This window comes from Pollachius pollachius, assembly GCF_949987615.1.
Source record: "Pollachius pollachius genome assembly, chromosome: 1".
Lineage (NCBI taxonomy): Eukaryota > Metazoa > Chordata > Actinopteri > Gadiformes > Gadidae > Pollachius > Pollachius pollachius.
In genome coordinates, this window is record NC_136934.1 from 34,299,788 (window position 1) to 34,443,966 (window position 144,179).

The 144,179-nt window shown below is 43.2% G+C and overlaps 8 protein-coding genes across 8 annotated transcripts in view; 3 read left to right on the top strand and 5 right to left on the bottom strand.

Moving 5' to 3' along the window:
* The window catches only part of LOC307082426 (neural-cadherin), a gene marked incomplete at its 5' end in the record, with an annotated part of 109,547 nt that extends 100,808 nt beyond the window's left edge, over positions 1 to 8,739 (top strand). Inside the window, 8 exons of the mRNA XM_079745984.1 lie at positions 1 to 66; positions 699 to 879; positions 1,367 to 1,533; positions 2,028 to 2,292; positions 3,615 to 3,795; positions 4,302 to 4,555; positions 5,360 to 5,517; positions 5,907 to 8,739. The exon at positions 1 to 66 is cut by the window's left edge and continues 46 nt beyond it. Of these exons, the coding sequence (XP_079602110.1) occupies positions 1 to 66; positions 699 to 879; positions 1,367 to 1,533; positions 2,028 to 2,292; positions 3,615 to 3,795; positions 4,302 to 4,555; positions 5,360 to 5,517; positions 5,907 to 6,596 (1,962 nt within the window). The 3' untranslated portion in view covers positions 6,597 to 8,739. The remainder of the gene's footprint in view (positions 67 to 698; positions 880 to 1,366; positions 1,534 to 2,027; positions 2,293 to 3,614; positions 3,796 to 4,301; positions 4,556 to 5,359; positions 5,518 to 5,906) is intronic.
* Positions 8,740 to 11,229: 2,490 nt separating this feature from the next.
* ccne2 (cyclin E2) lies at positions 11,230 to 17,928 on the bottom strand. Its single transcript, XM_079739987.1, has 12 exons — positions 17,892 to 17,928; positions 16,891 to 16,929; positions 16,688 to 16,769; positions 16,498 to 16,554; positions 15,781 to 15,926; positions 15,407 to 15,542; positions 14,825 to 14,971; positions 14,241 to 14,336; positions 13,990 to 14,124; positions 13,117 to 13,228; positions 12,660 to 12,817; positions 11,230 to 12,486 (listed from the first exon to the last, which is right to left on the bottom strand). The coding sequence occupies exons 2-12, from the start codon at positions 16,902 to 16,904 to the stop codon at positions 12,379 to 12,381; spliced, it is 1,191 nt and encodes a 396-aa protein (XP_079596113.1). The 5' UTR covers positions 16,905 to 16,929; positions 17,892 to 17,928; the 3' UTR covers positions 11,230 to 12,378.
* Positions 17,929 to 22,185: 4,257 nt separating this feature from the next.
* tp53inp1 (tumor protein p53 inducible nuclear protein 1) lies at positions 22,186 to 31,892 on the bottom strand. Its single transcript, XM_079733808.1, has 4 exons — positions 31,713 to 31,892; positions 29,698 to 30,053; positions 26,181 to 26,733; positions 22,186 to 25,933 (listed from the first exon to the last, which is right to left on the bottom strand). Exons 2-4 carry the CDS (start codon positions 29,822 to 29,824, stop codon positions 25,684 to 25,686), a joined length of 930 nt encoding a protein of 309 aa, XP_079589934.1. The 5' UTR covers positions 29,825 to 30,053; positions 31,713 to 31,892; the 3' UTR covers positions 22,186 to 25,683.
* An 8,483-nt stretch (positions 31,893 to 40,375) lies between these two features.
* On the bottom strand, positions 40,376 to 54,548 carry nagpa (N-acetylglucosamine-1-phosphodiester alpha-N-acetylglucosaminidase). Its single transcript, XM_079757671.1, has 12 exons — positions 54,415 to 54,548; positions 53,271 to 53,476; positions 52,677 to 52,944; positions 50,869 to 51,008; positions 50,335 to 50,443; positions 48,918 to 49,046; positions 48,394 to 48,599; positions 47,826 to 47,873; positions 46,603 to 46,731; positions 46,011 to 46,142; positions 45,028 to 45,106; positions 40,376 to 43,406 (listed from the first exon to the last, which is right to left on the bottom strand). The coding sequence occupies exons 1-12, from the start codon at positions 54,498 to 54,500 to the stop codon at positions 43,148 to 43,150; spliced, it is 1,791 nt and encodes a 596-aa protein (XP_079613797.1). The 5' UTR covers positions 54,501 to 54,548; the 3' UTR covers positions 40,376 to 43,147.
* Positions 54,549 to 54,831: 283 nt separating this feature from the next.
* Positions 54,832 to 69,676, top strand: ndufaf6 (NADH:ubiquinone oxidoreductase complex assembly factor 6). Its single transcript, XM_079751828.1, has 9 exons — positions 54,832 to 55,036; positions 55,383 to 55,482; positions 55,840 to 55,962; positions 56,098 to 56,154; positions 56,953 to 57,055; positions 57,447 to 57,580; positions 60,786 to 60,887; positions 65,743 to 65,799; positions 68,518 to 69,676. Exons 1-9 carry the CDS (start codon positions 54,840 to 54,842, stop codon positions 68,644 to 68,646), a joined length of 1,002 nt encoding a protein of 333 aa, XP_079607954.1. The 5' UTR covers positions 54,832 to 54,839; the 3' UTR covers positions 68,647 to 69,676.
* A 10,829-nt stretch (positions 69,677 to 80,505) lies between these two features.
* On the bottom strand, positions 80,506 to 81,513 carry LOC307082805 (olfactory receptor 4D9; the record flags this gene model as incomplete). Its single annotated transcript, XM_079746518.1, has 1 exon — positions 80,506 to 81,513. The coding sequence occupies one exon, from the start codon at positions 81,511 to 81,513 to the stop codon at positions 80,506 to 80,508; it is 1,008 nt and encodes a 335-aa protein (XP_079602644.1).
* Positions 81,514 to 89,105: 7,592 nt separating this feature from the next.
* On the top strand, positions 89,106 to 119,515 carry plekhf2 (pleckstrin homology domain containing, family F (with FYVE domain) member 2). Its single transcript, XM_079739231.1, has 2 exons — positions 89,106 to 89,240; positions 114,611 to 119,515. Exon 2 carries the CDS (start codon positions 114,622 to 114,624, stop codon positions 115,351 to 115,353), a length of 732 nt encoding a protein of 243 aa, XP_079595357.1. The 5' UTR covers positions 89,106 to 89,240; positions 114,611 to 114,621; the 3' UTR covers positions 115,354 to 119,515.
* An 11,153-nt stretch (positions 119,516 to 130,668) lies between these two features.
* wdr73 (WD repeat domain 73) lies at positions 130,669 to 135,722 on the bottom strand. The gene is made up of 9 exons (XM_079741288.1): positions 135,628 to 135,722; positions 135,206 to 135,273; positions 134,948 to 135,033; positions 134,664 to 134,752; positions 134,441 to 134,508; positions 133,286 to 133,465; positions 132,660 to 133,034; positions 131,661 to 131,905; positions 130,669 to 130,893 (listed from the first exon to the last, which is right to left on the bottom strand). The coding sequence occupies exons 1-8, from the start codon at positions 135,687 to 135,689 to the stop codon at positions 131,670 to 131,672; spliced, it is 1,164 nt and encodes a 387-aa protein (XP_079597414.1). The 5' UTR covers positions 135,690 to 135,722; the 3' UTR covers positions 130,669 to 130,893; positions 131,661 to 131,669.
* Between the last annotated feature and the right edge of the window lie 8,457 nt (positions 135,723 to 144,179).

Below are 144,179 nucleotides of genomic sequence, written 5' to 3' on the forward strand. Positions count from 1 at the left end.
ATCTCCCCCCACAGACGATACAGGAGCTACGCGGGCTGCATCCGCAACCTGCAGGTGGACAGCCAGGTACTGACACAGTGTGTGTGTGTGTGTGTGTGTCTGTGTGTGTGTGTGTGTGTGTGTGTGTGTGTGTGTGTGGGTGTGTGTGTGTGTGTGTGTGTGTGTGTGTGTGTGTGTGTGTGTGTGTGGGTGTGTGTGGGACAGTCGGGTGTACCAAGGGAGCACGGTCAGACAGATGGTGTGTGTGTATCTCATCAGCCAAGGCCAAAAGCCCAATTTTCAAAACCAAAACACACATATACGCACGCACGCACACACACACACACACACACACACACACACACACACACACACACACACAGGGGGAAGATAACCAGTAGTCCTTGCCTTGCACAGGCAATAAAACTCAATAGTTCCCTCCTTTACCTCCTCCTTCCTCTCTCATCGCCCTCCTTCTCCTCCTCCTCCATCTCCTCCTCCTCCTTCTCCACCTTCACCTCCTTCTCCACCTCCACCTCCTCCTCCATCTCCTCCTCCTCCTCCTCCTCCTCCTTCTCCACCTTCACCTCCTTCTCTACCTTCACCTCCTCCTCCATCTCCTCCTCCTCCTCCTCCTCCATCTCCTCCTTCTCCTCCTTCTCCTCCTCCTCTTCTTCCTCCTCCTCCTCCTCCTCCTCCTCCTCCACCTCCTCCTCTAGGTGTATGACCTGGGCTCCCCAGGGGAGAGCGTGGACTCGTCCCCGGGCTGTGGGCTGACTGACGGGGTGTGTGTGACGAGCGCGGGGCCCTCCTGCGGGGTCCACGGGCGCTGCCTGGGGGAGTGGGGCTCCTTCAGCTGCGACTGCCACCCCGGGTACACCGGACACAAGTGTGACCAGGGTGAGTGTGAGGGGGGGCGGGGGGAGACCTCAGGGCTTTACCCCTTACAGAAGAAGTAGTATGTGTAGAGGGTGGGGTTATTCACTTTTATTCAGCAATGTCGACTTGGTTGAGGGTTTTAAGGATAAAAGGCTTTAAATGAACACCGAACACACTCGTTGGACCTCCTCCACCATCGACGTACAAAACAAGGCTTCCGATGTTTCCTTGAGGCCACCTGGAACCCAAGCAGCCAGCGACAACTAACTCATGGTTACCTAGAAACCCAAACAATCAACTCATGCATGCATTAAACGTGGATATATGTAGAGATTTGGGCAAGGACTGATCGATATCACAACGGATTTTGTCCAAAGTCGTTTTAGGGTCTGATTTTCTTTAAGGAGCTGGTTGTAGTTGCCCACTATTACACCACCTGGCCCCATTATCATAAAAGGCAGCGGGTTGTGGAATATGAAAACAAATGTGTTGTGTGCGTGTCTCCCAGTGGTCCCGGAGTGGTCTCTGGACCAGGACAGCGTCCTGCGCTACCAGCTGAGAGGAGGGGGAAGCCCCCGCCGCACGCATGCCCAGTTCCTGCTGCGCACCCGCGCCTCCACGGGCACACTGCTGTCCATGACGTCCCGGGACGGCAGCGAGTACATCATCCTGGAGGTCAGCCCCAAACCGGAGACACACAAACACACACATGCACGCACACATACCGCGCGAGCACACACCTCAAACACACACACACACACACACACACATGCACGCACACATACCGCGCGAGCACAAACCTCAAACACACACAGACAAACGTTTAAATATGCACATACACACACTGTACAACACACGTTCACACACACACATATGCTTGTGCACACAAACCCACACACATATTAATATGCACAATAACGGCTGGCACAACTGTTACTGTCAAGTGTCTGTTTGTATGACTTTTGGATTAATTATATTAAAAGTTTTGTTCAGACATCAAAACTGCCCGCCGTCATAAAGGTATGACGTTTAATGGGCATTTATGATCCGCAGAATTTATCACTGCATTAATCACCGTGGCACTTTCTGTTTGACATATTAATAACATCTCCTTCTGGCTCACTCTCTCTCTCTCTCTCTCTCTCTCTCTCTCTCTCTCTCTCCTCCAGATCGCTGAGGGCCACCTCTCGGTGAGGGCCAACCTTGGAGACGGCCCCCACTCCCTGCGTCTGCCCGACCACTACATCAACGGGGGCCAGTGGGTACTGGTCGGCTTCTATCGCCACGACAACGTGTTCCGGCTGAAGCTAGAGCAGGGCGGGGGCTCGCGGGAGGTGCAGGCCCAGCTGGGGGGCCGGAGGGAGATCGTGGTCCATCCCGCCAGCATCCAACTGGGGAACGGGCCCGGGGCCCAGGAGGGGGCCGACTTCCAGGGTGAGGCGGGGGGCTCCAGGGCATTGGTTCATTTCTCTATATTCTTCTGTTCCACATATTCAAAACATTGAAAAATCCACTTCTACAATGATGTACAGCTTGACATCATCGTCAGAAAAACCAAACCTTGGGACACACCCAAATACACAAGAATACACAACGAAATACTAATTCAAAGAATTATTATTATTAAGAATTATTATTAATACATTGAACAGAACCATACAAAACTAATCCAATGATGAGACCTAAATAGGGCACATGATGTTGGGACTTGCTTCTAGTGCGGTCTAGTCTGGTTCATACAAGATATGTCTTCATTCTCCGTATTTAATGTGTTTAAACCCTCTGTCACAACCACAGAAATAATGGAGAGTTCTGAATTGAAAACACAGAAAAAGCAGTATATAATAAAAAATGTGCAACGGTTGACTCTAAACTACTCCTACTGCCAAGTCAACTTAAATATTATGCTGACAATCTGACATCCAACAAGTTTAATACCTCACAGGTCACCTCTTCAGACAGTTTGAGTGCAGCAGCACAAAGAGGCGTGATTAACAGCCTGTTGTTAAGCCTGCTACGCTGTGATTGGCTGCGGCCCCTTGGCTCACGCTTTGGCAGAGCATCAGTATGTTTGGTCTGATGATCCGTGCTGTAATACACCGTATGGGGACTGGTGATTAATGATCTGGATAAAGGTTTCAATGAGAGACAAGAAATCAGTTTTTTACTAATTACTGGTCTTCTCTGGTATGGACTATTTGACTATTGACTTTTGCTCTCCCGTTTTTCCCTTGTTCTCTTTCTTGTTCAACTTTGTTTTATTGCCTATTATACATCCTGTTTCTTTGTCTTCTGCTACTGTTCTATTTTATCATCTGTAGCCCTCATTTTATCTCTTCTCTCTTTCCTCACTTTATTCTAGTATTTTTATTCTACTTCTTACCTCCCGTTGTTCTACATTTCGATACTATTTATAAGCATAGACAGTTCAAACATATTACTTTCCCATATAATTTTGAGATGTTCTATATTGATGAACTCTCGCTGGCGCTGTCTTGTTTCTCTCTTCCTCTACACGCCTGCCCTCTAGTGGTTGGTTTTGGTTACCTCACTCAGAGTCCAAATAAACCCCAACCAACCCCAATTATTATTAACGATTTTTTTCAACAACAAAACACCAAATACATCCAAATATACTACATGCAAACTACCTACACCGAACACAATAGGATATATTTTGAGAATGTGATTATTTTGACAACTCAACTGAAATAACCGAATGAACTCATCCATATTCTGGGTCTGGTCCCGTCCAGGGTGTCTCCGCGACGTGCGTCTGAACGGCCACAGCCTCCCGCTGGACGGCCGCAGCTCAGAGTTCGTGGTGGTGCTGGAGCGACGCGGGGTGGGCCCCGGCTGCTCCTCAGAGGCCTGCAGCTCCAGGCCCTGCAGGGGGACCCTCTACTGCGTCGACTTGTGGAGGAAACATGAGTGCAGGTAGAGACCACCGCCGCCACACACACACACACACACACACACACACACACACACACACACACACACACACACACACACACACACACACACACATAAACTGTGCACATAGGTAGGGGATCCGTTGGCAGTTTGCAATCATATTTTTCTTTTCTTGTAAGAATGCAGCATTGACACAGGCAATAAGTGTGCAATTGTTTGCAATGGATTGTACATTATTATATTAACATTATATGAATTTAACATTCACACAAGCAATGAGTGAATGCGTGTGTGTGTATGTGTGTGTGCGTGTGTGTGTGTGTGAGAGTATCTAAATGTGTGTGTGTGTGTGTGTGTGTGCGTGTTTGTGTGTGTGTGTGCGTGAGAGAGAGTATCTAAATATGTATGCATGTGTGCGTGTCTTTAATGTTTGTGGTTTGTGAGTGTGTGTGTGAGTGTGTGTGTTAGTGTGTATGTGAGCGTGTGTGTGTGTGTTCCCCTCTCTAACTCCGCCCCCTGTCCCCCAGGTGTCCAGGCAGTCAGGTGACGGTGTCGGACGCGGCCTCAGGGCAGGAGCGCTGCGTCCCGTCGCCATGTCTACCGTCGTCATGCCGCAACGGGGGCGTGTGCACGCCCCTGTCCCCGGAGAGCTACCGCTGCCGCTGCCAGGCCGGGTTCAGAGGTCAGCGCTGTGAGGTCGGCCAGGTCAAAGGTCACCTGCTGGCCACCCTCAGCCCCAGCTCCATCCTGGCCATCAGCATGTGTCTGCTGGTGTTCTTTGGTGAGGAGAATATTTGATTAAACTGAAGGAGAATAAGACATCATTTTATTTGTTGCGTGTTTAACATTTTCACCTGACGTTAGATTCACCAAATCTTTGTCAGTGTCCTAAGACTCGAGCCATTTCATTGAAAGAGCTAGTACAGGTATGGCGTGTTTCCACCGGAGGGTGCGGTTCGGTTCGGTTCGCAAAGGTGTGGCACGGACCGCGTTTCCATCACTAAAAGTGGGCGTGACCCGGACTGAGCCGTACTGAGCCGTACTCGCCTCGCACTCATCTCGCAGTACTCCTCCGTTGGGGTACTGAGACGCCTCAAAGGGTGCCGGCAAGTTCGAGCTACACACCCTCTGCTGATTGGTCGACAGAATCGTCACTTCCGGGCGACATGGGGATAAAAACTAACAAACAGTACCCGCAAGGTATTATTCTGGACAATGGACATGTCGCGCAAAACTTTAGCTTGGGTGAACAAGGAGGTGGAGACGTTCCAAAACTTGCCGGACGACTTCCATGGTAGCTCTTGGTTTAATGTGTCGCGTTCCTCTGACCTCGGAACTGAGCTGGGCTATACCGCCTCCTCACTACCGGACTGAGGCGAACCGAACCGAACTGCACCCTCCGGTGGAAATGCGCCATAATATACTGTATAGTTACAGCCTAGATGACAGAAGATGATCCCCATCTAAAAATCGTACATTCATAGTCTCCTTCATATTCTTGTTTGTTCAAATGTAAATGTCTCTTGTCCGTATTTCAATGTGTATTTGAATGTTTGTGTGTGTGCGTGTGTTTGTGTGTATGCAGCCGTGCTGGTGGCAGTGACGGTGTGGAACCAGAAGGGGAGCCGTAGTAAATTCCGAAAGAGAGGAGTTTACCACATCCCCGCCGAGCACGCCAGCTGGGAGGACATCAGAGAGAACATCCTCAACTACAACGAGGAGGGAGGAGGGGAGCAGGACCAGGTACACACACGCACACATGCTCACACACACACACACACATACGCGCACATGCACAGTCACACACACAGTGCAATAGTCTTTGAATTTGATACCACTGGAGGGTGCTGTTTTTAAATGTAATGAACAGGTATTTCCCTATAAGAGGACAGTGCCAAGTATCCATAAGATTGCTGATACTGAGAAATAGAGTTCCAGGTTCCAGGCCTCTGAAACTAAGTATGGGACCCAATTGAGAAGCAACTTAATGCTATCTGGCTTCAAAAGAAAATCGAATTCTTACTTCCAATTCTTACTTCTTACTTATCTTAAACATACAACTGCTTCAAATTGTTGTAACAAACAAATACAAATGATTTATTGGTTCCCTCATCCCTGTCTGTTCCTTTCAGAATGCATACGACATCACCGAGCTGAAGCGTCCGCTATGTTCCAGCCTGTCCCAGTCCTCCTCATGCACCACAGCCCCCCTCATCAAGTCCTACCATGGCTCCCAAGAGGAGGTGCACCCCTCTGGCTCCTCATGCAGCTCCGGGGCCCCTTACCTTAGCATTCCCAATCATCATCACCACCACCAGCACCATCATCACCACCACTCTGGCAACGCTAACTATGCCGCAGAGGCTAATGATGCTAGCTACGCTAACGGTCAACCATGCGCTAACCCTGGTACTCCAATTAATGTGGACGGCGAGACGAGCGACACCGTGGGATTCACCGACGCCCTCCTGGCTCAGTCGCACTCCCAGGTGGACTTCAAGAACTACGTAGCCCGCATCATCTGGGAGGCAGACAATGACGGGGAAGCTTGCCCGCTGGACGCATACCACGTGTGGTGTGTGGAAGGCGCAGGCTCATCGGTCGGAAGCCTGAGCTCACTGGGGTCAGCCGCCTCTGTAAATCGCCAAGGAGACCAAGGGGACGAGGCTGGGTTCGGGCACGACAGGCTTTCTCGCTGGGGCCCCAAATTCCAGGCTCTGAGCACCATGTACGACCGTCCCCAGCTAGAGCTCTCGTACAGAGACGCAGTGAGCTACATGCATCGAAGCCACAGCCAGGACCTCCTTCCTCATCCACGTTAGGATTGCCGGAACATAGCGCCACACTCACAAACAGACACACACAGACTCACACAAACACACACACACACACACACACAAGCACACACACATACACACACACACACACACACACACACACACACACACACACACACACACACAGCCTATACACAGCTCTGGCCCTTGACTGCTATCACTCATTGGCACATCAGTGACGCTGTGGAGATCCTATGTAGCACAATTACACTACTTAGCTATGACAAGTCGTTCTATTCTATCTGTCTTACTGGTGCCATCCAAGAAAGGAAACAGATAAACCGGATACAGGAAAATGAGTCCAGCAGGTGTGAAGGCTAGCCAACCGTTTAAATGTAGTTTCCTGTTGCTTGGGACAGTATATACCTGTTTGGACATGCACTGGACACCTGTTAATGCGCATAAAGGTTTCGACTTGTTTTCTATGACGAGGATAACTGACAATACAGGAAACTCTGACGTATAGCGAGGAGATTCAATGCTTGGTGTTATGAGGCCCTTTAATTGAGATCTGTCTGCAGAAAGCACACTGAGACTGGCTTCAAGTCTGCGTGAGATCATGTACCAGCTTTACATTGTTGGAGGGGTAACCGATATATGAAAATGAAACTGTTATTTATTGGGGTTCATTGTTATCTTTAAAGAGATGTACCATATTTATATTTTTGTTGTCAGGTGGTTCAAACATACACATCACACACACTGCCTCTCCACAATGACACATCATACAAGGTACAGATGCTTTATGCCATTTTGTATTATGAGATTAAGGTTAGAAGAATTATGTGTATGTGTGTGTTTATGGTATAATGCAGACCGAACATAACTTTAGATTCTCTATTGACAAGCTTCAAAGTCCAATTTTTATTTTTTTTTGCAAATTCACCCCTGAAAAGTTCTGTGTCCTCCGCACAGCCACAAACACCCACCTGCTGTTCATATCCCCTCCACTGGTATAATCTGTAAAGGCTCTGACCTGGGTCCATTATGCACATTTGATGCATATTCAGTTGATTGTCCGATTGCAATGGGAAGTTGCAGTTGATGGATCATTTCAAGGTGTTATTGATATGTTGTATGTATTACTAAGTCATGCAAACAGCTGTGATTCACAGGATGTAGGTTGTTAGTCAATACATCGTGTCCTCTGTTATCCCGATAGCACATCCAAGCTAATTGATTGACACAACCACCACTGGTTGAACAGTGTGCGGAATGTCATCATCGCCGTCTGATTACGAGCAGTGATGAATAATAGACCAGCTGAGATTGGATTTATTTTGCTGAGTGAGTTGGACCAGTCAACTGTACCCGCACTCACAAAAAAGAACCCCTCCATCAAAAAGGTTTCACTTTAGCAGCGGCTAATATATTTCATTTCTCACCAACCAGTTTCAACAAAATGTACCAGCCAAACCAGAGTTTACTACCGGATAGCACATGCCAAATTCAGTGCTAGAGCGCAAAGTCCATTACCAAAACCTTATTTACCAGCTTTTTATCTGATGATGTGATAAAAAGAAACCCAACTTATATAATTGCTCTCTGTGTTCGATGTCCCTGTTGTGTTGTCATGACAACGTTTAATGAATGTATTGTTTATAAGTCGATGGGGGAAAGAGTGATTCGCAAAAAGGAGTTGAATGGCGAAAAGTACAATGTTAATGAAAAAAAGAATCATGTTCAAATGAAGGTAATCATTCCAAAATATAGTTCATGGATTTATATCATAACAAGCACTGGTACCCCAGAACAACTCATTGAACTGTCATTTAATGGCAGTTTATTGTTTGAAGGCTATTTTACAAAAATAAATTTTAATATTTAGACAGTAAGTGCTTCATAGACATCAAAATATCATATGTTTACCCCTGAACCTTAAATCTTAGAGCGTCCCTTAAAAGGACTTGTGCAGAAAGCTATGCATCCAAATTAACCTACACGGGTGTTTTATAAACCTCTTTTCAACTTCAAGAAATGTTTGTGTTTTAAACCTCTGATGGCTCTTGGTCACGGTAATGTCATTGTTTTATTAAGATGTGAAGCTGTGTTTGTGTTGATGTGTGTAGAAATCTCTCACACACACACATATAAACAATATAAATAAAAAATAAAAACCTCTTTTTTTGCACCCCAGCAAGCCAGTGTTAAATTGGACTGAATAGTCGCGATGTGGTTATGTATGATATTATGTATATATGTACCTTTTATAGCTACCTAACATGGAATATTCCTTTTCTATATAAATTTTAATAAAATAATGTTCCCCAATTTAATACATTGTGTGAGTTTAAGTTATTGGGGCTACAAGTGTGTTGGTGTGGGTTTCACGCGTGTGTGTGTGTGTGTGTGTGTGTGTGTGTGTGTGTGTGTCTGTGTGTGTGTGTGTGTGTGTGTGTGTGTGTGTGTGTTTGCGCGCGCCCGGATGTGTGTGTGGTTCCTGCATGTCTGTTTGCGTAAGTGCATGCTATGTGCACGTCACCCCAAGCTTGCTGCTTCTATGCATACACCACATTGCTTTGTCTTTGACCTATATTTTCTCTTTGTGAAATGAGGGGTCTGCACAATGCATGGAAGCTTAAAGTTCATCCAAACCAGTGTCTTAATAAAGGCTATTGACGAAAACAGTGTTTTCAATCTACGACCAAAATAATAAAAAAAAAACCTTTATTATTCATAAAAAGTTATGGTAGATCAGCATCTTCTAGACCATAGGTCAACTGTTCCCAACCTATAAACTAAATAACATCAAATAAAAAATGTATAAATAAATACAATTGTAAGGCATTTGTTTACCTTATTAACCTTATATATTTTATTTGAATGATGTACTGCATATGATCCTTAAATAGGTAAGGGTAAAAGTAAAACAGAAGAAACATATGGGGCCATTACGCAACAAGTTTATGCTGGTGGTTTAGAGCTGGGGGTGGATTAGGGTATAGGGGTCAGAGAGAGGAGAAAGAGAACAAGAGAGAGTGAGCGTGTGAGTGTGTGTGTGTGCGTGTGTGCGTGCGTGCGTGCGTGCGTGCGTGCGTGCGTGCGTGCGTGTGTGTGTGTGTGTGTGTGTGTGTGTGTGTGTGTGTGTGTGTGTGTGCGTGTGTGTGTGTGCATTTGTGCATATGCATTGGTGTTTAAAAAACGCGGGCATTTCAGGGTGGGGGCAACGCTCTCTCAGAGAGCAACACAATAACTTGTGTCTGTAGGAAGGGGGGGAAATGGGGGTTTGGGGGTGGTCTCAGGGGGTCTCAGGATGATGAAGGGTCTGGCTATACTCCCCCCCCCCCAACACACACACACACACACACACTCACTGCCAGCGCTTCTGTCTCGAACCGCCCTCTATACACACAAACACACATATGCACACACACCAAATAAACACAAGCAGTTCAACAAAAAAAACAAGCACACCCACACACACACATTATACAAAGATACACAAATAAACACACACTCTCACACTCCTTCTATCACTTGCAAGTACACAAGCCCATAGGCGAGGACACACACGCACTATAAAAGAACCACATGCATCTGACACTATTTTACCTTTGTTTGTGTTTGTGTGTATGCGCGTGTGTGTGTGTGTGTGTTAGGGCACCTCCTAACCTACTGCTTTCCCGCCAGTTATAAAGGGAGATGATCAAAGAAACTGAGATGGTGGAAGGTTTGTCACACAGGAGTGATAAAGATGTTTCTCTGAGCTCTGTCCACAGGAGAGCCAAATCTCACTTGTCTTGAAGCCAACAGTAACAATGAGAGTCGACCTAATGCTCGGTTGTACTGCAGTACAACTCTATACTACTGGTGCTTTTCTCCAATGCTTTTTATTCAGCATTAAAACCTGGATGGATGTCGCGGAAACCCACTTTTCATGTGTTGTCTGTGGTATGAGCCCTTGGGATTTCTGTTTGCTGAATAACACTGTTAAGGCTCTCAATGTGTTGAACTAATAGGACACAGGGAACAGATAGAAGTTGTCATTGTTGACGTTAAAAGTGTTTTTGGGTTTTGTGTATCTTTCAATGCATGTGTATCTTTCAAGGCATTTTAACAATTTAAGACTTTATCTGGTATGTTGATACCAGTTGATACCATCTGGTCTCACCTTCACCTACTGACTTCCTGGAGGCCCTGTGGTTAACAGCAGAAGGACAGCAGCAGGCCAGAGATGTTGCAGATAACACATATCCGGTTAGACAGATCTATAGAGCTCACGTATATCCGCAGCCCTGTGGGAGAGGGGAGCCCTTTCTTTCCTTTTGGGTCCTCAAATGTTCCGTATCTCTTAGCAAACAGGTGTGAATAAAGTATTAAAAGGGGATCTGCATACAAACACGAGTAGGACCACACCTGTGGGCTTCATTAAAATTGAAGACCCCCATCCCCCCCATGACTGGCATACACTGCATGACAAAGGAATACCCTTTTTGACACCATCTAAAGACCGAAATCTGATTCTGTGGGCAGTAGGTTTAAACAGCACAGGAACACATCCTTTTAAATTATGCGAGCCACTTTCCTTTGTGCAAACCCAACCTTAAAAAACCTTCGAGCCAGATGGTTTGTTCAATTTATTTAAACCATTAAAATATGACAAATGTTGAGCAAAAATAATACACATTTCTGAATTACTGTATTTACAAATACACATTTGTAATCTACATACAGTTGACATTGTTCTTGGTTCACTGCAGTCTATACAGGGTTCGCAGACTCCAGTCAAGGGGGGTGTGGCCAGCTGGCCGAGCTTCAACCAAGTGGGATACAGAATGTTTAAGGCACCTTGCACTGGCTCGCCAAGGCGGGCATTTTAACACCTAAACTATTCAAACGCTTGTCTGATCTTCACACATATCATGTGGCGCCAACTACAAGGGAATCATAAATAGTGTTTGCCTTTGGCAATGATTAGGAAAGAAACAACAATTAATTCATTTGTTGCCATATTATTTCTCTTTACATATGGACATGACATTGTACAATACAAAGGCTTATAAAAAATAAATACAAGAATGAATAAAAACCCTAGACAAAACAGAATATTCTGCACTGTTGTAAGGCTATGCAGGTCAAGTTTCACAGGAATGCAACCCACGTTGCAACATCAAAAATGAAATTCTCAGCACCAGACTTTTGTATTTGGATGAGCAGGTAAGACTCACAACACACCTATTCTAGAAAGTTATTTCTGTCCCAAAATAAGTTAAACCTCACCCTCGCTTCAGGTCAGCAGCAGTAATCACTAATTAACATTCACTGCATTTGGTGACAAGCCATTTGAAAGCCCAGGTATTCTAGGATTTAGCTTGTCATTTCAGAGTGCCGTCTCTGAAACATTTAGTTCATTCCATTAAGTCCTCAACAAACTCGTTTCACCAAAGCAAAACGGCACCGGTTGAGTCCTTGAAGTGTGCAGCGGTGAAAGAACCACTTCAATTTCAAACTTTCAACCTGAAAATGTCTGAACTGAAATGACACCATGGCCTGCTGCATTGGCACTGAAAAGGATTTGAGCAGTAACCTTCTCCATTCACACTAATGGGCTCCAGTGGCAATACAGTTGTTTTCTTTCATGCCATTCAAAGCAGGGCAATAAGTATTTGTCCTTGGACACGAATGGCCGCTTTCCACGCTTGTATTTTGCAGTTTGTGTATAAAAATCGTCTCAGCTGCCAACATGAGGCAGGCTGTCTTGAGAGAAGGGGCTGTCTCTCTTAATTGAATCGTGCAATCTAGCCTCTAGTCGTACTGTAGAACGAATTCAGGGATTGGTTGGTTTCTCTGTGCTGCTGGGTGGGGTCAAGAGATCTATGGAGACGGGCGACTGGTGGCAGTCTGTGGTGTCGATCTGTCTATCCTGGGCGTCTTTCTGCAAGAAGAGATGATCATGGTCAGACATACCAAGCAAATGTAACAGCCACACCCTTTCCACAACCAAAAGCATTCTGACGATTCTAAATTGTCCAATTAAAACGGTTGGCCACCTTTGGACCTGCATACGGGAGTGGTTACAAGTTGAAAGAGTTTTAGCGGAGGTCTTACCAGGAGATCGAGGTAATCAACGTGAGTCTGGATGTTGTGCCGGTCGTCGGACTTGACTTTGGTGAAGGTTTTGAGCTCGGCTTTGGGCAGCTCTTGCAGCGTGTCCATGAAGGGACGCATCCAGCTCACACACGGGGCTACGCTCTCCCACGACAGACCTGCAGGGACCGGATGGGTTTATGTTAAACGAGTCTGCGTAATGGTTTAAAGTCCTCCAACTGTGCAAACAGCTCTCGGGTAGTCGATCATTTAAAACGACATTTTATGAAGACGGCATGAATCAAAAAGATATAGCCATCAGATCAAGCATTAATAAATTGTTCAATTACAACACTTAGAACTACAATAAAATGGGTTGTAGTCCTTTTGAAATGGAATGGTTGACAGAAAAAATAAAAACTCTTCTAGACACACCAGACCAACGGTATGAATAAACCCAAGTGAGATAAACCATTACCTGATACTTTGTGGACCACATCGAAGTCGGAAAAGTGGCAGAAGGCAGCAGCTGCCAGGATACTGTAGGAGAAGTCCAGAGAGCTGATGTCCATGAGGCACAGGTCCAACAGCTGCACAAGACAACAGACTAGGTTTAGATCAGCACGGATACAAGAACACATTAAGGTGCTAAATCTATACAGTTTATTCAAAGTATGTTTTATTTATATAGAAAAGTCACCATTTGTCCTGTCTAAATATTGTGCCACAAGTAGGGTTAAAACTTTTCCAGATCTGGACGCAGACAATCCTCGCCAAAATAGTTATGTGAAATATCTAATGGGAAATTAAAAACTAGCCAGGGAAACATGCCCAAGATAAATCAAAAGCAAAGGAGTGTTTGATAACCTTAAGTTTGATTGCCCTGCAACAAACACTAACACGGTGTTAAACCCTCCGTGGACGACAAAACCGGCATAACATCATCGACATCGTCAAGGTTATAAATTAGCACGTTGGATACGTTTTGGTTTGAGATACGTTGTTGGTTCGGTTGCATTGGATAAAATAAGAACTGCAGCCAACCCTAGCCACAGGGGAGTGCATATTCATGCAATATAATCTGTGTCATCAAAGGTTTGGGGCAGTCTTTCAGACAACATGGGCATAATTCAGTTATTATATATGAGCGATCAAATGAAACAACAGAAATCAGTTGCTTTATAGATACTGACTGGTTTAGCTAATGTTCACCACGCCGCGTTTGTGTCATATTCCAGTTCATGAGAAAAGCAGGCACAGACCCAATTTATTGTGTCTGCGATAATAATAGTCTGCGATAATAAACACATTAGAAAACCGTTAAGCCATCATGTCAGTGCGTGGCCGTTACCTGTGTCATCTGGATGTAGGTGTCCTGAGAGAACTGGGGCACAAGGAAGTTCTCATCACTCTTCTGGGCCTCCACCTGGGAGTAGAGCTTCAGCCAGGTGATGGGCGTCTCTGGACACAGGTTCCAGTCCAACGCCTGCAGAGGAGAAGAACTTTTAGAATGAGAGGTCGAAGTGGGTGCCAATGCGTCTAAAATATGAGTTCATACTACATGTAACACAAAATACATACAATAATACATGTGTCCCCTACCTTTAGTACAATGAGCTCCGTTCGCTGAATGTCCCACATGTCACAAGCTCCGTCCGTTACGTAGGCAAACTCATGCACCTTGGGAGGGTAGATCTCCTGCAAGAGAAAAATAGCATATATTAGATATATAAGATAAGATATATAGCAATACAACTCTAAGACTAATATAATATTATCATTCGTTTTTAAGAAGGGAGGATGTGCTGGATAGAATTTGGTCAATCAATTTTGCTGGAGACACGTTATTACATGCATAAAGGTGCAGCTATATGTGAGACCCATTTAACTGGCTGGTAAAAGCACACTTATTAATGAAAATAAGTTATCGTGGCAAAACGTAAAAACTAAAAACAGGTCATATAAAAGGGGATTTTATTTTATAATGTATATATAATGTTTGTTCTGAAACCATTCTCAAAGTGATACAATTTGCTTTCGGTTCCGTATTTTGTGCTCCTTGTTGCCATTAGATATCCTTTCCCATTCAACAAAATTGAAACGTGCAACAATTAACCCTGTACAATGTGTTATATTATTATAAAGTTTATACCGTAATTGCGCTGCACTAGAGAACCGTGAATTACCTCAATCTTGGAGGCGATGAAGAGTGCAGTGATGCCTATTAGCTGAAGGTATTCTTTGTTGACGTCGGCTTGTGTGAGCATGAAGCGGTCAAAGTAGTCCTGGGCCAAGTAGGCCGTCTGCCGGTGTAGACAGTACACCTCGCTCACCTACGCAACCAAAAAACATAAAGATCCGCTTAAAGAGCAGCATCAGCCATTTTGTAACCATTCACACCATTTTGACAAACCCAGAAATACCCTTTTCAGGGTTTTACATTTGTATGCTACAAATACAGATGTAAGCATGGAGATATAAGCCTTGAAATTTCAGTGTGTATGAATAAACACAGAATTCAAACCACTATACCTGCAAGACCATAGTTTGACAAATTTGCAACCAATCTATCATAATAGACATAAAAACCTAAATTATACTATAAATTAATGTAAAACGTCCCAAAGTAAAAAAGTAAACATTCCCAGGCTAGACATTTCCAATGTTTTCATGTCCAACATGCAACCTTAATTTAACTTAATTTAATTCTCTTTCTACCATCTATAGTTTTGTTTTTTTCTGTTTCTGTTCAGAAGTCAGCCACCCACCTCAAAGAGCCAGTCTAGCAAAATGGCCCTCATCTTTGGCTGCATCTTGGGGTGCTGCTCGAGGTAGCTCTTGTCGTGGACGTACTTCAGCTCTTTGTTGAGCATCTTGATCCACACGTCGTCCGAGCTGGCCCAACTGAAGAGAGAGAGTTATATATCCATTATACATTTGTATTCAATTTGGTCCACAGCGTGCCAGTTTCTTAGTATACTGTACAATTTTTTTCCAAGTTAAAATCACCGCTTAATGTCAGAAGCAGTTTAAAAACACCAAGGGTTAGGATATGGATAAAAAGATGTTTACCACTGTAAGAAATACATTGAAACACATAGCTGTATACAATGTCCCGCAGTCACTAATACACAACCCCCACCTCAGACAGGGTATAGGCGAAGGCTTGATGAAAAGGTTCTGGAAGCGGTACTGTTTGAAAGCCGACCGGTCGGCCGGTTCCTCCATCTCCTTGTGTGGCGTCTCGATGAGGATGCAGGGACTGCTGCCCTCTTCCGACCAACAATTCTTGAAAATGTAAATTAAAAAAATAACGCTTAATACATGGGCTACATAACAAAACTGCAAAACAAAGTGTTCATTCTAGGAGTTACACGTGTATAACATTGACTTTACATTAGTACTACAAAATCAAAATATCCATATATTCGCCATATTCAAGATGTATGTACAAACAAATAAAGCTAGCTTTGAAATGCACACAATGTAGCCTACACAAACCCAGCTACGCATAATATAGCAACCTAGACCGTAAACTTGGCTGTGCTAGCATACGTTTACGTACACGTCACATATCACAATAGTTGAACATATCGATTTCTCAAATTCCAACTCTTGTACTATTAGAATCAGTTTAGCGTGCACTGCACACAGATGAAGCCATTAGCCGAGAGCCACCATACCGCGGGCTGGGTCAAGCGCGCGCGCCGTTTAACTCCGTGAAACAGATGATAACTCTGAACAAAAGCACACACCCAACTACTACTTATCACATTCTCTGCACACGTTACAATAGCTCGTCTAGTCTAAAAATGACGATAACGACGCTAATATAGAGGAAAGAAAGGATGACACCAACCTGTATTTCATAACTTTGTTTCTTAGCAGCAGGTTGAAGCTTCTTCTTGTTTGAAGGCTAGAGAGGGATATAAACATAGCCAATGAGCCAACTTGAATTAAGTGTATAAACGACTCCTGTTGCCCAGGAAATTAATGAAAACGCAATGCCACGTTAAACGTGGAAATGTAAATATCCCGATTGTACAAACCTCAGATTTTCTTTTCCTTAATGTAACAGCGGTGCTCTGTTCCTGTGCGTTTTCGTCCCTGGCTTGCAATGTGAGGCGACCACTACAGTGAAACAAATGATAATTAATATCAAATAAGTACGTATAAAGCTATATTATTCCGTGGTAGTATATGTGTAATATGGTTATAACAATGGCATTAACAAAAACAAACGGTACTGTACCTGCGTCTAGACATTTTGACTGTTGTAGTTGTTGGTCCACTGAAAAGAGGAGGAAGAGAACAATTAATAAAAGCTATTGCTAGAAAAAACAGCCTCAATATATACAATTTTGGGAGGCAAATTTAGATTACGATAGGTTAATAGGCTAAGATCGCCTGTTATAATCCAGCAGTAAATCCTTATTTTGCATGTAAGATCTAAACTAAGTAGGGTACTTAATACTTTGACCAAATAGTGGTCGCCAGACAAGATGGGGGTTGGTAGTTGTTTCCCATTTTGCGCCTAAAAATACGAGCAATTGTTCTAAATTGATCGCCCTTTCTATTAGATATTATAACAGATGAAGATCTTACCAACTCAGCAATGACTTAAGTTGGTAAATACGTTAATATTAAAACTACTTTAGGTTTTCGAAACTTAAACACGCGCCAATTCGCAAGCAAAGCGGGAGGATTTCAGCCCTGCCTTGTTCTTCTTGCCTGCGATCAGCTCACCTATGTCTATCTAAGTGATCCATACAGGAAATAACACAATATAGATCACAATGCAAATAGTCTGCAGGTCCCATAAAATACCTTTTGAACAGTGATACGTTTGAGACACTTTGACTTACTACTACCAAGAGTACATAAAGAAAGCTAGCTTAGCCTGCAATCCCCTAGTTATGAGCTGGGGGCAGCTAACATAGCAAACTAGGCTACGTTTAAAGAAAACCCATTCCAACAAATACTCAAAGCCTGCATGCACACAAACCACTGCCGAAACCCAACTTAACCAGTATATCATCTGACCAATCCACAAAATAAAACATCCGATGCAGTGATAACAGCTGGAAGTAAGTTATTGTGAACAGTAGTATTTGGATTCTTGTGATAAATCCACAGGTTTCGTTTGATTGGATAGATCGACACGGTGTTTAATCCATATGTAATGAATGTATAGTTGTTCTCTGAAAAAGGCATTTTAGAGCATAAAATCGAGTTTCGGTCGAAGCGTCTTACCTCGGGTGAAGAATGAATGAATAGATCAGCTGGCGCGCCGGCGCCAATCCTTATATCGTCGCTGCTCCCCGCGAGTGCGCATGTGTGTTCCCGGTTCATTTAAACGCGCTAAAATGTTCAAATTCATATTCCGCGAACGCTAAATGCAAGCTATATAACGATTGAAACCTTCCTTGTTAATGTACACCCAATTCAATCTTTGCCAATATGATTTAGAGCGTTAGTTGTGCACGGATTAAGTGGACATTGTGCGTTTGTACATAGTATTTTGAGTGTTGAGCATATATCAGAACGAGTTTAGGGGGCGAAATGTTATTTCCCTACTTTCCGGTTAAATTTAAATGACTCCGAAGACTTCCAGGAACAACGTGTCCCGAAAATATAATTGAAATACTAACCGTATCTCGCTAATTTACTTGTTTTTTGATGAAACGTAAAATGTCATTTTCTGCAGCACCGCCTGTGGGAGGAGTTTCGAATTCGTTTAGCCAATTGAAGGGAAACCTGGAGGACAACGTGCTCCACACAAAACATAAACAAACCGAACACGTGGAGCAGCTGTCAAATAAAAGGAGCACCATTTAATGGTTCTATGCAAGTCTTTATATCTGGTTCCCTATTTTCTCAATCCGTTTTAAATAATCAAACTAACACCTCCGGGTTGGCAGTGGTTAAGAGAAATCCCTTAACCATATATATAATCTTAGTAAACTGGCAAAACAAGTTCCTCCAGACAGACCGGTCAGCAATAATAATACAAGTTTTAAACTAACTTGCAGTAGTATGCAGGATATCACTTATATACAATTGAAAGAATGATTCTAATGATTTATATTATATTTTCATAAAATGTTGAATAGCTTTATTGTATTGTATGCCTACAATGAGGCACTTTTGAGAAGACTCTAAATAAATAGGCCTATAAAAACGTATTTTATTAAAAATTAAATAAAACATAAATTCGCTACCAAACTCTCCTCAAAAAGGACCCGTTGCACGTTTTGCTCATTCTGTCCATTCGATCAATCCGGAAAACTTGGCCTCCAACGGGGGAGCTTGCATCGCAGTGAGTAAACCAATGTATGAGCTGGTAGAAGTGGTTTGGATTTTTTCTTCAGGTGAAACGTTTTTTAGGGGATTTGTGACCTGCAAACATTCCATAGGTCTATCTCCTCGCATACAGACAAGTTGTCGTTATCACTGTTCTATACAGTCTATAGAACCGTCTTGACATGCATTATACTGCTTAACAACACAGCTTGGCTAAGTCTTCTTTAGGTTTTGCATGGTGTGAACGAGCGGATTGACTTTACTGCTAAACGCTGGTCCAACTGCACTTTGCTCTGCCAGGAACATCACATTCCTGTACCACACCATGATGTTCTGCTCCAACTTTGTTAGTAGCATGATGCTCTTCTGGTACCGCCCACTTTAATGTCTAGTTCCCTGATGCTCTTCTGGTCCAACACGTTCATGTCCAGTACCATGATATCTTCTGGGATAGCTCTACTGTGATGTACTGTTCTGTGATATTATCTATACAAAAAATGTCTTTCTTGTTTAGAAAGACATAGGTTTTAATATGTATCCTATACACCAAGCTTTTTAAATGGGTACTGCAGTACAAGTTCATAAATTGGAGGACTTTTTTCTGCCCGCCTCAGAGGGTGTGGTTGAGAATATGGCAGACCTACAATGTAGGTTGCTCAGCAACAATTACCTCAGTTTTTGAATTGGTTAATTGGAGAAAGTTGTTGGACATCCAGTATTTTTCAGCAATACACTTCGAGGGATACTTTATTAGTCTGGTCCCTGGTCTAATTGGAATGTAGAGCTGTGTCATTGGCATACAGTGAAACTGGATGTTTAGGGTGATGGCACCAAGAGGGAGCATGCAGATCAGAACCATAATTTAACTATGTGGGACACCATAGTGTCCCACACTATATACTACAGCTATAGCCACAGCATGTAGTATATAGTGTGTATAGTGCATATAGTGGATAAGTAGGATCTGAACTTGTTTAAGGCCACATCAGTGATGCCAGTCTGTCAACAAGCAAGTTTTGATTAAATGTGTCTACTGCAGCGTTGAGGTCCTAAATAACTAGGATGTAGCACCCCCAGCTACCTTCTGCGAGCTGTGAGGTAAATGCTCAAGGTCTTCAGGAACAGGTCAGGATGGAATAATAAGTGGCTCCACCTCTTCCTGCAGCATTTTCTTTCTACATGATCCACAATTAATAAATGTGGATCATGCAGGCCTTTCATTTCCCTTTTGGATGTTTACCGAGTGGATGTGGTCGTTAAACCACAGGGGGACTTTTGAACTGTATTCGGTTCTGATTGCTCAGTGGCCCCAGTGGTTGTTAAAGGAGTAAGGTCAGTGACAGGGTAGAGTACCAGCGCTGAGGAGGGATGCCAAAATGCATAAGTAAATTGAGTTAATGATGCAAGAGCGAATAGAGGCCAATGTGGCCTTATGGGGTGGAGAAGAACACGAATGAAACTCAGTACTAAGATGGTCCGATGATACAACCATATCCATAAGTTCTGAACAGTTTTTGCTTCAGGCTGTATGAAAGAATAAGATTGAGAATATGGCCCTTACTATAGGTTGAGACTGGGGAAGAAAACCAATTAAAAGAATCGGGCGGGAAACTAATAGGAATGAAAAAGGTTGCCTATGACAAAAAATAAATAGATGCTTGAAGGCTGTATCAAAGGATATAGGCTTATAAACCAAATCGTGTCAGACAGACCCCTCGGCCAGACAGCCAAGGATTCTGCACATGAGAAAAGGCTGGTGAATTGGCCTGCCTCATGACGCTGTATCCGCAACTTTTAGCCATGTCTCAGTGAAACATTAATCTCAGTGTCATTAGATGTGATGAATTCATTGCATACAAGTGATTTGTTGACCTTGCAACTAAAGTGCTGAAGCTAAAGGGCTGATTCATACAGGGTAGGCAGCAGGTGGAAGCGGGGGGCATGTGGACAGGATGGAGGGTGTTGCTGCTGTTTAGATGCCAGGAGCGAGTAGGAACATTAGGCTAATTAAAACGTAAACTACTGTTTTAGATTAGATTAGATTAGATTTATTTATTGTCCTCGTTCAACAGAGTTAACAACGAAATTATGTTTAGAGCATCATCACCAGCACTGGCATACAAGTACCTGATAGCATACATTACCCACTATAAAGATAGATCTCCCATTTGCTATGGTATATAAATATATTAATAATAAATAATAATAACAATAACCCAAAAGTGCAATAGTGCTAGTGCAGTTGAAATGTCAACAGTCCAGTAATAGCTACTATGTGTGAGAGGAAAGAGATGTGCAATGTTTACTTCAGTCCACTGGGTAGGCTGTTAGACTGATCTATCCAACACAGATCTAGGTGGACACGCCCACTAGTGATGGTATATGGGGCAGATTTTTGAAACGGCTTATAAGGCTAATCACACTCACACCTGGTGGTATAATATGTCCCCTTTAACCCTAGCACATTTCATTAAGACAAAACATCTCCTTTCAGTTGGTGGGTCAATGCTGGGGGGTCTCTCCTGGGCCGGAGGAAGAGGTCTCCGTGCAGCTGCTCCACCTATGCTCCCATTTACCACATATAACCACACAAAGCTCCACCACTCGGCCCACAGGCCATACAGGGGAGGTTTGTTTAGACATTTCAAATGAAAAGATTATTTCAATCTTTCTATTTCCCTATTCCATATCTGAGCCAAGCTGTTGTACTTCTGCCAATGGGGTTTTAATGCTGCAGTGACATTGTGGTCACATCTAGCACCTGGTTTAATGCTGTATTTTTGTTAGTATTTCATGGAAATGTGTTCATAATTAAAATTTGCAGGGTCAAAGTTCAAGTTGGATGTAGACATTTTGTTGGGTCATTTCATGGTCTTATGGAGCCATGGGCTAAAGATTTGTGAAGACTGAAAGTTGATTTATTTAAAAGAAGACCTAATTTAACATGAGTTATAGTAATACAGTAAAGGCTGCCATTCCACTGATGTAGAAGTGTGTGAACCGCAGCTGTTGGGTTGGAAGCCGCAGTTAATGTGTTGGGCAAGTATGAAGCAATTCAATGTGAACCTCTGAGTTACAGCTAGGCTTGTCTTACTAGTCAAACTCCATGGCTGCCGCTTGATTTTAAACATACAGTGTGCAATTATTAAGGGAACGGGGGAAGGGACAACTATAGTACAGTATCGGGGGCCCATTTACACCCAACTGAATTTTTTCAATACTGTCAATAGAAACAAACACAGAATTATGTGTATGAAAACATTTATTGTAAGTCATTCAGAGATCACATGTATTAACTATAATAGTTTGAACATAGATGACCCTACGTTTCCGTTTCTTACCATAACAGAACAAACTGTTCAGTCACATGTCTAAAACACAAAAGACCAGATATGTTGATAAATAAAACAATATTCCTACAACTTTTTTTTTTCTTTTGGCAAAGTGCTGTATTATTCCAGTAAACTACATAAAAGCAAAAAAAAAATTAACACTTGATGAGAAACAAAAATGCCACAAAGTATTCTTCACACGTATTTGAAAACAAGAGGAAACGGGCTTGCTACATCGTTTTGTTTGTCTATAAAAGCTGTACAGGGATTCATGGGGGGGGGGGGGGGGGTCACAGAGAGGGAGGAAGCTACCTCCAGTGGTGCATAGTTTTAGCTTTGACGTCTGTAGATCTGTTGAGTATTTGTTTGTCCGTTTGTGTGTGTGTCCAATTCAGGACACAACGTTGAGTTCAAAGTTCTTCAGTGACACATTGTTGACGACAATGATTTGTCCCCGGGAAGGCACGTGATCCGTGACGGCAGAATTTCAAAGGCATTTAACAAAAACAATACAAATCCCTGTTGGTTTCATGATCCACATCTGACCATGGAGCGGTGGACAGAAGAGTACAAAATAGGCCTCCTCCTCCTCCCAGAATTCCCTTGGAGAAAAACAAAAAAGCAGGAGACAATCGCCAAGCAACGCCTCCATTTTTTCTCCTGTCCCTCACAACTTGTAATTATTATTATTTTTTTAAACATTCCAACGCAATGTGAAAAGATCAAGACGGCTCTATAACGACCACAAAAGGTTGATCACATGTACGCTTCAAAACGAAAAGATTCAATACAACAGTGAGAGTCACTCCACGAGCAATACATGTATGTACACTCAACCATTCTAACACATAACACAATTTGTTTGTGCCTATGTGCCATGCTTTAATACACATGGGCTAGGCTTTCTTTTTTTTGTTTTTTTAAGGTATGTGCTATGATCACAGAGGTGAACAATGTAAGAAAAACAAGCCAACAGATTTGAATAGAAAACATATGAATATGGATAATAACTGACTGGACTTGGACTGACTTGGAGTTTTAGAACTTCCACTTCAAATGGTGTTAAATCTTGTAATGAGCCCAGTAATCTAAACAAATAAAAAAGTGTAACAAAATGTTTTTTTTAGATTCTGTTCATTCACTTGTCATGGTCACATAGCTGAGAAATTGCTTTAAAAAAAGAAGGGAATTTGCTATTTCAATGTAATGTAGTGCTACTTGTAAGAAAAGGTACATTTAAGACTGAATACCTGATTCAGTGGTCTGTTAAGATGATTATAGACATATTTTTTTGCAGTGTTGCTGGGATCCTGAAAGACTATTGTTTGTTTTTACACAGCAACCACCCTTTAGCCCAGACATAGTAAGCAAAATATAATAAAGTAACTACAGTACAAACAAGTACTTTAAAGTTAAAGATAGTTGCAACTTTTTTGGTTTTCAAATATTTTACCGTTCAACAGAAAATGTGAACTAGGTTAGTAACTTAAAAGAAATAAAAGGCATACAATTACAACTCTTAATCATATGAGGTACACCAAACAAAACAGATACACGTTGATAAAAGACCAACCATTTCCCCCCATCTTACAGTTGATTGAGAGCTTAAGAAATGTACTTTCACAGTCCTGGGACCAATCAAATCTTTTGAGACGCGCAGGGAGACGATCCCTGATTACTAACATTTTATTAGGGATCTCAAACTGGGACCAGAGTCTGGAAGGCCCCCATGTGAGACAATTATCAGCCATCAAGTATTGGTGACTGTCCGTGACCCTGAGAATTGGACTGCAGATATACTTTTATAGAACACAACAATATAGTAATGAGAATAATAAGGAAAAAAAATATTTTTTCATTTTCTTTTACCCACCGCTAACAATTCTAAAACCATGCAACAAGCTGCATACTAACGTGACCAGACATAACCAAACATGACCAAACATACCTACTCAAGATAACAGACGCATATATACCATCTTCATACTGATATGTAATATTTTTTTCTTTTCAAAAATATTTTGGAAGTTTTTTTTCATTTTTAAATACGTTTTTACATTTCTTTTTTTTCTCAAAGCTACCATTTAAAACAATGTGTTAAGTGATATTTAACCCAGTAATATTTACCTCTTATTTTTTAAAAATATTGTCAAAGATTACTGAATTAAGAAGTCCAAGGCGTTCTTCACCTAAAAGCCCAAGGAGAGACCGAGAGAGCGGTCGTAATGTCGATGTCAAGTATGTCCATAAATAAACGTTGAAGGACGCAAAGGTGATGCAACCGACAATGGATGCCTAGAGCAACTATAGAGCGAGGTGAAAGCTTCCAAAACTCAATCTTTCAAGAGGAGAGATTGAACCTTAGACCTGCACCATGGTGCCGGTCTCAGATCAGATCTCAGTCCAGCCCTGGTCTTAAGCCAAGCATGGTCAGCCCGTTTCACTCCTTCCAACTGTCTGCTGCATCTTTCCCACAACAGAATTCTCTGTAGTTCCCTAATCTCTGACAGTGGCTACTAGTGCACACTTGACCTTGTGATTCTATGTATCGTATTGCACTGAACAATTTGATTGTATACTGGGTTTTTCCCCCTACCTCAGCTGTAGGGGAGAAGGCGAGATCTAGTCAATTTGGGATTAACACACAATAAGAAACAAAAGGCAGTTTAGCCTAACTAAAGAAAAAGCCTCCTGCTGTCCAATCAAGTTTCCCCAGAGCGTTGCCAAGCGTATTGCGGCCCCCTCATCCCCCTGATTCTATACAACCTCTGAATGACATCACAAGCCCTCCCCCAAACTCCTATCACATCCTCTGTGGCTGTCCTGGTATGGAGACGGTGAATGTGCCAATAATTAAAGTGACCTACAGCATTGATACTAAAAAATTATGGAGTCCATGAAGAAGAACAGGTCAGGGCTCAGGACAGTTGAGACTGACAAAATGGCCGGTGTATAAAAACGATGGGCGATGGATTGGGGCGATTAGAATGACAGACATTTTTCTTGCATCCATTCTTTTAGGAATTAATCTGATGTATGATGGATGGATGGACATTTGCACAGTAAATTCACTTTTAGCCACTAGCCTGTGAGTTCTGTTTATTTTCCCTTGTTTCGAGCCCAAACGAGCCCACCAACATATCTGATCTAACTCCTCTAAATTGTCCCAAGCCAGAACTTCAAGTATGGTAGACCAACCAGATGGAAAGACTTGCATTGGTGTGTTTTGTTTTGGTCGTGAACGACATGGCTCTTTCTCTGGCAGAAGGCTGGTTATGGTGTCTTTCCTATACTGACATGATCTTCATACTGGATTGTATTCTTGGTTGAACGCTGGGAACTGATGATGATGGTGATGACGATGGTGATTGCGATGAGGACAACACGGTGGGCTGCGGCCCCAGGACCCCTCAGTAGTTGAGGTGTCTCTGGTTGGGCTGGTGGAGGTACATGGTGTTGGCCCGGCCCTGCTTGCTGGTGGCCGGTAGGCAGAGCAGGTTGCCGCGCCGCATGGCGTTGCGGGAGAGGGGCTGGCTGCGCTGGGCCCGCCGGCCCCGGGACTGTCCCTGCTGCTGAAGCAGGCTAGCCCGGGCGGAGAGCGCCGCAGCGAAGCAGGTCGTGTGGAGGCTGGGGCGACGCTGGCTGTCTGCCACCTCCGGCCTGCAGGGGGAAACGCAGAGCAGAACACAGGGCGCTCAGGACATTGACTCATGAATACCAAAAAAGAAACGATGATATTTTTTACTTGAACTATTCACGTGCTTCTATAACTATTATTTCACTTTAATAATTGACTTCATATAGAAGAAAACAGAGTCAGTGCTTATATTATATCATTGAAGACAAGAAAAAAGCTCTGGATCTGTCGATGGAGGCTTTGGATAAATGCTGCTTAAAAGAGTCCTACCGGTGGCGGGGGTTGTCTAGGGAGCGTCGGCCCTTCTCCTTCCCAGGCGAGGAGCAGGGCGGCCCGGCCAGGCCCAGGCTGCGGTCCATCTCCAGGTTGAGGGAGCGGGGCAGGGGCTTCAGGCTGAGCCGCGGGGGGCTGTGGTGCGCGTAGACGGACATGCTGGGGTGCTCGATCAGGAGGTTCTCCAGCGGACTGGTCTCCAGCTGGATGTTCTTGCCGCCACGGCCCGTGAAGCACGGGGGAGGGGTCACAAACCAGCTCTCCTCCAGGGCGCAGGCCCCCAGACGCAGGAAACCCCCCTCCTCCTCTTCCTCCTCCTCGTCTTCCTCTTCGTCCTCACCCTCGTCGTCTGCCTCGTCCTCGGGCCCCCCTTCTGCGTCGGTGTCGGCCATGGAGTTGAGGGAGGTGCAGGAGGCGTATCGGACGTTGGGCGTGGCCATCGGCGAGGGGATCATCACCAGGTCTTCCTCATCGTCTTCCTCGTCCTGGCCTGCAGGCCCAGCGGGAGCACCGGCCAGGCCTGCACCGCCCGAGGTTGCCCTCGCGTCTCCTGCACAGAGACAAAGATGAACCCGGATGAAAAAGACAGCCAACATGGAAACAGGACACATCTGAAAATCAAGTCAAAGTAAAGGGAGCTGGTGTGCCATGGTACCCACAAAAAATGTGATCGGTTAGAATCCCACAAAAATCCGAAATCCACATTTGCCAGAACTTGGCCCTGTGCCAATATTGTGCAGCGGTTACAGTCGTACTCAGACTCTCTACCTGCTATAAACGCACAGTCAAAGGGTTCACCCAGAAACACAATGCCAGAACCGCAACCTTTAGGGGCTTTGATCTCAGTATATCCTATAGCCCACCTTACCAGCAGGGGGCATTGCAGATTGAACATTTTTTTATCTCTGCGCTTTATACTACAAGACATGAAGGCAGACCCCCTTAGTACTGCCTCCTTGCCTTTGTTTTTTCGGTTTTTTAACTCTAACATGCCCGGGATGCAGGCCATCAGTAACCACTTAAAAGTAGTAGTAGTAGAAGAACAGGAGGTCGTCAAACGTACAGAGATGTGTGTGGACAGTGGCTGACAGCCAGGCTTGAGTTCTGCTCCTAGTGCTGGAGGTCTGCAGGACTCTAATAATAACCCACTAGGCCCATAAACAGAACTGAAATCAAACAGGGATGTCTGGTCTTTGTCCAGCACAGATCCTGTTGTCTGCTACCACCTTATGTTCCAAGTTCCTCCATTTTAACTTACACTTGCAAACAAAGACCCCCATGACCCTTGTTCTGATTCTGTGAAGATTTGTTATGCTACTGTGCTAAATGTTTATGTGACCATATGCATTGTGGGGCAGGATAGTCTCGTCAGTGGTTAGGGGGACTCCCAGCTGAAATTTTATGGGGTCAAACCTGAAGTTGAGCAGGGTACCTTGTCCTACATGCTCCTTAATTAACTATCTAAAATTTGATTTGTGTGTGTGTGAGCCATTAGTCAGCTAGTGTGCATCCCATTGTCTGTTTAGAGCACACATTGGTGTCATGTGACACCGTCTGCCTGGTCTTAAGGCCGTCATGCAGGTGGCGCCTGCACAGGGCACTTTGTTTACCGGCAAGCTGCTGTGTTTCCGAAGAGCAAGGAGCCTTGTTGATGATGCTGTTCTGTCCCCAAGCACCACAGTAGGGCACTCCCAACAGATAACTGCTTCCCTAAACCCTGTCCCAAGCAATTAGCATGTAATCCTGTCAAGTGTGTGTGTCAGCGACAGCTGTTAAACATGCATGCACAGAGAAGGCAGCCTATACTTCCAGAACAAAGCAGTGTAGGGTAAGAGGGCTGGTGGATGGGTGTGATCCTGTGTCGTGCATTGAATGCGGACAGGGCTGATGAACAGGTGCTATTGGGGAACAGAACATGTGCAAGGAGGTATTCTGCATTAAAGGACTTCCAAAGTATTTTTTGTAAAAAGAAATGACAATTTTTTGATGTCCATGATATCCGATGATATATCCGTTACAGGGTTAAATGGAAGGAAGACATGCAGGGCACCAGACATGCAGGGCACCCGACACGCATGAAGTGCAACACGGATCCCTTCCCTAGATAAGTGCTAGGGGAGGGCAGGTTGGATCAATCACTAATTAACAAGCAATTCTCGGGTGGTGCTGGAGTCAGTGGTGTCGAGTTAAAGACCTTAGCAGAGGGAGAGGGAGCGCTGCGTGTCAGTATGGGAGCTGGGAAAGCACTCCACAAAAGGTAAACAGACGCTCCGCTTCAACTCTCCACAATCCACAATGGCCACAGGGCTATTTGCTCAGCAAACTAACCCAGTGGCTGTTTTTAAAAGGTATTATTAAAATCCTTCAGGTGTGACGGCAGCACCAAGTATGAGCACCCACACCTACAGGTGTCATGGGCTGTTTTGAGATCCTGCGCAGCACTTATAATAGATCGCCTTCCCATAAATGTAGGCGCTAGGCCAGCTACCTCTGGCCACACGGGAGACTATATTTAACCCCCCTGGGTCCTCTGGGGCTTTGTCTGACCTGGTCCCTCCAAAAAGCGAAGTTTCAGGGACAGGCACAGAAGACCCTCCCCTCCGCAATTTGAGACCCCTCCCACTACCTCCTCCCCAGAGGTCAACAGGGGTTGGGCTGGTGGGCATCTGAGGATATTCACAGTCCGTTGAAACTAGAGATGGGGTCAGTCGGGTATAAAGGAGGGGTGGGAGGGGGTGGTGGGGCAAGTCTGGACCAGACTGAATACCTTGCCAAGATGTTACCCTGGCCAACCCCTAGGTACTGTAGGTCTGCTTCCATTTAAAGACCCTGTGAATGCCTTATTAATGGCTTTACTTAGTTATACAACGTTCTCTGTAAAGTGTGTGTGTGTGTGTATGTGTGTGTGTGTGTGTGTGTGTGTGTGTGTGTGTGTGTGTGTGTGTGTGTGTGTGTGTGTGTGTGTGTGTGTGTGTGTGTGTGTGTGTGTGTATTTATGAGTAGATGTAACCTGTGGTGTAGATTTGTGTAGAACATATGGTGGGCTGGGGTCATGAACCCATAGCATCTGAAAATGGGAAACATGAACAGGGAGGAGGCATAAAGGGGTTGGTCTATCTCAGTCTATATAAAACAAGGGGCACAATACGTTTGTGCTTGGGCTACTGACAATCTGTGATGTTTAGCGTGTGTCTACTGGGATATTTGTTGCCGGCGCCGCCCTCTCTGGCATTGTGTGTAATTACAGGACTTTGTTCCCAACTGCCCAACGTAACGGCCTTTTGTCTCCTGTCCTACTCGCCACTAGGTATTTACGCACGCAGAAATACGCAGAAAGATAATAATGCAATGAATGTAGATAAAAAAAAGCATGTTTGATGCTTGGAGTTTCAGTTAAACTAGTTGTACAAGAGAGTGTGTGTGTGTGTGTGTGTGTGTGTGTGTGTGTGTGTGTGTGTGTGTGTGTGTGTGTGTGTGTGTGTGTGTGTGTGTGTGTGTGTGACAAGGCACTCACCCAGATAGTCCACCAGAATCCAATCTTCATCCTCCTCCTCGTCTTCCTCACTCTGTCCTGGCCGACCGAGGTGACTCACATCGTCCTCATCGTCCCCGAACAGAGCGCTGGCGAACCTCTGGAACATCCCGGGGCCTTGGGGGGCACACGGGGGCCTGGGTTGGGGCGGGGGCCGGATTTCTGGCTCATCAGCTGCCGGTTCCTTGGCTGGGAGGAGGCTCCGTGGAAGGTGCTAAAGTGCATCAATGTGTTTTGGTCTGGGATCATACGAGGCTCAGAAGAGGGCAGGGTCTGAACATGTTCTCTTCAGGCCCAGGCGGCTCCTTAATCAGTGCAAGATACAGTACAACAAGGCCCTGCGTGGAGATAGAGCGTTTTGGTTACAGACCAATCAGACGTAGGAAAGGGTCACGTGGACGATCTAAATACACAACACCATCTGATACAATAACATGTTTATAACGTGTTTAAAACGGATTGTGCCTTGTCAGGAAACCACTATGGTAGCTATTATGACAACACAGTGGTGCCTTATCAACAAAAAAATCACATCCATATCATGGCGCCCAGACCTGCACACTTATAGCCAATGGGCACAGCTGATACGGAGTAAAGCATTTTTTTTCCTATATCCGTTTCTTGAGCTAATTTGCATGCAGCAGCCTACATTTACATGGAGGTGTGCCAAGTACATTTTAAGATGATTGATAACAAAAGATATCCAAAACCTTCCGGGCAAAACACATAATCGAGCCTTTATTTTCGATGTCTTTGTTGTCCTTCAGGTCTGGGTAGGAAGAGGCAGACACCAATAATGGGTCATCTTCTACTTTTCAACTACCCGAGGAGCATACGTATTAGCGTACAAAGAAGGCTGCGTAGTTATTAGTCTATTAAAGATAATAATGAATCCCGTGTGTCATCTGCCGTCCGTCGAAGGGTTGACTGTCAGGTTCTGTACGCCTGTTCAGAAAGTGCAGTTGGCAGAGCTGGCACGAGCCTGAGCCTACTCGGTTTATAAAGGGGCCGATCCGATGCAGCTGGGCTAGGGGGTCGGCGGACAAGGATGGCAGTTAGTAGGCCTGCGTCCTGACAAACAGCAGAGTTTGCACCTGTCTTCTGCACCTGTTCCAATGTAAAGCGATTCATTCACGCTGTTTTTTGCCTCGATTCAAGGGGCCACTGACTGGATGCGCTGCACTTAATGCGATTACAGGCGAGCGCCGGTTTAGTATCATCGTCTGCATAATGATGTGCTGCACAACCGAGAACAGCCGAGGCCGTATTTATCCCGGACATGTCGGCTCTGCGTTAAAGATGGTTTAGCATGACCCGAGTGGCTAAACAACAGCAGGCCTTGTGTTTACATGCCAAGGTCGGTACAACGACATACATGACGTAATGGTCTACATTTTGTCGTGAGTGTATGCGAGGAGAAGATGCAAGGCAAGCACGCTCACGCACGGTGGGCATTTAACGACTAAAGTATTTGGGCATATCTGGATCGAGAAATACCTTATTTTAACAGGATTAATGACTGTGATGACCGGACAAATTTTAAAATAGCAGAGCATATCGGGTGGTGTCTGCGCCGGGCCAGGGACCGCCTCCCCTGGGTTCGGCGGCGGGCTGAGGAGGAGGAGGCTGCTCTGTAACCCTACACTCGTTGGGCGTAATGTAGCTTGTTTAGCGTTAAGTTTTCTTTAGATATATGTCGTGCTATTTTAACCAACTCTTGTTATATTTAGGCGGTAGACCTTCCCGTGGGGTTGCTCTACCTAACCCTGTGCACGATGTGGGCTGATCGGCCGAACAGCGCATCGATATCCGAACATTTCTGAGCAGGCCTCTCGGATCTATTGTTCAACATAAAAGCACCCGTTCACTTCCGAAGGTGGTCGGTTTGGACCCACGGTCTACCCTCACACTCGGATCGATGCGAAACAATAGTTATCATTTATTAAATGGTCAAAAATAAAAGGTGATGGTTAAGGAGACAAAGAACAAGCACTCACCTGCGGCAAGGAAAAATGTAAACTGTTAAAAAACGAATGATTTTCAATATAAATCCTTGTTAAAGAGGTAGATTACTTGTTTGGATAATATAAAGACCGTGGTTTCTTCGCAGAAGAAATACAAATATTTTATTGGGGACTATACATTCGGAGTCAATTTTCGTTACTTTTCTCGCCGTTTCCGAAGTCCCAAATGCTAGCTTTGTTATTGTTGTGGAGTACAGCTGATCGGTGCGCCCGCCTATGGGAGGGACGAGTCGTAAATCACAGAGCCAATCAGAGGTCGCTATTCGCTCTGAGTGACTGTCACCAACGCACGTGACAGAATCCAGAAAAGGGCATGCCTTGGCAAAGCACCGTGAGGCTCTGGGAGTGCCTCACGGCAAAAAAAACCCCACATATTAGGAAATATCTTTTTATATTTATATATCCAAAGCCAAATATATATTGGGAAAAACACTCATTCAACACAACTTGGTTTAATTTATTGCGTAAGACCACTCCAAATAGTAGCCTATATAAAGTAATTCTACCCGTGGCTTTTAAGTTTGCAGTTACTCAGTGATAAAACACCTGAAGTATATGGAAAACAATTGCGTTGTTTCAGACACCGGGGCCTGATAAGTTTGACCTTTATTCTGTTCTCAATCTATTTAAAAAATGTATAAAGGATATGCAGAGGGATGCCTCTGCAAAAGCAATAACCCACTCATCTGTTATTGATTGGCCAGAAAAAAACAACTTGTGCCTAAACACATTTAGCCTCGGCCTACTCTATAAACATACAGCCCTACTCGCTTAAAATTTGAGATTTGAGAGCTGGATGTTGAGGGAACCCCCACAACCCCTACTTTGTGTAGGGTTTTGTCTGGGATATATTAATCCTGCGAGACTATGAAACTAACGTGTAGTATATATCAGTTGGAATTTTTCAATCTACCATAACACATATTGATTGAGTATTTCATAGATGGATGGTAGCTTTATGACTCTTGATACACATCCATATTACACACTAACACAGCATACAACATACAACTTTTTAGGGATGTTGAATTGAGAGAAGGACCTCTGGACCAGGAGGATGGTGAGAGGACATGGCAGACAGACGATCTGGGTCAGGGGTGGGTTTTAGATAGGTCACCCCCTGGCTTGGAGAATTGGGGGGGTAGGGCTTATCTCTACAGTCTGGAGGACAGGACACAAGCTTAGGACAAAGACCTCCTAAAAAAGCTGATGAACCACTGCTGCTGTCATGGGAGCTTTGGTTTTCTGACCTGGCCTGTCGTCACAGGCCCACACTTCTCTCTCTCTGCTCCACCCTTGACCTCGTCACCCATTGTTCTTCCAGGTTTTAACATTTTTGGCTGCTTAGTAAAAGAACCATCTGGGCTTGTGCTTGTATGGTGTATCTTTTTGTGTGGAGTCACCATACATACGATAGAAGTACATTGTTGATAATACTCTACATCTACAGCCATACTAAGTGAGTTTAGGAAAAAGTTTAGTTTTACAATAGATTAATAGATGATGTATGAATGTATGTTATACATGTATAGGGTAATATGATGCAACAATGCATAATGTCTTAAAATGTCCTGACGATTCTGAATCATACAAAACGTAACATTAAATACAAAAACTTGACTATAAATCGTTGTTATACATACTAATATACACCAGTATATGATAACATCAATACTAATCCTAATGATAAAAATACTAATCTAATAATAGTCATGAGGATACTTATAATTGTAATGATGTTGATAATAATATCTTGGATGTATAAAGTAGAACCTTTCAGAAAACCTAAGGTGCTTTATTCAAACGCAAACTTGGTCCTATTGAGATAAAGAAACAGGTTTTATTGTACAATCTTTCCCTTCCGCGGATGTGCCCAGACAAAGCTCTATGACAAGCCTCACCCTGTGTGTGTAGGAGCCAGGCAGTTAGGGGAGAAGGAGAGAGAGAGAGAGAGAGAGAGAAAGAGAGAGAGAGAGAGTAACTGAAGGACTCAAAAGAGAGAGAGAGAGCGAGAGAGTGAGTAACGAAAAGGAGAGAGAGAGAGTGAGAGTAACAAAAAGGAGAGAGAGACAGAGTGAGAGTAACAAAATGGAGAGAGAGACAGTGAGAGTAACAAAAAGGAAAGCGATAGGGAGAACACCATGATGACGTCAGAGCCAAACATGTCATCTTAACACAACCTGAGATCTTCATAGAGCCACTAATGAGCCGTCTCTGTCTGCCCAAGCTAAGAGGAGAAGCGTGTTGAATAATGATCATATAATAATGATATTCTCCGGACACACACACACACAGGGATTATTACGTTATAATCATTAAGACAAGATTTAAAGTTGGTTTGCAGTTAGGAGAACGACTTGGTGCATTGTTCATTCAGTTGACATTCATTCATTTTAGTTTCTCAAATGATTCCTGTTCAACCTATGGTGCTACACAGGGAACACAATCTCCCAGTTAACTACACAATAATGTTAACTACATAAAGAATGAAGCAGGGCAGGTTGCCCCGTATTTTTAAAAAAAAGTATTGAATTACATTATTTTCCAATAATTGGACACAGTCACCAACTGTGTTTAGATATGCAGTACTTTCATCTTTAAGCCTATAGTTTTTTATCGACTGAATCAACTGAAATTAAATATTCTTCCGCAGTGCTTTTAGTATATTGTTTTGACATTTGAAACATCTGGTAGATAGTAGCATTTGAGTGTTGTTGTTAATGTTGGATTTGTACTGCTGAACTGTTAGAAGGCAGAGGTGTCCTGTTCTTTAAAAATAACGCAAACCCTTTGAACATTATTGACCAATCAGAGTTGAGGATTCAACAATGGAATAAATACATTTAATTGCCTTAATATACAGCAAATACATTAAATGTAAAGCAGGCAATTTGCCACAGAGACCGGCTCTGCCTATCGGGTCACCCAGAAACACACTTATCTATGACAGTCCTTGTGACACAAACCTTGCTGTGTAAGCTTGTGTACTGAAGAGTGACCCCTACCCCCCTCATCCTCCCACACACTCGCCCATGTTGTTCAGTGGTAGAATCACCAAGTGTGAATCTCACAATCTGTTGTATCACACACATCGGAGAAGCACACAGTGAATACGGAGAAAACAAACAACAAATTTCCATTCAACAACATACCACACCTGTAATGTCCTGACCTCCGGGCAGTGATAAGATGTTATTGCTCTCCCATGGTGGTTGTTGCGTCACATCCACCTCACCTCAATGTTGTTTTCATGTCCTATAAAACACCTTCTACGTCCCGCTGGACTAAAGAAAGAAAAAAAGAAAAGAAACAGAGGTGAAGATTAAAAGAGACCCTAATAATAACAGCAGCTAAATGAAAGGTGTAGTAGTGTTTAGAATTGTGTTGCGTCTAGTGGAACAAGCTTGTTTGAAATATAATATAACATATATAAGAATGTCTTAATCAGTGTATAATCCCATATAAGAAATACCATATGAAAAAATAATAAGAATTCCTGCCTTAGAATGGGGCCTTTATATCTACATAGATAGCGGGTCCTCTTGCATGGTGCACGCCATGTTGCACCGCCATGTTGCTACAATAGCCCTGTTCTGTCTGCTCTATTCCAATGGTTTTGTTCTGTTAAAACGCTACCACAATGTTGAGCAATCAACTATCATAATTGCGATTTTACATGTAAGCTATGACCTTAGTTTTACAGACTATAACTAAATATAATTTAGAAATCTATCAGGGACCCTCATCCCTTGACAGTTGGCTTGACAGTTGACCTTACAGTCCAGTACACACCACCGTAGCTTCTCCTCCATCGCTTGAAGGGGAGGGAGGGAGGGAGGGGGGGTAGTTGGTTGCAATCTGCAGCCTCACCTTAGCTGCCACCCAATCCTACACACTGCAACAATAAACTTAACAATAAACCAACATATTGTTTGACATTGTGCGTCTGTAGGGACAAGATGTCTTATCTGCTTTTGTAATTGCCATTTGTCATATATGAGTCTCAAAACATTAACGTTCCCTTTCCGTGTACAACATTGCTGCCTTACACAATCTGGCAAATATTTGCTGAGGTTTGGGTTTGCACAACACCGTCCGCATCCAGATAAGCCCATGGGAACAAACTCCTTTGGGTTTTCAGTCGCTTAGGCCAGTGTGTAAACAATATTCTAACTGTATCTAAACCAAAGATTCATTTTACGTAAATTACAATCAAAACTATTCGTAATATTTTGAACAGGGACAGAATGTTTTTGTCCTCAGAAGTAAATGTACAACCATCATGTCTGCCTTTTTGTCTACATAGTTGTTTTTCAAACCACACACATTGACCTACTGACACATACGCATGAGCGCAGATACGCTTTCACTTCTAAAAGGTGGTCTTTTGAAACATATATAATTCCCTTTAAATGCAAGTATAACTTTGATAGATAAAACGCATTTGGTTCCTTACCAAGTGAAACTAGATACACATTGTTTTTCTGTTGTTCAATCCTTTATGAAATATATATAGTCTCTGCTGCTATATCCTTGTCTCTTAAGCATTATCTTATCGTAATTCAACAAATATGTTCCAAAAATGTATTTAAAAATGTTTAAACGGTGCAGTGAGTAGGCGGAGCCAGTGGACTGTGCAAAAACAGAGAAAACACAACAAAGGAAGCTGGTGTCAAAGTTCCTGAGAATGTGTTTAGCGTGCTGGGAAAACATGGGCAGTTTTGTGTACTTAGACGGAGCCACAGGGACGTTATACCCACCACAGCATGCAGGGCTACTAATACAACCAATCTGATGCATTCCTTCCATCAGGACACTTATCTCACAACAGACATCTCAGCTTAAATCCCATTAAAAACATCTGTAGTGCAAGAGAAATCCAATCCCATTGAAATGCCCCAAGCCCTTGATGGCTGAACTTGGCCTCCCCGCCGACCAAGAGAGAACATTTAGTAGTTCCTCTCTGACCTCCGTGTTGATTAACATTCCTCTCTGTTGTCAAAGGCCACAGAAACAGGCATGTACAGTTCCAAGTGGTCAATTCATGTGAATTGCGACATTGTGAACAACATTGTGAAAACTACTTCTGTGTATAGTGGTTTCAAATAGTTTAAAGCCTAACATAGACCATGATGGAAGGAATTTTTAGTTCCTGCAGATAACACTGTATGTGTACTATTATGCAACAAGCAATCTTATTTAACTTAAAACACTTTTTTGCAGCAGACTAGTATAATTTTTTTTTTTTTTTAAGTTAAAAACGGAAAGATGTTGGTGGGCTTTGTTTGGGCTGAGCACAACAACATGCTCGTCGACTGGTCTGCAGGGAAAGCTACCCTTTCCTCAGAGGTCAGAGGACATAACGGCCAGTGACATTTTAAAATATGTTTCAGGAAACCCGTTGACACTGGGACTTGGAACTCTGCTGTAAAAGAGCAGAATTATGGCGTGATTATATCGGACTTGGATTCGAATGGCCTTATCCATTCAAACCAATCGCAGCTAAGCCTGCTTGACGAATCACAAGTGGGAAAATTGTAAGTCAATACAACGTCGAAGAGATTGGTCAAATTACACCTAGGGTTATTTTGAGTCACAGTTTAATCACTAAAACCAATAGGTTGAAAAATAACATGGTCTTAAATATCTTAAATGTGTCACAACCCCCCTTTCTATTTTTTAACGCTGAAAAACTCTGCCTGTGCCTTGTTCAATTTCCTACTTCAACTGTGTGGTTTCAGAGTGAGAACAAACAGATCCCGCTAAGGAGACATGTCCTCCATCTTAATAGCCATGTAGCCATTTTGTTGTTGTTATCATAACCTTCCTGGCCCTGTGTCTTGCCCTGATAATCTGTGGTGTGTGCTTGTGTGTGTGTGTGTGTGTGTGTGTGTGTGTGTGTGTGTGTGTGTGTGTGTGTGTGTGTGTGTGTGTGTGTTGGTGTATGTGTGTGTGTGTGTGTGTGTGTGTGTGTGTGTGTGTGTGTGTGTGTGTGTGTGTGTGTGCGTGTGTGTGTGTGTGAGTCAGTCGGCAGGCTTTTTAACTTGGTGTAGAATGTGGGTCATGTTGGGAGTTACTTATGCCTCTGGTGTGAGAATTCACAGCCAAACAGACTTACAGAGAGAATGGCATGTGCATGCTGCATGCTCCATAAAATCTACTCAACACACGCACACACACACACACACACACACACACACACACACACACACACACACACACACACACACACACACACACGCAAGGAGTGAAGTCCTTACAGTTGCAAGTGGAATGCAATCATTTCCATACAGAGAGTTGTTGACACACAAAAAAGCATAAAAACTGCCAATAATGGTGCTTAAGAAATAGCTTTGTGCTTCTTTTATGTGCAACATCTTTGTCAAAAACGTCCTTGATTCCCTTTTTGTTGAACATGTTATTCTAGAGGAAATCGCTCAAGTGAGGGAGAGTGACATACTCTTCCTAGGTTGCATCAGCTGGGCAGAGGACAGCAGGGGGGAGGGCCAGACTCTAGGAAGCCGCTGGTCCTTGGTTGTGACGCAGTGATACTCTTGAGTCTTCCATGGTTGACCTCCTTGTATTTATATAGTCACACTCAACTCAAACTGCTAGTTAATGCCTAACAAACTTAAGATTTGTGAAATTACCCCAAAAATGAGTTATTCACTTCATGGGATAGGTATATAATAACCACATTGAATCAAGTGAGTATTGTACGTAGTATTTTTAAAAGTAAGTCAACATCTTGATGGATTCATAATAAAAACATTTATAATTGTGGATGACCAACTGAAACATCAGAGACACACCCTGTGTTTGGGGTTGGGAGGGAATCCAGCCCTCCTGGTTTGACAGGACAGCCCCAGGATCATTTAACACAGGAACCTTCCTTAAGATTCTGATGCATCACTGCAAAAAACTTTCTTTAATTATGTACAGAAAAACATTTCTGGGGGAGGGAGACATTTACTTAAAGAGGAAGTGCTCTAGGGAGCAACCAGCGAACACACATTCCTGATGGTTTCCGATACCCGTAAGGGCTTCATTCAAGGATACAACTCAGTAAAGGTGACTTCCTGGCATGGGTGTCTGCTTTCTGGCTCAGAAAATACTACCAGTCATAATTCTGGTGTTGTTTGTTTCTAATCTGCATATGACAAAAGATGACAGATAATTTATCCTGTTTATTTAATATACATTTTGTTTGGATATTATCAATGCAAACATATATTTTTTTAGCAATTTTTGTGTTGAAATAAGAGAGAGAGATAGAGAGATAGAGAGAGAGAGAGAGAGAGAGAGAGAGAGAGAGAGAGGGGGGGGGGGGAGAGAGAGAGAGAAAAAAAAAAACTATTGGCATAATCAAGTCAACCGTGTACAATCATATTGAGTGCTTGCCTTAGAATACCTTATTATTATCAGCAGATGGAAACAGGATTAGTGAGCGTTCTGAGCGGTTCCCTAAGATGGCACCAATTTGAGGGTGCACAGAAATACATTACTAAATCAACCTAAATGAAGAAGACCCAGCATTAAGAAAAAACGTTTCTTTGTATGAAGAAAAATGTTGCCTGACTAACAGCATCATTTTCAGCTGATGTATAAAAAAATATTTTCATTAAAGGGTGTTCACATTGTAGCCAGATGAAGGCAATCCATGCTTATTCAATTTGACACGCCTATTTTAAAGGACAGTGATGTTAAAATAACAAGGGCAGGATCATTTAGTGGCTAGGCGTTTGACTTCCAGTTGAAATGTACTTGGTTTGCTACCCCAGTGTCCAAAGACTCCCTGTAGACATCCTTGAGCAAGTTGCCCCTGAGCCCGACCTGCTCCTTCATGACATGTATTTAGAAATCACCCCGGATGAAAGGGTTTCCTGAAGGACCAAACTGAAATCTGGACCGTACCAATAAGACATGGGCACTGCTTTTCCACACCAACCAGTCTAAAAGTGGGAATGCACCGGAGGAGTGAGGCAGGCACGCTCACTTCGCACCAAAGGTGATACATCGGAGACATCATGGACAAACGCAGAGGAGGAGCGTCTGGAGGCTGGTGTGTTGGTGGAGGTGTGAGCGGTGGAACTGGGTCACCAGTGGCTCCTACAAGCTAATGTTGAGCATTCACTTCACTGTGGTACACAGCAGCACTGACACACACCCGCATATCCAACACATCCAACATGGTCGGACACATTCCATACAGGGTGTCTTTTAGGAATTCTTTCTGATACTGAGTCTTCAAAGAACATACAAACACACAAAGCTTATTCAGACCTTCTCTTGCAAAACTCTCATCAACTGTGTGCTGTCAGTAGTAGAATGTATCTTAGTGTTGTTATAAGGTAAGTAAGCAAGTATTTTATTGTCTCTCTCACGAGAGAAATTTGCTTTGGGCACACAGAGGGGGTATTTAATTCCTATACCTTATCTGCATTGTCTAGTTGCACTAGCTCTAGCTATAGCACTTGCTTATGCTTCTGAAAGTTCTCAACCTGTCTGTTAAGGGACCTTAAAGCATCTTGACAATCTCCCCACTCTAGACAGAATAATAAGTGGAACAAAAACAGGAACAAAAAAATGCAACGTCATCGAATAGACTATCACTCATAACAAGACAAGACTGAAAACTCAGTAAAAATGTTTAATGGTAAAATAAACAATCTTTCTAGTACTAAACAGAATAGCAGTTCACATATTCTGTTCACAGAGTGGCAAGTGCAGTGTAGGCAGAGTATTATTCCATTTTATGGCTGCAGAGGTCAGGGGTCAACGGCTCAGAAATATGCTGGTGGGTAGGAATGTACCACAGAGATAAACCTAGAGGGATGAACACTCCCCTCCCCCCAGATGAGGAAGAGACCAAGATAACTTTGACAGTACAAGACAATTGGCATGTGGTTGAATTTATAGCAAAGGAGGCCAACACAATTATTTTATTAGGTCAATGGGTTTTTCAACTGGGTCTTTGAACAACCACAGCCAAAAGTAGTTATTAAACTATAACCGGGCCGTGATGTCATGCATATTTCCCATTCATCAAGTGACTGTTAGGGGTGCCACTAACAGCAGCACTAAAAGCTTCAGCCGGGTTCCAAGTTTACTTTAATCAACCAGCTATTCACTTTTCCACAAGGTCGATCCCTTTAACTGGGAACTTTTGTGCTTAAAGCCTCCCAACATGCTGCAGTAAGGATGGCCCTCCTGGACCTAAGAGGAAACGAGACAAGGCGGTCACAGATGATTGCAGAAGCACAGCCGAGCGCTGCATGTTGTAAACAATGGCCGTTCCGTGCGAGCGTTAAACAACTGCTTCTGACCCAGCTTATATTTACATGTGTATATTTAAATACTGCTGAGAATGCTGAGAACAGAAACCGGTTTAACGGTTAGGAACCATAAGAAAAGTTTCACAGTCATTCTGTCTTGCATTGCAGACCTCAAAGACCTAGAAAGTACCATACATCACCCAGGATATCCCAAGACAAAAAAATGCTTTGTCTTGTGGTTACAAGTTCAGGAAGGTGAACGCCTAACACACGTAACACCAGAACTCTGCTATTCTACCAGGTCTAGCGTAAACAAAGAAAGCCACACATAATGACCCATGTAACCTGGTCCTTGGCTTTCAATAACACGGTGGTTGGTCCCAGCCGGTAAAATGGTTCGTCCCAGCAGTTGGTGAACACCTAGATTCAGAAAGCTGATATCAGGCCGGTGAGAGGGACGTAATAAAAACTAGGCTGTTGATGAATCATCATTTGATCAATGTTGAAAAGGGAAAAGCAGTCCACAGAGATGGGGTTTAATAATGTAGCCAGCGGAGACACAGGTATTGGTATGGTTTTCAGGAGTCTAGTCTTCACAGACTAGACAGACAATATGGAGGCCCGCTGGGCAACATGAGAGTAGTTGCTGGCCCAGTTACGTGTCTCCAGGGGGAGTAGACAGCCTTTCTCTGCTATTCGGAAGATGTAAAATTAATACATTGTTCTGTAAAAGTACATAAAAATGTGTTTCGGTTTTTCTAATTGTAGAAAGCATCAACCATTGGTATGAAAGATTACCTCATAACAAATGTAATTTGGATTAGCGCAAACCCTATAACTGGCAATTACCCTGGTAGAGAGTACACAAATGTAACTGCTGGTTCATCACGCATACATGGACATGTCTATTCATCTGATCCGTTTAATCACGTAGAGAGGCATTTAAATGTCTGCAATACTAAAAGCTTCAACCTTAATAAACATTACATTCAGAGTCCTTCATAATTTGGATAATCATTTTCTCTCCTTAATCATCCTGATTGTAATATTTGCATCTTTCTCTGTGGTTTAACACAAACATTTATGAGGTAAGATCCAGATAAGATGATTGAGCCTGTATTAAGATGGTAATTGTACTGTCTATACTTCAGAACCATACATTGTCCTAACGCTGTGAGAATAACCTTCTTACAAGGCACAGACACCATGACCCTTGAACCTTCATACAAAAAGCTGGCAACTCTGTGTATAGTGATGCGTCTCAATACAGACACAATTATTTCATATCAAAATAAAAAACTCGATCCACAAGAGAGAACGATCCCAACACATTGTTCTTTCTTCTTCTTCGGCAGTAAGGGTGTAAAGTACACTAGTCGTCCACCGACATAGCAGCAAGCAGACAACAATCTCCACCCTGCCAGTGTGGTCACAAGTTGTAGACAAGCAAGTGGGGACTTGTGGTCTTTGTTGGGGCAAGCTTCATCTCACAGAAGGAAACAACGACCTGAGCACAGATCAGCTGTCAAACGCTCTGGATAAGAACATCAAAGAGGATCCATCAGGCACCACCGTGGCGCGAGACCGCTGTCACCACGGTGTTCAGAGGGAGCAGAAAGGTGCTTTTCAGTGGCCCCATCCTCCTGCTCCGTGTTCAGCGGACAATCAGTTCTACACGCATCCTGCATCATTCAGAGAACCGGTGATGTTTGATGCCCTTATAACCACATCATAGGGAGTTCAATGTGGAAGGAACATAGAAGGGGAATTTGAAACGGTAAGACGTTACGAAGATACTTGGTGTGTATCTTCGTCTGTGAGAGATTGAAATACAATTTTGTCAGGACACTCTGTGCTCGTGTTTGAGTACAGTATTTTTGGACGCTGTGTGTTCTGATGTGTTGATAGAGGATACTTTTGACATGCCAATCAAAAAAATGAGGCTGTCTGAATGATATTTTTAGAAAAATATATATTATTCTGTTTCAAACATTGTTTACATCCCACTTTCTATCCTGGATGATTAAAAACAGTATAGTACAGCGACTTTAGAGTTAAAGTCTGCTGCTTTAACAGTGAAGCAGCCATGTTTGTTTGTCTGTGATTCCCGATGAGTGGCTGTTCACCCCAAACTCAGGATCCACCACTACGAGGAGACCATATCTCATCCTGGGAGTCCGAATCGTTCTGTTCCACTCCTGCATTTCTGGGTTGTGACACTTTGCTGGCCGCCACGCTGCTGTTTATGTCAGTCAGGGGGACATAGGAGTAGTCATGGCGATCTGAGAGGCGTCCATGTCTTGCGGAGGCCGGAAACGCACGCCTCAGGTGACCCACCAGGCTAGCCAATAGCAGAGAAGACAGGCCTATGGCGATGATCAGCCACGTTTTCCTGGGGAGAGAGAGAGCAGGCTCTTTAGTTTGATTTGATGCAAAGGACAACAATCAATGAATACTGGGACATGGTACAGAACAATAATCAATGAATACTAGGACATGGTAAAGAACAATAATCAATGAATACTGGGACATGGTACAGAGCTACAATTAATGAACACTGGTTAATGGTACAGAACTACATCCAATGAATACTGGTACATGGTACAGAACTACAACCAATGAAGACTGGAACATGGTACAGAACTATAACCAATGTATACTGGGACATTGTACAGAACAACAATCATGGAACACTGAGACACGGCGATGAACAAAAATCATGGAATACTGGGACGTGGCAATGAACTACAATCATGGAGTACTAGCGCATAAGAACTCCAAACATGGAAATGCTGTAATGTAATGTAATGTAAACAATCCAACCACATTCATGGATTTACTAAATCTAAGTAGATGATCCTGCCAGTCAACCCTCTGTTTGGTCCTTTTTGTTATTCAAAGATCCACTGCTGAGTTTAGAAAGCTAAACACTATTTTCGTTATTTGTTTAGCCTTGTTTTTTTATTGTGTTTAAGTGTTATCGTCTGCCAAAGGTCGAATATCGTGTTCAAACAACGGGCTGAATAAACAGGGGCCACAGCCTCGGGTGAATGTGAGAGCAAGGCACTGATTGCGGCCGTATTTCATAGCTGGCAACATTTTCATAGCTGAATGTTGCCATCGTTTAGAGCACCCTGTGATTAATGCAAGTAAACCACTCGCCGGCAGCCGCCACCCCATCCGTCATATCTTACTGTCCTAATCAACCACCTCATTCACAAAGAGAACATGGAGAGAGGGAAAAGAAGTGGAACGAAAGAGAGAGAGAAAGAAAGGGAACAGAGTGGGGTGGAGCGGGGGTCTACTCTCCATCTGTGAGCCAAGGGCCCTACACGCAGGCAACCATGGCGACGGCGAACAATCTCTAACTTGCATATGAATGAGTTATGGATGCTAATGAAGACGTGGGCCCTGCCGGGGCGGCGGCCTCGCACTCTCTGCGTCAGCGCCACGCGGCTCAGAGTGAGCACTAAACGCACCACTTCAACGCAACGGCTGGGTGGGCGGAGTGAGATGTGATTATTAGTGTTGGGGATTTAGTCTTCACCAGTGGGGAAGAACGCAAGCAGCCTACTTAGCTCCCAAAGAGCAGTTTATAAAGAGCAGGGAGGCCAGAGGTTATGTCAACACTTCTAATCAGATTTCTAATTGGTGGACTTTCAATAAAAAAATACAGGATTACAATACATAGAAAGTTTAAAACCCCCAAATGCTTAATCCATTTGATGACAAATTTGATTTGAAATCCATTGACCTGCGACTGATCACTCCATTGCTGCCTCACTGGTGCAGAACCAACCACAGGTCTGTGCTGGATCGGTCTCATCATTGTACTGTGACTAACTTTGCTAACTGACCCACCCTGTTCCCCCCGTGGGAAGGAATGCAGTGTATCGTACCATAACACCCTTTCTTACGGTCCGGTTCGGTTATATTAGCTGTGTGTAACAACATCATGTCTCCTAAAGGAGGCCTTTCTGACTGTGACTACTGGGATCGGTAGGGACACTCACTCTGTCAGGTACGGCTGAATCTCCGAGGCCTCCTCCTGTCTCCAGGTGGTAAACATCTTTCTGGCTAAACAGTGTCCAGCTGTGGAGAGGAGGACAACGCACAAGTAAACAACCACCCCCTTGAGAATGTCAATATTATCTTAAACATTCAACTTGTTTTCAGCCAGATCAGTCTAGCCCAGTCAGTCCCCTGCTTTATTGTGCTCCTTTCGACTAATTTTTACAAGATTTTATTAATATTATTTTATTGCTGCATACTGTATACTGCCTTATTATCTTAGAATTGTGTACTGTTGTTATGTGTCTTATTTGATCTGTATTTTAAGTTCAGTAAAGCACTTTGGAACCTTCTATCGAACAGTGCTATAAAAATGAAGTTCCTATTAATAACCAGTTTTAGTTCATAGGTCACCTCCTATAAGGGTGATATACATAATCCATTAAAAACAATGATGACAATACAAAAAAATACAATACCATTCCAATAACAATATATTCACAGACTGTAACCAGGAAGTAATTCTGCCGGTTAAGTTTCCATAGAAACTTCAGTTTGGAGAGCCTGGAGAGGCCTACTTCATTGCTACCCACTGCACTGAGGAGGGCAAGGTTCCCTGCCAGGTCACCATGGTAACCATAATCAGAGCACCAACTGCCCTCTTGCTGCTTTTGTCTTTACGAAAAGGCAAAAAAGGGCCAGGAAGAGAACTTACCGAGGTCAAGAAAGCTTTACAGAAATTTTCACGACCTCAAGCAGGCAGTTCATAGTAATATATTAACTGATAATATAAATATATCTACAGTATCTGTGTGGGGGTACTCTTTGGCTGTGCATGTGTGCGTTTTTGTTTTTACTAGAAGCTGATATTTCGGATGTTAGTTTCTGCCTATTGCACATTTGATCAGACAAGCATGCATGCATTATCTTAGTTGGAAAGTATGATTGTGAACAATCATACTTTGCGCGTGTGTCAGACACATACCTCTCTGTAAGGTCAGGTTCACTGCTTCCCGCAGTGGGTTGGTACAACTTCCTGTCTGCGGGTCACAGGGGCACTGGTCCTCACAGTGACACTCCTCAGAACAGGAAGCACCGTGGAAACCCAGGGGACACTCTGAGAGACATGGAGAAGGAGAGAGGATGAGGAGACACACAGAGACAACGAGAGAGAGAGAGAGAGAGAGTACAACACAGCGAGAGAGAAAGAAAGAAAAGCAGATGGAGCGAGAGAAAGCCTATCGGCGTAATCAAGTCATGTGAGAAACCACATGACGTTTTGTTAAAGCAGATGAGGAACTACTTTTGGCAAACAAGACAGCCAAACTAGAGTGAAATCATGAAAGAGATGATCAGGGGTAATAAATAAAGAAGATAGGGATAAAGAGAGGAGAAAAAGAGAAGGATGGATTCATGCCAATAAAATAAAAGTAGAGTAAATAAAGATGTAAAATAAAGTAAATAATAAAAATAATAAAGTTAAACTGAAAAAAATGCACACGAAAAGAAAGAGGAAACTGAAATACAGAGCAAAGGAAAGACAAAGGGTGAGTGAAGAGTGTTGTGAAGAGGCGCACCTTGTTGACACAGGTCACTATGGAAACCTGGGCGGCATGTGCAGCGTCCGTGGACGGGGTCACATGAACCTCCATTGGCACAGGCACACGTTTGATTGCAGCTGTCGCCATAGAAACCTTGCATACATTCTGAGAGACAGAGAGAGAGAGAGAGAGAGAGAAAGAAATAGATGGAGAGAAAGAGAGAGAGAGAGGCGCGAGAGAGAGACTAGGTAAACAAATAGAGATAGCTTACTCTCAGGAAGTTCAGACGATGGGACAGTTTAGGTATAGACAAGACCAATCACTGAAACACATACATATTTGGCTAGGATAACTTATTTGTACTCCCTGATGCTTGAAAGGTAATTCATACAATCACCGCTCTACATTGCCATCCAGCATGCATAATCTATCTGTCTCTCTCAACTCGCTCTGTATTTCTCGTCTATTTCAGCAAGAACCCACTTGCGTTTTCTGATGTGCTCAACGGCTAGGAATTTTCCACTGCTTAACCCAACACTACAACCATCCATCCTGTGTCTATCTCCTTGGATCAGCCTGTGTGTGTCTGTGTGTGTGTGTGTGTGTGTGTGTGTTTGTGTGTGTATGTGTGTGCGTGTGCGTGTGTGTGTGTGGGTGGGTGATCCAGATACCTTCCTGTTGTTTACTATCAGGGCTGTGAATGACCATAAAGTTACAACTGTTGTATAACTGCTACTGCAACTCTAACTTTTGCTAGCCTTCAGTAAGCGCATGGCTTTGAGTGGATGTTGGACAGCTATCCAAAGCTTCGAGGGGGTTGATGAGGACAGATATGCACTGTATGTCTGCATTCAATTTAATCTCTGATCAAACGGTGAGCATGTGCCCTCTGAACTTCAAACTTTGTAGGTTTTAAATAAGTAGATCATGGAGTTCTCCGTTAGGGCTGGGTAATGTCACACAAATGCTCATAGCAAGTCATGATTCCCCGGAATAATGTAAGTATGTGTTATTAAGTATCTGGTTATTTAAGGAGAACTAGAGCTTGTTCTTCATCTCTAGTACTTCAAAACCCTTATTTTGATATATGTTATTGGAAACATCTTATTATAAGACAACCAGGGTACCATGAGAACTCTTGTATTAACGTTTCCTTAAAATATGACACCATCAATATATGCAAACTCTATATATTCTCACACAATATTGCTCAACACTATATATGGGACTGAATGTGTGATTTTCTTGATGTATTTTACCTTCACTGCAGTTGTGTCCACTCCAACCAGCGTCACACACACATCCTCCTGAAAAGCATGATCCGAGACATTAAAACATATGCATTTTTAACATCCCATACATCAAAAAACCTTGCCCGGTGTCGTTTTGGCTCATCAATGTAAAATACTCAAACACTAACGCCCAGTGCTGTGTTCGGGCCCCAATGTCAGCAGCCTAACCCTTATGCATCCATGAGCAAAATCTAACCCCTGATCCTTCCCAAAAGAAATTACCTATATCCGTGTACAGGTCTGTCTCACTCCAAGTTGCTTTACATAAAAGCCCCTGCTAAACAACTAAATAGTCAAGTTCAAGGTGAGAACAAGAACTTGTCTGACCAACGAAACCAGGTGTTTAGTGGATGTCTGCAACTCCCTCGGGGGGTCACGCCCCAGAGTCCAAGAAAACCACTCTCCTTAACCCCCTTCCTTTACCAAATGGTACAGCCCAACCAAAGGAGTGGTGGACGAACAATACACACCAACACAAATAGCCTTTTCTCTGTTCGACCTAGTTCCACCGCCCCCTCCCCCGAGCATCGCTCACCGCTGGTGCAGACGCCGTGAGCCCCGCAGGCTGGGGGCTGGCACACCAGGCCCTCACAGCCGGCCCCCCGCCATCCCTCCAGGCACCGGCAGACCCCCTGCAAGCACTCCCCGTGCCCGCTGCAGTCCCGGGGATGGCAGCGGCGGGGGTGGACGCACAGGATGGTGGATACGGCCCGGGCACAGCGCCACCTGGCGTCCGGCTTACTACAGCGTGTGTGTGTGTGTGTGTGTGTGTGTGTGTGTGTGTGTGTGTGTGTGTGTGTGTGTGGGGGGGGGGAAATGGAAAGGACAGAAAAGGAGAAGAAAGAAGAGGAGGAAGGATCAGTGAGGATAAAGAGTGATATAACATTTAAACCCGCATTCTAATTCAAATGTACAGAATACTTAGTAGTAAATCTGCGTTCATATCCCATTTAATCCCTTATTATGTCAGGTCTTCCATTGTACAGAAAAAAGGAGACGGCCGATCCTTTGTAAACATAATAATGGAATAAAAGCCCATGCTTGGCTTATCTTACTTACCAGTGGTCTGAAGGGTAGCTAGCCAATGAGCTGTTGACCACAAAGGTAGCGGACCCGCCTCCATCCAGATTGATTGCATTGACAACTCCATTTTTCTTGAGGAAATTTGCCACCTCCCACAAACTCATGCTAATAAATAGAGGTAAAGAACAGCTTTATAGATACATAATACATACACAGAAGAAAACCCAATGATAATGGTTAAATATTTAACTCCAGTTGGTATATTTAAACCAAATTGGAAAAAGCATTTGGTTCAATGCTGAGTTCCTTTTCTGTAAACCTTTTCTGTTCATTTGATGTCCAGAGCAACGTTGTGTCTCTAAACATCCTTAGGTTACAAATGTCAATTTCTCTGTATTACGTTTTTATTAACTTGTGCATCCTTATCGTCCTCATCTCTTCAGTCAAAACAACAGCTCACACATACGTACGCAGCTGCCTTTTGCCGATGCATTAACCCAATCCAGCAACAATCCCTCCCTAACAAGAGGATACCCATGAAGGTCCCAGGCCCTTCCACCTGCCCCCTGAAGGGCAGAGAGCAGGCTCCCTGAGGGAAGCATCTATTGACCCTCCTTGGACATGGTATTGATCCCAGATCAGCTGGGTGTGTGGGGAGAGGCCCCCTGACAAGTCAGGACACGCAGCCACGTAGTGCTAACCAAAGACAGATCTTTAACACAAACACATGCATCCCTCCCAGAGCGCCTGATGCTCCACCACAACGGGAAGTGTGGAAGTCGGGATCAATGGGAATCGATCGCTGGGCGGGTCATTGGTGGGGGTCTTAGGGGGGACAGGGCAGACAGGTCCTATTGAGTCAGGGAGATAAATCTAGAAGCTTATTGAATCTGGTGCCACTTCTCATTTAGCTGGACGCCATCCATCAATTAGACTGCTGATGTTCTCTGCTTCTTTATGTCTGTCCAAGACCACTACAACTGCTACCACAAATACTACCACCATTACTGCTCCCACTAATCCACTAAGTTGGCAACCGCAACATATGCAGTAGTATCATCTCACTTTGTTTGGCACCAGAGGTAGAGGATTACATTTTTCTTCAAATTCTTAGGGAATAAGGAACAACTAAAACTGACCCTATTTCAACATCAGGTACCACGCCAGGAATGGCCATTAATGGCTGATCACATTCACAACCTCTGCTGGTTTATTTATGAGTATTGAAGATCCTGCAAATGACCCTAAGAAACAGAGACAACCCTTTGTCATGTGTATCGATAGTGCTGCTACGAAACCATCAGCCACAACAATAGACTTTCACTCACAACTAGTCATCAATGGTAAGGGTCACTGCAATGACCCCTGACCTGTCTGATTTAGGTCAGACATCCCCCCCCGCCCCCCCCCCCCCCAGCTGATGGAGAACCCAGGCTGGCCCTTGTCAGCTCACCCTCTAACGCCTGTCTGTCCGTCCACGTGGAACAGGACCACCTTGCCGTCTGCATCGTGTCCAATGGCCGTCCGTCCCGACACAACATCCACAAAGTTGCGCAAGGAGCCTGTCGGAGAAGAACAGCTTAGGGTTTAGAGGAACATGTATCGCTTGTACGACCTGTCTTATGGGAATACCCCTCTTGTATCTCTCTGTCCAGACTTCTTTCTAAATCTCTAACTTATCTCAGTAGGATTTGCTGACCTGAGAAAACGCAGGAGGAAACCCATCTTACCATAGCCTCTCATCTAAGGTCTGTATTTCGTGTTCACTCATAAACTACCAAATCCTTTCTTCAGCTTTTCCTAATCCCTTACTATGCGTGTGTGTGTGTGTGTGTGTGGATAGCATCCTCTGCTAGGACAACATACAAACTACAGTATATCAGTGTGGTAGGGGACTAGGTCTGTGTATTGCATAGTTGGTACCAGCCCTGTCTAGCAGTCTGTAAGGTATGCTGTAGCGCTGGTATGAAGTCTGTGTTCCTGGTACCTGTCTCCTGGGTTTTGTCGCACTCTGCCTGCAGACTCTGGTTGATGTACAGCTGGCCTTTCCTCAGCAGCCACACCACCCCGCTGACCAGCTGGACTAACGGGTTCCCCTCGTCTGTGACATCATCTTCTGATAGGTACCTGGGGAGACAGGTCAACAGAGAGATACAGTGTTATTATCCGCAACGGGGAAATGGCTGTCGGTGAGATACCTCAAACAGGATGAAGAGGAATCTGAGGTGTCTTGGAACTCATACTATTTCTACAGTGAAGTACGTTTTAAACATTAGGTCCGTCTGTTCATCGACCGATGACCTAATTTTTTGAGTTATAGTCGATTGTAAATTAAACAAACAGCAACATAATTGAAAGGGAATACTGAAGAACACTTTCTTAGACTGTGAATACCATGTGTTGATATATAACCTCTTTATGATCTTAAACGTTAACCTTTGAGACGGGTACTTCTCCATACAGTCTATGGTGGGTAATTGTGACCTAGCTGACTAACTTTGTCTCATAGCGAGTCATAAAACAACACAGAAAATTATGAAAAACAATAACAATGTGGAAACATTCATGGGTCTGGCTGGCGTGATTGAAAGAGGAAGGAACAAACTGCAATGCTGCACCTCTGACCATTCCTCAAAGACAGAAACTAATAGAAGTGAATGAGCGGCCAGACAGGTAATAAACCTGATGGTTTACCAATCTTCAAATGTTATTGTGGCTTAAGTTATGACGGATCCACACAAAAGATCCATGAAAATAGACTAAATTGTAAAACCCTTTCAAAGTTTAATATAATGGTATGAACAGAGCAACTAGAACACTATATCTTAAACTTACACCTGCTTCTTATCTAGACTGCTGCGCACAACATCCATTATCCAGCATAGGCATCAAGCCAGCCCGGCTGTTACCTCACCCCAGACAGTTTCAACACTTTGCATTGCTTGGCTCGGATGAAACAGGAACTAACCTGACCATTTTCAACTTTGCATTGCTTGACTCAGATAAGGCAGGAACCAACCTGACTATTTCCACCTTTCCACCTGAATTAACTCTAGCATGACAGGGCATATGGGGACAGTGTATGTCTACCTTACCCTTTACAGTGAATGGCTTCTTTTTCCCAAAGGAGCCGGTGGATTGCGATGGCTATCACCTAACAGAGCGTATGTTGCTAGTCTTGGGTTTCTCCTGCTGTCGACAGTTGTGTTTCAAAATGAAAATGGTAAAAGGAGAGGATAATAACAACCTAGCCTTTCTCCCTCCCTGCATCTCAGATGGCTGAGAGCAAAGGTAGGACTGAGGGCATCCTGCTCAAGGACGACCACAGGTAAACTGTGCACATGGGAGTGGGAACAATAACCCTGACTGCTATACTATCCTGGCTGCCTAAAAGGCAAGACTTCTAGGGCCCCAGCTTACTATTTACCGTTCATTTAAATGACTTAGTGGTCATGGGAATTTCAAACACAGGACCTTTTGGAAGTCAAACACCCTTACCCCTGTAATTTCCTGGGCCCTAAAAACCTACAACTAAGAGAAACCCATGACATTACAGTGTCCTGTTTAACAAATATTATTTTGTTGTTATAACAAATAATAACTTTGTAATAATCACTATGTGTAAACTACAGTGTCATTCCGTATGAGTTATAGGGAAACATTGTTAAACGCGTGGTAAGAAAATTATTCTTACACAGTGATCTCTTGTAGCATGAACTGTTATAAGGACCCTAATGTCATGCGCAACCAACTCAGACCGTGCGTTGGGTCCCTGCCCCCCCCCCCCCCCCTTACCCCAACACCAGTGTCCCGTCCTTGCGGATGCCGAACTGTGCGTTCTGGACACCGCTGCTGTCCCGCACCAGCCTGCCGTCGCTCACGACGTTGCCCAGACACTGGCCCGTGCTTGTGTTGAAGAAGCCCGCGTTCTGGGAGAACAGGCAACCCGCCGCCTCTGCCGTCTCCGACACCTTGGCCCGGTGGTTGAACCCGCAACCCCCCGGCCCCCCCGGCTCCAGGACCGACAAAGTCCTCAGGGGGTCGTGGACCGTGGTCATGTGACCTGAGAAGGTAATGAGTGTAAACGTAGACGTGAGGATGACCACGAGTTTGACTGTTTAGAACGACACTTTGAATTCAGAAGCAAATTGTCTATTTCTACACAATTTGGGATGGACACAGTATAATATATATATATATATATATATATATATATACACGCATATATATATACACATACATATTTGTTTGAGTACTCACGCGATCCTGACTTATATATCTTCTTGTTATTGCCCCACTTTAATCCTACTTGTACACCTTTCACTCAATTAATCGATCAATCAAACTTTATTTATGGATTAATCGCTTTTCCTGCAAAACCTAACTGACCGTATGCCCATTGTGTCGCGCCGCGAACGTCTGATACGAACACGGAGGACTCCGCCAGCGGCACGCCCCCGTGCTGGCTGGAGGGCCAGGTCTCGTAGGTCACGTTGCCGTGGACGACGGATTGGCAGTCTCTGATATGCCGGTGAGAGTGGGCGGAGCCATGGCGCTTGGCGTACGGCAGGAGGAGGTCATCGTTCATGGAGACCCTGGAAGAGAATAAAAATCAAGGATTGCCACATTCACAACACCTCAATGAGACATGGTGCACCCATTGTTGATACCACATTTGCACCAGTGTAAAAATAACCATTCATTAAGATTTGCGAATGAATGTTCAAGAAAGGAAAAACAATTGTTACACCGCTTACACTGTCATATTGCACATGCGCGCACAGCACACACATATGCACAGGTATAACATAATAATGTTTATCCTAAGGATTTACAGGCACACGCCATATAAAAAACATGAAATGAAAATGGAGAATATCAAGGCCTATAGCTGCTACTGATTTGATAGATTTGAAAGATTATAATAAACATAGAGCCACTGCTATAGGTCATTTCCAATTCACTCAAATGGTGAAGGAAGGATTTGAGAGGTTGTAAATTGAAGGCAACATCAACCCCTGGTGGCCATTTCTTCATGTTACAGCGAGTTCTTTAGAGGACATGTTGCATTGGATCAGATAAGCAAAACTTAGGGCCATCCAGGAAACAATCGTGTTTGGCCGAAAGGGTCCAGGGTTCAACAGGGTCAATATCTTGCAATGTTTTCCCAATTTATCAAGATATCGTTCATGTGTGTGTATGTGTGTATGTGTATGTGTATGTGTATATGTATGTGTGTGTGTGTGTGTGTGTGTGTGTGTGTGTGTGTGTGTGTGTGTGTGTGTGTGTGTGTGTGTGTGGTGTGGGGGGGGGGGGGTCTTCAGCATGAAAAGCACAATACTGAACTTAAAATAAGTGCAAATCAATCTAATAAAGAAACGCTGCGCTTTTCAGTATGTAGTCTACTATAGTAAGGCTAAATGGCGCAGGGTAACAGTAATGCGGAAGATGACGTTACACACAGGCACCAGTAATCCTCATGTCAAAAAATAAAGTTCCGTCCTAAAATCAGCCGACACCAGCTTCATCTCACCTGTTGTGTTGGGTCTCCGAACGCAAAACCCCGAGCCATAGCAGCTGCAGCCATATAAACAGAGATCTCGCTGAAACTGTTGCCATATGTTGATCTACAGTAGAGAATACAACAGTGCGGGCCTGCCCACCACACACAGCTCCTCACTGAAGACGCTCTCGCTACATCCCGACAGCGTCACGTGAGCACCTGGTCACGTGACTCAACAGGCCAAATTGTGTGTACGCTTAGATGTCATTCCCCAAACACATGTCTCTGAAAATAATATGTACCTCGTTTAACCCCCTTTCTATTGCAACCACTGCTGTATTTCTTTTGGTCGGTCTATCACCGTTGTGACCAGTATCCAAGCGGAACCATGGGGCTGGGTGGGGGGACGGTTAGTGATGTAGCACACTGTAAGGGCGAGAGTTGAAGGGTATGTTATGACTATGGCTTTTAGTGTTGGTGCCAGGCATGGCATTTTAGCGAGTAAAGGTTGGCTTTTCCACGCTCTCCCGGGTTCATTGTCGCCACATATAATCGCTATTCAGAGATCGGCTGAAATACAGGCCCTGCGAGGTTCATCCCACTCAAACACAGACTCAAAACACAACGAGGCATACTGCCTCGATCTTGTGAGGTAAGTTTAACTGGAGACGTTAGAATTATGATTCATATATTACAATTTATTAATATGTCTTTGCATTGAATTAAAATACATTTAAGACATCAGCACAGTAACTAGTTATAGTAAGAATAGTAACAGTAGCCGTTTCAAATATAAGTGTGTAGGGGTGGGTGGGTGTGTGAGAGAGTGTTTGTGTGCGTGGTGAATGTGTAATCGCCATGTGTTAAAGAGCCACCGGTATGAGACTAATTTAATTTGGGACTCCAATGAGAAATAATATATAGGCTGCTACACCTTTATTTGTACCGTGACAACTTCCAGGCAACTGTTACATCATTCTACTCGTTTTGTTCTTCAGGAAGCGAGACTATGACGGGTTTGTGTGCGCTCTGCTGTCCCCGGAGGTCTCCCGGCGCTCATCCCTGGCCCTGAGAGCCTTCAACGTGGAGCTGGCCCAGGCAGGTGTTATAGCTGTCAGCCTCTACCGGGAGACAGTGTTTGCCTTGATATTTGCCTTGTAGTGGTTGATATAATATAACCACTACAAGTACCACCAGCACCATTCCTGCTGTTAAAAGTAGTGACGATTAGTATAAGTTCAATAATCTCTCATAAATATGCTGTTATAATGCATATGTAATTATAAGGCAGGTTTGAAAACTAGTAATAATAATGTAAGTACAATATAATCATTTATTTAAGAAGTCTGTCTGGTCTAGAATATACATTTTCATAAAGCGATGTATAAAGCCATTCATAAACAATGCATATGTTATTGTGGCCAACCTCTTTGCTGATGCTTCTGCCCTACACAGGTCAAAGACTCTGTTTCCCAGAAGACGATTGGTCTGATGCGCATGCAGTTCTGGAAGGCGGCGATAGAGGAGATCTACAGGGATGACGCCCCTTTACAGCCGGTCTCCACGGAGCTGTGGAAGGTTACACTACATTGTGTCTCTTCTGTTGGCTTTTTTATGTATAAAGAAGGCCCTTTGAATAAAGTAAATGTTTTTTTCATATTTTTGTTGCATCAACCGCACTCATCAGACTGTATACTGTGTGTGGTTCTGCAGGCGGTGAAGCAACACGGTCTGACCAAGAGATGGTTGCTGAGGATCATTACAGAGAGGGTAAGAAACAATTAACTCACATAGTTTTGTCACCCTAACCAGATTTTAGTCGCTGTGTTTTTATGATAGTATACTACAGGTGTTACACTGTGTAAAGTCAGTGGGCTGGCTCTAAAGCTGGAGTCTGTTCTGTCGTGTTTTTCTGTTTTGGTTGATAGTCTTTGTGTTTCTTTGCTAGGAGTTTATAGATTAGACATTTAATTCAGTTTCATTGGTAGCTCTAACACCGCGTTCACGCTGTGCACGTCCGTCGATCGATCTCATTGACTTTTCATCAGGCACTCTCGAAATGCATTGTGGGTCAATCCGTTCCGTCGTCTCCGTTGCCTGCATCAAAAAGTTGAGGAATGTTCAACTTTTCTGGCAGTGACGGATACAATCAGATCGCGCCCCCCATACGTCAGACACGCCCTCCGTCATCCATCAACAGATGTGCACAGTGTGAACGCAGTGTAATGCCATTCTTTAAAAAATGCTGGGAATGATTTGTTTGTCTTCCAGTGGTTAATGTTTGAAATGATGCACTTACTATGGGGCGTTTTGCTTTGGGAAGCTTTCAGGAAGGTTGTGTTGATTCAGAAATATTCAGGACGGTTGTGTTGATCTGGGAAGCATTCAGGGAGGTTTTGATGCTTTGAGAAGTATTCATGGAGGTTGTTTTGCGTTGGGAACAATTCAGGAAGGTTGTATGGCTTTGAGAAGTATTCAGGACAGTTGTGTTGATTTAGGAAGTATTCAGGGAGGTTGTGTTGCTTTGGAAAGTATTCAGGAAGGTTGTGTGTCTTTCTGTGTCCCCAGGAGAAAGACTTGGAGGACCGTGCCTACAGGAACCTCCAGGAGCTGGAGGCGTACTCGGAGAACACCCAGTCCTCGCTGCTCTATCTCCTATTGGAGAGTCTCGGTATGAACAGCTGCTGTATGCAACGGAGGGGCTTCACGTTAGTGGAAAGGACATTGTCTTGGCCTGTCACGCAAGAGACCGGGGTCCAATTCTCAGAGGATTTACTGGTGACACAACCAGTGAATCTGCCCATCATCTTATGTTGTGACTGTTCTCAGCCTCGCATCCAAGTCGCTAAGCTATGAAAGTAGTACCAATAATGTATTGATGGTTGATTGATGTATTGTAGGTCACATATCCACCATTGCACCATACGGTTATAGGGGAACTGTTGTTTATAATAGTTCTCTGTTGAGTTTGTGATGCATGTGCGGCTTACTTGTATCGGCAACTGTATAGGCTTGTGTTGCACGCCCTCACGTGTGTGTGTGTGGTTGGTCTGTGTTCCCAGGTGTGAAGAACGTTCATGCTGACCACGCAGCGAGCCACATCGGCAAGGCCCAGGGCATCGTGACCTGCCTGCGCGCCGTACCCTACCACAGCAGCAGGCGAAAGGTCTATCTGCCTATGGACGTCTGCATGCTGGTAAGTCCTATCCTCTCGTCAAGGGGCAAATACACGGGCTCCAAGGGCATGCACGATGAATGTGAGGCCAGCACAGAGTGAAAAGATAGGTCAGAGAATGAAGGAGTGACCCATGAGTGGCCTTTTCCATTCTACTTTACTGGCCTGGCTTGACTTGGTTGGACCCGGCATGGCAGCCCAGCGCAGCTCGGATTTGCATCTCCTTTAAACTCTTAAACACGAGCGCCCCCGGGGGCGGGGGCAGCTGCGCCAACGTGTGCTGTAAACAGCTGTAAACAGCACCACCATGCTCCAACATGTCCATGGTGCATACCCACGTAACGGGAAGAAGTTTGGCTAAAAGCCCATGATAACCATTTTTACCTAAACAAAACACAATTCTAACACCAAGCAACTAAATGAGCACGTAGCAAAACACGCAAAACGTGCATGCGCGCATACTGGCCACCGCTGATTTCGCTACTTCATGCCACCCACACAAACTCCACAGATTCCAATGATATCACTCTCATCACTCTACGACGAAAACTCACTTAACTAGCAGCCAAAGAAGAGCAAAATAAATAAACAAATAAAAAACGTTATATAGTGTGATACTTTTAATTGGCGAATGGTGTTTTTTTACATGGATTTGGGTCCCTCGATTTGACTGTCCCTCGACTCTATTGGCTCTGACGGTTCGGTAGAGGGGTCAATCATCCAAATTGACCAATGCATACCCAATATATCGTCCCGCGTTTGACTGGAAGGTCAGCATAATTCGCGCCAGAAGCGCTGAGAACATTCTCAGAGCAGACACTCCGGCTAGATAGAGACATACGCTCCTACAACACGCTTCTTACAACGTTGGCATTCCTAGTTAGCTAGTAGTTAGCTAGTTATTTTGTATTTTCTTGCCTTTTTTTCCATTTGTTATTCTTTTCAAATAAATAATGGCAGGCAGGAGAAAGACCTATACGTTTGTGGAGGCATTTGCTATCAATACTAGCGACAGTGGGGCTACTGTAGTCCCTCTCGAGTCCTCGTCTGACGACAGTGACTTGCTGTTGCCAGAACTGGACACGGATTAATTGTACTGCAGGAAGTGCCAGGTCCCTTTGTGCTTCACTTCCAAAAAGAACTGCTTCCAGCAGTGGCATGACAGCCCTTAGTGTATATAGTTAGTTTTAGTTAGTTTGTTATATTTGTTCAAAGTTGCTGCCAGCGTGTTTATATATATATATATCTTTATCCCTAGTGCTTGTAGTCTTTAGCTGTGTTTTTACCTTTGTTTTTACAGTTTGGTTTTATTATATGTTGTTCTCAAATATATCTGCTCCAGTTGGAGTCAAAATTCATTTCGATTGTATGGTTTTCTTTGACTGGGAAAATGTATAGAGGTCTGGGTGAATTTTCAAAACAAGTCCAAACTGTTGAATTTGGATGGAATGAATACCTATAGTGATATGTCAGTGAAATAAAATTAGTTTTACAGTCTGGTACCTTAGAAAGGTCAAATGGCACTGATGGTGCCCAAAAGTGCCCAAATGGCACCATTTAGTCCGCCTGGACCTACCTGTACTAAAACCTCTCTAAAATCACTTTATTCACTTTATTAGCAATTATCCTGGAACAGGGTACTCATCAGATGTTGTTATATGTTTCACTAAAGGTTCTGGGCTACTATCCCATAGTTTCAAGGTGGTATTCACTCTAAATAATGTGTTTCCTCTAGGCGAAAATTGAAAATTGACATTTCTTACTATGTTCTAGCTGAATTTACTCTGACACAGTAACATCTATATTGATTCTGACACTTCTGCAGCCACCTCACAGGTGTTACCTTCTTCTTGAAACCAACTTTATTCATATCGCCCTTGTAGTTGTGGAGGCATACTCTATTAATTTTGGGCATGTCATTTCGGGCAGGAGGCCTGTGAAATAGGCCTAGGGCTTAACAGGTTAAAACAGGGCTAGCCATTGGAAGGTGTGTCTTTAACTGAGGATGTGCTTGGTTTGAGTCGATGAAACAACAACACACACACACACTTATTGCTGTCTACTTCGTATTACATTAAACCGAAAATAAAAACAGCTAGGAAGTTTTGTTTCAGACAGAAGGAACTCAAACAATGATATCAACTATGATTAATTCAGTCTCAAAAGCTCATTTAGTAAACTATTTATTTTATTTTGGCTCTCAATGTTTACACATTGGATAATTTTTCACACATATTGGGTCCTTGTTCAACAAGCCCTTTTGTGTTGAAAGGGAATATCGTCAAACCAAAATCACTGCGGTGTGCTGCTAACTAAACCTTGATTACCTTTCTTAGGCTTACTCTTCTTAGGCTAATATATTATAAACAATGTAATCCTTTCCCTGTTCTCAAGGTGGAATCTCAAGTACTCAAGGGCTCATTACACTGTGACATTCTGAGAAGTATTCCAGTGTTGAGGCATCTTCTAGTTGGAAGTAGGGTGGTTTGAGATTAATGATATTAACTATTGAACTCCCTACTGTCCTCCCTAAGATCCAGGAAGTTATTGTTGTTTGGTTGATTATTAGATAAGAGGGTTTTTTTTTAATTATTTTATGGTTGTTATGCTTTGAGTTATTGAGTTAAAGTTGCAAGCACATCAATTCATACATGAAAGTTCACTAGTCCTAAAGGCATCAGGTAAGATATTGATACTATCTAGCTCTGAACAGTTCATGCCCCTCCTCAACCCGCGTTGCTCCTTTTGGCCTCTAGATGGCCCTGTTGTTAAATGTCAAAGAACGATGTCATAACATTTATTTTTCCCCCGTTTTTGTTTACATACACTTTCATTCAGTACAGTAGGTTTCTCTTACATAAAATTGAAGAGCATGATCTATTTCTTTGGTCCAGAGACTTTAAGAGATGTTTGCCCCCCCTTAAACTTTGTCTGTGTGGCGGCCAGTCAGACAAAAAAAACATCCCTGATTGGACACAGTGAATCATGCCCCCCCTGTCCCGTACTTCATCTGGCATTACACATGAGGCCACCATTAAGTTACGTCTGCTCTATGACCCATCCATAAATTTGTCCACTGAGAACTCTGTGTCCCTGTCCAGAACTCAAACATGCTCATTAAATATCACACATCCACATCAAGTGTCTGATTAAAGGTATGGAAAGGAGTGAAAAAAACAAGTCATCTATTGGACCAATATGTGTGTGTGTTTGCGTTCGTCACCAGCATGGCGCCTCACAGGAAGACTTCATCCGTGGAAGCCGGGAACAGAACGTACGCGACGTCATCTACGACATCGCCAGCCAAGCTCATGTTCACCTGGAACACGTAAGCATCAAAGCTCCTTCTCCTCTTAATGAACACAGGAAGTGAGAGCAGCTCCTCCCCCACCTCCATTAACTCAATCCAAAAATTTAGAGCAGGTTCCTCCATTTAATAAAGACAGGAAGTTAGAGCAGGCTCCTCCCCCTCCACTTACTGAAGACAGGAAGTTGGAGTAGGTTTCTCCCCCTCCCCCTACTGAAAACAGGAAGTTGGAGTACGTTCCTCCACTAACTGAATACAGGAAGTTAAAGCAGGTTCCTCCCCGCCGATATCTTAACACAGGAAGTTGGAGAAGACTCCAGGAAGTTGATAATAAGTACTGGCTTCATAAGCTTAGAGTAGAGCCACTCTGGCTCAGTGGAATGTGTAATAACTGTCTTTAAATGCATATATCCAGTGTTCAGTGCAGCTTATCTAGGAAGTGGTTTTTAACAGAGTGTTCATAAAGAATTAAATGCACAAAATAAGACTTACGAATGTATTTCATGAATTTGGGTTTGCAAATGTATTTTCGAAAGCATTCATATTTTGCAAAACATCCATTGTTAAGTGCAAAATGTATCCATCCCGAATGGAATTTAAAACTCAAAACTTGTCGAGAGACAGAGAGATTCATACTGTTCCTCTAAATATGCCTCGCAGCAATAACCATGATAAAACTTAAAAAAATTGTGAAATTTGAAAATATATTTTACAGCTGGGTCGAAGCCTGGACTCTTTGGGATTATACTCTTGCAGTTCATCCCTTGGCAACAGCAGTGTAGATACATGATCACAGCCATGGACCCAGCTTGTTCATAGTCACGCCTCTTACCCCTTTATCAGACCACTGCAAAATCACTTTCTTCCTCCAAATCAGAAACCACCCACACACTCACCCCAATAGGCTTTTCAGAATACCCAGACCATACAGATGGATCAAGTTAAGCACTTGGCAATAACAAGAAGCAGTGAATATCTTAGAGATCCAATATTCATAGCCCCACCATTGAAATCAAGATGTGCCAAACATGAATTACATTAAGAGACAAAAGCAGTAAAATCGGGACTGAAAACATGCACAGATAAACGCAGCCTCGACTCCAAAAAAATTGTCCAAATCTGAAAAATAATTTGAGAAAACAATCTTATCTGAAAACAGATGGATCCAAACGGTAAGCACGTTCGTCTTCAGTACTTAGTGTCTGTAAAGTCTGTAAATGCTACATTCATAAACAAAAGGATGAACCTCACCTAAAAACAACTATCTCAAATTGAAAATAGAATAGAATTGAAAATATTCCCTGTACGACAGAGCGTAAATAACTAGTTAATCAAGACTGATGGACACTTTTAACCACTGTTCAGCCATTGGTGCACCTTTTTTGGTGTGAATGGAAACGGATCGAAATCCTGGAAAATCAGTACCACCAATTTTGCACCTCAAGACCAAGTGACGTGTCTGGACCACTGTTCCAGGAGCGTTGCTGGGAGAGGCAGGGAAAGGGTCAGGGCTGTCTGACGTGAGACGCTATCACGCGGAGCGAGCAAACCAATCACAACACTCTGAATCCGCAACCGATTATCGCAACGTGCCAATGCGGTTCAGGTGATCTGATCATGTTTCAATACAGAGAACAATTTATGTGTGCATAATTCCATTAGCTGGACTGTCCCTTTGCTGTGCCATGTGTGAGGTTACAATACGGAAATTATCTGCATGTGTGAATAGTATACAAAACGAGCATTGGCTCAAAGGTTATCCCAGTATTTTCTCTGGAGCTAGGTTTGAAAGGTTTTGAGTAATGGGTTGAAATCACCTGTTTTCAAAAGGAAACAAATTCATCTCCCAAAGCTCCAGGAGAATGGGTCTAATTAGCGCCATAGGAAAGGTGCTACCCAATGGTAGAATTTGTCCTTGGACGTCATGTCCTAAAAGAATGTATTCATGCCGAAGGATCGCGCATTGGCCCATATTTTTACCCTTACCACTCTGAGAAAAACCCATGTACATGAAACAGAAATATAAAGTATTCATGCTTTGTGGATTTAAAAAAAGCCTTTGATTCCATCTGGTACAAAGGAGCCTTTTACAGGTAGATGGGGAGGGGTATGGGCTGGAAATCATATGATTGAGGTAACACAATGACTAATAATTATAAATGTTAAATGTTAAAATCAGAAACAAAGCAACCAGCTATTTTAAAAAGTGAAGTAGTAATATAAGTAATAGTAATACAATAAAGTGGACGTTCTTGTGTGCCAGAGGCGTTGACATGCATGAAGAGTATGGGTAGAGTTCTCAACAACCTGAATCTCATCATTTGCTCGTTCCTATAACTAAATAAGCTTAACGGGTGATATATTGTGTGAATATTTAGGAACGAGCAAGAAAACTCTTCTCACACATTGTTCAATGTGTAAACAAGTAATCTAAAATAAATCCGCTGATTTCATCATAGCAGATATTTAGGCCGACACGGCTTAAATATATGAAACAAATCCATCTGAGTTAGGCTGGCTACTGTGCAGGGTCGAACCTAGTAAGGAACACCACTAGAATTCTTTACTGGGCTCCTCCAAAACCTGGGCTGCATCCGAAAACTCATACATAGCATTTTGTAGTACGTCACAAATTCAGCGCGTCCGAATGCTCAGTACGCATTGTGTAGTAGGCAAAAAGTTTCCGAATGCGTACTACTGCCAGAGTATACAACGGTAGGTCACTACGCTATCCCACAATTCAGCCAGAGTCTGGTAACCGAAGAAGAAGAACGCTGAAGTGACATTTTTTTTTAAAAAACCTGGTAAATTATCCCAGATGTCTTTAATTTTGCCGGCACCTGATGTGCAGCGCACAGAGGGGAAATACGTTATCTCCAAACATCCGGTGGTGTTCGGAAGCGTTCTGAGGCATTCTACGCAGTACTAGTATTCGGATGCACCCCAGGACACAGGGTGGTGACGAGCGAACCCGGTTTATTGTAGAAGTTGAAGGATAAATGATCGTCATAGCAGGTGTAACAGGCTGCCATGTAGGAGATCTCTTGAGTGTGTGTGTGTGTGTGGTAATGGCTGGTTTAACCTATGGGCATTGATTGTTTAATGCACCACAGGTGTGCAGCCGTACCCAGCCCGAGTCCAATCAGTCTGACTCGGGCCAGGTGAGGCTGCTTGAACCTCATCTACCCCACACACTGCGCAGCTACGAAGACCCACAGTCCTCCCAGGTTTTACTTTGACAAAATGCTTAATCTTTCTTTGCTGATGACCTTGTACTGCTCATTGCCATTGACGGTGAACAGGAAAACGACCAGCATTTTGCCCTTTCAAAATTGACAGAAACATTAATTCCCAACTGACAATACAGAAATTTAATTTGAGTTTGACTTTCATGTCCACGGGACATTTTGGCATGGCTGGACATTAATTAACAGAGAAGTTTTTTACACAATCAGAAAGATCCAAATGTGTTCATGAGTAGGAAAGTGTGGATTCTATCAGCTTACCACGACTTCTAAGAGTGAGAAAAGCACCCTAAAGAAACCCCGCATTCAGAGCTGTGGAAGAATATAATGTAAGTGCACAGGGCTTTTATCCGATGGAGATCAATATTCATAAACAAGCCATCAAGTTTATTTTTTAACATCCCCAATCCAGCGAGCCCAAGTTCAATCAGTGTAAAGCCCTTAGAGCCACGGGCTGACCCAGGGTAAGAGGCCCCGCTGCCAGCTGATTCTCTCCAGCCTCAGGGCTCCAGTCCCCCATTCAGCCCAACCGCCTTATCTCTGGAAAGAAATGACAAAATATGAAAGTGAATTGGATTTGTGCCCAGTATCCAGAGAGTGAACAACATATCTGTCTGCTGTGGGGGATAGATAACTGCTGAAATCCCTGACGGTGGACGGGCTCAGTAAACACAGCCTGGCCATAGAGAGAGGCAGTCACAGGCGGAACTCACTACCCACAGAAACCTGGCTAACTATTTGTTTTGTGGTGTGTGTGTGTGTGTGTGTGTGTGTATGTGTGTGTGTGTGATCAGTAGGGTTCTCCTGGTGCCTACTACTGTTTAAAGTAGTAGTTTATACTAATCAACAAACATAGGATGTGCACAATTTATTTATTACAATTACCCCGACAAGCTCTGGTGAGGTGCTATAAGTAGGTATATGTTTATACTTGGAGTCTTATGAAGGACTTTACTCCTAGAAACCCCAGACTTAGTAAGTCAGGGTAACAGTGCGCCGAAGCAAGGCACAAATGTCATTGTTCTTCATTCTTATAGAAAACGGCACTGGGTATTCTGCGATGTCTTTCTGGGCAGCACAACAACAGTATCTTTTACTGGTCGGTCACTGGTGAATGCACACTGGAATCGAGTGGTTGTGGTGGACGAGTCCTGGGTGTGTGAATGTGATTTCATTCTGTAAATGTATAATGCTTTGCTTACGAAAAATACTTATTTATAGTACTTACTTATTTATGGAATATGAACCAGGTAAAAAATGGATGCTTTGGATGTAGATATATTTTTGGTTGTATTCGGCCGGACAAACTAATGCGATCATCAAATTGTGCTTTGGATAGTGGGCTACATCTAGCAAAACAACATTAAACCAGAGAGGAAGGAATAACATTTTATGCACTGTGGATCTCAACTTTGTCCTCTCAAAGATAATGGGTGTTTATTGACACAGTCTCACTATGTGAGATAATATGCTTAACCGATAGGATATTGTCTCTGAGGAGCAGGGATATCATTTACTTCCATGAGGCCGCTGCTAAACGCCTCAATAAGCTGTATTGATTAAAGCTATATATATAAGTGTACACCTCAGTAACGGACAGTAATCGCTGATTGCCTGATTCCTCTTCACAGGCTCGGAGCTTCAGCAAAAACGTACCTGCCTCTGCTGCCCCTGCATTCCTCCAAACGGTACGCACACGCACAAGCACACACGCACGCACGCACACACACACAGTAAATTCAGCCACGGTAAGACTTTCTTCACATTACACTATTGGTTCCTCTTCATCCTCCTTACCCCTCTGGTTTCACCACCACTTCCCACTGGTTGCTCCATTGACGTGAAACATAAAGGTATTTAAACAACACAAACAAACAAAGTGGCGATGAAAGGGTTTTTGCCCTCGTAGGGTTAAATATATGGTTATTTAATGTTTTATTCAATTTATTTATGTTTCATAATGTGTGTGGGCAAATCACACGGTCCCTAAAACAGTCACAATTGAAGTTGGAAAAAATAAATCTATAATTGACTTCAAATTGATGTTTAACTTTCAACGATAATATTCTTCATATGAAGTAGCAGATTTCCATAAATAGAAATAGGCCCCTCCTCTGTACTCAAGAGCATACGCGGCATGACTCATACGACTTAGTGGTCAGAGAGAGAGAGAGAGAGAGAGAGACCTTAATGGAAGCTGATAATGCCCCTTGTGCACAGCCACGTGACCAAAGAGCACAAGAAGGCTGTTGTGCGTAACCTCGGAAACCAAAAAGAGCATCTGCGCCCACGCGGTGTCGGGCCGTCTTGCTGACACGATGAGCGCCTCACAGCCCTACTCCTCCGCCTCCTACGGCCTCTTTGTCCACTACATCAACCTGCTTCCCCTCCTGAGTGCATCCTCCACGCAGCACTTTGGCGCCCCACTTGTCCTCTCTCCTCCCCTGGCTGTTTATTGTTGACGCACTCTGCCGGCTCTTAATGCGGCCGCCGTCACAGCTTTTTTTTTTTTTGCAAATATCAATTATTTACATTTGCTGAGAATTTGCTTACCTCATCTCAACTTCAGCTCAGTGATATTTCCAAAAAATCAGCTAGTATTCCTAATTTAAGTGTGTGTGTGTGTTCTGTGCTGTGTTTGCTCTGCTCTTCCGAGTGTGTCTTTCGTGTTCACATATATAATGCATATGCCGTGCTCTTTGGTGCACGTGTGTGTGCGTGTCGCCCGCTCTCCGCGCCAACGCCCCCTCCTGAAAGTTGAATGTGCGCATTGAGATTCATTTCATGTTGCTAGCGTGTGATGTGGTGCGGCGTGGCCTGACACAGCACTGATGTGCTGCCGGCTCCCGGTTGTCCTCGCTTCTCTCTGTGTGCCCGTGCAGCCCCCACACACAGAGTGAGTCCTTTATCTCCTAATGAGAAAGGAACGCCTTTAATCCAACCCCAGACAAGCCTGTGTACGCCAAACTCAGGGCTGCTCTCATCCAGAGGGGCGGCCCTTTGAGTCTTTTGTTGACTTGAGTTAATTAATTTAGGTGATGGTATTTTGAAACCGCGTAAATAGTTTTTGTTTTATTACACTTCCGGGAGGTACATCACTCTCTCCGTCTCGAGAGAGAGAGAGGGAGTAAGAGAGAGAGGGTGATGGAGAGAGGTAGAGGCAGAGTTGTTTATTCTGCTTGCGGTTGTTTACTCAGTGGGGAGAACAAACCCTCACCACTGTGAGACAGCAACAGCTGGCTACAAGTAACCTGCAGCTTGAGCTAAATAAATATTGTATATTAAAGGAGACATATTATGGTAAGTAAGTATAAGTAAACATAGAATATGAGTTCCAGAAACATCTTTTTGAAGCTGCTTGCTGGAAATAGCTTTTAGGAAAAATAAAATCTTGCCGACCGCTATTCCCCTCTGTTTCAGTCCCTTCAAAATGCTCTGTTTCTGGTGTCTGTAGCTTTAATGCAAATGAGCTGCTGCCCATTGACCAATGAGCTGTCAGAATGAACCACAGCATGGAGGAGAAGTGATAGTTGCCGTTTGCTGACTCCTGGAGCTCTACATCTATAATATAATATAATATAATATAATATATAGGTATTTATATAATATTATACCTAATCTCACGGCCAAAAGCTATGTGTGACTCGGATGATATTATGAATCATAAAGAATGCGTCTGACGTCTCTGGTACTTCCACAACAAGTAAAGACCATGGGGATATCTCGGCCATGGTTGAGAAGAATTGGGGGAAAGGAACTTTGGCCTTGACTCACTGAATTCCACATTGATCGGCGGCAGTCCGGCAGCTCCGGCGGAGAGAGGGATTGTACTCCCAGGAGCTGAGATGCCGGGCTGCCGCCGAGCTCCCCCCACCGGAGCTGCTTGTCCGCTGGTTCACAAATCTTAGCTATGCTCTGATTGGAGGGGAGTGGGGAAGTGAGAGGTAATATTCAAATGTGCCCCCTTCCTATGTAGGAGGGGGCGCCGAAACTGACTCGCTCGTTTGGTAACTGTAGGTGTAGTACTTTCAGAAATGCATATCTCTCTCAAAAAATCATGTACCGAATTTTTTTAAAGTTTGCATGCGTGTGAGAGCACCAGAGACCCAAAACAACACCTCAAATCCCAGGAAAAGTGTTGTTTTCATAATATGTCCCCTTTAACAATATAACATTATAGAATAATCATCATGATAATCAAAGTTCAACCCATGTATATCTACAGATTTTTCTATTACAATTAAATTATAACTGTATCAAATAAGTTATAAAAGTTAGTTAATATCCCAATCGTTTTTTTAATCTATCGTACAAAATTGTAGCTCCATGTTTAAGCAACCTTCCCCCAGTAGCATGCTGACTGCACACAGACCCCCTTGGCAGAGCTCTTCTTCTGTGGTGTGCAGGTGGTGCTGGAGGACTACCTGCAGAAGGTGCGGCGGGCCGACTTTGACGTGTTCCACCCCAGCCTGAGGAACAGGAACCCCCTCCTCGCCTTCCAGCTTTACCTGCGCTCCTGGAAGAAGACCTACTGACCGCCGGACCACCGCTCAACCCTCTCCGCTCTCTCCCTCTCTGGTCCTGAGTCACAGAACGCCCTCCCGATGAGTCAGGGGGACAGGCTGCTCCCTGAGGAGGGGGTGGAGTCTGAATGTGTGTGTGGGTCTGAACAGAACAGAACACTGACCATCACCAATCCTCCAAAGCTGCTTATTGTGGGCGGCTTCTGTCCCTGAACACACAGGAGCACGGACATCCACTGTTTCAAGCCAACCCTTCACCTACTGTTGCACAGTGTTGCTATTGTTCTGCATTGGTCCTGGTATTACTATGGTAAAGTATTGGTCACCTTGTGTACCCATTCCAGGTCTACTAAGACTGGCAACGATTCCATTAATGGGCTATGCTACCCATGAACCATACCGTGTGTGTGTGTGTGTGTGTGTGTGTGTGTGTGTGTGATCAGTAGGGTTGTCCTGGTGCCTACTACTGTTTAAAGTAGTAGTTTATACTAATCAACAAACATAGGCTGTACACAATTTATTTATTACAATTATCCCGACAAGCTCTGGTGAGGTGCTATAAGTAGGTATATGTTTATACTTGGAGTCTTATGAAGGACTTTACTCCTTGAAATCCCAGACTTAGTAAGTCAGGGTAACAGTGCGCCGAAGCAAGGCACAAATGTCATTGTTCTTCATTCTTATAGAAAACGGCACTGGGTATTCTGCGATGTCTTTCTGGGCAGCACAACAACAGTATCTTTTACTGGTTGGTCACTGGTGAATGCACACTGGAAGCGAGTGGTTGTGGTGGACGAGTCCTGGGTGTGTGAATGTGATTTCATTCTGTAAATGTATAATGCTTTGCTTCTGAAAAATAAATTTATAGAATATGAACCAGGTAAAAAGTGGATGGATATATTTTTGGTTGTATTCGGCCGGATAAACTAATGCGATCATCAAATTGTGGTTTGGATAATGGGCTACATCTAGCAAAACAACATTAAACCAGCACTTCAGACTCAGAGGCCATTTTCTGATCTGTGAGTGTGTGTGTGTGTGTGTGCGCACGTTTTGTAATACTTCGGTAAATGTCAACATCTCTGTAGAGATGTAGAGAGAGATGTATCTTATTTAGTTTTTGGGGCAAAATGTTTTCAACAAGTAGAATGGTATCCAAAAGATGCAACATATATGTGTAGTTGTATGAAAATATATATATTTGTAATATATATACATAAATATATTCATACAATCGTGTGTGTGTATATATATATATGTGTGTATTTGTATACACACACATGGCGGCCGGTGAATAACCTGAAAAGAAAGTCCTCTGAGTGGGTGTGACCTTAAGGCGTCTGATTCGCGCAAAAACCTAATCGCGCTGCGCTATGAACCAATAAGCAGGATCCCTGGCTGGTGAGCAGTGTTGGGCAGATTTCCCACCCAATTGGGCTACTTTTAACCACGTTAGGCTGGAAAAATTATCATTGGGCGGGAAATCTGCCCAATCTGGCAACGCTGTCGATAACAAACCCGCTCTGCCTGCCCTGCTTTGCCGCTCAGTCTAAGAGACGCAAGGCAGGTGAAATCGTCTGAAGGATAACGACTGTTGGTATTAACGCCGTTTAAAAGAACGGCGTTAGGTAACGCCGTTATTTTTTCAGTAACGGGGTAATCTAACTAATTACTATTTCCGTCGTTACAACGCCGTTACCGTTACTTTACGATAAATGCAGTGCGTTACTATGAATTGATTGAATAAACTGAGTAATCCCAACGCACTCCTGGCTCCAAACTCGAACTGCTAGTGGGGAGACCGAGTGGGTTAACAACGAGATAAGCGATTATGATTGGCTAAGGCAGAGTCATGTTTCATGGTAGCCAATCGGAGCCAGTGTTTTTACACACAAGCCAGGAAACGCGCGCTACACACACGCAAACGCACACACCAAACAGATTCGATGAAGCAGCAGAAATGGGGAGTCCGGAGCAATTCGATGAAAAGTTGGCATTTTCTGTAGTATTCGGCAGATGTTCCACAGCCTTTGCAACCAAGCAAATTGAAATTCAGGCCCCATCCACACTAACCCGGGTAAATGTAAAAACGCACATCCGCAATGAAAATGTTCTCCGTCCACACTATCGTTTTCATATCGTTTTCGGAATGTTTTGTATCCACGTTCCACAATAAAATTATTTTGATTAACAGTTGTTGTCATGGTTACGTAACTCCGCCACGCCTCTCTGTTTAGATTACAGGCGCGCGATCCGCTGATATTTACAGTTGATCAGATCTCTTGTCCAGAAACGCCGCTCCAAGTACGGTTTGAACTGTCGTCTTTCGGGTTTTTTACCTCCGGCGTTTGAGCAACGAATATGTTTGAGCATATCAGGGCCTTGAATGGGCAGTTCAACCATTTAACACATTAAGGCCAAGTGAAAACTGCTCAGTAAAATCCAAATTCTGTGACATATAGCAGCTTTCTTTTTTTCACAGTAACGCAAATAGTTACTTTCCCTGGTAACTAGTTACTTTTATTATAGAGTAATTCAGTCACATTCAGTACTTTTTGGAACGAGTAGTGAGTAATTACTTTTTTAAAGTAACGTTCCCAATACTGATAACGACATTCTAACATTTGCGAATAAGTGTACAATGGGAACATTGGAAACAGAGGACATTGTTCATGTTTAATTACACAAAGCATTCCATTCATTGAGTTACAGTGCTAAGTTAGCGACCAAAGAAAAACGTAGACCACTTTGCAAAATCGAGATCACCAAAAGTAATGGCAACGTCAGTGTTGTGGGTGCTACATGGTTTGCTAGGTACTCATGGCTTACTGGTAGCATTACTAGCAATCGACTGTATTGCTGGCCCTGTTTGCTAATGAATAATGGTAAATCTCCAACGTGGGCTGTTCATGGTTTCACTGATGTGATAGATCTTGATAGGGCAACCAAACGCCACGACAAGTGTCAAGTTCACGTTGGTGCTGCTATGCGACTTTCCTTGCTAGACACCATGCCTATAGATCAGGTTGTTTGAAATAATGTTCTCGTTCTTTTACTAGTTTGTGACTCGGACCGTTCTGTTTGATATTGTGGAAAGGGTGTGGAAAGGGTGAATGATTCAGAGCATGATATGCATGATGTTTAAATGGCATCACTTTTGGTCTTGAGTCTTTTCTTAAAACAATTGCAACTGAAAATAAACATAGCTAAATTACAACCAATAACTTCAGTCATTCAGGGCAAAAATAGGCCCAGATGTTTTTTATTTACTTTTACAAGTCAAGAGTAGGCCTGATTTGACTAATGGGCTTTGCATCCTTTCCTTCTGCCCTTGTAGTCCATTTCAAAGACATGCTGCCCACCAGCTTTCAAATTACTAATTAGTGATGCCACTGGTGGCTTTGTATCAATTGTATTCACATAACTATCCCTCCCTACTATTTTGTAGTTCACCAAAACACCCTGAAACAACTTGAGTCTCACACTCTTATGCCACCATACGCCAACAGTGCAAGCAGGCCAATAGCAACCAAGCGGGCAGTCCTTCCTCCCTCACTTTAAAAACCACCAGCCGCCACTGGTGTATACATACTAAAATGCTCTAAAACACTCCCTTTGAACATTGTTACAGAGAGGTGGTAAGTGGTCTGATAATGAACGCCCTGGCGGCTCTGGGTGAGTGCAGCAGTGAACTCCTAATGGAGGGACTGTGAATGAGGTCTGCATCTTCAACACCCAGCTGTCCTAATTACCTTCTAGTCCAGGGAGGCCTGCTTGTTTATGTATGTAACCTGCGTGCACTCCGTCGGACTCACAGACGGTTGGACTGGAGTCCGCGTCAGCCAGAGAGATTGTTTACCTCGCTGAAATAATTGTATGTGAAGCACAGCAGCCCTTAATTACAACTTGCGAGTTGGCTAGATCCCTCCTTTGCTAATGGTTTGTTTAGAAAGTCTAGGTGTGTGTATTCAAACAGAAGTTCAAGTCTTCCTCTTATTACCATAGATATATCAAGCATCCTGTAGCTACAAGTATTGAGTGAGTAAAATATATTTCCCATGAATGAAATAAGACAAAAATAATGATGCAGTAGTGGAAAAAGTGATGATACTGGTTAAAGGCATGTGTTTTGGTTAGGTGTGTGGGTGGTTGAGATCTGTCTGTAGCGGTGAGATCGGAGGGGGCTCTTGGGACCAGATTAGAATAGAAGTGGGTCGTCAATTCATTGATCATATAATCGCTTAACCCACGACAGTAGTTGGACAGGGTAGGAGATGAAGGTAGGAAGAGCGTGAGAGAGAAGGAGAGAGGAAGTTTGACAAATTGCATTCACTCCATGCCATTGCCAAGCCTGTCGTTTCCACTCCTCCACTATGTATTTTAGAGACCTCTGGTAGACCTTCCACTGTGTGTGCATGTCTGCATATCTGTGTGTGTGTGTGTGTGTGTGTGTGTGTGTGTGTGTGTGTGTGTGTGTGTGTGTGTGTGCGTGTGTGTGTGTGTGTGTGTGTGTGTTTGAAGGTGTGCATGTGTGAGCAAGAGAAAGAAAACAATTATGGGAACATTTCCTGTCATTATTTTTGTAGAATCTGTGTGGCAAATTGAGAAAATAAATCACTCTCATCATAGATGAGTCATCTCAGGACAGATGTTATCTTTTGATTTCTATTAAATTTTCCCATCTAGAAAGGTGTCACCAGCTACTGTTGAAGGTTGACCTTTTGGTGACCAAAGTTGAGGCTGTTGCACTGACAAAACAAACGTGATATTACCCAGCCTTCTTTATTCAGAAAATGTTGGATTTTATTTTATTTATTTTTTTCAGAGAGATTTCACCTCAATAGACTCAAATGTCTCGTATGAGGGTTCCCCTGGATCTTTGGAGGACTTTGTTGAGAGATGGTGGACCACTTTCTCCCTCACAAGTGGCATAAACAGACGTGGTGGATGGGAACAGTTCTCCAACACAAGGGAGACCAAAATAAAGTCGAAAGGAAGGTCCAAATATTTACTTGCCAATAATAGTCTAGTCTATAGAGTTTTTGTGTTGAATAAAACATTAACATTTTCAAACAAATAATGGCCTCTCATTCGTATACTGTATGATAATTTGAAGACTTTCCACTGACCCTTGAGACGCCACATGGCTAAGGCCTAGCCCTGAGTGGCTATGCTGGGAGAGAACAGTTCTATTTCACTGGTCAACTTTATTCCTCTTCTTTGTTGTCACCCCAGAGATATTGGCAAGTCTAATCCCTGGAGCATTTCAGAGTTCCCCTGTAATGAAAATGTCAAGGTGGATTTTGCAGGGTTTGGTTGGGGCCAACATTGCTAGGGCACTTGAAAAACATGGCAGTGCAACAAAGCAAGCTCTGTGGTAGAGGACATGTATATAAAGTGCTCATTCTAAGGTAATGAAAACACATTGATTCTCATGTTCATGGGACGATGATGGTACTGGCATACAAGGCAGTCGATGGAACTGCCCCTGCCTACCTCCAAGCATTAGTAAAGCCACACACCCCAGCTCGATCCCTCCGCTCAACTACCTCAGCTGGACGTCTGGTACCGCCATCAAGCAAGCAAAGGTCGATCAGCGAAGTCACAACTTTTCTCTGTTTTGGGACCTCAGTGGTGGGACGAGCTCCCTACCGATGTCAGGATCGCAGAGTCGCTCACCAGCTTCCGCAAAAGACTCAAAACTCACCTGTTCAGAGTTCACCTCGACTCTGCATAGAAACCAATGCACAGCCACCATTGAATGTTGTACGTCCTGGCACTTGCACATTGCACTTATTCAAGGTACTTAATTGTGTAGCATCTACAGTAGCTGCTATCATTGCTTTACACGGGGAATGGGTTAGCCTAGCGATTGTAATACTTGCACTTGGTTCTATGAACATCTTTACTGTACTGACAGCGATATATTGTTTCACTTCTTATGACAAATGTACTTATTGTAACAAATGCACTTATTGTAAGTCGCTTTGGATAAAAACGTCTGCTAAATGCCCTAAATGTAAATGTAAATGTTATGACTATACTGTGGTTCCCAGACGTGTGTGAACTCACCCTTTGGGGATTGTTATATGGTGTGAATTGTCCACCTCCACTAGCCAACGTTAGACTCATTATACGCCACCTGTTGGCACTAAATATGTGGTTTATGTTAATATTTACCCTTGTTTAATCTGTATTTTTATTGATACTTTTATTGATATCAATTATATTGAGGTTTGCTAACTGAAACCACGTTAGAGGCCTAACTATTTCTAAATATTGTTTCATGAATTTGCCTTTTGTTCTTGAGCTTCGGTCACATATGCAGTCTATTTAAAAAAAACATCCATTGTCCATTATGATACTACAACATACAGGTCTTTATTTTTGTCCAATCGACATATAATGTATACAATGAAATATAGTTTGTATTAACTGGTGCAAACATCAAAGAGATTCTTGGGGATAGAGTGACCGGTAACGTCTTAGGGTGCACTCACACTAGGCCATCTGTACCATACACATTGAGTGTGCCCTCTTGAATTGTGCTGGTTGACATCACCGGATGAAAAGCTAAACCAATCAGATAAGAGCATGGGGAACTTTTAATCTATGATGAGCTTCAGTTCCGATATGACATAGCCGTGGCACCGGGGGTAAGATAATGGACTTAGAGCAATCAGAAGTCACTGCACTGATAAACAGTGGAGCCTCACGTTCCCTCCTTCCAACATACACTTTCAATGTTACTACCCCTCTTCCAAACCTCCACTTGCAATGTTACTATCCCTTTTCCAAACCTTCTCTTCCGATGTCTCTCCCTCTTCCAAACCTCCACTTCCAATGTCTCTCCCTGTTCCAAACCTCCACTTCCGATGTCTTTCCCTTTTCCAAACCTCCTCTTCGAATGTTACTCTCCCTGTTTCAAACCTCCTCTTCAAATGTGCCTTTGGCAGCAAAATCGCTTCATTGTAGGAATGCAAACGAGGCTGCAGCTCAATCGAAGCGTATACTCGTTACGCTCTGTTTGAGCAATCAACTGATGGCTGAAGGAAACTCTTTGAAAAGGAAGATTGTCTGGTACTAGAATGGTAATGCCATTGTGGGAGAGCAGGGAGTGTGTGAGTGTGGACACTGTTAATTGATCACACTTTGAAGCACGCGTAACATATTATTCAAATTGAAAATAGAAAAAGTTCCTGCTTCAACGTTCCAGATTTTCAGTGACCGATTAGAGATTTAAAGAGCCGAAAGAAAGCTTTTCTGACCACATAAGCAAATATAAATATAAAAACAAACAACACTTTCTCTCTCACAGACTTTCACAGACATGTTTAACACAGCATCTCCAAAATCTCAGTAAGAAAGACAAATGAAAGACGTATGTACACTTGAATTCAGCTGCTATAGATTTGACCACCCTGACATAGTCATGGTTAACGGTATATTTTGTTGGTTTAGGATGTTAGGAGCTTCGCAAAGAAAGAATCCAGTGATGCATTCTGCTGAACAAGCCCTGCTCATTTGAGACCTTTGTGCAGGTCGGCATTGGGCATCTTGCAGACATTCGGAATCCAACCCAGAACATTTCGGGTAGAACCTTCCAGCCGCCATTCCACGTTTTAGTATGGTCTGAGTTAATTGGAAGTGTTTGAGCATCTCTTGTTAGCGTTTCTGTAATTGGACGAACTTGTCCTTTGTGTGGCCGTGTGTATTCTTTTTGGAAAGGAAATTAGTCTGTCAATTGCTATTTCAATGCAGGGCTACCGTGGCAACCTCAAAGTGTGAATGATCAGACATGCTCCACGTGTGCACTGTCAACAAAATAAAGAATATTAATGCCAGCCGTTATAAATGCAGGATGCTTTGGCGACAAAACACTCCAAATTAAACTTTACACCATTGTTTTGCATTTATATGCATGCATGCATGCACACACACACACAAACACACACACACACACACACACACACACACACACACACACACACACACACACTCACATGCCACTGTGTTTTGCGCATCTGCAGTATAAATAATGCTGCACCTGTTTTTGTATACAAGTGTGTATACAATTAATTACTGTCTAAAGAACAGAGTTCTGAATTAAACAGTTGCCATGGAGACATGCCCATGTACGTTGTTTCAGGTGACCATTGAGCAGTTCTCTGACCAAGGTTCTGTGACAGACTGCATGAAGGACTTAGTGGAAAGTGTTGCTGTGCTCTGGAACACTGATGTCTGTGCTGGTCCAAACAGACCAGTTATATAATGAGCTTGGTTGTGTTTCAAAACCCTAACTTTTTTGGTAGTTTCAGCATTTCAGCAGTGACAGCCATACCGGAGCAGCATTGTAATACTGAATAAGCCCCCTTGAGCAGGATTCTGAACCCTAACTTTTTCCTTAAAGGTCCCATGGCATGACAATTTACCTTTATGAGGTTTTCTAACATTAATAACAGTTCCCCTAGCCTATGCCTATGGTTCCCCGGTAGCTAGAAATGGCGTCAGGTGTAGAACGAGCATTAGGCAGTCCCTCCAGAAAAATGCGGCGTTTTTTTGTGATTGTTGCGGCCAAAAATCATTGATTATATATGTTACATATGTTGTCATAAGGGGCCAAGTTACCTCCCACCTCTGCCATGCCCGCCCAGAGAATTTGGCCCGCCAATGAGACGATGAGCTACGATCGTGTGAGCGCCACATGTTTGTCTGTGTGTGTGTGTGTGTGTGTGTGTGTGTGCGCCGCAAAAGCTCAGTGTGCCTCGCCATTGCGATACATCCACTGTAAACACGACCGCATGGTACCGTGGCTGTAAACTGCTCAGGGCCACACCCCCACCCTCCACCCTTGACCCGCGTCTAAAAAACGGCAGATTTGTGGAAAGCTCATTGTGGGACTGGCTCGTAGTGGCTGTAATTCTGCACCAAGGCTGAATTTCTCAAAACATGTACGCAAGTGGCATTGGATAAAAGCGCGGCTAAACGACTTAAATAGTTAATAGTATTCACTCACACAGTATTCACTCTTGGAGGACTCTCTGGCAAAAGCTCTCAAATACAACCTCCTCCAAGTCAGGGCTGTGTGTCTTCTATCATGACACCTTTTTATAATTAAACACTACTCAGCATGAATCCTGACTTCATACGTGAAAGAAAGTAATTTACTTGAATATTTCCCCACTATAGTTCATTCCCATGATTGATCAACTGTTTTGTACAAGTAGTCACAGCTCCGCCAGAGGGTAATGGGAAAGCATTTAAAAGCAGATATTTAATTAATCTGCGTGCAGGTCGCACCCCCAGCTGGCATTGTTGTCATAACAGGGACTCGAAAGGCTTTCAAGATATCAATCAAGGAAACCAACGTCCCAACACTGATGCGTTAACACAGACGTGTCAAATGCTTGGTTTGTTGACGTAATTTAACCCTGTCTTTGTGTAGTAAGTAGTACTGGCTTCACTACAATGATCCCATGTAGTAAACTGTACCTGATGAGGAGTAAACTCGATGCCTCCGGTATCGTGGTTTTGGGGCTGCATATGACTCAAAGAGTGGTGAAGGTTCAACAGGATTGTTTATTCAGAAATACGAGGTAAACAGACGTGCACTCTGGAGCTGGTCGAAGCAGCATCCGCCCGATCATGGACGATCTCCAGTCAACATAGATATGGGGGGAAGGGTAAAGAAGCCTCGCATATAGGGTCTGATTCAGCGCAGACCCATAAAACCTTTATTGTCTTGACTACTATGTGTAGAAGCAGAAACTAGTCAGAACTGGGGATAGCACTACCAATGTATGGTCCATTAACGCAATAATGGTAGTTTTGAAATTGTGTGGACTAATGAGGTAAAAGAAGACATTTATTCACGTCACTTCAAAGCCGGCATACTTGATTGAAAGAAGGGAACATGAAGGCTACTGGGTGTATCCACACCTGGTTTGAACACGTGGTTGCATGCCCTTCACAACCCAACACTGGATGTCAACCTGGAAGGACTGTGGTTTGATGGAGAGAACTGAAATCTGACGAAGAGGTCTCACTGCCCTTTATCGGTGTTCTTATAACAATGTGAGCAAGAGCGAAGAGGGAATGTGTCCTGTGTGTGTGTGTGTGTATCCTTGTGTCAATCTGTCCCTCTGTCTATAGAGCTCACTTTGTCCCCATTCTGCACACACACACTCACCACCTTCTATTGCGTCAGTTGAGATTACACACACGCTCTCAAACAGCTCCCTGTCACATCCACGACACATGGGACCTCTCGGGTCGCACTCCCTGCCTCCGCACTCTGAGATGCGCGCTGACGAGATCGGAGAGCATCTCAGTGGATAGGCCCCGCGGTATTCGCCCCCGCGGTATTCGCCCCCGCTCCAGTACCACGATAGGGCTGGCACCTCTTCTCTTCGATGCAGATTTTACCAAGGAGGACAAGAGAAACTCTGGCCATACCCCAACCCCGATCCACCCCCCTCCCCCCCAGCCTGCTCCAAAAGATAAAAAACATCTGCACCAAATCATGATCCCCTCTTCTTCCTCCTGTTCCCCCTCCCCCCACCTCCTCCCCATCCTCCTACGCAGCTCCTCCAGCCCGTCCCCCCTCCTCCCCTGGCTCCCGACCCAACTCTCACTCTTCCCCACCCCCCTCTCACTCCTCCACATCCCTCATCCTCATCCTCCTCCTCCTCTCCCTTCTGCTTCTCCTGCTTTGAGCGTGCTACGAGCCAAACGTAACAAATAGCCTTCTAGTTTGTAGAGCTGCCCTGTGCCGCAGGAGCCTGACGTTGGCCAAAGGGAGACCACACACACAAAGGCATGCCTGCTAATATGTTTGATAGTGTATGTTTAAAGTTAATATTTAACCGTGGAAGGGAAGTCCCTGTACAGCATACGACAAAACACCATCGGTGGTGCTCTATATAGTGTCAGGCAGTGGGGCCGTATTAGAGCTCTTGTGAACAACATCGTTTTGCTCATGCCTCTTCTATCGCTCCCTCCGATTCTTCGGTTGCCCACAAGCTCAAGGGCTTAACCTCCCCCCCCCCCCCCCCCCCCCCCCCCCCCCCCCCCTCTCTCCCCAACGTCTACATTGCTATTCGTCTCAGCGTTGTATCACACACGGGCTAAAAGAGTGGTTCACGTGACTCTCGTTGTATCTTCCCCCCTCCAGCGTAGTTGGAGACTGTGGACGGACGACCGTTGATGTGATGTTGCGTGTGAGTCGGAACCCGAGGGGATTGGGAGAGAGAGTGACGGGCTGAGAGCTTGTGTCGTTTGGGGTGCATGGCTGCCAGGGGCCCAATCCCTAGGGGTCTGTTCTGACTCCATTAGGAGAGATTTGCCGAATGCTATTGGAGATATTCAATGGCGCGACTTAACGCAAGCTCTTTCATGAACACATAATTAATTTATCAAAAAAAAGAAAATTTCTACAATATAAATGCACAACCAGAATCACCGGTTGTAAGATGTGAGAACACACACAAAACTCATTTTTTCCCCCCACAACTCCTTTTTCTTTCTTTTTTGCGCAGACAGAAAGAAGAATGCTATTAAACAAAAAATATATTTTTATTTTTGAATCCCCAATGGTTAGTCGGCCTACATCAAATCACAAAGGCCGAGCGAGGACCATGCCAACACATCATGGAGACAAACGCAGCGCAGCGGGCTGCTATAACCCATCAAACATGCGACACACTGTCATAAAAAAATAAACAAGTTCATTTGACATGCAGCCGAGTCTCAAAGACGACATCATGGTGCACAGAAAGAGCCACGAACAACGTATATACATGCGTCCAACATCCATAAAGTAGCGATAATAATCTGGTTGTTTTTCTAAAGTCCGGTGTGTTGTGCAAAGTGTCAGGTGTTTGCGGCATTGCTCCTGCAGGAACAGGTGCACAGCAGTTTTTGCGCACGCATTCTGAACTTCTGGTCGCGCACGCTGTAAATTATGACATTCCAGCCACTGTTTGTGGCCAATATCCAGAAGGAGAAGAACGAGAAGTTGCACCACTCATTCCCAAGGACGTTCCCCACCACAAAAACAGCGATCGGAGTGAAGGAGGCGGTGAAGACGAGCGTCAACGTCCCGATGATCTTGGCAGCCTTGATGTCCGAGAAGGTGGGTTTGGCTGCGCTTTGGCACTCGCTCTCAGCCAGGTGTTTCCTGCGCTTTGAGTATTGTCTGATGGTGGACAGCGAAATTATGTTTATGACCACCGTGCCGCCGAGGAGTGTAAAATCAAAAGTTGGGAAAAGGAGAAGTATGTTCCAGGCGCGGGTCGGAAACTCCCCGATCGTACCCAGTGCGTAATTACACATCCGGCTGCAGGGGTTGTACTCCAGAGCTATCTCGCTGCTGAAAAGGATGGGAGACACGGCGAGGAAGAAACTCCCGAGCCACGAGAATACGATGAGTATGGTGGTCCTCTTGCGCGTAATCACCGACTCCTTGTGCAGTGGTCTCAGCACGGCGATGCTCCGCTCGATGGTCAACAGGAAGATGGTGGAGATTGACACCAGGGTGCAGCCCGCGAACACGGGGCCGATGATCATGCACGGGTGGAAACTTATCGCCGGGGTCTTGGAGTTGTGCGAGATCCAGTCCGGCGCTGGGTCCCGTAGCATGAGGGACACCTCTGCGTAAACGGTGAGCGGCACCACCAACAGGCCCACGGCGAGGTCCGCCACCGCCAGCGACGCCTTCAGGTACCCTTGCGGCGTGTGGAAGTGTTTGGTGCCCATCACCACGGCCAGTGTGATGAAGTTCCCCAGCAGGATGGCGAGGATGAGCAGGACCAAAAACACCACCAGGAGGATCTTGTTGGTCAGCGTGCAGCAGTGCGCCGCGGCCGCGTCCTCCGACATGCTCAGCGGGTGGCTGCACCGTGAGCCGCGAGGGTGAATGACATTGGTTCACTGTTTGGGAGCTGACGACGAACGCGTCTCCAGAGACATGCCACTGTCTACAGCAAGAGGAGCAGCAGCTGGAGTAAACACATCTGGCTGCGGGACATGACGCGCGGTCTCTGCACACACTCACGCACTGATGCTGCTGCTGACACTCCGTCCGGCCGCCTCTGCACGGGATGGAACAGATGACACCATGGTTAGACTCGACAGCAGCTGTAGTAGTAGTAGATACATCTGGCACAACATTATACCACTATGAGGCCATCAGAACAAACTCTCCAAGTTGCGCTTTTAATCATCCATGAAAACAACGTTATTTATGTTGTTTCTGGGTACCATCGGGGAGTTACTCACTTAAATATGACTAGTTACTTAGTGTTATTATTATTCGTTATTCTTTTCTACCTTTAATTGTTATCCAGATGTTATTGTCCTCCAACACGTCCAGGCTATCCAAACAGTGCGCTCATTACGCTCCGTGACGCTCAAAACCGAGGCGAAATACACCAAAGATGTCTTCTCAATATCACACTCAAAAGACTGCATAGCACATGAAAAACTGGAAGATGCAGGCAATCCGCCCCACACTGGTACATATACTAAAACAGATATCACCGTCAGGAAAGCCCTTCGCCGGGAGCCACCTCGTTGGTCCGCGCTGTGGCCCCGCCCAGATTATTTGGCCCCTTTCGTCCCGCCCCTATTTAACTGGCCGTTCCCTATATCTTCCACTTAAAATCTGCGGTAACTCTATTACCTGTATACGATGCTTATTGTTTTACCACAGAGAGATGCACACGCGCGCGCACACACACACACACACACACACACACACACACACACACACACACACACACACACACACACACATACACAGACAAACATGTTACACAGAAAAGCAACATTAGAAAATCAATGTGTTTATTTTATAGTTATAGTTTAAAATAGAAAGTTTGACTCAAACCCTTGCAGTAGACAGTGCCATACAAAGCATAATAATCTCATGGCAGTGTGTTTGTGGTTGGTAATCCCACATCCAGGGGTCATAATGTTCAGCATAGGTCTTTCAGAGCATGGCTTCAACTATGATAGAAGCAATATCAGACATGTGCAAAACACACGTCTGCTTCTGTAAGACGATGTTTGCAGACAGTTAAATGTTCTGACACACAAGCACTTTATTCTAACGTATTGTGGAGGCATATGCATCTGTGTGTGCATGTGTTTTTGCCTGAGCGTGCACATGTGTGTATGTATGTGTGTGTGTGTGTGTGTGTGTGTGTGTGTGTGTGTGTGTGTGTGTGTGTGTGTGTGTGTGTGTGTGTGTGTGTGTGCGTGTGTGTGTGTGTTTGTATAGGTTGAGAAAAGCTTGGAAGAGAGTAGCAGCAAGAACCTTTTGAAGGTACTTGAAGGTACAAAAGGCTCTTTGGAAAAGGGTTGGGGTTTGGCTGTTTAAACCAAATCCTTGTCTGCGAAATACCAACCCAGGCATCGTGTGAATTTTTAGGAACACTGTGTTAATGGAGACATTTCTTTGATGGCCACTGGCCCTCGGTTACCTATTTGAGAACATCCTGGACCATTTGGGAAGTAGAGAGAAGGAGCATTCTGTCATCCATCCGTTGACACTAGGTTATCTCGGTTAACCAGATGTTTTTAAAGACATAACATTACACAGACCATGCTCAACTTTGTCATGGTGGTGAATCGCAACACCGGCCGCACCACTGATATCAGAACCCACATGCCACGGAGACCAGTGTCCACAGCGGTGTGGAGGGCGGGACGCCGGCTGCTTTTGGAGCCAGCCTAGAGATGGCGAATTAGTAAAATAGAGAAATCATACTTAGCGTGTCTGAATAAAACACAGTGCTATGCATCAGGCTTTGGGAGAGGACGTGCTGGTAGAGGTAGGCTTTGCCCAGTGGGAACTTTCTGCCTTTGGTCACCGAGAGCTGTTCAGCCAAAGTCTTTTACTGCTAATTAGTAGTTTTCCTGAACCACGGCCATCTGGTTGGCCATAAAAGATGTATTAAGGCACGTACAATTTGATTCAAAAGGTGAACAGGTGCCCACAATGAGCACAGTCAGTTTGGAACTCGGTTTAAGCAGTATTGTCCAGTATTATAGTATTCTATTATACGGATAATACTGTTTAAACTGTATCATAGTATTATATTATACTAATACTGTTTAAACACTGTCATACAATATTATAGTATTACATTATACTCATAATAGTGGGTGCTTGGAGCTGTCATGTAAAATCATGTGACATAAGTAAAAAGGATTTAATACTAATTTTATCTCGGATTTACAGCCACTTTCCCCTCAAGCAAAGTATATTTATGAAAAGAGGACATATTGCAATCGCATGAAGCTGGAATTCAATGTAAGTAGTGAAAATGTAAAGATGAAGAGAAGGAATTGGCCATTCATGATTTCTGTGTGTGTGTGTGTGTGTGTGTGTGTGTGTGTGTGTGTGTGTGTGTCCGGTATTTCAAAGCTCAAGTAATATAAAATGATAAAACACTTGCCAAATGCCATGGCAACACAGGGGCAAAAATGTTTATAATGAAAGAACAAAAACAAAAACAAAAAAAAATCAGTCCGCAGAAGGAGCCACATGTTCATGGCTGACATTACATAGCAACCCTGATTAGGCACATGGGGAATAAATAACAAGGCCAAGACATGGAGGACACTATAGTATATATTAGCACAGGGATGTACAGAGAGGAGAGAGAGAGTGAGTGAGTGAGTGAGACAGAAAGTCAAACCGAAAAAGAGATGCAGAGAGAGAGAAAGAAAAAGAGAAAGAGAGAGGGAGAAAGAAGACTGGATGCAGAGTCGAGAATCAGAAATAGAAGAGAGTTAAAGAAAGAAAGAGACACAAAGAAGACCTGGAGACAGAGAAAGAGTGAGACGCAGATCGAGAAAGAAAGAGAGAGAGACTGGAGTATTTACCATGGAGGACAACAGAGCATGAACCGGGCTGAAAGCACCTAATCTCACGGCTGACTTCCCTGCTGTCACAGAGGTGGTGCTGAGTCAGCTGGGCATGCAGGCTCCCTGGAACCAGGAGGGCTCTGCTGCGACCGTGATGGGCATGGGGACAGACAGGCAGACCTGGAGCTAAGGGCCTCCCGGGCCACTGACTCACATATCAACCACTCCCACGGGCCCTTTAATACCCGCAATCCCAAAATAACCTCAGTCCTGAACAAATACCCTGGTCACATATACACCCCCTAGCCCTCCCTTATACCCGGGTACCCAGGTCCCTATCACTGTTCACTATCACACTACCGCCTATCGTACTACTGGTCCCTATTGTACTCTGTTCACTATCATACTATCGGTCCCTACGCTGTTCACTATCATACTACCGGTCCCTACGCTTCTCACTATCATACTACCGGTCCCTATAGAACTCTGTTCACTATCATACTACCGGTCACTATCGTACTCTGTTCACTATCATACTACCGGTCCCTACTCTGTTCACTATCATACTACCGGTCCCTACTCTGTTCACTATCATACTACCGGTCCCTATCGTACTCTGTTCACTATCATACTACCGGTCCCTACTCTGTTCACTATCATACTACCGGTCCCTAACGCTGTTCCCTATCATACTACCGGTCCCTATCATACGCTGTTCACTATCATACTACCGGTCTCTATCGTACGCTGTTCACTATCATACTACCGGTCTCTATCGTACGCTGTTCACTACTATACTACCGGTCTCTATCGTACGCTGTTCACTATCGTACTACCGGTCCCTATCGTACGCTGTTCACTATCGTACTACCGGTCTCTATCGTACGCTGTTCACTATCGTACTACCGGTCCCTATCGTACGCTGTTCACTATCGTACTACCGGTCCCTATCGTACGCTGTTCACTATCGTACTACCGGTCCCTATCGTACGCTGTTCAGTATCGTACTACCGGTCCCTATCTTACGCTGTTCAGTATCGTACTACCGGTCCCTATCGTACGCTGTTCACTATCGTACTACCGGTCTCTATCGTAGGCTGTTCACTATCGTACTACCGGTCCCTATCGTACGCTGTTCACTATCGTACTACCGGTCCCTATCGTACGCTGTTCACTATCGTACTACCGGACCCTATCGTACGCTGTTCACTATCATACTACCAGTCCCTATCGTACGCTGTTCAGTATCGTACTACCGGTCCCTATCGTAAGCTGTTCACTATCATACTACCGGTCTCATTGTACGCTGTTCACTATCGTACTACCGGTCACTATCGTACGCTGTTCACTATTGTACTACCGGTCCCTATCGTACTCTGTTCACTATCATATGATCCCCATAGCATTGTACACTGTTCATCATCATACTACCGGTCCCTAATGTAGTTCACTTATATATCCCACTATATAAGTCACTAACGTACAGCGTACAGTGATATTACCCAAGTCTCTAACTGTTCAATTACATACCTCCGATGCCTAACTAATTGTTTGCATGGTAATATGAGTGTGTGTATGTGTGTGTGTGTGTCTGTGTGTGTATCTGTGTTTTCATGGTGAAATGTAGGCTGTTTGAGGCGGTGTGGGTGTGTGTGCATAAACATGTTAATATGTATGTGTGTGCGCTATGTATGGTAATACGTGTTTGGGTGTGTGTGTATATGCATGTGTGTTTGCATGTCAATATGTAGCCTGTGTGTTTGTGTGTGTGTGTGCGCTTATGCATGTGTATGATAGTACGTGTGTGTATGTGTGATTTCAGTCAAAAGAAGGGACACTTTGCACCCCCTCCTTTAGTGGTATCCAGGGCTCTCTCCTGTGAACCTGTTACTTTGATCACCAGGTCGTCATACAAATGCCTGACAAGCCAGTCTCTCATCCGCATTTCCTTTACAGGCCGTCTTCCAACAGTGCAGGAGTGAATTCACCATTTTAGTTTACCGATTTCTAGTTGATCAAAAATGTTTCCATAAAAATGATCTAGAACATTCTTTATTTATTTTTATTTTACATTTGGACGTACAAGTGTTGAAGTTGTTTAACTCTTAAGGCAGGCACCGGTTTACAGCTGACCACCCAATCAGGACAGCCACTGTCATCTGTCAGTCAGTCACCTTTGAGTGACAGCTATGAACAAATGTTGAGTCAGAGTGGCCCGCCCAAGGTCTGATGGAACTGACGACCATGGCTCAAAAGACAACCTAGAAAAATCCCAATACAGGCAATGTATTATGATCTCATCGATAAGAGAATCATATCTTATCGATGATATTCAATAAAATATGATTGTTCTAGAGCCTAGAACAAATATAGCTTATCATATGCAACTTGTGGTTAATGAAATGTCACGTCTATCATTTGAGGGAAGAATAGATGCACAACACGGACTCACAGACATATATCATTAACTGACCACTTAAACAGAACAAGTGGTTCTGCCGTTGAATGCCTGGATCCTCCCGAGAGGATGGAGGACCATGAAGAAGCACATTTTCTGTTTGTGTTGATCTCCTCCAATGGAACGGCTTGACTCTTTTGGATAACTTAATTAATAAGAAAGTACTTCAGCCTTTAGGGGAGCGCGATGAGGAGAAAGGGATAATTGTACATTTCAGGCGCTCCAGGATAAGCTTTTAAAGGACACCTCACAAACTAATGAAAGTACTTGGTGTGTGTGTGCATGTATGTGTGTGTCCATGCATTTATGCACGTGTGTGTGTGTGTGTGTTTGTGTGTGTGTGCGTGCATGTGTACGTGCATCCATGCATTTATTCGCGTTTGTGTGTGTGTGTGTGTGTGTGTGTGTGTGTTTCTGTAGTCTCTGTGCCCCCTGCTGACGGTTCTATTAGACATAGTTGGCATGGGAAAGTAGAATATTCCCATTGCATGACCAGGGCGATCATGATGTTGTGTGGACCCGTAAAGGAACAAGTCCTATTAATACGCTGTTGTTGATGAAAATCCTTCATGGTTATTTTAATATAATGTGTAATAATCCGGACAGTGTAGCGTCTAAGTGCAACTAATTAGTGCAGACTAATCAACCAAAAAGGAGAGCATTATGGTTGAAATTCAACTATCCACCTTTCGCATTGTAATTCATATTGAATGATGCTGTGTATATTTATGAAGCATATCAGAGCACACTGTGTGACCATATGGGACATAAGGGCAAAATTGAATGCGTCATGGACATACAGGTTCAGTGATGGAAAGGCAAGTGCTGCTCACGATGGTTAACCCGTGTGTCCTTGTTGATGGAACATAACAGCAGAGTACACGTTCCTGTGGAAAAAGGCTTCTGAGAAATACTGCTTCGTTTTGCTTTTATTCGTTTTACTTCTTAGTATTCTATGTTTACCATAACACATCTATATTAGCATACAAATGCAAATAAAGGACCATTCACATATTGAACACATAATCTAAAGACCTAAAAGGGTTAGGAGGCCAAAATTGGATGTTGGAAATGGGTAAAATGTATGAAAGAAAATAAGATACCTTCAGCGAAATTCAGTGTGCAGATAGCACTGGAGCAGAACTAAACACAAGATGGGACTGAACCAAACTCTCTGCAGGGAAGCTGATGTTTCCAGTGGCTTTGTAAGGGCCAAGCATGCTGGCACCATTAAATAGCTTACACGCTGTGACAGATTTGGTTGTTTTGAGCTTGTCCACTTGGTCATACTACTAACGGAAATCTGCAAATCAATATTAATGACGTACAAAACACATTGAGTTTATATTTTTTAAAGGTTAAGATATAGCCAATATTATTGGGGCTTCTTTAATCAGTGTATAATCATCAAATAAACACTATATAATAAGAAGTATAATGTGTTACTCTTATCCAATATGGAAACTCTATCAAATATTTATTGATATGTTAGGTTTTCATGTTTGATCTGATTTCCTGTCAAATATTTAAATAATGATAATAATAATAATGATAATAATAATTGTTATTATTATGACTATTATTATTATTATTGATGTTGTTTGTTTTTGGTGTTGTTATTAGTTAATTAATTAAATTTCGTATAACCTACATCTATAATTAGTGTAATCTACATTGAGTGACAAGAATGTATAGTTATGTAGGTCATAATCATCTTAAGGATTTAAAGCTTACTGTAATATGGTTGAACTCGGACGATAATTCGGAAAGTTTTACAACTCATTTCTTGAAAATACATGCCCGATGATGCCTATCAAATGAAACAGCCTTAGGCCTATTAAACATAAAATATGCAAACATGTTTCCCTGAATTGTCAATCTCGGCTACAAGTAGGCTACTTTCATTACTTGTGGACCTTTTAACATTTTAACTCGGTTACTTAAAAATGTATTAGTCGTAGGACTACTTACAAGTGGTTTTCCTGCCTGTGAACAACAAAATGTGCCCAACCGTCAGGAGACTCCCACCATGTCCCGTCCTGTTTACATCTGTCAGTGCTCTAGTCCCGCCCCGGCTCTGCTCCCAGCCCGTGGCCAGCTCCGAGCCCCGCCACCGCTGAGACCGCTGCCTGTCAACGTAGCCATATTGTTAGACGGGGGGAGACCAGTTACGATCCTGACTTGGGTTGGGAAGAGTATACATTTTCACCTAGTTTGGAATACAACGGAGTTCAAACTTACTTGGAAGTTTCCCGAACCGCTGAGTGATCGTCGGGTATGTGCTTACCCCTCACCCAAACTGTCTGTTTTGCTGTGTTGGAGCAGTTTTGGTCATGTTAGCGTTGTACTTTTTCCATTCAGGCTAGCACAAGCTAACAGGCGGAGTGAGGGCATTGGACTGGACGAATGAAGCCAGCAGTTAGCTGCAGTAGCACTCCTAAAAGCCTTCATGAAACAATATAGAGATTGGGAGATTACTGTAGTGCTCAACGGTAGCATCTAGACCATCTTAGTATCAATTCAGAATGGACATGAATGCCTTTTTTAAATCTGTTTTGCACTTCTCTAACTTTCAAACCTGCTACTCTAGGCAGAAGTGAAACACTGCCCAGGATATACTGCTTATGAACAGTGTTGACTCGTAGACCTCAGCTGGAGAACAACCTGCTTCTGCTGAACGGAAAGCGTGCTACTCTGGGCCTACAACACGTTTACATTTCTAATCCATACATAAATAAATACAGATATAGGCCTCCGTATTCCACGATTTTATTCATCTATGAGTGACGGTCGTCAACGTTGCTCGATGGGTTGTTTAGAGGGAACGGCAGTGCTCCTTTTAAACCTTCTGTACGTGTTTACGTAGACTCACCGCCACTTATTGTCAGTGGATGTGTAGTCAATGACAAGTCGGTCAGAGTATGTCAGGTCACCTGAGCCTCATTCCTATTGGCTGTGACTATAACTTATCATAACTTAGCACTCTGACATGCATCTTGCCAACCAGAATGGTTTAATGCTTTCGACTGGTATTCCTTCAGATTGTTTGCCTTCTAAAATAAGTTTTACCAAGAATAAGTTTAACCATTCTATATAATATGTATGTAGTTAATCATTGTTCAAATGAATGTTTATTCATAAAAAATGTAATGCCCTGTTGATCCCCCATAAGCGCTCATTGGACCAGGGATCCTTGCATGGAAAATAGTTTATACTAAAACTCACACAAGGCAAAGCATGATTCCCCCTATTCACATAATGCTGACCGTTTCTTGAGTGGGTCCGACTCAGGGCTGAGGTAGGATAGTGGAATGTCCCAGATAAAGGCTGATAGCAAATAAAGCCCTATCCTTTTGAGTATTCTTCCTGTGAGGCGGATCTATTCACTTATTTCCAGGTAAGGAAACTGCTGTAATTTAGTTTAGACCTTGCCTCTCTTTTTTTTCTCTAAACTTCTCAGCCTTGCCTTGTCATGAAACTGGCCTCTTCAGAATATATGTAAGCAAGATGAAACAGGTAAGCTTATCTGGTGAACCCACACCAGCAGGAATCAATGTACTGCTCCTGTTTATAAATGGTTAATTTTACTGGTAGACCAATAATGCAGGTATTCCATAAGCAGAGGTGACTATGGTGGAAAGGATTTTAATCTATTCAAATAGTCTTCTGTCTCACTTGCACACATTACCACATACGGAACACATGATGTAGACCCGACAGACCTAACAGTATTCTCAAAGGTCCAGTGTGTAGAATGAACCCCCCCCTTCCAAATGACTTTGGTGGCCAGTACTGGCCTGTATTGTGTAAGGTGCCAGTTGGTATATTCATATTGCGAAAAAATCCACATTTATTATATTTCTGTTAAGTCCTTTCCACTAGATGCCACTAACATTAACGTACTACACCTTTTGAAGAAGACTTAAGAGTACTTGAGATTATTCAGTTCAGGTGTATTGAGAGTGGCATCCTATCGAATCAGCTGGTTTTCCACAATTCCTTCATTCACATTGGGGGAAGTTGAGCTAATCATATAACACATTAGAATACTATATATCTTGAAACCAATTGTGGCTACTGCAGTGTTTGGTGGACATTAGGGCTGCATGTTGTATACAATTAACAATTAGCAAATTTGAGTCATAAACCTGCGCTTGCTATGTCCCTTTTTCATTGCTGCTGCATTTTATTTTGATTAGACTGTACAGAACCGTCATAATAGTTGTCATTGTTGAAGCATGGCAGAACCAGTTTTCCCCGAGCCAGGCTAGGTGAGCTGCTCCCTGCCTCTTAGGCGGGCCACCAATCCACCAGATCCTAAGGGCACCTCCCTGTAATCTAACATGCAAGCCCTCTTATCCAATAGGGTGCTGTGTATATAAGTGGCTGCAGATTACATGTGTACGTATAGATAACTTCCTGTCTGGACAGGATGTGTTCACCTCTGCTGATACGACCTGAGCTTAGACTTGGTTAATAAGCCTTTCTGTCCCTTCTATATTTGTGGCATGCAAGCATCAACATGATCTTAAAGAGGCTAACAAGACTAACTCCCACGTGGTGGAGGGATGTCTGAGTGTTCTACTGTTCTCCTCTGTCTAGTTAATATTCAATTTGCTAACTCTGGCCTTTATTGCTCGGTAAGAGATCACTTCTTTCATCTCAGTACAGGCTGCGGCCAGACATATATAGAGAATTAAACTTCTCTATGTTTATCTGACGGCAGAAATAATAAGGTTTTTCTTTCATACACATTTTTATCTTTGTTTATTAATGCTAATGGGTTGAGTTAACCTACAGATACAGGAACTAGGCACTTCATACATAAATAGAGGAAGACGAAACACCATTATGGTCAATGTTTTGTTGGTCAGGATGTCTGCCATTCTGGAGGCAGACATCTGACAAAACTAGAGTAAGAAATACACTGTAAGCTGAGAATGTACCCTGGGCTTAGTGTTCACATGCTTCATCTTAGTACAGGTCTGCATTGTTGCTACAGCCTGTTGTTACAGCTTAGAGCAATGGACTTTATTTACTATATGCACACTAGTGCGTTCACAATGTTAGGCTAATACGCCTAATTAGGCTAATAACAAAGAACATACGTGTGCTTTTATAACATACATTTGTGTCTGCCTTCCTTGTCTTATCTAAGAATTAGCCATGGATCAAGTAAGCAGTGTGCCATAGAAATTAACATCTTCCTTCACAAAATCACAATGGTGGTGGTGGAACTAGTATTTTTATTGTAATCTGTAGGACATGTTTGAGAAACTTGAGTCAGTTGTAAGGCCTTGCCCAAGCACTCTTAAGAAAGCAGAAATGAGTCCTAGACAAATAACCCCAACAGCAATTCACCTCCTGACCGGCTCCCCAGCACTATACCAGAGACTGTATATTGGCAATGAGTTGATGCTTGATGAACTTGCACTATCATTTATAGAATTAGAACTATAATGCAGCAATTATATGATGAACCATAGCTCCCCTATGCCAATGTCATAGTATTTTAAACTATGATAAGCATAAAAAGAGAGTAATCTTTACTCCCAACCTAAAGAGGTCATCTTTAGGTTGGGAGTGGGGGGTGGGGGGCGACATTGTTGCCAAATTGAAAGCTTGAGGCTATATAAAGAATCCAATATTGGAATTAAATCGTGACGTCGCTTGGACGAGATACGTATGTGCTCAGTCCCTCCCTGCTCTCAACCGTATTTAAAGTTCACCACGGTCTGAAATATCAGTTTGGATCAAGATCTTGTAGGCAAGACTGTAAATTAAGCTTGCAGCTGAGTAATTAACATTTATTATTTCCGGACATTTATATCTGCCAGTTATTAAAAGCAACTGAAACTTTAGTAGGTAGAAATATGATGTGATGATGATAACAGCCAACCTTAAAAAGGACCAGGACCTCTCCTTATACAGAGCATAGACACATACTCACAAACAATCATTTAGCATGGCTCGGACTCCCAGCCCGTCTGATGCATGATGCAGAGAGCAACGTTCCATGTAAATTAAACTATATATTATTTCCACTTCTCTCTGATAGATGATGAGACTCAATTATTTAATTATTTAATACTGGATTTAAGAAATTAACGATATATCGATATATCGCCCGATATTCAAAATCTATGTATATACCCTGTGGGTGGAGCAGGATACCACCAGCTGACATACACCAATACAGAGACATCTGTGATGGTTGGTCAATATTGGCTGGTAAAATAAGCTGATGGATCGGTCAGGTTCTACATTAGTTATTGTGTGTTGTCTTTAGTCTGTTATCACTGGGGTAAGGTTGTCACCAGGTCACTTGGGCAGAACACAAAAAAAATTACCTTTTTAAACAGTGTTACTCACTGGTTTTCATTTTAGTCATGTTATAAACTTGATTAAATCACAGCTTTGCAGAATCACTTGTTACAACCTATTGGAAAACATTTGTTTATTAACTACAAGCCTTGTGTATAATCGAAAATAGTGTTGGCTATTGGCCTATGGTTATACAGTATATGGTTATACCGACGCTGATATTGCCTACAAACTGTTCCTATTTTATTTTTTTCTAATTTTGAAAGCTTTGGTGTTTGGATCCCTGAAGAATAACTTGTCTCTAGCTTAAACAGTAGTTGAGTATGCCTTTCAAAGCAAAGAAAGGAATGTTTGAAAGATGTTCTGACACATGCTGCTGGTCAGCGTTTAATGTGGGAATTTACTGATGTCAGCAGGCTGGGACAAATGTGCCATTTCTAGCTATAATTTGCAGTCCAGTTCCTCACAAATAGGGCTGAACGATGAATGAAATTCAAATCGAAATCGAGATGTAATAGAACACGGTATGCAAATCGCAAAGGCTGTGATTTAAAAAAAAAAAAAAAAAAAAAAAGAAAAGACCAAAGAAAATAGCTATTTGTTACTGACTGGAAATCAGTACGATTCACTTATTTTTATTTTTATTTTACAATTCAATAGTTAAATAAAGAAGTTAACAATATAAATTAATCTCAACACATCGGCCTGGCCTAAAGGAAAGAGCAGTTTTTATGTTGACTGCTTCCAATGTTGTGTTGGTCATACTAAAGAATGATTTATTTCTTCTTCAGTGAAAAATACGCAACATAAGGAACTTAATAAATTATTAAAATTGCACATTAAATCGCAATCGCAATATTGGTCATAATAATCGCAATTAGATTATTTCCCCAAATCGTTCAGCCCTACTCACAAATGAGACTTAAGATTCATTTCTGAAGTCTGATGGCAGAAGTGTCAAAATAAGGTGAAATCCAGGGACTTTTCTCTTTCTTTCTCTTCCTATTCCTGAGCATCCGGCTGTACCATGGCCTTCAATTGAAACTTACTAACCTGCAATAGCTTAGACCTCAATGCATAGACCATCAGCCTTCAGTTTGTTTCAGCACCTAAATACTGTACTCTCCAACTTCCCATTGAAGTAGACAACCTGCCTTCTTATTTTCTATTGAAGAGCTTTGGCCTCCGACATGACAGAGTGTTCAAGAGTGTACAAAGTATCATTCACTGAGACCTCAGCCTGTTATTACTGTGATAGTTGCAGTAATTAGTACCTCATGCCTCTCCCCAAACCGGCAGTGTGGTTTTCCCCCTCCTACATGCTTGATTGTATATTGGTGATGTGTTTATGCGGTATGTGTTTAGAGACCTGTAGATTGAGTAGTTCCAACTGCTTTGTGGCTGGACATATGGCGAGATGTCCAGTGTTGTAATGGGGATGCTCATTTTGATCTAGTGTAATTTAAGGAGTCAAAATAATTTTACAGTAGTCTGACAATACACACATCATAGAGAAAGCCAACCTTGATTTGACACTTGAGGTTCATAATGGTCTATGTCGTTTTTTCGTAGTTTTCTGTAGATTTCTTCTACATTTAGACACCACCACTTGTTGGATAAGGGATAGCACATGGTAATATTGGATGGTCTTGCTTATGGTGCAGAAGAATATTTTGTTTTGACCAGTGGTGACTTTTCAAAAGTCAAAAATATATCAATGTTGCTTGTGTATTGACTTTCTTTTGTAAATTGCGATGATAACAAACTGTCATGTTCTCCCAATACTAGACTCGATCCAACACATGACAGATGATCGATGGTGCAGTTTAATGGATTTGTCCGGTCCGCTATAACCCCAGGTTAATCATTAATATTGTCTATGTCCAATTGTAAAGCAGCAGAGAATTTTAACTTTAACTCTCCCCTTCTCGCGGTGTTGACGCATTACGAAACTGGGAAGTTTGCAAGACATTTACAACTACATTTACCCGGGGCCTTAAAGAAAGGGCCGAATCCCTTATTCAATAACTAGCTCGATGGAGCTTGGTGTTTATGAAAGACTGTCTGACGATGGCGATATTGCTCAGAGACAGTGTTTCCCCTAGATTTTTTTGTAGCAGTGGTGTGTGAGTTGGTAACCTAGCATTGCTAGGGGGTTCCAGGGACATGCCCCCCCGGAAGAATTTTGTGAAAAATAACCCTTTAAATGGTTGCTTTTGGTGAGATTTTTTTTAAAATGTACAGATTGAGCTTCCAAATATGAAATAACAACCAACAGAGTCAAGGTATCTGCTGAGACCAAATCATTGTGCCTTGAACTCGGCAGAAATGTTATTTTATTTTTTCAGTGGCGATAACAATCCAGCAGTGGCGCTGAATGCATATAGGGGAAACACTGCAGAGATAAGGCTGATAAGTTTTAAAAAACAAATAAACACTGAATTATGTATGGCATAATAATGGCAAAAGTAAATGTCATGGATCATTCTCATTAGTTTGAACCGTTACCAGGGAATAGGTTGACCTTTTTGATAGCCTTTTTCATTGGAGTCATGGTGTCAAGTACCCAGTCCTAAATAGCATACATCATTATTCAGGAGGCAGGCCACTATTTGGGGAATCATGCTGTCATGTCCGACCACCCGTTAATCGTCCCTGTATCAGTTGCAGAGCCTGTGTGAGGTCTTTATCATCGTCTATGTTGACATGCAGCGTGCTGGTCTGTGTACTCCAATTAGGCTATATAAACAATCCAATGTATGGAATTAAATAGTGATGTCGCATGGAGGAGATACGTATATGCTCAGCCCCTCCCTGCTTTCAACCGCATTTAAAGTTCACCATGGTCTGAAATATCATAGCCCGAATTTGCTTGGGGTAGGAAAATCATTAAAGTTAATCAGGCAGAAACATTGCTCCATCACATACAGATAAGAAAACCTGTTTATCTGTATTCAAAATGAAACGGGCCTGAATTTCAGTACGGGATGGCGTGTATTTTGCGTAATTGAATACATTTCTGCAAATGTTCACGTATCAGGGGGGGTAATTCCTGTACATTCTCGAGTGATGTGTAATAATGTTGAGCCAACGTCGGCTGGTCAGAACACTTGCACCGGTATGGAATGCAGAACGGGCTGTTTCAAACTCAACTGTTGTCCGGGAACCCACCTGGCGCTCTCTCTTTCCCTCTCTACCAAGCTACCACTAGCCACCCTCTGCTGTTGCAGCATCTTTCACTAGCATATGCAGCAGGGTTTCCTACAGCTGTCTATATGCAAGGAACAGGGCTTCTGCTGAATGACCGACTGCCTCTCCAAACCACACAAATTCACTTCCTACCATACGTCTTCATTGTGTGCGTTTGATCATCAGAAAATATAGGCTACGATTGGCCTCATATACTTCATAGGCTAATATGATAAACCAAAGTCTAATTAATATAATATCTGACACTTTTTGATTTGAAATATGTGTTTGGGAGTCAGGGGTTGACACTAAGGTTTCAAAAGCACTTGCCCATCGGACAAGTACAGGTCATTTTCGACTTGCCAGAATGTAATGTTCACTTGCGCAAATTAAAATAGAATCGTGAACTGGCCTCTTTTTGCCAGGCACCTGGCCTAATTTTGGGGAACTCAGAAAACTCAACCTAGCTCAGACTGAAGTTGAATGTTAGCTTCCACATATGTACATGTTTAAAAAATAACAAACCTCTTTGTTTACTTATTTACCAAATGGTCCCATCGTGCCATGAAGTGATTTCAGTCCACCGTTGCATCCTATTAAAGCTATCGCCCAGTTATATGTAGACCTGCATGCTTTCATCTGGATTTTATGCAAATGTAAATAACTAAATGTCCAAGGTAGTAGCAAAGATATGTATTTTTTTTAACTTTCACGTTTCTTGTAAGTCTAACTAAACAATCACAATCACGTTTATAGTAGTGTTGTCACAATACTGGATTTTCTAACTTCGATACTATACCTGGAAAAATATTGATATTCTATACCATTTTCGATACCTAGGGAAAAAAGTTCCTTCCAGGGAAGAACGTAACCAAGGTAAATAGAGCATATCTCCAAAACTGCTAGGGCTATAATACCAATCTTGGTGCCAATAGAAAGATTGTTGTGCAAGTGAAATATTCAATGTGGATACTACTTTACGGCATAAGTCGAAGATTACATTTAAATTAATTATCAGTAATTATCAGTTGATATCACTGTCGTACTATGAGACACAAACAGGTAGATATCTTACCATTTTGATACTTGACACTTCTATTTAAAGTTCTGGGCAAATATAATCGAATGACACCAAGCCAAACATTCGCAAATACACATATGGCCACTACATTGCGCTGAAGAACATGTGTTCTGATTGAAGGCAATTCTACCTAATTTATTGTAAACACCATGTTTAGTTGCAAAATTTGGCCGCTGGACTATCTGTTTATGGTGGTTTAATGAGATCAGATTCAACTTTGTGGACAAATTTCACAAAGGTAAAATTTCATTTTTGGTTGTTAAATGAAAAGGGGAAGTTTCTTCTTAAATTGTTATTTGCGAGTTTTAGTCCCAGAATGATATGGTTTAGATTGTCGGAATCAGTGGAGGCTCAGCTTTCATGTAATATATAGTTTGTGCAGGTCCGATTTCGTGAAGAAGATCGCTATTGCTGTGCATGTGCACAGTTATGAAACCCAAAACCGTGTTCTTGCATTTGCATATGACTTTAAATGATTCTTTTGACTTCCTTGGTAATCTGCTTTAATCTAAAGTACTTCCAAACCACACTCCTCCATCACTAGCGATCTAAAGCGGGGAGCGACGAGGCTTAATTAGTGGTCAAAGTCCCATTGGGTCTAGGGTGTAAACTGCTAGAACCCGCTATTGCCTCATTTTCCCGCCCGCTTTAAGGTCATTGTTTCGGTGCTTCAGTTTTCAGTTGATTGGGACTGCAGATTGTCCTATGTCTTCCTGGCTCAGCATTACTTAAGTACTCTGTGAACAGAGTAAACATGCACAGCTCATTTTAGAGGCATCATTTATAGACATTATAGACATAAAGCATTCACCCATCACTATTTTTAGTTGAAGGCATAGATCTCTCATTAGATCCAACAATAGCCTACAAAAGCCTAATGCAATTGATGTAGGCCTGTTAGAATATACTGTAGGCTAGATCTATAGACCCTTTATTAAGATATCGCTATCATTTGAGTGCAAGTTGTTAGAAATTGCAATGTCCTCTGCCAGGTATATGTGAGTGAAATGTAAAAATATCTGTTCCTAGTTTACTGCTGTATCAGGCTTTTTAGATGTTAGACCTCTCCTGATTCATTCAGACCGATCAGGGCATCTGTTCTCTGATTGGTTAGAGGATCTCTGTCATGTGCTATTATAATGCACATAATGCACATTATTATGATTTTTTCTCAACCCACGGTTGTTTGACTGAGATAACTTTAGTCTACTCTGAACGGTGATTAGAATATATCCATTTTAGGGTCCATCCCTACGCCACTGCTTAACTCTATTCAGAAGCATTTCCTCTCCACTAAACATTTTTAGTGGAGGGAAACCCTGTGCAGACTGGTTTAAATTATGTGAGCTTGAAGACATGCAGACATGGACTGCTCTCTGAATATAATGTTAAGTGTAACCTGTTCGAAAACAAACACAGGAACCCGAAAGTACTTACGTTAACGCAAACCACAGTGTTAACAAAATGGCCCCTCAGGTTACTAAGCAGTCCAAAGACAAGTTTCAGCCTAACTGACACAGAATATCCATGGCTCGAATTCGCTCGGTGCAAAAGTCTACTTCCGCTCTACTTCCGCTCACTCAAGTGTGTGGGTCTTTACTTGCAGCAAGATGGCGATCATTTCTTTTTCTATCATTACTTGATCTGACCTTTTAAAAATCAATGTTTCATTCAATCTGTTCTGTTTCAATCAGTTTGTAAATGTTCTTGTTCTGGTTTTATTGTTAATCTTTACAAATCTATACAAATCCTGAACTAATATCAGGTTTTATTGTTCATCTTTACAAATCTATACAAATCCTGAACTAATATTAGGTTTTAGTGTTCCTCTTTACAAATCTATACAAATCCTGAACTAATTTCAGGTTTTATTGTTCATCTTTTGTTACGTATTTTAAGCACATAAGCTGCCCCCACATAGCCACAAGGAAGCAGGATCGAACACACAAGCTGCATTACCTCCACATAGCCACTAGGAAGCAGGATCAAACATATAAGCTGTAATTACTATACATAGCCACAAGGGGAGCAGGACCAACATATAAGCTGCAATAACTACTCCAGCCACAGATGGCAGCACCTTTAGACAGGTGAGCAAGCCGGAGCCAATACGTCACATAGGCCACGCCTACTTTACATAGGCCACGCCTATTTGATACAAACAGGGAGTGGGAGTCAGATGAGGTCAGAGACATATGGCAGCCCCGTTGAGAACCCCGGGGAAAGCCCCCCGGGGCTGGAAGATAGCGCTGCGGTATTTCTCTCCACGTGTGTTAAATACAATTCCCTCCTTTTGCTTCATAGTTACCATACCGAAATACTTTAACAAATAAAGTGAGTTAAAATCGACCCGGATTGAACTACTTTCTTCAAGAACACGGCACTTTACAAATATATACAAATCCTGGACTAATGTTAGGCTCAATAAGTAAGCCTGTAGGTTGCGTTTTTACTGTTTAGATTTGCACAGCTATAGAAGCACATTCTGATTTGGTCGTGGTGGTCATCTTGACAAATCTATAAATAAACCGAAGTCATAATTGTTCAATCGCGTTGAGATTTCATTGTTCAGTTTTACAAATCTCTACAAAACCTGAGCTAATGTCACCATGCTGTCCAACTCATGCACACACGCAGACAATAGATATAACAGACTACCTCAACTCAATTATTTTATTCCATTTACTGTACAGTATACCTCTATTTATTTTTTTTTGCAATTTGTATTTTCTAAATTGTTACAGATTTGTATTATATATAGGGCTAATTTGTTTAATTATTTTATTTCTATTCTATTTGTCACCTTATTTTAATATCACTGCCACTTTTGCATTTCACTGTGTTTCTTTCCTTATTAAATTCTACATATTCTAGTGTTATCTCTGGTGCATTTTCATTTCAAGTCAGTAAAAACCCAAAGCTAATGTAATGATGACAATGACAAAAAGAATGTTGGTTTAAGAAGCAAGATCTTTAATTCATTTCTGAATTGCACATGCCTTCACTAACGGCCCATTCTGGTAATTGACCAGGAAGCAGGCCGCGCTGAACAACTCATTTATGTTCCCGCATATAGACAGTTGTACGACCTTGTCGAACAGTTTGTTCTCCTTCACCCTCCTTATACACCTCTCCACATGCACTCTCAGACGTGCAATCACCTTTGTCTACCTAACATCCTCTTGACTCATTTGTTGTTTGTTGCTGAGGAAGGCAGGCCAGTAAACCTTACAAGGAACAAGGTTGTCCACAACAAATCCTTTGTCCACTATGATCTCCATACCTGGCCTCAACAGCTTCACAATCCCTGACAGCTTGAAGATCTCGCGATCACTCATGGAGCCTGCATACAGTCCAGACACGAAGGTGACAGCACTGTGGGGTGCCATGCCAACCATGGCCTTGAATGTAGTGTGTGATTTGTAGGTCGAGAAAACCTCACTCTGAAGGAGCAGAGAGGATGGCGTCAGACAGAATATCTCTGTACAATCAAGGACCACCTGTGTGTCAGAAAAAGCTGCAAACTCAAGTGGCAGGTGAGCTCTCACTATCTCTGGAGGAACCCAAAGGCGCTTGCTTCCCAGCAGGCAGTACAGGAAATGGGTCCATGTAGAGATTATCCGACCTGCAGTAGTGCGATGAATGTTGAACCTCTCTGCAAGGTCCCTAAGAGGAAAACCCACTGACAGGTACATCAGGAACAGCAGACACTCATCAATGGGTCTCCATTGTTATTACAGAGTATAAATCAGAAAGTAATACTAATATCAGCTGGTTGGCTTTTACTTTTTAGTTAAATGTAGTTAACTCCACAAACCAACAGGGGCTGCTATGAAATAAAACAGTTAACCCTAACCCTATCCATTTTCAGTGTTACATAAACCTACAACTCTTGCACGTCATGTTACCACATTTATTACCTACCGTTGTTCTGATGCTGGCAGAGGCGGTCTTGGCGCTGGTTATGCGAATCATCTTGTGGGTCACAGCAGGTTCAATTAATCTACAAAATGCCATGAAACATCTGTAGGAGGCAAACCTGGTGTAAAAGCGCACGTCCTCATCTGATGCAGACAGACGCTCTATCCCAAAACGCTGGCGAAGATTGAGAAGTTCCATCTGCTGTTGAAGCTCCCTAATCTGGCAACATAGAGCTTCGTTCTCTTCGGCCAAATTACTTGCCCTCGCTCCCGTTTGATGGACAACACAGTAGTCATGATCTGGAGCCATTTCGGTCTCCATCTCCGAGTCCGAGTCCCCCCCCCTCTGGGGCCCGCGGACATCGTTCCCAGACACTCGGTCTGGGCGCAGATAGTTTGTACCCATTCCACGTAACGTAAATGGGTACGGCTCCCTTCTTCAGCCTCCTCAGCCCCCCGGCAGTCACATCAACATCAGTCTGTTTAAAATGCCGACTACAGACCCGGGTGTTTTTGGTCGGGTTGAAGTCATCCCTCCGGATTCTCTGCTTCCACTCAGCCCGTACCACAGCGTCAACATGGAATAAATGAAAGCTAACTTTCTTGTTGTACCGTGATGAAACGGTACACAATGGCACACAACAATGAAGTCCTGAGGCTCTCACCCTTGAATCCTAAAAACACTCATTGTGTAACTGAAAAAAAATATCTCTCTGGTAAACTAACTCTTTGGTAAACAAACAAGCCCGCTCTCGCTCTGTTTCGCTGTAGCTGTCAGATCACCGGAAGTTTGGACCGGAAGTACTGGCCCACGCACTCAAGTTAGAATGTCAACGGTCGCCATATTGTGCACGGAGCGAATTGACCAACGGTGAAATCAGGTGCTCCATTTGTAAAATTGTAGTATCCAGGGACCCATGAAGGTATTATTCAGGATTATTCATACACATTAGAGAATTTACTCATAAAATAACAGTACATCCAGAAGGGATGGGTCAGAATAATGGAATATTTGATTATTTGTTCCATAGTGTAAAAAACAATTTTTAACTCTTGGACCATTGTAATTTAAAATGGTGGTATCCTGGGGGTGGAGCAGAGGTCATGCCAACAACATCCTAAGAGAGGAAGAGTGATCCTGCTGTGGATAGTAAAATGGTAAAAATGTGGCACTGGAACAGTAAACGAACGGATGACGGACAGACGTTTTCCCCCATCCAAGGCCTACTGTGTCTTGCTCCTTCGCCTCTGTGTGCCCCTCACTAATACATTATCTTTATAGTTAGGGTTACCAGAACATGTAGCTTGTTCGGATGGAAGAACTACGGGATGACAACCTTTCTTAAACATGCCAAGCTTATTTTTCTGCATCATTTCTTAATTGGCTTAAATTTGATGAGGATTAATACCAGAATAACACATTTTTTCACTGTTAAAGTTAGTTTAAAGATATTAAGTGATTTCTTGCCAATGAGCCATGGCTGCCTTTGTGAATCTGGGAACACATAAAATATTTGATCATTCGTTCATACAGCCCCCCGGGTTATTCGACCATGAACATTTTTAGTTATTCACATCCCTTATATCAAGGATATCTTGTATGTCGATTTTGGATATTGTGTACTTTTCATGCTTCTTAGACAGAAGCATGTCTGGTATGCCAAATGTTTAAAAAGTAAATAGTATATGTTTTATTAACCGAAGAGTTAACAGTCAAAGTCTAAATCCACACGTTTGCTTTCAGATGCGTATGAGATAGGGTAGTGGCCGACACAACAAATAGGACTTGTGGTAGTGGTGCATCCCCACTTTTGACTGGCCAAAGTACCTGTTGGAGGAGATAATTGCTCTAGGCAGCTTCAGGCGGCCACTTGTAGAGGATTGGCTGCCTGGGCTAAGTGGCTAGTCACAACGGGACACTGTGGTTGTCCCGGGTAGATGGGGTTGCAAAGCCTTCTTTTCACATCACATGTTTCACCACTGTAAAATGTCAGCGCTAAGTGAAACTTGTCAAGGTTACCTGGAAGTTACCTGTGGACCACACACCGGTAGTCTGCCAATGAGGCCACTTGGCCTGGGGCTGATCTTATGTGTTCTTGCAAAAGGTAGGTCACAGAGATGTATTTAGAAACTGGTTGGGTAACCTGGCTTTACTTTTCAGAAGTGCTCTCGGCTGTAATATATCCACTACTTCGATGTGTGTTTATCAAAGCATGGGTCATACACAGAGGTTGACACTTAGGTTTCAAAAGCACTTGCCCATCGGGCAAGTACAGGTCATGTTCAACTTGCACGAATGTGATGTTCACTTGCCCAAATTATAATCAGAATCGTGAACGGGCCTCTTTTTGCCAGGCACCCGGCCTGGTTTTGGGGTCAAAGAAAACTCGCTCAGAAAGACGGAAGCTGAATGTTGCTTCCACACATGTTGTGTTTAAAAAATAACAAACTTCTCTTTGTTTACTTATTTATCGAACGTTCACATCGTGCCATGAAGTGATTTCAGTCCACCGTTGCAACCTATTAAAGCTATCGCCCAGTTATATGTAGACCTGCATGATTTTATGCAAATGTACATAACTAAATGTCAGAGGTAGTAGCAAAGATGTGTCTTTTTTAACTTTCACATTTCTTGTAGCTCTAACTGAATAATCACAATTGCGTTCCTAGTAGTGTCGTCAGTCGCAATACTGAATTTTCTAACTTTGATACTATACCTGAAAAATTATCGATATTCTATACCATTTTCGATATCAGGGGAAAAGTTTTTTTCAGGAAAGAACGTACCCAAAGTAAATAGAGTATATCTCCACAACTGCAAGGGCGATAATGTCATCTTTGTGCCAAAAGAAAGATTGTTGTGCAAGTGAAATATTCAATGGGGATAATACTTGGTTAAAGTGAATAAAGCCATGGAACACAGCATAATTGGAAGATAACATTTCCAACTGAAATAATTATCAGTTGGTCGTTATCAGTTGGGAGCGCTGTCTTACTATGAGACACAAATAAAGGTAGATATCTTACAATTTTGACACTTGATGCCTCTATTTAATGTTCAGGGCAAATGTAATCGAATGCACCAAGCCAAACAATCGCAAATACACATATGGCCACTAGATTGCGCTGAAGAACATGTTTTCTGATTGAAGGCAATTTACCTTTTTCCTAAGAAACCTTCTCTTAGGCCCCGTTTACACGAGGACGCTTGCGGGTAAAAACGACAAAATATTTTATCGGAAGTGCCTGTTGTTTAGACGGTGACAGCGTTTTTGGTTTTATGTTTTGGTTTTCGCGGTGTAGATAAGAGAAGAAGGAAGATTCTACGCATGCGCTCAGACATGGCAGTGTTGTGTGATGGTGTATCACAGCACCACCTAGCCCCCTGACATGCATACCCAATCGAATTCCACACACTTTAGCGTCACCGTATGCACGTAGATTTCCTCCCGAAAATGCTTGTCTAAACGTAGAATAAAAAGTGAACACGCGACGCCACCTTTGCGTCTTCTGTTCAGACCGTCATGTAATCATGTAAAAATCATGTAAAATCATGTAAAATCATGCCTTAGTCATTGATTGTAAACACCATGTTTAGTTGCAAAATTTGGCCCAGACACTGGATTATCTGTTTATGGTGGTTTTATGCGATCAGAATCAACTTTGTGGACAAAAATCACAAAGGTAAAACTTCATATATTTTGGTTGTTAAAAGAAAAGGGGACGTTTCTTCTTATGTTGTTATTTGCGAGTTTTAGTCACAGAATGATATGGTTTGGACTGTTGGAATAAGTGGAGGCTCAGCCTTAATATAATATATAGTTTGTGAGGGTCCAATTTCGTGAAAAAGATCGCTATTGCTGTGCATATGCACAGTTATGAAACCCAAAACCGTGTTCTTGCATATGACTTTCCTTGGTAATTTGCCTCAATCCTAAGTACTTCCAAACCGCACTCCTCCATCACTACTCCATTTTCCTCCTACCTAAACCGTTCGCGGAGGTGCTGCACTTGAGATGCTAGCTGCGTTGGCTAACCTTTAGCTAACACCTTCGATTCACTGCAAGAGGCCGCACTGCGAGTGAGTGACAGAAGGCGGGGCTATATTCGCGCTGAAGCGATGCGTGTCTGTTAACTCGCTGTCTGAGAGAAGAGAAGACAGCGCGCTGATCAATTGCAAATACTTCTATTTTGTGTGATTTTGCGGAACAAAAGGTTGTTCTGCAGTTTCTAAAATCCCTTAAATAAATAGCCTTTATATTAACATCCACCCAAAATCCACTTGCCCGTTCGGGCAACCAGAAATAAATCTCAACTTGCCCAAATATTACTTTTAGTTGCCCCGGTTAAGCGGGCAACCGTTAATGTCGAGGCCTGATACATCTACACTGACTGACTGGATTACTTTTCACCAAAAGACTCAGAGGCTGATACGATATCTGGTATGTCACTTTGAGACATTTCATGACCATTTCGTCTCCTTGATATGTTTTTGCTGAGTTTAAGAGTATGAACCTCTATATAACCTACCTTTTATGGTTACATTTGGTTGAATACCTGTGGCTAGATATATCAAACCATATGGGTGACATAAAGTACACTTCGTAATTAGATATTGCTTTAGTTAATCAGAAGAGAAAATTGCCCATGATTTCATGGTGAACTTTATGAGTGGCTGGGGAGAAAAACAGTTTTGTTTTTTTTGTCCAAATTTATTCCATTGTTTTGTCCTTTGTGCCTAGTTTTATTCGCTTCAGGGCTGTTTTCTGATACCAGTGCCCTATTTTCTTTGCTGTGTGCACAACAAATCCCTGATAGGGCGATTGCAGGTCTATTTTTAATTGTTTTTAACCATTGCCATCTGTTTAAGGTGCTCTTCGGCAGTTTTCTTTATTTGTTCGATTTCTTTCTTTAAGAAACCAGCTGGTGGCAGGCCTTTCATTCTATAAGCGTTTAAGTTGTTTTTTGCCATTTCAAACCACCCAACTTTTACATTAGTCTCATTCTGCACCCTATCTGAATGCAAGCAAGCAGATCATTCACAAATTCTGTAGTGAATGCAGAGCCACATATGTTTTTTTTCACAGGGTGAAAATGGACTTCCACTCTTCAAAGTTTATGAAGTGATTATTGTGCTGGCAGTATCGGGCCTCTCCGAATCAGACTCTGGTTCAACTTACATAGTTTTATCACCATATTACAACCAAATACGAGTTGTTGCTGGCTCACTGGTGTTGCTCTCCTCACACTGGCTTATAATTCAATAGGATTGTTTATTGTTTTTTCATTGGCATACCACATCATTGCATTATACATATTTCAAAATTATGTCAAATGTCAAAATTATCTTAATTGAGGAAAGTTGCCAACAAGGTAATCCAAATAATTGCACTTGTATATCTTTTATGACCATAGCCCCTTTTACACATGCAGCCCAATGCCGACCATTTAACAGCATAGGGGCGATGTCTGAATGGGATCAGGTATCAAAATGCCGGCATATCAGCTTTGCCAATCTCTCTGTATAAGAGGTTGGAACATTTCCGGTAAAGTTCATATGTCCAAGAAGTACGATAATATTAACGGCACAAGCAAACACAAGGTACAAGATGCTGATGTATGGCTTTGCAGTTGGCGGCTATACATCCATGTTAAACACGTGCAGGAGGGAAAAATTATATATTTTTTTCAAGCTGCAATGACATGTAAAATATAAAATCTTGGAAATTACTAGGCTACTATAGTGGCATTGGCAATGGCAGCGTTCTGCTAAAAGGGAGAAATGGATAGCTTTTACCAGAGAACTGAACTGGAAATTATTAAGTACAGCATTTATATGTGAAAGGGGCTCATTAGTGACAATTTAATGAGCATTAATTGTTTTGTTTTAAATTCTTAGTCATGGACTTTTTCACATTGCTTACATGTCAAATTCCATTAGATGATCCAGATGGCACATGATTCATTCATATCATCTAGGGCTACTCAATTGATTTAACCGCACACATGCCATACATCACACTTTAATTATTGTGCCAAGTCAGACTCAAGTCAGTCATTGAAATTACTCAATCAAACTTTAAACTCTATCAGTCCTTTCCTTTGCCATTGTGGTATTAGTTTTGTTAATGCCTTCATCACAACGAAGAGTGTACATCACTTCCCCTGATCTCTGATCCATATGAGGTCATGACCAAATATGGATGTTTGGATAAACTACATAGTAACAGGCATCCAGTGACTAAGGGCACCTAATGCAAACAGTTTTCATTTGAGAAACTATGGTTTGTTTAATGACACCCAGTTGCTTATTGTGCTGTTATAGTTAGTTGGCTTCAATACAAATTAACGGTAAAAATGATTATCAAACATATTTAAATGTGACTGAAATAAAAATATTTGGCCCAATGGCCAACGGCCCACGTCGTGGTAGGAGGTGGTCAACCCTGTGTTGGAGGATCTTGCCAGCAAAACAAGTTCCTGTATGATGGGTTGCGTCTCTGGGGGCCTGCATGTGGTGAATTTAAAAGCAGTTTGTGTGGGTCCTTGAGTTCTCTATGTGTGTTGTCATGCATGTGAGCATCTCTCTGCTCTGACATCCACCCACCCCCCAGCCCCTGGCAGCCTGACAGCCGGGATGTAGTTCTCAGACTCCTTCCTTTGGCCACCAGCTGCTCCGGGCTCTCCACCTAGCATACAGCAGTCCTCACCGTCTTCATGATAAGGAACTGTGACCCCTTGCCTGGTGCGGTCAGACACTCCAGGCAGCCCCTCCAAAAAAGACCCCCCATGCTGTCATCTGGGTCACAGAATAGGAACCAGCAGAGGATAACTAATAGGCTCTGTCTGAACAAAAGCGATCATTGTAATGGTCTTATTGTATGTCAGTACTTAAGGAGACTAAGATAAGCTTTAATGTATTATAGCCAACGACTGTCTAGCAATTTGAAGACTGTACACAAATCTTTCAGCCTAATCTCTATAAAAATGTAATTCAGAAGTTCACAGACCCTCATTCAGCTGTACTAAGACGACACCCAATTACCTTACAGCATCTCACTGACCAGGGTAAACCTCTGTTGAAACCAGTGGGGGAGCCATGAGATGAGATAAAGGCTGACCCTCTAAAGGGCAGTTCAACAGCTGTTCAGCTGGCAGAAACAGTTCAACATTATTGCTGTCCTAACACAAATTAATCTAATATCCTTGTCATTCACAACAACAGATTAGGCTAGTAGAGGCACTATGCAGTTTGTTTCTGTCATAAAGGCTATATGCATCTGCTGTCAGTGTATAGTGCTGAATCAGCCATGGTCTACATACACGTGTGATTAAGTGGCCCGTATGCTTTAAGCCGACTGGAAAGAAAATACCCACGACTAGACAGAAAATGTGCACCTAGTTCTAAATACTTAATGTGTCTCGATCTCTGGAAAGTAAGAGCAGGTTAGGAATACCTGTGGTTAGGGAGTCTCTTTTGTGTCATATTTCCCAACGGCCTGAGAAGCCAAGAGTGTGGACTATTACTAACTAATGAGAGTACCATATGGTTGTATGGCCCATACCATATGGTTGTATGTGAAATTAAATGTATTGTAGTTAAACCAGGGTTACATAGGCTGTATAGCACATCCTTTTATGTTCTACCAATTCCTTCTGTCTGATGCTCTGAATCCCTTACCCTCACTGTCAGAAAGCATAAGTTTGTTTGCATTCAGCCGGAACTAGAATACTACCAGAGCTAGCATACTGCTAAAACTAGCATTACACAGAACTAGCATACACCAGACTGAATACATCTAGAACTAGCATTATCCAGAGCTAGCATACACCAGAAACATTACATCTAGAACTAGCATTATCCAGAACTAGCACATAGCCAATCGAATACATCTAGATCTAGCATTATCCAGAACTAGCACACAGCCAGAATGAATACATCTAGAACTAGCATTATCCAGAATTAACATAAACCCTGAACAAGCATCCAGCTGAATCTACCCGACAGCTATAATGCATCGTAATAATCACATGCATGCTTTGCTCTCTCATCACGTAGCTGACAAAGCTCGATGACCTACAGGGCTCCAGTGTTTTGATTTGGTCATTGGTAAAGCAGACCCCTGCACGCACCCCTGTCACACGGCTCTGTCAACCAGAGGTGTGTGAATACACACACATTTTAAGCTCTCAGGAACAAAACCCATTTAGGGCTCACTTTTTATGGCTCATGGATATTTTATATGGATGTTGAATATGACCTACACAGATGAAACGTCTTTAAAAACGATGGAGTGATTAGTCATGCGAGGGCTCAAGACTGCGACCATTTATCATGTGGATGTGAGGTAATGTTTCCCTGTGTCCCATCAGTCAGTGCGTTTACATGACACAATCAAATTATTAGGTTAGTCCAACTAAACTTGGATTATTAAGATGTCGGACTAGAATCGAATTGGGTTTCTCATAGTCTAATTAAGTCCCCTAGATTATTCTATGTTAGTCGCATTAAGCGTGCATATATACTGTCAATCAAATTTAAATTGGATTTTGCGTTCTGCGCCAGCTCGAGATTTTTTCGGGGGGGTTGTGAGCCGGAAGTAGAAGGAGACGGTAGTCGTGTTGTTGTTGTCGCCGTAAGAAAACGAAAAACTGCGATTTATTTAAAAAGGTGGCGCAGAAGATGGTGGAAGCCGGTGTCGTGCCAATGTAGTTACCCCCTATAAGAAGTAGGGATGTCCCGATACCACTTTCTCACTTCCGATACCAATACCGCAGCTTTGGCTACCTGCCGGTACCGATATCAGTCCGATACTTTGTTTTACTCTACACAAATAATAATAATAAAAAAATATATGGAAGCACATATGCTTCGCTCGTCGTGATTGCCAATAATCCAAAACACATTAAAACATCTCACTAAAGAAAAGTTTAACGGCTTAAATCAAATGAAAAGATTTGAACAGAGTTCCAAAGTAAGTAAACAATGTAAACATGCACACATTTAAAAATAAATAAATGGTTGGAAACAGAAGAGTTAAACAAATAGCTAAATGGTTAACAAAGTTTAAATACATTTGAGAAAATAGCTGAGCTGTTACAGCTGATCGTTTGGAATGGTTGAATGAAGTGTGTGCGCTTGTGCAAGCGTGTGTATCATCACTTGTAGTAACCAGGAAGTGTTATTGACGTTATTCTTTCACGTCTAGTTAATCGAGATAAGCGCACAAAATGATAAGGCTTGTACCGTTGGAATCCTTGGAGTCTCTTTCATATGGCATATCGTTTGTGTAGATATCGTGACGTGAAAGATATAGTTTACGTAAGCCTTTAGCTGCTACTGTAAGTACATCGGATATGTAAGAAGCAGCAAGCCTCTAGCCATATAAACGGGGGTCCCCACACCCAAACGGCCGATATATAATAATCATATTTCAAATTGATTAATCATTTTAATAGATTGGACGTCCGCGACGTCCGAAATGGTCTGCTTTAGCGATCGCTAAGCTTCATCACAACAGCTGTGATCCGCTCTTGCCCAAGCTGGAGTGTCTGGAGTGACCGCGTGGTCGCGCTCGACAACAGCCGAGGTGAGCCGTGCAACAGCCAGGCTAGTTCTTCTTTACGGTTGAATTTCTGCCAAACTGCTGACCATGACTGTTCAACAGGTAGCTCTCATGCGCTAGCTCTCATGCGCATGCGACTCATATGCGCCTAATTGGTGACTATTGTTATCACGTGAAACGCTGCGCGGATCGGATCATATTTATTTCTCCTCCCCGATATCCGATCCAGCGTAATGGGCCAATGTCGGACTGATACCGATGCCGTGGATCGGATCGGGACATCCCTAATAAGAGTATCCCGGCCCCGGGAGTGCGCATGCATCCAGTGCAGGTGGAAGCACACAGACACTATGCTTCGATTTCACCCAAGACTGAATTAAAATGTTTTTCTAAATGTTGGTCATCAACGAGGTTGTAAAAGTATTAACCTCGGGCACATCTGTCAAATTAAATGTTTATTTCTTCTGACGTGTTTACGGTCATTATTCATTCATTGCGCCATGGCCGAACTGATGGGGATATTCTCTGATATTCAGAATCTTAAAGACTGCGTCGGGTTCTCCGACTCTCTGGTACTTCCACAACAAGTAATGACTCGTAGTGGGGGTTATCTCGACCATGGTGGAGAAGGAATTTGGGGAGAGGAACTTTGGCTTTGACTCTCTGAAGTCCAGATTGAACTGCGATATGAAGGAGAAGGGTATTGTTATCGTATGCGGGCTCCGCAACATAGGTGATCCACAAAAGCCGGTCAGAACAAGGGGATGTCTGAGAGTAGGGTTTATTTTTTTACAAAATAAAGGGACGTCGGAGTAGTGGGCAGTAGACCAATGGGAATTTATCAGGTTATTGAGAGGTTGAAACAATTGAGCGTCGGAAAAATGACATGGAGCCGAACTGACAGCTGTCTACTGAAAACTACGAACGCCGCCTGAGTTTGTTGTTGCTGGTGACGTAAAGAGGTCAATCGCTCTATTAAAACTAGTTGAAATGGGTACATTGCCACCTATCGTACCGGGGCATGACGTGCTTCGGCCAATGAATCGATTTTCTCACCGCCATGTGAACTCGGACAATTGCAGTTGTGCAATTGAGGAGCATGGTCCAAGTCTGACTGTTTCAGAAGAGCTTCAATGTGAAACGGGTTGCTCACCAGACGATCCACCGAGCGCCTCGTCCTGTAGAAGGACAATATACATGAGATGATTGGATTTAGATCTTGTTCTTGGTTTTTAATGAAATGAGTGGTAACTGATGGCACTGCAATGCGCGCCACCTACCAAGGTTTTCTCCAGTGCAAGTTATAGTGCAGCTGTATTGCGGTGCCAGTGTGAGTGCTCTATTTGGAAACGTGACCCACTTAAGTTTCAATGAAGACACACTGCTTTGATCATAAAACCATAAAAGTGTTTTGTACATTGTGCAAAGTTTTAAAGAAATTGCACTGCAGCACTAGCGCATTTCAAGAGCATGCTATTCTTGTTTGTTGACGGATCAGCAGAAAATAAAATAAAGTATATTTTGAGTATACAACCCAATTATTAGGATGTTATTATTAGGAGGTATTTCATATAGGAGGAGGAGCACGAAGAGTTGGTTCTAAGGAAAGAGATGTCGAGGCGCTGGCGGTAATAATAAAAAAAAAAATCTGCTTTCAATAAAAACATATGACATAACTTATTTAAAGTGAGTGAATCTGTTCAAATTAATACATTCAGATGAATGGTACGTGACAAAGGACATTCTCCTGTCTATGATCACACTTTTTAGGGTGCCACCAAATGATGATGTAAATGGCACCAATGGCACCAGTAGAAGTGCTAGTCTTGAGCCCGGCATGGAGATGACTGCCAGCCTTCAGCCACCCAACCTCTGCAACCTTTGGCATGTTCACCGGACAGATGGCCTTCCATTTCCATTCATGTGTAGTTAATTAATCAGTGTTTGGTCTCTTCATTCAAACATTTGGCTGCATGTTGTGGTTCAGCCTATATTAACATTCATCTACAGTTAAATCAGGGCCGAATATCAGTTTTCCCTCCCTCAGCTCGTTCATCTTGTTTCTGAATATTAACTGACTGGTCAGTTATTTTGTTACGTATGTTGCAAGAGTACAATTTCCGGCACATGACCGTGTAGATATTTTAATGTTGTCTAAATGTTTTATCTCTTAATTGATTATGTTGAATTGTTATTTCAAGTTAATCTTAATTCAAAGAGCAACATTAAAAACAAGGACATCACTGGCTCCCCATGACCTTATCCAGAGGCATGGAACAGAAAGAAAACCAGAGGATTAATGAATCCATATCTACATACTTCCAGCTATGGCTGGTGATTTTTTCAGTTTAATGATTCACTTGCAATGTTACCTAACTGCATTGGTTGTGAAAGAGCAAGTGAACCCGCTGTTACAGCTGGGATTGCGTCTTACGACCTAAGTTAACTTTGTGATACTTTTTTAGTAGCATTGTTTTGTATGGGCTTTATAATGAACATTGAATAGTGAATACACCATATATCCTGGCGTTATACTGAGAAGCCTCACTTGGACATGGACATCAAAATAAATGGCTGCTCCGAATGAGCTCCACAAATCCACAAACATCGTAGTGTTGGACTATATTATATATAAATATTTTTTGTCCGGGAAACCTTACTCCCACGGATGTGATCATCAAATCAACGGCTGTCCATAACGAGCTCCACACATCCAACCATCCCACACGCCGTTGTCATACTTTAAGTGTGTGAGAAGCTAAACCCTCTCTCTGATGCCACATACAGCTGCTGCAAAAGCCAAACAGTTTAAAAAACACACAGAAACTACGTTCACATAGTGCTTTTGGGAGATAAAAAACAGAACATCAAATTTTGTTGTTTTTCGCTAAATTGGGATCTTATTTCAACAGTGATAAAATGGCATAGATTACTACGTTGACAATCACTAGACGTATTACCACATATATGGGGAACACAACCAATGTATTCGGGCACCTGTGACCGACACATGCAGGTGTGTGTAGCTGCACCTGGTGCAGATGCCAGCTCAATCCTGCAAAAGACAAGTAACCCTGGCATCAGCATTTCAAACAGTCACTCCTTACAAGACATGACCTATTCCATCACACAAAATAAGATTAACTCTACTATACTGTAGAAAAAAGGGTTGAGAAAGATTCTGCAAATGATGGAGCATTTATTCAGGTCTTTTTAGTTTGTTTAGAGAAAATTTGCAAATATTTTGCTGGTTTGAAAAAGTCGAGAGTGCATTAACAGGGGAAATTGCCAAACACTGCTTTCAGCAGGTAAAAGCAGCTGCAAAAAAAGGTTTTCAGGGTGGTGCAGACTAATGGGTTTTTCAGCTGAGAAAGCTAATGTCTCTCTCTCTCTCTTCCTCTCTCCCTCTCCCCATTCATCCAATCTTTCTCCATTCATCCTCCTATCCGCTTACTTTTCTCCTTTAATTTCCTATTTTCCCGCTCAATAATTTCCCCCTTCCGCCGATCCACTCTATTCGCTCTCCCTCCACCCCTCCTCTCTCCTCCCTCCGTCCCTCCCCCAGGCGAGGTTACCATGGTGGACCGGCTTGCCAACAGTGAGGCCAATTCCAAGCGGATCGGTGTGGTGGAAGGCTGCTTCGGCGCGGCGGGCCAGCCGCTGACCATTCCGGGCCGCGTGCTGATCGGCGAGGGCGTGCTCACCAAGCTGTGCCGCAAGAGGCCCAAGGCGCGGCAGTTTTTCCTGTTCAACGACATCCTCGTGTACGGCAACATCGTGATCCAGAAGAAGAAGTACAACAAGCAGCACATCATCCCTCTGGAGAGCGTCACCATCGACACGGTGCCGGACGAGGGCGAGCTGCGCAACGGCTGGCTCATCAAGACGCCCACCAAGTCGTTCGCCGTGTACGCTGCCACCGCCACGGAGAAGTCTGAGTGGATGAACCACATCGCCAAGTGCGTGGCCGACCTGCTCAGCAAGAGCGGCAAGTCGCCGACGGGCGAGCACGCGGCCGTCTGGGTGCCCGACTCGGAGGCCACGGTGTGCATGCGCTGCCTCAAGGTCAAGTTCACGCCCGTCAGCCGCCGCCACCACTGCAGGAAGTGCGGCTTCGTGGTGTGCGGTCCGTGCTCGGATAAGAAGTACCTGCTGCCCAGCCAGTCGTCCAAGCCGGTGCGCGTGTGTGAGTTCTGCTACGTGCACCTGACGTCAGCCGGGGGGGGCTACGCCCAGCGCGCCGACTCCTTCGGCCGGCAGGGCTTCAACCTGTCGGACGATGAGGACGAAGACGACAGCAGCGACTGAGGAAAAGGTCTTGCCCCGGCGGACCCCCTGAACCCTAGCTTCACCCCCCACCCCCCATCCCAAGCCCCAGCCCCCTGCTCTTCAGGGAGGAATGGTTCGTTGATTTATTTCCCTTTTGAATTTTGTATTTCACAACCCTGGCCCAGAATCCCGCTCACTAGCTTGAGGTGAAACTTGAACATGCAGCTTGTGACTGCGTTTGGTCACCGTGCTTTGGTGGCCTTGCTTTTTAATGAGGATGTCTTCCCGCCCTTGGAGTTTGGAAGGATTGACTTAAGACACACATGCACACACACATCTCTTTCAGCCCCTTAGCCGACGTGTTCAGACGTCATTACACAAGACAGTGGTGCTACTACATCTCCATGCTACCCCTTTCTGTCTCTTTGTCTCTTTATTTTCCATGATGGATTATAGGCACGATAAGGGTCCTAACATGCTCCATTATCAAACCGCATGGTGCTCTTTTTTTTGCAAATGTTTTGCAATTTGGCTTTATTTGGGAGTCCCAAATAAATAAAGGCTTTATTTGGGAGTTCTAAACTTTAATCTCACGCTCGGGATCGACCTTGCACTGCAGGCCTTGGCTTGCAGAACGTGTTTTTTGAGAGTTGTATCTGAAACCTGCGGTAGGACCAATCTATGACTCAGTTCAGCTAGGTCAGCTTTGGTTAGTTTCACTGTTTTTGGTCACGGTTTTAGGTTAAAACATAAAAAGCAAAAAATAGGTTTAAACTCGGAGTAGGCTCACTATGGCATCAAATATTATATTCCCTTTCTGTGTATTTACGCCTGTACGTCTTCGACTGCAGAATGTGTCTGTAAATGCTTTAAACACGCCCAAGCCTAGCCATTTAAAACAGTTTTTGATGGGAACCGTTTCTCCCTTCAGTTTTGCTCTTTCAAATTGGGTTAAAGAACATGCCGTGCATTACATTTTATACTCCATTCTACTTTCTGGGGAAAAGCAACCCACCCCATTTATTCCCAGTTTAGTTTGCTAGGGGCAGGATTGTGGCTGGAGCCAGATGGTGGGAATGGTCAGAGAGTGTTCAGAGCGAGAATAAGATGATGAATACATTTACTGCCTACTGCTCACTGGTCCCATGTTGGTGTGTGTTTTCGATTACTAGTTCCATTGAAATCACCAAACCTTAATTTTCCCGGTTCATTCAAGTCTCAGCTTGAACTTGAGCTTGTGTTATTTTTTGCAACCCAAGAACTGCAGTGGAAATAAACAGTCACCGTAGCACTGGCTGAAGTAGCTCTGAGTTGTGCTCATTATCACTTTAACATTGAGATGGTTGTGTCCAAAAAAACTTTGGAAAATCTCAGGAAGTGGAAAATTCCAGATTCTCAGCGCTAAACAGAAGCTCGTTCCTATGGGAGAGTTCCGGCCCCCAGAGACACTGCTGATGTCACTCATCCCCAGTCATGAGCGCTTCTCTGGCCTGAACTATTATCAGCATGATGGGTTCTTTGATGACACCCATTCTGGTGGCTGAGGTGTGTGACACCCAAGGGACACATGGACCCTGGCCAGTATCCTGTTAGGTGACTTCAGTGGTTTAGACGTTGAGCAGAGTGGGGTTGCTTGGACAATTTGTCGTCCCGCCTTCCACAAGAAAGAGAACCGTCGTGCGGTTTCTACCAGTCCCCCCCCCATTCCACAAGGCAGTAAACCATTGAATGGGCTTCCATTGTGGCCTGCCTCACTCTCTCAGTTTGTCAGGCAGCGATGCGTCATAAAGAGAGCGTTGTTGCTCAATGATTGTTGCTGCCATCCTGTCACTGACGGCTCTAGTGAGAGGATGGAATAATCAGGAAACCCACACATCGTCTTCCCCTTCACGCCATGTCACACAAAAAGACCACCTGGGCCTAACTGACCCCCTCGCGGAGCCACAGGAAGTTAATCTAACCTACAGGAAATCAGTTCCCCTCAGGGCCATCCCTCATTGTGTCCGTCCGTACATCAGAGTGCATTGTAAAGTCAATGACCACGGATTACCCTGGTCATGTGATCAGACTGCAGAATTGGCAGATAGTGAGGAGCTGCTTGGCCGTTGTGATGAAGTGTGTGCGGATGTGTGCCCATGTGAATGATGCAAGCTGTCAGTCCTGCCCCTATTTTCTATTCCTGTTTTTCTACGATTAACCCTTTATTGAAACGTTGAGTTCATTCCTTGAATAGGGGACAATAATAACCACAAAGACATTATTACAACAAACTTTGTGCCCCCAAATAAAACAGCGACGGACAGTGAATCTAAACTCTGAGGTTGTTGAGCTATTATTCTATTAGTCTATTTTGTGTGTCTGAGATGCAGCCCCTACACGGCAGGCCCAACCCTACACCACACCAAAGCTCAACAGGTGGCACCTATTTGTGTGTGCGTCATGTTGGGTGGCTTTGTGGCCACAATCTAAAGCGAGAGTGGTCCTCTTTGACGGGCGCGTCTTCTCCCCGCATTAAGATATATTTTTGTATTCGCCCGACACCCATTTGGATACGATGGGCATCACAGACCACATGCTTTGTGTAAAATCAAACGTCACCGTTCTTGCTTTCTGGGTGAGTGTCTTTATAAAGATACAAATATAACATTTCTTTAACTGTCCAAACCTAATTCTTTGCAACCAATTGCTACGGTGGTTTCTGAAACGGTCCACTGTAGGACTGTTCAGGCCCATATGGTGGTGTTCACTGACCCAACTAGCTTAGCTATGCTTTCAAGCCGCCTGCTAACAATCACGTTCCCACAGGTGGCACAAGGAATAAAACAAAAAAAAGGGATCCTAGTCTATTTTTGTACGTGTTTTGAAGATGATTTGATGTATGCCATGTGAAACCCCAGGAGATGCCTCTCCGCACCACACGAGGGGGCGAAGACTTTGGAATTAACATGGAAATCCACATTTGTAACACGACTCAGCGGCTGTTCCATGGGACAGGTTGGATCACAGAATCTCCTCCCTGCAAGACTCCAGGCGGCGCCGTCCAACGCATCAGCTCTGAATTGCGCTCAACCCGTTGATCTCTGGCTCAGAGCTTTAAGTGGCCGCTCAAACCGGCACATCAGCGGAGAGCTGGTTCTGTTGCCCCTCTCCCCCCTTTTGATGTTAAACAATGATTTCCTTTTCTTTTTTCGTACAGATTTGCATTTGTCCTTGTATAGTATTAGTTATGTGACGACGCTGTCTCTAGTGCCTGGCACCCCCCTACCACCCCCAAGACAGGAATTCCTCGGGGTTTAGATGCGACGGACTTCCTGAATTACAGAGAGATTGTATTTGCATGTGTGATGGTGTTTTTATTTCAGAAACTCAAGTGAGGTCAAATTTAATTGTATCGCCTTTGAGCACAGTCAGACAGGGCTTCACTGCCCCACACTGACCCACACTGACCCACACTGCCCCAAACCACAGACCAGTCTAAAGGGCAAAGGAAAAGCACATTTGACTGCGGACTTTCATCCATTAATTGGAGGATAAGGGTCACATTGGCCGGGCTGATGCTGACCATAAAAACAGACTGCCCAGACCAGTGGATGAGGCTCCCAGTTATAGGCCACTAGGTCAGCGTTAACCCAGGGAGAGGGTGCTTGTCCTGGAATGTCCTCACCACATCCACCCCATGATGATTCAATCGTTAAAGGAGCCCTATTTTACCACCAGGAGATTACAAAATGGGTCCATTAGTGACATCAGAAGTGGGCGTGTCTACCCAGATATGTAATATGATTGGTCTAAAATAGAGGCTCTTTGAATGGGATAGTGTTTGTGTCTGTTATCTGAGTGGCTGTTAAAGGACCAATCAAACAAGAGGGAGCTGGGGCTAGAGTCGATAGACAGACGAGGTCTGCTCGTGACCAACTTGGAGTTGTAGAGCACAGATCATGTTTAAGGGACTATAATGATATTCAGGTAACCTGATGAATGAATTCTCCTGGATTTCTATATGCGCTCTAATGTGCTTCTTGGTGGTGTATTTTTATCTCCATTTCATTTTTTCCATTGGTTGGTTTGATTGGAAGGTGTTTATTTTTGCATTGAAATTCTTTATTTCAAATGAAAAGGGCTTCAATTTGAATGTAATCCAGTATGTCATTGTTACATACAAATTTTGACAGAATTTTAAATAAAAGAAAATCTAATTTTTTTTTGTGTGTGTATTTAAAATAATGTGTGTGTGTATATATATATGGTCTCTATGATAACTCCAACTTTTCTGCTGTGTAATCAAGCTTCAACTTTGCCTGATAAAACAATGTAGGCTTGTAATAATGAAACCCATCTGATAATAGAATAGGACCCTTATGAAACAATTGGCTGGCTTATCTGTCTGTACCTACCTACCTGCCTGCCTACCTACCTACCTACCTACCTACCTACCTACCTACCTACCTGCGCCTACCTGCCTGCCTGCACTTGCTCTGCCTGTGCATTCTGGCTCATGAGCAGAGTCTCCAATTAAGGCAGGCGGACCCTGAACCCTGGGCGGAGCCAGAGTCCTGGGTGGAGCCAGACCCAGAGCCCTGGGCGGAGCCAGACCAGCCAGACCCAGAGCCCTGGGCGGAGCCAGAGCCCTGGGAGGACCCCGAGCCCTGGGCGGAGCCAGAGCCCTAGGCAGAGCTGGACTCTGGTTGGACCCAATTAGGAGGACCTAATGCTAAAGCTAGCGAGCTGGCTATGTGTTTGGTGGCTTTGGAGGGAGGCCTGAAGGTCGGGCTGGGAAGTTTACGGTTGAATAGCCTTAATAAATCATTGATTAATGCAAAGTGATAAATTACACCACCTTGATATTCTTTCTTAATTTGAAACCAGGCCAACGGGTTGACCTCAAAATCAGACAAAATCCATCAGAAAATAAACACAGCACGAAGGTTGCTGAGAAACTCCAGCGAGCGGGATAGACAAGTCATTCAGTTGAAGGTCTCATTCATAGGCATACTTTAGACAACATTCTCTCTACACCTCCCTGAACCCCACACAATGTCCACTGAAAGGCATATACAACCTTGTTCATTCTTTTCAACTCAAACACGTTTAAAGAAAAACAACCGTCTATTCTGTGGGTGACGGCTAGGCTTTAAATTGTTGAGGTAAACCTCACAAGGTCAGTTGAGGCTTGCCTGCAGCCTAAAGGTGTTTCACAGTCTTTACCGGCGCAACTTTTATCTACAATAAGAACCTCCAACGTAACTAACCTTACCCAATTGAACCATTGGGATCATTGATTCTGTATTGATTCTTGCATTTTTGGTAATTCGTGGTCGTGGGACCCTTCATTCAGTGTCAGGGTGTTAATAGAAGAAGCCTGGACGCGATTGACCAATTTCAATGACAGATTTCCAACCACGCTGGCCTGCACTCATAGTGGGCTATGTTTTCTCTTAGAAGCGTTGTTGCACGCTTTCTAGTATTAGTTTGGATTGCAGCCACCACTTTGAATCATGCGTGGTCTATTGACTTAGTCTCATTTGTGTCCCTTCTGCAGAAAGCATCTGCTTAATAATGAGTAAAGGTGTCTGGATAAAAAGGGAAATGTCTGAGCTCCTGTCAGCTAAATGCCAAACAGCTTTTTAAAATGCCTCTGGAATCTACAGGGACACGTGTTGAATCTTTGCCGCCCTAATAGGAGCTAAGTTTCCACTGCTGGGAATAGGGGGAGTTGGTGTGAGGATCGATGATGAATATAATGAAGAGATAAAAAAGCACGTCTTCTTTTAAATCCGCAGCTGTGAGAATTGAAAGGATCTTTTTATTTATAATATATTGAAAGTACATTTGTATGAGGGGTACAATCATCTTTATGAGTGACAGAAAAGCTTCAAAATGATTGTTGGTGAGTGGCGCTCACCAAGTAGATAATGAGATATAATGTCGCCAATCATTTCTATTATATCAAAAACACACTGAATGACACTTCTCTCATTCGCAGTTCAGCGATTGAATCGCCTACCAATGAGATGACCACGGACAAAGATGTGAATAGAATAAAATCCACATAACAAAGGGTTGCTAGTTGGAATCGGGATTCCAAGGCTCTTTATACTGTCAACGTCAGCGAATTCCTGTATATTTTTGGCATAGCAATTCCACGATACAAATCAGCCGCAAATGCATTATAATTTCATTGCAAATCTATAAAGAACAAAAACATTTCTTAATGAAAAGAATATTATAATATGCAATCAAGAACAAAATCCTTCCTTAATGTAATTCATATGTTCTGTACGTCACCGTTGGGCTGCTGAACCTCAAGGTGAATACCTTTCCCTTGAGTAGGACATCAAAAGCATCTCATTAAAGAACCTATCCACCTTTTATGTATGAAATCAAGCTTGCTCTTACCAGAGCGCAGATACACTCTTTACACTCTCTTATCTACCATAACTTTTACTATAATAGATATCGTTTAAAGTATGGATGCACAGGTGTCACACTATTCGGACCACAAATAGAGCATGTCCCAAAACCTCAAAGAATATTCACTTTGTCCTGACAACATATTCAACATAATCATGTTTAGATTTGAAAGGCGAATCGTGTGTGTTTCCCCGTGGATAAATGATTTAAGAAAAGGGCTTTCAACTTCTGTATTGGCCATTCCAACAACGGTCAGTCTGATAACCACTCAGCACATCTTGAGAGGAGAAACCCTGCCATCTAATAACAGCTGATGGGTGACAAACATACCAGAGAAATGCACAGTGTGGCTGGGTTCAGGATTATCAGTTGAATCACATTCTAACCACGGTTAATCTTGGATTGGATGTCTAAATAAGATGGCTTAAAACACGCTTAGCTTTCAATTTACAGCTTTTCCAAAACATGTAGATAAACATTTCATCAATGTTAAACAAATCTATAAATCATGGACTGGAATTGGAATAAACATCACAACTGTTCACTCTGTCACTGACACTGGTAAAACAACTTTTTAAACTTTTAATTGACACTGAAATAGACTCCTCAACGTTGAAAGGAAAAATTCATCACCATATCTGAAGGCTTGTCTGCATGTCTGAGGAGAGGTCAAAGGTCAGGCACAAGAAGATGGTGAAAACCTTGCCGCTCGTCCTTGGCTGACAAGAGACCAGGAACTATTTTATTATTATCCTCATTCTGCTCTGCCTGCTTCAGTCACACACACACACACACACACACACACACACACACACACACACACACATACACACACACACACACACACACACACAGACACACACACACACACACACATTATTGACATGATAAATGTGTTGAGCAATAAGGTTAAGAACACACTTTATACTGTCAACATATTCAATTTTTTTTACTTTTGGCCAGATGTGTTTGAGTAATTTACATTAGTCAAAACGTTAAAAGGAACATTTTTATATATTATATTAGACATTATACACTGAATTCATGAACACATTTGGCAAAGCAATTCCAGAATACTGTGTGAATACGATATTGTGTTGCATTGCAAAAAAGTGCAATTCATCTTGTTGAAAATCATTCCTTATGTAATTAATATGTCGTGTACATCACCATTGGGCTGTTGAACCCTCTGATAACAGCAACTCAAGGTAAATACCTTTCCCTTGAGTAGGACATAAAAATAAACTCATTACAAAACCTATAAACACTTTATGGATGAAATCAAGATTGCTCTCACCAGAACGCAGATACACTTTTCTCTTGCCCACCATCATTATTATAGTAGTTTGTTTTCAAGTATATCCTATTTTTATATATAATAGTTCCAAGAATGGCTGCACACGTATCGCACTATTCTGACCACAAATAGAGCATGTCCCAGAACCTCTCAAAGGGAATTCACTACATACTGACAACATGTTCAACATAATCATGTTCAGATTTGAGAGGCGTACCGTGAATAGCACCGTGGATAAATGATACAAAAACGAGGCTTTTTACTTCTGTATTGGCCATTCCAACAAGGGTCAGTTTGATAACCACTCAGCACATCTTGAGAGGAGAAACCCTGCCGTGTAATCAGAGAACATGACAGCTGATGGGAAACAAACATACCAGATGCATGCACAGTCCGGCTGGGTCCAGGATTATCAGTCGAATCACATTCTAAACACGGTTCAACTTGGATTGGATGTCTAAATAAGATGGCTGGAAACACGCTTAGCTTTCAATTTACTGCTTTGACAAAACAGGTAGATAAACGTTTCATCTCAATGTTAAACGAATCTGTAAATCGCGGACCGGATATGAAAGAAAAAAAAAAAGCTCACGTTGTCACAGGAGAAGGGAGGACAACCTCTCAGCCTTGAGTGAGAGAGAGAGACAGCACTTCCGGACACTCTTTGTTAGGCTGCAGCTGGGTCGATCAGGGGATAGTGGTCGAGGTGAATAGGAAACCTTGCCCTCTTCGGAGGGAAACTTGTTCATAAAAGGAAGCAAATCCTTTAACATGCACTCAACCCTTTATAATCTATAACTAGTGCAGCCAAATCGATAATTGATTAAGTCCGCTCCTTGGTTCATGTGTTTTGTACCCAGGATTATTTTGGTGTAGAAAGGTGATCGGGATGGTTGTCACCTTTGACCTGAGGTGAGGTGGCCCCAATGAATGAATGAAAACCCAGTTAAGTTACCCTCATTCCAATGGGATCAATGGTAAGTAAGTAAGCCCAATCAGGCCTACTCTATATCATACGCTGTGGCACAATGGAGTATTCAAACAAGCTTTGGATCAGACTGGATCAGTAGGTTTATTTTCTACTCAGTTATTCCAAAAATCTTTCAACACAAGAGGATGTTAGTTGTTAAAAAGTGACTCGAAGGCTGAGCTTTATTCCTGACAATTACACAATTTGCCTCCTCTGGACGATCGAGAGGAAGCTGGAATGTCTGCCCTGCACTCTGAGGAGAGCCTGAACACAGTCCATCATTATTAGACTGTGTGTCGGCTATAGAGCGGGGCCCGCCTCCACCGCCACATCAATCAAAGTAATTGCAGTTCCTTGGGTGCATTAATGCACCCAAGGAACTGCAATCAAAAGCTGCCTTCTGATTTTATCCTCTTCCACTTTTCCACATCGGAAATCACACACGCACACACAAAACACAAAACCTTTAATCTATATGCTTATTTGAAGGGTGAGGACAGAAAAGAGTACATCGCAGCTTGTATGTATTAAATGTAACTACAAGAGCTATTTGAGCGCCTGGTAATTTTACCAGGATTTACACACGCCTGTAATCTGACCGACACGACACACGCGTTCGCTCTCTCTCACACACACACACACGCACACACACGCACCACACACACACACACACACACACACACACACACACACACACACACACACACACACACAAACACACAAACACACACCCACACACACACACACACACACATACGTATATTTCAGGTATTAGATATCAGCGTTATATTTCAGAAAATATGAACCGTCCTCACCTCACCCAAGGCCATAAAATGTTTTTAATAAAGCAATATAATAATATGATACAAACATTTGTATAGTATAATAATATTTTGTAATTTTGTTGTGTCACACACACATACACACACACACACACACACACACATATGTATATTTGAGGTATTAGATATCAGCGTTATATTCAGAAAATATGAACCGTCCTCACCTCACCGAAGGCCATAAAATTTTTGCAATAAAGCAATATAATAATATGATACAAACATTTGTATAGTATAATAATATTTTGTAATTTTGTTGTGCCTTTATGGGCAGGACATTGAAGAGAGACAGGTAGGTGGGTTGAGGGATGATATGTGGCACCAGGTTGGAGTTGACCCTGGGTCACTACAAGGCAATGTATTACCCATATGTTACCCATAAGCTCACGACTGGGATCAGCCACCCAGCCACCCAAAAATGTTATCATTGGATATTAAAAGTTACCAGAGCGGGATGACAGGCTAAAATTGGGTTTATGTTGTTGTTGTTGGAACACGTGCATCATGTTGCTATGGCGTCATTACAGTAGGTGATGCATTGGTATAAGCAGATGACTCCTCTCACAAATCAGACTTTAGTCTGCAGGTTGGGGCCAAGATCAACAGTCGACATGCTGAATATCAATGCAGCTCTTGACCAAATTGAGACCTTCAGAAATATGTCGGCTGGAGTCATTCAGCAGATGTTTTTTCGATCTGATTCTTTTAGTCTTCTCTGACAGTCACAGCAACATTTATTTTATTGAACAGTTCCTAGTGGCTCTTATGAATAAAGGATAGGGCCAGACAGGTGAATGGCTTCTCTCTAGTGTGTCATCAAACTTATAATGCAGTTGAAATCCCCTCGAGGCTGCCTGCATGGTAACGAGCAAAACAAAGTTGCAACCAGAGAAAACAAGCTATTGGGTTTGGCCTAAAGTGCAGGGTTTTGTGAGGTATCGGTCCGGTGTGTGTGTCCAAGGCTCAGGCTGAAGAGGAGCTTCAACCTCTCACTATTTTATCCTCTCCTTGTCTGCCCTCCCCTTAAGGACTCGATCGCAACTGCGTCGTTAGGCCTGGGCATCCGAGGCTAGGGCCCCACATGTTTAATGAATAGCTCCAGAGCTGATCCTCTCTCATTCCGATCAGGCATCTGAGCTCTGGAGAACAACGTGATACAGGGGATCAAAAGGCTTCTTTGAGGTCACCTGTGTGTCAATCATGCAGCTTCCTCTTCACACGACTTGGCACATTCGCGTAATGTGTAAGAGGGAGAGAGAAAGACAGAGACAGAGTGAGAGTGAGAGTGAGAGAGATAGAGCGAGAGAGAGAGAGAGAGAGAGAGAGAGGGGGGGGGGGAGAGAGAGAGAGAGAGAGAGACAGAGACATAAACAGAGATACAGAGAGAGAGAGAGTCAGAGACAGAGATACACAGAGAAAGAGAGAGAGAGAGAGAGAGAGAGAGAAAGACAGAGGGAGACAGAGAGAGAGAGAGTGACGGAAATGTAACAGATTTACTCTAGTCTGGTACTACAGCATCAATAAATGTTTAATGATAGCTGTTGTGAAGTTTTCAGCTTCTACTCAGTACGAATACAAATGACTAACAATTTCTGATATTTTTTACATCATAATTAATAATGAATCTGGAAAGTAAACAGTTTTTGAGGTACACATTTCTATTTTCAATGATAAAGACATGTACTCAGTGCACAAAACATCATCTAAATAGTGCGTGTCCTGGGGAACCCCCCTACAGAGGTCTGATCTGAGTGCCAAATGACCTCAGATCCTAGGAGGGCCGCTGCTCAATACAGAGAAACACTAACAAAAACACTCAGAAAAAACATAGTAAATAATTACAATTAGTGGAGGTAAGAAGTAACTGAATGTTTGTGTATGAATGTATGTGTGTATGTGTGTGTGTGTGTGTGTGTGTGTGTGTGTGTGTGTGTGTGTGTGTGTGTGTGTGTGTGTGTGCGTATTTGTGTTTGTGTGGTCACACCGTACACTATTAAATCGGTTTTAACATCAAACAAAGCCTACGACACATTTATGGCAATTACTTGACATGCTCAACAGATACGTCGTCTCCTCTGCCAAACATCGCCGTAATTCTTAAATCCCCACATTTGCATGTCAAGGCGATTACTTTCTTGATGTGCTAATGCACCAAGACAATAAAGTTCACTTTATTTACAAAAAGGCTAGACCTAGAAAACCAATTAAATATAATGATGAACCGAGGCTGTAATTAAACTAACCCACGTTACACCCACAGCCCCCTTCTGGTCTCCTGGGGAGACCCCCCTCCCCTACAGGGACCAGACCCCCCTCCCCTATAGGGACCATAGTCTATAGGGATTTGACGGGGCGCATAGCTACCGTCACGGTAGCGATACGCTACACACAGGAGACTGAGTGTGAATATTGCCTGTGGGTTTGTCTTGTTTGTTTACGCATTCCGTTATCTTCATACTGTTTTAAAATCATTCATCTACCATGTCATTTATCATACGCACTACGACAGTTTAATACAATCTTGCAAGTAGCATCATTGCAACTTTCTGTTTGATTCCATTTACCATTTACGTCACCTGTTCTGTCGCAATAACCACTCGTCTTATGTTTATATGAGGGTTGGAGCACCGCGTCACCAGGGTTTATATATCGACGTCAAATCTTCCGGGTAAACCGAAAATGACCCCGAGTTATTATATTTTATTTTATTGCTGTCTTTGTACATTTTGGCTATGCCAAAATATAGCAAAGGTTCACAGTTTATAAGGTTAATTGTTTCTTGCTAATTGAGGATAGAACGGAGGCTGTTTTAAAGCTGTTGTGTAACTGCTCTGGTAAACACCCCTGACGCAACGGGAAAATTGGTATGCACCAATTAGCAGCGGGGGTTAGGCCTACTTAGGCCGACGTTCAACAGTGGTTCTGGGGGAGCTGATGGAGAGAGGATTTATGCCGCAATATTGCTCTCCTGTATTTGACTTGTTTAAAGGTCTGGTTTCTTGAAGTTTTGACTTATGTTTTTTTTTGGTGACTCTCAAGCCTATTTGGTATGCTGAGTCAACCTTATGTATATATATCGATTTTTTTATGTTTTTTTGTTAATTTTTGTTCTATTTTTTTATCGCCTTAAGGGCCTTTAATTGGGATAAATAAAAGATCCCATCCTATCCATCACTCCTCGTCTGCTCCTGGGTGTTTTTCCATCTCGTTCAAGTTGCTCCAACACATCTACCCATGACAAGGGACCAGACCCCTCCCTACAGGGACCAGACCCCCCCCCTACAGGGACCAGACCCCCCCCCCCCCCTACAGAGACCTCTGCTGCTAGATGGCTGCAGGAGAGTCTAGGAGTTTGACTCCCATCTGAAAGGTTGTGAGTTCCAATCCCGTTGTCTGCAGCCTACCTGTTGGACATTCCCGAGCCAGATTTCCTGACACCAAGCCTGCTAAGTAGTTCTCTTTTACAGTTTGGAGGACACTTTTCATACAATGAGAGCATACATTTCTAAGAATGGGGGGTGTTATAATAATAATAATAATAATAATAATAATAATAATAACAATAAATTAAATCTATATAGCACCTTTCAAACTCAAGGAAGCTTTACAGTGTGGGCAGGAACATAGAAAACAAAATAACTTAATCTAGCCCGCTTTCTCTATCTCTCTCTGATGTGGCAGAGGCCTCTTGTTCGGGATCGTCTCTGCGAGCAAAGCAGGGAGCTGGGGACTCAGGCTGGTATCCCTGGGAGAGATCCACAGTGTGTTCGGAAACATAATCATATAAAGCATATATAGCATATGTTCAAGTACATTATCTTCAGGACTAGATAATACCAGTAATAATACTGAAGCAAGATAGGCACGTACACAGAGAAGTGGCACAAATGGTTAAAATAGGAATAATATATAATGCGAGCACGGCGCAACTAACAGACATTCTAAATTATAACGAGATCCGTGAATGACACAAGTGGAGAATGTTCAAACAAGGATATTGATAGGAACATGGAAGGAACATGGATTGATGGACTAGATGGACACAAAATGTACAGGGATCATTTTTAATCTACATTTCACTAAATATATATATATATATATATATATATATATATATATATATATATATATATATATATATATATATATATATATATATATATATATATATATATATATATATATATAAAAATAGTGATGTGTAGATAGAAAATGATCTACATATCACTATATGTATAAATATATATAATTATTATTTTTCTCATTTGGTCTCTGTCTTAATTGTCATTCTCTTATTGTGTCTTTTTGTGTTTTGTGTCATTTAGACATTTTAACACTAACTGTATTTCGTTGTGTTTTACAATGACAACTCCTTGAATCCCTGAATGATGATGCACGGCACACCTCCCGACAGGTGGCCCAGTCGGACTCCAACCCCTTGTTCCAGCAGTGCTGATGCTGCACAGGACATACAAGAAGCAGTCATTCATTTTGCCAGAAGTTCAACCGTAAACACTGTTTATCAAGCAGAATTCTATGATCTTATTGGCTGTTGTGTCAGCGCCAAGGCATGAAACCATCCAATCTCAGAGCAGATCAATGGCTGACCCTAGGGACCCATTAACAGCAACCGCCAGTCAATTAACAGGGAGGATATCTATAAGGCCTGCATGGGCTTATATCTCTAAATTATGATATTCTGATAACATCATAACTATAATCTATAGAATAAACTAATAGTATGCAGTCAAATTGTTTATATTCATGGAAGGAAATGTGGGAGTTGTGCAGCAATGTGGGAGTTGTGCAGGGACATTTCCCCACTCTGAATCCCTTAGGAGACAATTTGACCTCCACACACATTGTGCTTTACATAAAGTAACAATTCAATCAAAAGATATTGGCATTTGCAGAATATATATATCTATGCATATCAACAGTTGTTTGTGCAAATAGAATGAATTAGTGCAAATACAACTATCTCACAATACACACACACACACACACACACACACACACACACACACACACACACACACACACACACACACACACATAAGGACTTAGTCACAGACTTGAGTGAAAAGTAAAAGTGGTGGGCTGTTCCATCTCTAAACATGACGCTGGACGTGCCTGGAACACCTCCCTAGGGACGCGCCCAGTGGGCATCCTTACCAAATCCTTATAACTCCCCCCACTGACAGCTCACACTGCACAAATATAAAAGAGGAATTAGCTGGAGGTTTGTCATTTTCTCGATCAGGAGCCCATTTCTTCCTAAATCCGAGTGTATACAATGGTGTGCGTGCGTGTGAAACCCTTTCAAACCATAAAAGGTGGTACAAGCCCAGTCTGACTTTTCCTGATGTTTTCCACTCGGGCCCAGTACAGAGTAAGTACCTGAGTTGGTGTAGCTTGGGATGATGTAATGTAAGCGATGAACAATTTTATCACACCATGTAATTACATCTTCCTTCCTATACTAGTATATAAGAAATATAATGATGCCAAATGCGAGTTATTATTTAAATGTTAATTTAATTTTTCATTTATTAAAGGTTGGATTGCTCTGTGCATACTCTGTACTAAAGATATAATACGTATGTTACAACAAACATAGTGCTGATATAAGGATGTTGGAGTTACATCCAACCTCAGCTACCTCCAATACAGTGCAGCCAGAGACCCACTCCAGAACCTGAGGTCATCCCATAATTCCCCGCAGCGTTTGAACCATCAACGCCCTGCGAGTGGGCACACCAGTGGGTGTACAGTCCTTCCCATAATCACGTTCAATAATGAGGAACTACATCAAGAAGAGCAAGGACACTGACTCCTTTTTTTTTGTAGGTCTGTATTTAATGTAAACTAGTTAATGGTATAAGCCGATTTATCTGTCATCTCCAGCTGACAGCTCCTCTCTGTTCCTGCGTTCTTTGTCTGACAGCTGAAGGCCACAGCTGACGACAGACCTCCAAGCCAAACACGCTCCTTTGTTTGGCAGTTCACTGTGTTGAGTGGGTGTTTCAAGTTGCAGTTCCAGTCCATTTGACGTTCTCCATCTTCAGGAACGAGAGAACAGGACAGACCGTTATGAAGACAACAAATGGTCACAGAGATCAACGTATGCAATAAAGGACTGAACCTCGACTCAATTCATTTGCATAACAGATTATGCACAAACACAATCTACAATGTCCACAGCCATGTGCCTCCAAGAAGAGACAGTTATGTAATATAACATTCTGTCGTTTGAATCAAGGAGAACAACATGTTCTACAAAAAAAAAAAATAAAACAAGATTAAGAATTCATATTGTCCAGGCAGCAGAATGCATGCCAGAACAGTGTAGCAGTTTCGGTGTGCCGACAACCAGCCAAAGGTCTCTAGGTACAATCCCCAATGTCCGTAGGGACCCTTGAGCAAGATGTACCAACATCTACTACCTGCTCTGACAACCCACCCATCAGCTGCTAGTGAGTGAAATGAGCATAGCTGTTTACACTAGTCTTCGCCCGCCTCTGTATGAGCCTATTCAGCTCGTGGCTTATGATCAACTGATCAGGGCTTCTCTCTCCTAATTGGTTTGGAGAGTCCATCCTGCCTTTTCTATCACAGGTGCGTGTAATACAACAATTTTCAATGGTGGAGAAACAAAGGAAGGGAGCAGATAGTGAGTAAACCTTCCTTTTGATTGTTAAGAATCAAAATCTTGCTCTCTTGTGATCTTTTTTCTGTTCGCTCCTCTTTGCAACTCTCCAATTTACCCTTTAGCAGTTAGGATGAGGAAGTCAAACAACATATGATGGGGTGGCGGGGGGTTCCATACCTTTCCCCTTCAGTCCTGGGCGGGCCCTGGGTGGACCCAGTCCCAGACGTGGACCGAGCCGTCCGTGGCGGCCGAGAGGAGGGTGTGCGGGCGGTCTGGGTGCCAGGCGTGGGCGGTGGTGCGGACCGGAGCGGAGCGCTCCGACGGCAAGACGGAGTGCCCTCGGTGTTGGAACAGAGCCCGCTGTTCCCTCGCCTCCGGACCCCACGTGGACACGCTGAAGACCTGCACACCGCCGTCAAACCCTGTTGGAGGGGATGTCAGCACACAAGCACACACACAGTTATATTATACATCAGCACATAGCCCTCACTCCCTGACATTGTCAACAGGGCCAGCGGATGACGAGTGCCCACCGAGTCCTCCTGTACAGTAATACAACGAAGGTAATCATTACTGCGTACGGTTGCAATGCGCGACACTGTCTGACACTCCATGTCCGGATCAAAGAGTTGCCTTGGTGACGGCAACACTCAATAGTCATTCATGGTTGAAGGAACCAAAAGAGAAAAGGAAATCCATGACTCACTGCGGGACTAGGGCTAACGTAGCAGAATGTCCTCAGCAGAAGGCTGATGTCTATCGCTGTCCGTCTCTTTTCACGCAGAACACATGAAGGCTAATACCACTGTACACCTGCTTCTTCTCCCCGGGTCTATGTCTCCTTACCCACTGAAGACACCAACCGGCGCCCCCTCAAACTACTCTGAGCGGGGACACAGCTGCTCCAATTAGGCAGATAAGGAAGCCCAAATTGACGCTTGTCAGACGGGGGAAAGTGTCTTCGGAGCTTCTTTGGTTGGGATTAAAGTGGTGTCCTCATCACAACAGAGGATTTGCATTAATGGCAGCAGGAGCAGTATTAGCGGGCCAAAGCAGCAGCGTAAGCAGCACTCTTTTCCCTTATCTCGACCGTGACCGCAATCTCTGACGCTCATAATAAAGATAAGAGCTATGGCAGGACACCACTCATCCTCCTGCGGTCTGGTGGTTCCTCACCCGACACCGCCAGGCAGTCCTCCAGTGCCGGGGCCCAGGACACCCTGAGGTGGTCCCCGGCCGACCCGTCAGCCGGGACGTCCAGCAGGGCTCTGCCCGCGGGGCAGCCCGGGTTCCTCAGGTCCGACAGCACCACCTCCGCCCCTGACGAGAGCCTCGCCACCCGGCAGCCGGCCACGTCGGCGCCGGCTGTGGCTTGCATGCCCCAGTGGACGGGGTCCGTGGAGGCCTCCGGCGGGGGTGGTACTGGTGTGGGCGGGGTGAGGGAGGGGCTGCGTGTGTCCACAGCGAAGAGGTTCCCGTTGCGGCAGCAGGCCAGGAACACCCAGGGGCTGACGAACTGCAGGGCGCTCAGAGGCTCCGAGGAATCCGTCTCTGCCCAAGTGAGCAAACACACACACACACACACACACACACACACACACACACACACACACACACACACACACACACACACACACACTTAATTATTTAAACTATTCAAAAACAGCCACTGATTGTATCTGACACCGAGAGGAGGATCTGACCCACAGGAACAAAAACATTCGACCGTCTCCGTCTCCCATTGCGGTCGTTAGGACCATTGGACCCGGGCGGACCCTGGCTCCGGACCGCCTCCTCCTCACCTAGCGTGTAGCAGGTGGCCCCGGAGGCCAGCTGGCTGAGCCGGACGTGGCCCAGCAGGGCCCCGTGGAGGACGCAGGGCTGTGGGGACGGGCCGGCCGCCACCTGGCTACCCCGCTCCCCTGCTGCCGGCCCTGCAAGAGGGGCGGCCCCCTCGATGCTGCTGGTTCTCCTGAACACGTCTGAGGGGGACACAGAGGGGAGGGTTAACATGACGTTGTGAAGTCAGATGACATGAGGGAGAAGCTAGAAGGATGCCTGCAGATTGAGCTACGGACATTGGGGATGGAATCCCGTAGAAGCTTTCAGACGGGAGTGAGGTAACTTAGACAATGCTACCCTGCCCCCGGTATATATCGTTTTTGGATGGTACTTTGTTGTTGCTTTTATAAGTAGCTGTTTTGTTCCATCTGGAGTGGTTAACGTTTACCTTGCGTGGCAGCTGGATTCGCAAGACCGTGATCACTAGAAAATCCATCTTGCCAGGCTTCAAGTTATGCGTTTGAAGCCGAACCACAGTGGTTCAGCTCAATCAGCGCCCTATGAGTGATCTACAGCGTACAGCATACACAATAGACAGTGATACTGACAGATGCTTCATCTCACCACAAGTATTCTTTTAAAATGCCTCTGTTTTTCATGGTTTCCAAGGACCACTTCCCAGATGGTTCTTTGTAACAACCAATCTGGTGAGGTTAAAGTGGCCATTTCAAAGATCTCTTTCATTCTCTATGGCGGCATTTATTGTAAAAGAAAATCTGTATGCTGCAACACAGAGAAATTAGTTGAAGAGTGCTATTGTTGCGGTGGCTCTGCCATTCACTCTCTAGTAGAATAACTACTGCTAGGGGATGGAAAGCGCGCCACAAACAGTGCTGCTTCTGATTTGCATGCCGGGTGGGAAAGTTGCCACGACACCTAGTTTGTAACATTCATAATACTGCAAATGCGAGGGCTTTCCTCAGAATCAGCATGCATATCCTCATTGTGCAATGGATAGTGACTTCAAAGACATTTATTTGCATGAACATCTTGGAGATAAGGAAGCGCACACACACACACACACACACACACACACACACACACACACACACACACACACACACACACACACACACACACACACACACACACACACACACACACACAGTCCTCACCGCTCTCATCGTCCCCGACATCCCACACCTGTAGACTGGAGCTCCGCCCATTGTTAGTGACCACACACCTTATAAGGGAAGTCAGGTATACCACGTTAGACTGCAATCAAAGATCAAGGACAACCGAGATGCAATTGTCAAGAAGCATTACACACATTAGAATATTTTTGCATGCTTTCTTCCCTATAAATAGCCTCATTCATTTTCAGCCCTGAAGTGGTACCGTGTTCCTTGAATGTGTCGGAGACAGTGAACGGGGCCGTCGGTGAAACCGCCATGCACTACTTTAAAATCCCGTTCTGCACAGAGACCCTAAAACCATCACAACACAAAGCACACACAGGCCAGCATGTAAGGACACGAGTATACACACTTTAGCTTGGGTTACATTTTATGAAGTCTTTCACTAGGTAGACTTCGGCTTGAAAAGCAACCAAATGCATCTGTGGAATAGCTAAGATAGGATTGAAGGGATGGTTAGAAGGCTCAGGCTGTGTTTAGAGTTACCTTATTTTCGTCAGCAAAGAGCTTTGGTGGTAAGTGCAGTTCCAAAATTTCATTTCGATCTGGTCCGAATCCTGCTACACAGATAGCTGCAGCATAAAATCAAAGTCATATTTTAAGTCAATATTTTCAAAGTAATCTTTTAACATCTATATTAAACAATGATGTGCTATAGGCCATAGGAAAGTTAATCTAACATAGGCGATGCAATAGGATTACTCTACTCAGTACAAATGATCTAACATGTTCAAATGGTCTTACTTTTTCCTGAGGTCCACTCTAGGACTCTCGTGGGATGGTCCAGCTGGTAGACATACAGATCCTTGTACCTGAAGTAAAACAACACGTGACGTTGACAGGTGATATTGCGCTTGCGCACTTTACACCGATCAGTATACTTCCTCAAATTCGCTTTCATGGCGCGTGCATTGCCCTGTTGAAACTTCTCTCCGCAGGGACGGAGCGCTCGTCCCACTGCTGCTCGTAACTCGGTCATCGTAACATAAACATGTATAAAAAGTATATTCTGCCCTTAGATCAGGGGTCTACACCCAATACTTTAATTTCAACAAGGGGTGGTCAATGAGGTAAACATTGTTTTGACTTCTGTGTAGTGTAGTGTAGTGGAGTATAGCTTCCAGTTTATCACAAAGGGCGACCGTTTGGAAACGAATATATCTCACGTTTTCAGCGACTCAATGAGCCAGTCATCAAACTCATCGTCGTTTACATCCCAGATATCCATTAAGGACGATGTTTTGTTGCTACACCGCCAACCGCTTCTTCCTCTTATTTTTTTCAGGGATTTACACTCCGATATAAAGTTTATACTGCCCTCTATCGTCAGCTACAGGGATGCAAGTAACTTCATTAAAGGTCCCATGGCATGCTCCTTTATGGATGCTTTTATATAGGTGTTAGTGGGCCCCTAACACAGTATTTTAAGACGTTCAAGAAATTCAGCATTAGAGCCACTACGAGCCAGTCCCACAATGACGCTGTAATCCATTTGGATGGTACGCCGGTACGTGCAAGTTGTAAATCGCAAATCTCCAAGCTTTCTTGCGGCATTTCACTGAGGCACCCCCCCCTTTTGGTCGTAGTATCTCGGCGCTTTGAAAGTAGAGCGAGTTGGCCGTGTTATGTAAATATTCTAGAACACTCCGGGTGCTCCGGCGGGAGTCCTGGAGCTCTATGTCTAAATAATATAATATAATTTATAGATAGCTATATAAAATAATGTAATATTATCACGGCCAAAAGCTGTGTCCGCCTCCGGATGATATTATGAATCCCAAACAACTGTCGGGTTCTCCAACGTCTCTGGTTCCTTCCACTTCCATGTCAATCTGAAATACAGACTGAGCAGCGACATGGAGGAGAAAGGGATTGTTGCCGTTTGCGGATTCCCGGTACTTCCACAACGAGACTCGTAGTGGGGGTTATCTCAGTGGTGTAGTGGTCCCTGAAGAAGTGAGTATACTCTAAATGTTTGCCCTTTTTTTAACGCAGCCCAGAAAAACGCCCTGTTTTAGAAACAGTGACATATGAGGCTACTCTATTTAGTTAACCCAAAAATTCGTCAGTAGCCTAGTATTTGCTCATTGTCACATAATTTCTGCTGCTTGATCTCAGGGAGGAAGGATTATGAAATTACTAAACCAATACTGGCCCACAGACTAGTGAGCGACAACTATGCATTTTGAGTGAACTATTCCTTATTCCTGGAATGACACCTATTCTCTCACTTGGCAAGTCAGTAATTTATTTGGTAAACTGTCTTTGAACAGCTGATTTGCAACACATTGCATGGGTCAGAGTGTGCCACTATTATACAATTAACATGACTTGATCAGGAGCATTTTGTAGGTATTACTGGTCACACAGGCAGCCTGCATGAATGTAAAATATAGATGAGGCAAACATGGTGTTTCAGTAATTTTTTGAACATTTATTTAAATAAAATACTTCAGATCTGAATTTGACAATGCATCCTTGTTCATATTTCACCTTAGATTAAAAAAAAACGCTCATCATTCTCTTCCACATCAATCATCTCGTTAGATATATATAATATCAATATATATATAAATATCATATGATGATTGAACATCATCATTGAAATTATTCAACAAAACAATTTGTAACAAAACAACAATATTTAGTTTACAAAGAAAAAAAAATGCATTTACAACACATCAACAGTGATATACTCTCTGAACCCAGTACTGGGTTTCTAACCTTGCTCATACTACAGTATTTTCCAGACAGACTTGCTTTCTGCAGGAGTTTTCACACTGCACTGTCTAGAACGCACAGAAGAGGCAGCACGATGGCTCTTCAACCAGGTCCTTGTATACTTTCTAGGATCAAACTTGGAAGTAGGCGGGCCGTTGATATTAATCATCATCAAGTTTGATATGTTTGAGATCAGTAGGACAGCCCTTTTGTCTGAGCTTATATTGTTCATAAGGCTAAAGTTCCTCTCACACTCTGCTGTACTGACAGGGAATGTTTTCATACAGTTCATGAGTGGTTTTAGGTCCTTGGGATCACTAGTGGGCTGTTCCAGTAGGTCCCGCACAGGTTAAATCACTTGCACAGTCACTTAATTTGTTCTTCACCATGGCGGATGCTGGGCTTTGATGGCCATTTACTCTGATCAAGGATGCTGAGGTCCTTGATGGTCTCATCCTCAAAAGCCAAGCGTTTCTCCAGACTGTTCACAAGGCTTTGTAAGAACTGGCCTGGATTGATAGACTTCAGCTTTGCCATGGTTTTCAGTGTTGTAGACCGATACTCCCCAGTCTTTTTTGCTTCTAAAGCCTCACTATATTTCTCACCTGGACTCTCTTTGAATGACTGGATCACTCTGATTGAGCGTTTCAGCAGATGCTCAGCTCTGAGCAGAGTTATTGAACGAGACTGAAGCTCCTGTGACAGGAGACTTAGTTCATGGAGTGTGTCATACATGAGCCCAAGGTCACAAATAAATTCTGGACTTTGAACACGGTCTAGTAAACCTCTGTACATTTGCCTGTCTTTGGTGGACCTCGTCTCATCACAGCAAGCATTTTTAAAGTGCTGCACAAGAGCTCCCAGGGATGTCCAAACAGCACGAACAGTCCGAAAGCTACTGGCCACCCAGCGTCCATCCAAGATTCTGCCAATGCGAAGAAGTTGTGAGCTTACTTCAGCTGCTGCATTTATGAGTTCACGCTCTCGAGGTCAGCCTGGTTGCTACTCCTGACTTCTTTACTAACATGACACTGGCTCCATCAGGTACATTAGTTAAACAGGTGAGTCATGCCTGTTCTATGCCATCTGCTCTCTGATTTTCCAGTTCAACAAGTTCAATGAATATGAACTCAGGGCTTTCTTCTTGAATTGATGCTTTAATTGAAACTGTCATGACAGCTTTGTGACTTAAAGAAGATGCCTCGTCAATTAGGACAGTCAACTTACTGGATGATGCTATAATGTTACTGACGATTTTGCTCTGCATCTCACTGGCAACATGTTGTATTATTTGTGTTGCACTGTAACGTGAATGAAGTATTGTGCCCATTTTTAGACCATTCAGTTCCTGCAGCTCGATGAGGCTCTCATGGTCAAAAAAGGGTCGGTTTTTTTTGGCAATATGGTAGGCTGTTCGAACCGTGGCTTCAGTTTCCTTCATGCAAGACTCAGTCATAGCCTCCATTTTATTCTCAATGGCAGCTTTGTCCTGTTGCTCTGCCACGTTCACTGCCTGAGTGTGAGCCTTGGACAAAGCATGTTTACTCAACTTATTTCTCAAGGCAGACAGACTTGTTGTTCTACTTCCCTGGCCAGACACTTGAATTTCAAAGTTCATCCATTCTCTTGAGAGTGATACACCTTGCTCCTTGTTGATCCCAATGGAGTTCACACTTCTACAGACCAGACATCCTGTGAAGCATAAACAAACAATGCAAAAATACATACAGACAGTACAAAAATGTATTACCACAGTTACTATTGTCACTGCTTTTTGTCCCCCATCGTTGCTGTTGTCATCGTCATCATCTACTATTAGTGCAGTTGTTGCTAGTGTTGTTGCTGTGCAACTCTCTCTCTCTCTCTCTCTCTCTCTCTCTCTCTCTCTCTCTCTCTCTCTCTCTCTCTCTCTCTCTCTCTCTCTCTCCCACCCACCTAGAGCTGAAGGATCCATCCTAGGTTTCTGCCTCTTAAAAGGCAGTTTTTCCTTGCCCCTGTCGCCAAGTGCTTGCTCATGGTGGTACTGTTGGGTCTCTGTAAGTGTTATAAGGAGTTCGGTCTAGACCTTCTCTATTTGAAAAGTGTCCTGAGATAACTTGAAGTACTTTATCCACAGCTGTATGTGTGCATGGTCCATTTCTTCCACATACATCCAAGGACACACACACACACACATACACACATACAAACTAGAGATGGGCGATATGGCCTAAAATCCATATTGCGATATACATTGCAGCCTCTTGCGATAACTATATATATCACGATATAAAATAATAAAATAACCATTTCAGAACAGGTTACATAGACCCTAAGGAAAGCCAAACTGCTAAATGTATTTAAAAAAAGAGAAATATAGTATGTCATTTCGAGAACATTTATTGTGAAACACTGGGTTTCTTTCCTTTAGTGCAAACCATTCTAAAAGGCACTACACTTAGTTTAAGTCCTTGGTTCTTAAATGCCACCCAAGATGCAGAGAACAGGAAAAACGGGTGTCTTTCTAGATAAGGAACAGACACTGTACTGACAATTAGGGATGGGCATGATTAATTGATGATCGATCATTGATTGTTAAGATTTTTGTCGATTACGTGATATTTTTAACCATCACAAGGAGGTTGACCCAGCCGGAGAGGTGGTCTCGGAGACGTTGCTCAACATGGAGCAAAGAGGAGACGGAACGTCTTTTGGATATTCGGGTCCAATATCCAAAAGACATTCCATCTCCTCTTTGCTCCATGTTGAGCCACCACCCGACGGTCCGACAAAAGCAAGTAAAAATTATGCTGGAAAACATAACTTAAAAATGCCGATGCATTTAACACATTCCGAGTCAGGATGAGCGAGAAGGAGTTGGACCAGTCCGCAGATCAATGTATATCACGCTGGATATCCATGATTGTTTACTTTCACCGGTGCTTTCCCCCTCCCCTTTTTCTTTAACGCTTTACCCCGCCCCAGACCTTTTTGTCCAATGATTTAACGTTCTTTGCACACATGCAGGTTTGTTGACGAATCCTGGCACTGTTGCGAAAATTGCAATGTGAAAAGGAATTGCACCAAACCAAAAATTAAACATTGTATTTTGCGTCATCAACATGCATTATCACGATAGAGCGATAGAATTAAAATCTCTATCGTAGGCCATTTTTTATCGTTTATATCGTATATCGTTTGTATCGTGCATTACTAATACAAACACACACACACACACACACACACACACACACACACACACACACACACACACACACACACACACACACACACACACACACACACACACACACACACACAAACACACACACAATATTTCTCTGTGTCCACTGTTTCAGAAGTTACCCAAACTAGCAATCTACCTAAACTTACCCATTTTTTGGTTTTTGGATCCCAACCAGGGGTTCTTGGATTTAAAATCTTCTTTTTGTTTGGCAGTCCACAAGTCTGGCCAGTCATTATTAATGTCTACAGAAAAACAACAAAAGTGATTGAATTACAGGTTATAAAATAACTAAAGTGATTGAATAACAGGCTATAAATGTAACAAGGGAAACAATGACCACAACCCATTCGAAAGTGTAAAGTTGCATAATCCCTTTTGTTTTATTTATTATTCCCCCCCCCCTCCAAACAGTCAATTACTATGGAGCCCTGGAGGTGACATGGATGCTGTCTTCATGTAACTTACACATGAAGTAGCTGTAGCTATATCCGTGACTGTCGAGCCCTGATATGTTATTAACATAATTTACAAGGTCCAGCAATAAAAAAAAAAAAGGGCCCACGCCCACCTACTGTAGTTGACGTCTTCATCCGAAGTTGTACCGGCATCTTTGGCTGTGGGCGGAGAGGCAGCATCTCCTTCACTGACAGCATCCTCTCCGACGGGGGTGGGGGGCAGAGCGGGCGTCGACGTTAACTGTACCGGTGTAGCATCGCTAGAATTAGCTGAGCTGCTGGTAGTAATGTGCGATATAAACGATATACGATATAAACGATAAAAAATGGCCTACGATAGAGATTTTAATTCTATTGCTCTATCGCGATAATGCATGTTGATGACGCAAAATACGATGTTTAATTTTTGGTTTGGTGCAATTCCTTTTCACATTGCAATTTTCGCAACAGTGCCAGAATTCGTCAACAAACCTGCATGTGTGCAAAGAACGTTAAATCATTGGACAAAAAGTTCTGGGGCGTTGTAAAGCGTTAAAGAAAAAGGGGGGGGGGGGGGGGGGGGGAAGCACCGATGAAAGTAAACAATCATGGATATCCAGCGTGATATACATTGATCTGCGGACTGGTCCAACTCCTTCTCCCTCATCCTGACTCGGAATGTGTTAAATGCATCGGCATTTTTAAGTTATGTTTTCCAACATACTTTTTACTTGCTTTTGTCGGACCGTCGGGTGGTGGCTAAACATGGAGCAAAGAGGAGACGGAATGTCTTTTGGATATCGGACCCAAATATCCAAAAGACGTTCCGTCTCCTCTTTGCTCCATGTTGAGAAACGTCTCCAAGACCACCTCTCCGGTTGGGTCAACCTCCTTTTGATGGTTAAAAATATCACGTAATCGACAAAAATCTTAACAATCAATGATCGATCATCAATTAATCATGCCCATCCCTAATTGTCAGTACAGTGTCTGTTCCTTATCTAGAAAGACACCCGTTTTTCCTGTTCTCTGAATCTTGGGTGGCATTTAAGAACCAAGGACTTAAACTAAGTGTAGTGCCTTTTAGAATGGTTTGCACTAAAGGAAAGAAACCCAATACTAATTTTATTTATCTGCAACATTATGTTGTATGATTACAGTGTTTCACAATAAATGTTCTCGAAATGACATACTATATTTCTCTTTTTTTTAAATACATTTAGCAGTTTGGCTTTCCTTAGGGTAACCTGTTCTGAAACGGTTATTTTATGATTTTATATCGTGATATATATCGTTATCGCAAGAGGCTGCAATGTATATCGCAATATGGATTTTAGGCCATATCGCCCATCTCTAACTGCTGGCTGATATTGATTCGCGAGGACGTTTGAAATTGTCAAATGAAATTTTTGTTTGGATAGCTCGCTTCATCTTACCGGATTATTATAGCGAATCATTTAAAGTAAACTTGTAAAAGTAAATTTGTGTTTCGCAATATTTACCTCGGCATGACCCGCCCTTCTCTCCCTCCGATTGGCTCATTCGTCGTCATGCCTACAATTAACCAATCTAATCAGTAAAGGCAGCGAGTATTAGCCGATAAGAAGCAGAGTAGCGTGGGTCATGGCTTCACCATCCTAAGGAAAGAGTGGGCGATTTGGTTTGCAGATACTACTGAATAGTGCGCATCTGGGGGGATTTAGAAGTGGGTATACGCAATGCTGACTGAAAAATAAGTGGGCATACACCGTATACCCACGTATACCCTGGACTACACCAGTGGGTTATCTCGGCCATGGTTGAGAAGGAATTGGGGGAAAGGAACTTTAAGCTTGGCTCCCTGAAATCCAGTTTGAACCGCGACATGGAGGTGAAAGGGATTGTTGCCTGCAATTTTTGCCCGGGATTGTCTCCCGCCGGAGCCCCGCTGCCGGGGACCTGGCGGCGGTGCTGAAGCATCACAGCCGCGGGGCACCGCCACTACGGGGCTCCACCGCCGCCGCCCGGCAGCGGGGAAATCCCGGGCAACAATCCCTTTCGTGGTTCAATCCATGTCGTGGTTCAACATGGACTTCTCTGGGCGGGCAAGGCAGAGAAAGGGGAGGTAACCTGGCCCTTTATGACTACATATGGGCCAAAATTCCAAATCGGCGTGTCTGAGCTTTCATTTTTCAAAGGCGGAGCAGGATACCTAGTGCTCGTTTTACACCTATCGTAATTTCTAGCCACTGGGGGACCATAGGCAGGCTAGGGGAACTCAATATTGTTAGAAATCCTCATTTCTAACATTAGTGAAAAGTGAAATGTTCATGCCATGGGACCTTTAACCCCAAAGGGTAGGTTAAGATCAAATAAGATGGATGTACTTTATTGTATTTGTGAATTCAACATATTGTTTCCTGTCAAAATAGGTAATCAGTCTGTTATTTATTTATTCATTGTTCCTTTTGATCACCTTTTATAGGGAACCTTTTATATCGTACATAATTGATTTTAGGTATATTGTGTTATAAGAATTTGACTGCCATAATTGTATTACCTAGGTACAAACTGACGCACACATTGTAAGTATAATAATGTACAACAATGGTTTGGTATGATGCCTATTTTTTTCCATTGTCTACATCTGTATCACCTAAAAAACCTTTCTTTGCTGAATCCAGGGGAAAAGGAAGCATATCAAAAAGGGAAATAATGATTTCCTATGCCCACAATGGACATGCTGGATAAAAATGGGATGTGACATAGTTGAGATGTACATTGCACTTCAAAAAAGATGTGCTAAAATTCTGTTATGATCAGTTTAAATATTTTAGATTCAATATATATAGCCATGAGGAATTAAATATTCCTCATGGCTGACTTCAAGATGAGATGAGAAACAAAATGAGGTGAGCTAGAGGGAGGGAATCATTTCATTGGTTTTGGGCAGAGGCTGAACACAGTGATGCTATTCTTCATTGGAGCTAAAGTCCTTTGTATTCACCACTGCATTGATAGCTAGCACTGACATTTCAACAATGTATTGTCATTAGATCCGGTAATCATAACCCCCCCCCATCACACACATACACACACACACACACACATACACTTCATCAGCATGCGTAGCAGAAACATCCAAAGGCCCCAGTGTAGTCAGAGCAGCGCTTGTTCATGTTCTTGTTGTTGAAGAAACAAAGATGAAACGCTCGCGGCCATTCCCCCTCTGAACTGGCGCTTCCTGTCACCTTTGGGGTTTTACCATCAAACCCCTTTTCCCATCCAGGTTATTAAATATGCCCCAAATATCAGTGATTACCCCAGTCTTCCCTAGGCACGTGTGTTTCACACTTCA

Coding starts and splice junctions, on each gene's coding strand:
- ccne2 (XM_079739987.1), bottom strand. Junction 16,555..16,687: donor TAAGGAAAAGAAAATCTGAG/GTTTGTACAATC, acceptor ATCCCTCTCTAG/CCTTCAAACAAGAAGAAGCT. Junction 15,543..15,780: donor TCGCCTATACCCTGTCTGAG/GTGGGGGTTGTG, acceptor CTCTCTCTTCAG/TTGGGCCAGCTCGGACGACG.
- tp53inp1 (XM_079733808.1), bottom strand. CDS start 29,824: ATGTTCCAGAGGTTCGCCAGCGCTCTGTTCGGGGACGATGAGGACGAT. Junction 26,734..29,697: donor GATTCTGGTGGACTATCTGG/GTGAGTGCCTTG, acceptor GTCTCTGTGCAG/GAGACGCGAGGGCAACCTCG. Junction 25,934..26,180: donor CTAGACAACCCCCGCCACCG/GTAGGACTCTTT, acceptor TTCCCCCTGCAG/GCCGGAGGTGGCAGACAGCC.
- nagpa (XM_079757671.1), bottom strand. CDS start 54,500: ATGGCAACAGTTTCAGCGAGATCTCTGTTTATATGGCTGCAGCTGCTA. Junction 52,945..53,270: donor CGCGACACAATGGGCATACG/GTCAGTTAGGTT, acceptor TTACCTTCTCAG/GTCACATGACCACGGTCCAC. Junction 45,107..46,010: donor GAACCTGACCTTACAGAGAG/GTATGTGTCTGA, acceptor TCCTCTCCACAG/CTGGACACTGTTTAGCCAGA.
- ndufaf6 (XM_079751828.1), top strand. CDS start 54,840: ATGACTATGGCTTTTAGTGTTGGTGCCAGGCATGGCATTTTAGCGAGT. Junction 56,155..56,952: donor TGAGGATCATTACAGAGAGG/GTAAGAAACAAT, acceptor CTGTGTCCCCAG/GAGAAAGACTTGGAGGACCG. Junction 60,888..65,742: donor CTCATGTTCACCTGGAACAC/GTAAGCATCAAA, acceptor TCCTCTTCACAG/GCTCGGAGCTTCAGCAAAAA.
- plekhf2 (XM_079739231.1), top strand. CDS start 114,622: ATGGTGGACCGGCTTGCCAACAGTGAGGCCAATTCCAAGCGGATCGGT.
- wdr73 (XM_079741288.1), bottom strand. CDS start 135,689: ATGGATATCTGGGATGTAAACGACGATGAGTTTGATGACTGGCTCATT. Junction 135,034..135,205: donor AGAGTGGACCTCAGGAAAAA/GTAAGACCATTT, acceptor TTTATGCTGCAG/CTATCTGTGTAGCAGGATTC. Junction 133,466..134,440: donor TGTCGGGGACGATGAGAGCG/GTGAGGACTGTG, acceptor TGTCCCCCTCAG/ACGTGTTCAGGAGAACCAGC.